This window comes from Panthera tigris, chromosome C2, assembly GCF_018350195.1.
Source record: "Panthera tigris isolate Pti1 chromosome C2, P.tigris_Pti1_mat1.1, whole genome shotgun sequence".
NCBI classification, from domain to species: Eukaryota; Metazoa; Chordata; class Mammalia; order Carnivora; family Felidae; genus Panthera; species Panthera tigris.
In genome coordinates this window covers 10,875,599-11,018,206 of record NC_056668.1, presented here as the reverse complement: position 1 = coordinate 11,018,206, position 142,608 = coordinate 10,875,599, and the positions used below count along the sequence as shown (strand labels likewise).

Genomic DNA, 142,608 nt, shown 5'->3' with positions numbered 1-142,608 from the left:
TATTGGGTGTTGGCCTCCCCAGTCTTTCCCCTAAACCAGTTCCTGGCTGGGGTTCCCTTATCAGTGCAATGACTTCCTTGAAGAGGCCTTTTTGATCCCCTCCCAATCTAACTAAAGCCCCTATTGTATTCTCTCATAGCACCGGTACTACTCCTTCAGGACATTTATCACCGTGTGTACTTTTATATTTATTGTTGTATTCTAGATTTGGTACCTGTTCCTCCTATTAAGCTTCAAGTCCCATTAGGGTTAGGGCATTGTCTACTTTGTTCACCACCATAAATCCAGTGACCAGACCAGTGTCTGATATGTAGTACGTGCTTACTAAATATTGGCTGAGTCCATACATTCTGACTTCGGGTACTTGATGATCACTTTCATCAGCAAAAATTTACTGAGTTTCTGCTATATTCTTTCTAGAAGGGGAGGAACATAAAATCTAAAAGAATTTAAGAACCATTCAAAAGATTTTTAAATCAAGTGGAAATCCATATTTTCTTAGTCTCGAATTCTCAAAGGACTTTTGGAGCAAAATCTAGTGAGTAACCATGTAAAGAACTCATGAAATGGAGACAGGTTGGGGAAGAATGACCTGTGACCAGGGATTTCAGAGAGCTGAGCACAGGCCCTAATGGAGAAGAAATCCATAGAGAATGTGTGTGGTAGCCACCTAGCTAGGTCTTCTCACTGGGTCGTGTTCTGAGTCCTCCTGTTAATCCATCAAAGTCTGTGTGAGTTTTATCTCCTTTTCCAGGAGATAAAATAAAACATGCTTAATTGTTCCTAGCTATACTGCATTTAATTTATTTGCTTTCAAGTTTTCATGTGAGCCCAGAGAGTTTGTATGTGAAAGAAATCTTTACTAAGTTCGAAAATAATTTATAGAAAATTAGAAGAAAAAAAGGCAAAGGTGGGTGAAGGCCATTTGCTTCAATGCCTCCAGCACATACTGAAGGAAGTCTGAAAGGTCACATGTTAAGGCCATTTTCCTCTGTTTTTTATAAGAACAAATGGTAGGTTTATAAACCACTAAGGAGGGAAAAGCAGATATTCCAAAGAGATGTGCAAAGTCTTTGATCGCTAATCTTTTCAGTAATGGGCTGTTTAGGTTAAAGACATGCTTATGGAGAATCTAGGTAAGCCCCTGGAGGCCAAACTCTGAGCTTAATCCACCAAAGATCCAGCTAGGAAAAATGGAAGGAAACTTCTCCAAGGCTTGCCCTAGTTGGATGGCAGCTCTCCACCAGCTTCTCAAGCACCTCTTCATTGCACTGTGCTTCTGAAAATGGAAGGGGAATTTTCTTAAGAGGTCTTCTAGTTTGGCTCCCTGGCTTCAACAAGGGAGCTAAGAATAATAAACACCTTGTACACTTGGAGTCAAAGAAGCTAAGTGACCTTGTCCAAGGTCACACAGCTAGTAAACAGCAGAGCTGGTGCTAGAACCCAGGCCAGGGTGGGCCAGAACCATGCTTTTAACTCCTACCCCATATCTTGCCTTCCCAGTTCACATCTGTGTAAATCCGTCGTTCTCAATGTTTTGGTGTTGCCGTGTTCAATGCTCCAGTGTCATGATTCCCCCTATTTCTCCTTTTTTCTAACTACTCCCTACCTCCTTCTTCCAATCTGCCTACAGGGCAATATGAAATTAAAATGTAGTGATTTTCTTTTTAGAGAATGTTCTAACCCCTTGGTCCTCTGCCCCACCTCCTTTGCCCATCATAACAAGGTTTAGAAACTAAAGCATTGACTGAAACTTCACAACTGCTCACCATGCAGAAAATGATTCCCTTTCATTTATTGTGCAAAAATATGCCCGAAATGTGGAACATAATCTTCCCCATTCCCAGAGATATTGTCCTGGGCTTCTGTTAGCAACATTATTTTCTTTGGAGCCTTATGCACCTATACAGAAGGTTCTAATTATGCCTTAGCATATCTCAGTGAGAAAGATCTAGTGCAGTAAGTTGGTCTCATTTCAAGTAAAGATCATCTGCAAAAATTGTATTCTATTTTTAAGTCATACAATCTTATTATATTTTAAATGATTTTATAATTTTGTCTGAAATTCTTTCAAGTAGGCTGTAGAAAAATTTATATGCAAACACACAGATGCAAATCTGAATACATTGAGAGCAAGCATGTAAGACATAAGGTACTAGGGTTAAAACCACAGAACTAGGACCTGAAATAATATTTCCTCTTGTACTTCTTGTATTTGCACTAGCAATAAAAGAATATGTACCATTTTCCCACCCAAACAAAAAGTAATGTTACTTAGGGAGCTGCAAATAACGTGAAATGTGATCGTGCCTGTGATTCGCCAAAGTGACACTTCTACTTTCAGGGTAGAAGGGTGAAAATTCTCAGTTACCCCTCCATCAGCTGCATGCTGTCTGGGGGAGCATGAAGAACATCTGATGTCTCGCCATTAGCTCTCTTTTTGGTGTTGTTCTGGGCATTTTCCTCAAAGGGAGTCGCCACTTTACTGTCTCCTGTAGCCCCGGAGTTCATGCAGCTACCTCCCTCTCCTGTGAGTTCAAATGGGTAGATTCATGAATGGTACAGATGGAGAAATAGATTAACTTTAGAAAGGATGCTGGCACTGATACTCTTGGGACTGAACTGCTTCCAAGACAGAAATAATCTTTGTGCTTTCAAAATTGGGAACTCTGATGCAATTTTACTCTCCTTGTCAAATGGCTGGATGTGGTATAGTAACCGTGGTGGGGGGTGGGGGTGGGGATGGGAACAGCCAGTCAGGTGGCTTTGATATGAATAGCTTGAAAATGAGGCAAATTATTGTGCCAGGATTTTCTACTAAGCTAGCATAAGATTTTTTTTTTCTTGGAGATTGAAACATTGATAATTGATTGGATTCTGTCTACGAAATTGTCTACAAAAGGATGTTCCTTCCTTCCTTCCTTCCTTTCTTCCTCCCTCCCTCCCTCCCTCCCTTCCTTCCTTCTTTTCTTCCTTCCTCCCTTCTTTCCTTCCTTTCTTCCTTCCTCCCTTCTTTCCTTCCTTCCTTCCTTCCTTCCCTCCCTTCTTCCCTTCTTTCTTAAATACTTACTGCATATATGTTAACCGATATGGGACAAAGAGAATGATCCCTACCCTCATTGACTAATGAGGGAGATGAATGTAAACTCAGATACCAGCTCTAATGTTTGATTGTCCCCTCCTGGGGACAGGAGGGAGAGTCCTTGACCAAACCTGGAACTCCTTCCATCCCCCCAATCTCTACCCACTGCTTCATCTTATGGTGTGTGTTTCTGTTTGAAATTATTTGTTTTTGTTGCATTTCTTCCCACTAGAACACCAACCTTATGAGGGCAGGGATTTAGTTTTATTCATCAGCTTATCCCCAGTGTCTGGAAAAGAGCTCATTGACAGTAGGTTCTAAACAAAGATGTGTTATGAGCACAGGGCTGTATATTGCAGAGAAGGGGGAGATTGCCTGCAGCAAAGAATGGTGGTAAGGGTCAAAGGGAGAAAGCCTTGCTGGAGAACAGGGCACAAACTGTGGTGTCTCACCGGGTAGAGGAAGTGAAGCAAACATACCCCTGGAAGAGGGGACAAAGTGGACAAAGGATCATATGAGTGAAAAAAACTTCAAATGGGAAAGTTAGGTCAGTGAAGCCATGTGTCAAGTGTGTGGGCAAGGGGCAAGAGAGGAAACTTTATGGAGAAAAAATTGGGCTGGACTGTGAAAGTGTCTAGCACAAAGTGAAAAATAATATGAATTCACCAAGTTATTGGAAGGGTAACCAAATATTTTCTGTAACTATTTAGGATATAGAGATAAATAAACTGTGTGTGTATGTGTTTGTGTGTGTGTGTGTGTGTGTGTGTGTGTGTGTGTGTGTATTCACCAAGCATTTCACACATAGTAAATAACTAGCAAAATTAGTTTCTTTGTATGGCATGCCAAGGGATTTATCCTACAGTTATTAAAGTCCTCCTACCCCCAGGTATTTAACAAGGGGAGGGGCATGTTGAGACGGGTGTTTTGGAAAGCTCCAGAGAATGCGTGGAGGTTGGATCAGGCAAGAACCTGTACCAGGGAGGCCAGGTTAGAGACTGTGGAAGTCGAGGTGATAATGACCAAATTAAGGCCAAGGCAGTTTGCAGAGAGGGGAAGGTTTCTATTCAAGGGCTATTTAGCAGTAAAGGAATAGATCCTTGTATCCAATTCAATGTGGAGAGTAAAGAAGAAAGCAAGTGAGGATGACATTAAAATGACTTCGTTGCATTTATTATTATCTGATATGATAAAACATATATGGGGTTTTTTTTTGGCTTGTTTGTTTTGTGGACTGTGTCACCCACTAGAAAGTGAGCTGCTTAAGGACTCTTCCAATATTGCTCTCTATCATATTTCCATAGCCTAAAACCACGCCTGGCCACACAAAATACTCAGTTAGTATTTGCAAATGAATTATTGCATGAGTGGGAATGCTCTTTGCCATAGATTAGATAAGGAAGGCAGGAAAAATGTCAAGTTTGGATGAAGAGGTAAGAAATAAGGCACAAAGGTAAGGATCCGGGCAGAGCTGCCCAAAGTTCTCTTGAACCGATGAGAAAAGTCAAGACTGCAAAAAGTCACAAATGCTGGAATCATTTTGGAGTTGTTAATGTGCTGGTGATGAATGAGATCATTAGGGAAGATAAGAAGGGGCACAGATCAAGAATAAAAACCGGAGGCACACTACTATGTAAAAGGAGTTGGGGAAAGACATGGAACCAAGACAAGAGATGGGAAGGCACGTGGGAAGTGTCAAAGGAAAGCCCCAACAGTATGTTGCTCTAGAACCATGGCAGGAGTGGGGCACCTGGGTGGCTCATTCGGTTAAGTGTCCAACTCTTGGTTTCTGCTCAGGTCATGGTCTCACGGTTTACGAGATCAAGCCCTGCATTGGGCTCTGTGTTGACAGTGCTGAGCCTGCTTGGGATTCTCTCTTCCTCTCTGCCTCTCTCTCTCTCTCTCTCAAAATAAATAAATAAGCTTTAGAATCATGGCAGGAGAAAGTTGCAAGAAGGCCAGCGTCGACAGGCAAACCCACCAGCACAGTAGTTCTATGGTTCAAATTTCAGTGGAGAGAGGGGTTGGTGTGCCAGGGCAGTGTGCTAGAGCTGGCTTGCAAGAGCCAATTGTTGACTTTGGGGGATTGTTGTGAGTTATTATCAAAATTTAAAAATTATCTTTTGTAAGCTTACCGTTAAATACATTAAAATCGAAGATAATAAAGGTTCCAAATGCTTCACTTCCTAATTATTTTATTACATTTTACTCTTGTCTATGCTCTTGAGGTTATTTATGTCCGTTGAATCTGTGTGGTCTAAGTAGTACCTAGTGGCATGCTAGTGACTGTCACTTCTCAGCTCTGCATCCAGTTATGTCATGTTGGTCGGGTGAAGCTGGCCTTCGTAGGAGTATTTACACGGCAGCAACTGGCTAAGGCTGTGTATCAGGACTCTTCTCCCCAGAGCGCTGGTTGTTAAACATTTACCATTTACAGTGGCCCACCACTGCTTGAATGGGGGGAGAAAAGGATCCAGTCTGAGTTTCATTTAGACTGGGGAAGATGGGGGTAAGAAGCCATTGGCGATGGTGGTGGAGACGCCTGAGACAGATGGCACTTCCATGACGCAAGACCGAGTGGGTGGTGGACTGGGTCCCTGAGCTCTGGTATAGGGAAGGCCTATTATCCACTGATGTGGCGTAAGTGCCACTTACATGCATGACAAAATAACGTGACTTTTTCAACCATATCCTGTTGATATGACTGTTAGGTCCTCCTCATTGATCCGACTTCCCTTTGTAGAATTCACCTTTGAGCATTTCAAAGTTTGCTTTAAGTGTCCTGCCATACTGCCATCCCAGTGAGACAAACCATCAGCCTGTTTATCTTGTGTAAACTCTGTTCCTTGGCAAACTGCTCGACAGGCAGGTACTTTGTGTGACAGGCTGCTTCAATCTGGCCAATTCCAATGGAATAGCTGGAGAGCTCACTCAAACGCCATCATTAAATAGGTGAAGTAAATACCTAGAACGAATTGCCGGGGGGAACTTAGTATTTCTCAGTATTTCTAAGCCCTGCGTTTGTTTTCGGTAAACACACAAAGCTCACACTCTCTAAAATTATTACTTGAGGTTCAAATTAAACCATAATCCCCACCACCACCACAAAAACAATGAAACGAAACACCCACTGTTCCACTGTTTGTAAACTACATGTGCCTCTTCCTTCCCCCCGCCCCGCCCCCACCTCGCCCGGTCTTCTCATATTGCCTCTCCCCTGGGAGGGGACTATGCCATCTTCCAGATGAGGACTCGAGGATTTAGTACCCTGAACAATGAGGCCAAACAAGCCCATCTGAAAGGCAAGGTGAAATAAAGGCTCCAGGAGCTGAACCCCTACATCACTGGTTATTTAACCTCATACATCCTGCTATAGCTGTATGCAACTTCACCTTTTTCTCTGTGCACTGGTCTATTTCTCCTCTTTCCCACTTAGAATGCTTTTGCATGATACTTCCCAGATTTCATAATCATCTCTATAATTGTCCTTCCTGGTGACCATTTACAATCCCATTATATTAATAGAACGCAGTCTGCCTAAACCGTTGCCTCACAGTTGGGCACTTGGGCTGTTTCCAATTATTCGTTTTAATATAGGGCAGGACTTGAAACATCTTTTTACACATGTGTTTGTTTCCTTGGAGTTGTTCCTGGGGACATTTTTCCCCAAGAGGCTCCACCAGGTCAAAGAGTAGAATAATTTTTATGACTTGTCACTTATTGCAAAACTGCTCTTGAAGACTTCTTTTTTTTTTTTCAATTTTATAGTGCCACCAGCAAAGTTTAGTGTGCCTGCTTCCTCAGAGCCCTGCCAATAAACAATTTTGTCGTTTTTATTCATTTCTCCTGTTGTTCCGGTTACAGCACAACTCCATGTAGCTAAGGAGATGGAAATCAGAAAATAATCTTCCCCTAATCAAAGCCTGCTGTAGTTATAGGTGGGAGGTTTTGACATATATCCTAAAGAGTTAAGAAAGATTTTTATCATTCAAGCACAAAAATGAAAAGAAAGGTGGGGACACAGGCGGCCCTTTTAAGGGGTTAGAGGCAAAAGAGAGAACAAATAGATAAGACAACACCAAAGGGAAAATGATGAGGCACATTGTAGAACAAATGAGGAGGGAAACATCCCTGCTTACTATTTTCAGCACTTTCCGAAGCAAAAGAATTGCTAGAATTACTACATTTGGGGAATAAACCTGTAGCGTAAGCTTTGTGTTTGTTATTGCTGTTAAATATGTTAAATTCAACACAATATGTGGGATGTTATCTTTTCTCTCTACTTGGCCTGAGATCTGTTTTCTCTCTCAGTAGCCATCAGCCAAAATAAGAACGATGAAAATGCTATGAAATTGGCTTTTGCATTTTTAAGAGGGCTCATTATTGACCGAGCAGTCCCTACAGGCTGCATGTAGATATCTCTGGCACTCATAACAAGCTATGGACATACACAGCACGTTCCTTTAAGAAGACTGTATTTATACTTTATTGTTCTTGGGCATTTAAAACCGATTTCCTCTAAAGGGGCATGACTTGTGTCTTTAGTTTTACGGAGAATCTTCTCAAAGGAAGCAGCTAGATTCAACGCAGCCATCAGATTATTTCACAAATTGCAATTTCATTTCCCTATGAGAGAAAAATGTCTCTAAAGGCTGCATGTGCGGTGCTCTACCTCCAGTTGCTTATTAAAGTTTGAACTTCTATAATCTCAGCTCTTTCATTGTTGTTGACTACGGAGAAGTTACCCGTTATTTTTAGAACTTGTTTAGCACAGTGAGATTTCCTAATACACATTTACACTTGGCTGACTGGGATCCTCCATTTTGAAATAAAGAGCCTGCGTCTACAAAAGCAATGTGAGGTGCCATATTGGGGCATATGCCAGATGACCAAGCCAAGAGAACAGCTTCTGCCTGAAATAGAGGAATTTATTCTCTTGATGGGATGGAATTAAATTTTATTACTGTTTTCCTTTCTTTCTGAGAACTTATTTTTCTCTGTTTTAGCTTACTCAACATCCCTAATGCGTTTGATACAAACTTCCCTGTTGGAAACTTCCCCATCCTGGTATCTCTGACCTTTTTCTCTGGTTCTCCTATTCTCCAGTGACTTCATATCTGGAATCTTCTGTGGCTCTTCTTCCTCCTTCGCTTACCTTCCAAATGACAGCGTGCACCAACACTCGGGCCTTCTTTTCTGTATGTATAAGACTCCTAAGTTGGCATTTTCTAGCACGTTCCTTCTCCCCAGGCTCCAGTCCCATATCTCCTTACAGTTGTCCACAGGACATTTCTACCACCACATGCCCCCTGATGTGCCTTGTATCCCACAGATGCAAGAAATCGCCTTCCTTTCCAGTATGCTCAGGAGAGCTAGTCCTCCCAGCTTTAATTCGTCTCAATCACCCAGACCTACCTCAAACATCTTTGGCCCTTTGGGATAACCCAAACCCAGACACCAAGCTGTGCTTGGATTTACCTCAAAATTTCTCTCACATTGTCTCCCCTTCTTTGTTCGATTTGCTGCCCTTACTTCCAGCTCTGTTTACTTTCACGGTCTCTGAGATGAACACCCCAATACCCATCTCTTCCCACATCCTTCTTTCCTGTCCATCCCTCTCAGATTTCTTCAAGCATCATGGCAACTGCTCCCTTGCTATCCTCAGTGCCTCTCTATGTCCTACTACACTCAGTCTAGACCTCATTCTGTATCTTTCCCAGTCTTTATAATCTGGTTCCCAGAAGCAAATTTTCTTTCCCTCTAACCTCCAACACTAACCATTCCCATAGGACTGATGTCTTCGTTTTATCTACGTGCAGCAGTATGCTGGAAATGTCTGGTACTGGCTCACAAGAGCTGGTGTGAAATTTTCGGGAGTTTTTGAGCCAGTTAAACACAGCTAAAGGAAATTGTAATTATTAAAAGGAAATCATATAAACTTAAACAAATTATGTTTAAAAAGTTAATAAATCCTTAAAACTCATAACTTCCTAATTATTTTAATATTATCTGTGCTCTTGAGATTATTTATGTTGTATGTGGAAATGCTGTATGACAGTGAGAGTGAGCTGATGCACACCTCTTCCGAACTCTGCATTCAGTAATGTCACACTAGTAGCTGAGAATCAGCCATGTTTGGGATATTTATACCATGGAAATTGGTAAATGCCACCAATAATGGTTGGTTTCTTTTTCCAAGAGAAGGATGTTGAACGTTACCAGCGTTCCACTGTGCTCATCCCTTGTATATTTCTCTGTCTGGGACGTCCTTCTTTTTTCCTCTTAATTTAGCAGGTCTTCCCTTTTTTCCCCACAATACAAAATCTTTACTGATCCCTAAACGCCCAGTTAAATCTCTCCTTATCAATCACACTTCCCTGACAATAATCGCTTTCATTGACCTATTTGCCGCCCAAACCCTGCATTCTTTTTTTTTTCTAAGATTTTATTTTTAAGTAGTCTCTACACCCAATGTGGGGCTTGAACTCACAACTCTGAGATCGAGAGTCGCATGCTCTACCAACGGAGCCAGCCAGGCACCCCTAAACACTGCATTCTTTATGTCCCGAACCAAACAACCTAGCGCTTAATTGTATGTTTTCCATTAATTTCCATTAATTTGGTTTAATTAGACGATTCAACCATTTGCTAAGTCAATGTGTTCCTTTAGAGCTTCGTATGTGCTATACCCTGTGTTGGTTTCCTTTCTGTCCCAGCTCATTCATTGCTAGTTCATGCCTTTGCCTCTACTAATAGTTTCATGCACCTTGGAAGTCATCAACCACTTTACTTCAACATCACTTTTGGGTCCAACACAAAGCGGGGCCCTTAACAGGGACTCAAAATAGATCTATAAGTTGGTACAACACTCTATAAGTATTAGATGTTCAAGGATGATGAGTATTGCTGAATTTCGGGGGGGAGGCGGAAATGCCTGGTTCAAGTTGCTCGAAACTTTTGTTTCAAGTGCTGGAAGTTTCAGTCCCAAATCTAGTATCAATGAAGGGGGAGATTATGAGGTGTTTAGGAAGCTTGCATTCAGGACCATGTGGCCATGGTCACACCGTTGTTCAGTCTTGTACCCAGGTAATATTATTTGTCCTGCTTACCTACTTATTTGGTTGCTGTGAGGACCAAAAGAGAAAAGTATGTAAAAAGGTGCTTTGCAGAGTGTTCCTCTAATGTACAGACTGAGAACCCTTACGGCCCCCACCCACCCTTTACCATATTCATGCCATGTTCCTTCCTCCAGCCATCTGTAAACAAGAAAAAAAGGACTAATCTGTATCTTCCTTATTGCACACCATTTCCTCCCCTTTCTTTCCTAAGATAAAGAAACAGAAAGAGACTCTTAAAAACTGAGAACAAACTGAGGGTTGATGGGGGGTGGGAGGGAGGGGAGGGTGGGTATTGAGGAGGGCACCTTTTGGGATGAGCACTGGGTGTTGTATGGAAACCAATTTGACAATAAGTTTCAAAAAAAAAAAAAAAAAAAAAAAGAAGCAGAGATGCCAAGATTGATGTCCAAAATGAGTTTCGAAAAAGCAGGAGCATGAGCACACTGTAGTTACCAGTACTGAGTAGTCATAGCACCATCTCCAAAAGCTCTGGTTGTGTCATGACATGTTCCTCCATAAATGCCTACATACATCCACATAGATAAGCTTATTTTTGATGCTTTCAACCATCCTGTGAAGTGAGTAGAGTAGGATGATGATGATGATTGATTGATGATACCTATTTTATGGGCCTCCCCAAAGTCACATGGCCACTCAGTGGCCAAGCCAGGATCAGAAGCCAGGTTTCCCATTTCAGAGTCTAGCAGGACTTTATGAACACCCACTGTCTCAGTTGTTCAGCAGCGCCACTCAACTTTATGCCTTTTTATGAAGATTTCTGCCCAACACCTCTTTGTGACACAAGGAGAGGAACCTACCCTGGAGGTCAAGGGGGATGTTTTGAAGCGTGCACCAACACTTCACTGAAACAAATAACTTTGCTTCCGCTGAAGCAAATAACTTTGAGCATCTCAACCTCTTGGTGCCCCAGAAGCTGATGCCATCTGTCAAGGCAATGGTTGTGCAGCTCATTGTCCCCACCTCACAAGACTTTGAGAGGATACAAGGAGATGCTAGATGTCATAGTGCTTTGAGAATCAAGTTGCTGCACGAATCAGGACATCATCAAATGTAACAGTAGTTCTGTCTCTTTAAAGCAGCTCCTGGAGAAGCTGGTGAATGAAAGCCATCCCCATGCCAGCATTGGTGCTCTTTCTCTTTGGTTTTCCCTGACTTTTCCTACTGTATCCTCCATACGGAGGGCACTGAAGAAGACTTGCAGTTTCTTTCTTCACAGAGTCTCTAAGAGTTGTGGCAGTTAGTCTGGAAACTGTTCCATCTCTTGGCAAAAAAAAAATCAGCCATCAGTTGGTTACTTCATAAAACTACTAAGCCCAGCCTCATCCATCTGTCCTTCTCTCCCTCTTTCTGACATCAAAAAGACACCAACTTGTCCCTCAAGTTCCTGTCAGAGTCAGCAAGGCCTGTTCTCTCATGGAGTCGTAGGATGGCTGCAGTCCTTCACTAGATGGTTTGAGAGTAGGAAGCAGGGGTGAGTAAATGTTCAGTGGAGACATGAGGCAAAATAGGCTTTGGGTTTCTGGTAGGCCCATTCTTATCCACTGAAGTATTTGCATTTCTCTTCTGAGAAAAAGAGAAAATCAGGCTGAAGGCAAGCATTTGATTGAGTCCAGTACTAGATTTATGAAATGGGGATAGGTTTTGTGTGTGTGTGTGTGTGTGTGTGTGTGTGTGTGTGTGGTGGGGGGAGGGGTGTTGTTTTTGCAAACTACTAATGTTCTTTTACCTTTTGCATTTTTGTGGGCAGAAAATCCTCCTAGTTCTCCTTCCGCTGTTTAAGCTATTCGTTCCCCCAGGGAGAGATTGGGAAAGAGTCAAGCCTGCCCCGTCAGGGTGCAAAGAGAAAGAAGTTTCTGACATCCAAAACAAAATTTTGCAGCAAAACAATAGTTTTGAAAACCAGACTTTGTAGAAAGGAAGATGACTTTCAAAATTCTTTAACATACCAGGAACCAAGTCTGGAGGGCTCATATCCTGAAAACTTTTCCATAATTATGGAAGAGACAGACTTTAGCCAGTGACAACTAGGCCTTGGAGCTTGCTGTTCCAGGGTGGGAAAAAGATATGATAGACAGGAAGGGAGGGCTTGAACCAACTCTACCTGGGCCTGGCATTGTGGGTACAGAAAAGAAATGAGAAAGAAAAAGACTGGGTCAAGTATCAAGGATCTTGCTCAAACACTGTTGTCTTACGAGGCTACCAGAAATACCCAGATAGGCATGGGCAGCCCCAAACCTCAAAGCTCATGGCATGTTTCCCTGAGTATATGATAGGGAAGCTTCTGACCTCTGGGAGAAATCCTGATCTTGACCATTTCCAAAATGGCAGGGGAGGACTGGTAGCAGGCTAATAGTTAAAGGGTTAGAGGGGAGGCAAGAGACCAAACCCCAGTCCTAATATACCGTTACAATTACAACCCCAGAGTTGGGGGTGATGGGAGCCCTGCTGCATAAGCTGAGAGAAACACAATTTAGGACTCTGGGAGGAGACTGTTTCACAGGATTCCCCTGCACCAGCCTGGAGAAGACATAAGCTGAGTGGGTCAGAAGAAAACCAGAGATTGGCCCTCCCCAGCTGTCTTCACCTCCAGCATGGAATGGACAGCAGATGGGCCTGGATATCCTTGAAGGGGAAGACAGAAGCCAGACAAAAAATCTGACCGGGGAGATTCAGGCTCCCTTTCCAGTAGGGAGGTTCAGAGATGTCTTTCTTTGTCTCTTCAAAGTCACAAAATCCTTACATTTCCTGCAAACGCTTAGCTGCCATATTGGAAAGTAGCGGAGCAAATAGGGGAGGAAATCTGAACTGTCCTAAAGAGACTGTTAAGACCAGCCTTACAGGGAATTGAACTTTGAATAAACTGACTGAATGTTTACATTGAAAGGAGACCGTTTAAATTGGACAAGTCTGAACTATTGTTAATGGCCAGTCTTGGTTGCCTCCACTGCCCAGCAGGGTGGGGGGCTCATGAGGAATAGCAGATGAAGTTATAGAGAAAATAAAGGATTGTTTCTTTGAGCCTCTGAGTTGTAATGTGAGCAAATTTATGCCCTCAATATATTTGCATTCTCTGTCCCCTCTCTAAGACCAGCAAGCATTTCTGACAGAGATCCCAGCCTCCTGCAAATTTCTCTGAAATATGGCAACTGCCTGTCTGACGGCTCATAGTTGGTATTGTCTTGGGCTAAGGTGAATAAATTGTCTGATTACTGTTTTGTATTTGAGGCTTCCATTTTCTCCTAGCTGGCAAAGTTTAGCTAGAGTGCCTGAACTTCTACTATTAGAGTCACGTGTTCCCTCAGGGTGGATGAGAGGGGGAACTTTCCACTCAGCTTCATTGTGATCCCCCCTTAGCTCATAAATGAAGGAAGTCTCATGAGTATGCCCTTCTGCCCATCCCTTTTACCATCTTCCTGATGTGTTTGGTTAGGACTCGGAGGAGTTGAGAATCAACCCTTTACTAGCTGAAGACTTGAGGATCCAGGGGATCTATGCTTCCTTTACTTCCTGTTTCTTGGGCTTCTTTTCCTGCTAGGCACTTCCTGTTTCCCCTTGGCACTTCCTCTGGGCATTCTGCCATTCTCTTTTGTCCAACTCTACACAGATGGGTGGGTGGTTACGATAAGAGCCTCTCTTGGGCATGGACATCTCTTTTCTGAGGTTGGAAGGAGGATTAACCAGGGCCAAATTCTCCAGTTGTCAGGAGCATATCAGGAGTTTGATGGTCTCTGGTTTGGGGTATGGCCCTAAAATGATATGAGGGAGGTCGGTTATTCTCTATCCCAGCGTCTTATTTATTTCATTCATTGCAATTATCATGAGATGTAACTTCATTATTTGTTTGTTTGTTTGTTTACTTAAACTCTATGAGGGAGGGTCCCTGTGTGCCCTGTTCCTTGTTATATCCCTAGTACATGGAACAGTGCCAAGAATACAACTGGTGCTCAACAAATATTATTGAAACAACGTGTTGAAAGACAGAGGGACTGACACAGGTGTTAGGAAATGCGGGGGGAGGTGGTGGTGGTAAAGACATAAGATAGAGGAAGAGAAAAAAGCTGAGGCGGCACCCTGATTTGTAGCTTGACTTTGCTAGAGACCTCATCTACAGTAGGGCAAGTTCCTTCTCTAAGCCCCAGTGAAAAGAGAAGAATTCTATTTTTTTAAGTTTATTTATTTTGAGAGAGAGAGAGCATGAGCAGGGGAGGAGCAGAGAGAGAGAGAGAGAGAGGGAGGGAGAGAGAGAGAGAGAGAGAGAGAGAATTCTAAGAAGTCTCCACACCATTAGTGCAGAGCCTGAAGCAGGGCTCAAACTCACCACTGTGAGATCACGACCTGAGCTGAAGTCAGACACTTAACCAACTGAGCCACCCAGATGCTCTAAGAGAAGAATTCTATTATAGTATGATAATGATATTATGATACGCAAGATCGATAAGAAAAATGGCTATAAAGTAAAGACTTGATGTTGTATCCGTGATGTGTCTATTACAACTGATGAACCTACATTGACAACAGGTGTGATTTTTGCTGCGCTATTTGTACCAACCATTTGGGTCAGGCCAACCTGCCAAGGAACTACTGGCCAAAGGGGCTGATCGGCAGGAAGGACCATGCAGGCAAAGTCACTTCACTCAAGATGCTGTGAATCCCAGATGGAGGTATGCGAGCTTTGAGTTTGGCTGCCTGGTGCCACTGTGAGATGCCCACCTCGAGGAGATGACCTGGCATCTTTCTTCAATGGAGCTGCCATATTAGAAGGCTCTGGGACTCCTCTCTGCTTCCAATGCTGACAGTTGAGTGACAGCAGAGAGGCAAGCCACAGGAAGGCAGTGGCCCAGCTTGTTCCCCTACACCAGCGGTGTCTGGAGTTGGGGTCGAGGGTCAGAGAGTCTTCTAGTTGGGGTTTCCGTGCAAGATTCTGTTTGAAGAAGGTTTCCATAGTAAAAACAATTTTAGTGGTTTTAAAACCACAAACTTACATAACCTCTAAGATTTTCTTCCGTCTGTGACACGGTATCACTTTACAATTCTATAGAACTCCAGTGTGCCAGCAGTCTCGGACAGGGTAGCTTCTCTGGAAAGCACTCTAATGCTATTTATGGCTTGCGGCAGCCATTTTACCCTCTAAACTCCTAAAGAGTATTCTCACTGAGTTACCTTTCTGTTCCCCCAAAGCTGCGTGCTTGGTGCGGGGGAGACCATGACCCTGGGGCTAGCTAAGGAGTAAAATAGCCTGTCCATCTGCTTGCCCTCCCAGGCCTTGGCTAGGCTTCCAGGAAAGGCCCAGGGTTATTTCTCAGAGTGACTGCTTACCAAAAACTGCCAGCAGCTGGAAATTCTCTATAGTGTAGTGTAGTGTGTATTATAGAATACTATAGTATACTATAGAATACTATAGAATAGTATAGTATACTATAGAATACTATAGAATAGTATAGTATCGAATAGCTTAGCATAGTATAGAATACTATAGTATAGTATAGTATAGAATACTGTAGTAAAGAATAATACAGAATAGAATAGAATAGAACAGAATAGGGTCGTGTAGTATGATTAGTATAGTATAGTATAGTATACAGGTGAGGAAAAACTGAGTCTTGGATTAGTTGAAAGCTTGGATGGCCTCCCAAGAATGCTGGGCTAGAACAATCTGGATTTAGTCCTTAGGCCTGGGATCAAAGGTACAGTTTGTTATCATTCCAGGATTTATGGTGGAACGGTACCTACCTCCATGGGATATCACCCTGGATGTAAAGCATAAAGAGTCACAGGTTATTTTAATGTTAAATTTTGATCTTTTTTTTTTCTGGTAAAATGGAAGTCTCTTTCAGATTATGTACACTTACACATATAAAACTTTCAGAACAATGCCTGCCCCATAGCCTAATAAATGCTAATAACATATTCTCCAGCCTTAAGGTGTTTTTTTGCCTGGGTTGATGAGGTGTAGTTGTAGGCAGAATTCAGTGTCCAGGTTGGCTTCAAATGATTTCCAGGTAGAGGAATTGAAAAGCCTTAAGTATTTCCTCCATAGCCAGCTTATGTCTTCCTGGCCTAATAAATGGGAATCTCGATAAATATTTTACTGTATTGATTCATTTAGATGGAGTGGGGGTCACTAAGCAGTGGAATAAGTTTCAAACGCAGTCCTCAAGCAAATATTTTAGAAAGGGCCCCTTGCCCTTAATTCATGTCAAAATATATTCAGAAACCCTCCCACCCTGTCTCTTGCCAAAACTCAAAGGCTGCCTTGGAGATATTTATGCCCCTTGGGAGAATCTGCCAGTGTGCAGTTGTCTTTACTGGGTAGTGAGAATACCGCAGCCCCTCCGTGTCGCCAGCTCTGGTTCAGACAGACGGGCCTGTCTTCTGCCTCCGGGACTCCTGGGTCTCGGCCAGATCCTGGGGTGAGCTGAGGAGCGCGGACAGGGTGGGGGGGACTGCTTGGGGCTGCAAGATGAATGGTTTCATCAGTTTGACAGGGGAGGAGGGAGATGGGCTTTGGGGCTTGCAAAACATCACATCTTGGCAAAAATGCTTTGAAAAACAGGAGATTCCTGGAAAGCAATAATGCTGACAGCGGAGAGCGAGTCCGGGGCCTGCCAGAAAGTGGAGCGGAGCTTTGGTTTAGATGCCGAAGAGGTGCTGAGTCTGAGAACAGGCTGGCCTCTCCTGCTGTCTGCGGGCCTGTTTCGGCCACAGGCACTGCTGTCAGCTCCCCGTTTTTCTGGAAATTGTACGGTCCACGCAGCATCCTCATATCTGCATTTGGAAAAACTTGCCTCTGCGTCAGTCAGAACGGGGCTCGCCCTGGGCACGGCTGGTTGGCATCTAAATCTGGTCCCCGAGTCAGGCTGTGCCCTCCACCTCCGGGGCCCCCCTCCTGCCTGCGATCAACCTGGTCTTTTCCCCTCCGGGCTCAGCTCAGGTGCCACGTTCTCCCCAGGTCTTCCTCATCCGGGCCCCCGGCCTTCCCCTCCTCCTAACACAGGGCTCCACCTCGCAGTACTTGTTCACGAACAGCAGTGTTTCTCTAGATGTCGGTGTCTTTTTTTCCTTTTGGAGTGGATTTCCTGAAATGTTTCGGCTCATCGGTCGTGAGGATCAAAACAGTTCTCTTCAAACAGCTGTATGAAGCCTCCAGGAGGCTCTGGCTGGTGCCTCGGCCCCTCTCCATGTGGGTCCCCCCCATCGGCCTCCTCTATCCTGTGAGATTACAGGCCCTCAGGGCCGGCCTGTATCTGCTGCTCGGATCCCCAGCAGACACAGGAGCAGCACTGACACTAACACGATGTCTGTTGCCTGAGGTGTGTGAATTCTTGGGGAAAAGAATCTTCTCTGAAGGCTGGGGGGCCACCATTATAAGCCGGAGTAGCTGATCTGCATTCCCAGTGAAAGGCACCTGGTGACCTCCCATGACCAAGGCGGATGGGTGACCACATAGGTGAGGATAGGGATCTATCAGTTCCTAATTTCAGACACTTCCTTTGAAGGAACTTTCTACCAGAACTGTGACCCAGAAGCAGCTGACTTCTCTTGTCTCCAGCCCTGCAGTTTGCAAGGAATGTAATAGGGGATGGCCTGGCCAATCGGCAAGGAACGGCGGGTGGGGAGGGGGTGCCTCCTGTGCTGTGTGACTGTCACAGACTGAACTGTGTCCCCTCCAAAAGTCCTAACTATCCATACCTCAGAGTGTACTGGAGATGAGCCCTTTAAAGAGGTGATTAAGGTAAGGAGGTCATATGGGTGGGCCCTGATCCCGTGTGCCTGGGGTCCTTAAATGAGATTAGGATACAGATGCACAAAGGAAAGGCCATGTGAAGAAACCAGATGACAGCTGCCTACAAGTCATGGAGAGAGGCCTCGGAAGAACCAAACCCTGTCAACACCTTGATCTTGGGCTTCCGGCCTCCGGAACTGTGAGAGAGTATATTTCTGTTGCTGTCTGCAGTACTTTGTCGCCGCAGTCCTAGTGGGCTAAGACAGTGACATACGCATGTGTCAACATGAACAGTCCTGACCTGTCTTCAACAATCACATCCTGAAAGGTCTGTAAACAACACAACGGCAGTTCGCCTCAAACTTGCGCTCTTCCTGGCCTCTCAGGGGCTGTGATGCTAGGGGGAGAATTCCAGAACGAAAACCTACAACCTGAGTGTTTATGATCTGGTGTGGGGACCAGGGTAAATGCACCCTTGTTCTATGTGCCAGACTCTGCCTGGGGACAAAGATCAGAGACCAGAGGAGGCTTGGACCAGGTGCTGGGGATGTGGAGCCACTTTGTCCTTAAGATGAGCTGGTTGGGGCACCTCGGGGGCTCGGTTAAGCGTTTGACTTTGGCTCAGGTCATGATCTCATGGTTTGTGAGTTTGAGCCCCGCATCGTGCTCTGTGCTGACAGCTCAGAGCCTGGAGCCTGCTTCGGATTCTGTATCTCCCTCTCTCTCTGTCCCTCCCCCATTCTCTCTCTCTGTCTCTATCTCTCTCAAATAAGCATGAAGAAGAAGAAGAAGAAGAAGAAGAAGAAGAAGAAGAAGAAGAAGAAGAAGAAGAAAGGATGAGCTGGACTTGGTCGATGGTAGAGAAAGGGTGTCTGGGAGGCCACAAAACCCTGTGGGGCTCCAGGAGTCCCCGGACACAGACAGGAAAACCTTGGGCAGCCCCAGAGTGAAGCAGGCCTGGGGACTGATCGCCGGGGTAGATTTCCCAAGGCTTCTGCTGAGAGCTTCCTGAGGCTGAGAACTGGACATTGTGACTCCATTCATGAGGTCCGGAGGGAGGCACTGAGTCTCACTGATGTTTCTTTCCTCGCCTGTGGCCTCTGTAGGAGCTCAGCCTGGAGCTCACCCCAGAGTGAACAGTTTGTGGCCCTAAGCACATCACTGACAGTTTCAAAGATCGCTGATGCAAAGATTGAGGCAATTTATTTTAATTGGAAACCTCTAGATGCATTTCCGGCGCTGATATTCCCCAGATGACCCCGCTGGTGGACTGGAAGCTAAACAAGAAAATGTGTGTGTTTCAGAAAACCTGATGATTTGAGTTTCAGACAAGCCCCCTCCCCGAGTTCTGCATGTGTTAATGTGCAGATGAAAGGCCCCGGGTGACTTGGATCTACAGAAACTGTCAATTCTAAAAGGCCTTCTTTTGGTCTTAAAAGGTGTCCTTGAAATTACTCCCAGGTTTTGGCCCCAACTGACTTTGCAGTCAAATATAATTGGCGGAGTTTAGAGCACAGCTGTGTGGATTTTGAAGCTGCCTTTGAGAGTTCCCTGCTGGCGAGTGATCTCAATGGCGACACGTATGGAGATACCAGCCAGAGTACAAGAGGAAGGGAAATGGGGTGCCTTTTGGAAGACGGTGTCACAAGGGAGCCCAGGCAGCACAGGAACCTGGAGCTGGTTCCACGCAGTCAGGCCAGATCTGCAGGCCTCTCCCCTGGCCCCACACCTTCCAGCACCTTCGACGAGCACCTGTCTCTGCAGATGGCTGGAGGGCTAGAGGTGTCTGTGGCCACGAGTGGAGAAAGCTAAGTGCCAGGCGGCCATAGATTTTCAATGCCACGCAGAGACCTGCTGGTGGCACGTTATTCCGCACGCTGGCTTTGATGCCCTGTCAGCACCTCAGCGTCAAAGTCATCAAACTTGGACACATATTCTCTTCCCCCAGGTGGCTTTTTCTCCTGCATTCCTTGTTCCATCAATAACGCCACCAGCTTCCTGGCCACGTGCTCAGAAAGGCTGGGCTCCCCTTGCATGTGTCCCGAGTCATTGAACCGCTGTCCTGTTCCAGATCCCACCCTCCCACTCCGTCTCCTCCCTTCTAGCTCACTCCCTACTGCCTCTCTGTTGGAGACTCTCCAGCCTTCTAACTGGTTTCCTCACCTCTCATTTCTCCTCCGAGTCTACCAGTTCTCGACTTCCATATGCGTTCAAATCTTGGAGGTTTTTAAGGTACTGATTCCTGGGCCCCTTCCTTAGAGACTCTGATTGTGGTTGTGGGACACGGCCTGAGGATCTGACATGTATTCTGACCTGTTCCTGAGGGATTCTGATCTAGTTGGCAGGGGACCGCATTTTGAGAAGTTCTGCTTTTACCTTTTGGGCCCTGGTGGTCAGGGAAGTCTTCCTGTGGCCTGTCATGAGGCCACTCCTCAGCTCAAAACTACCTAAGGCCCCCAGGGGCTCAAGCACAACCTTCTGGGGCAGGCTTTCAGAGCCTCCTGCGTATCCACCCCCAAAAGATGTCTGGCTTCATTTCCCACTCTCCCCATGAACTATGTCATCTAACTCAGTGGATTTCAAACTTTTATTTAAGAGAATCAATTAGGGGCACCTGGGTGGCTCAGTTGGTTGAGGGACCAACTCTTGATTTCAGCTCAGGTGGTGATCCCAGAGTTGTGGGATCAAGCCCCACGTTAAGCCCCATGTCAAGCTCCATGCTGAAAGCAGAGCCTGCGTGAGATGCTCTCCTTCTCTCCATCTGCCCCTCTTCCCCACTCACGCTCACTCTCTTACTTTCTCTCTCCAAAAAAAAAAAAAAAAAAAAAGAGAGAGAGAGAGAGAATCAATTAAAATTACTATGTAATTAGTGCAGAGTCAGTGTCCAATATGAAATTCTAACTCTAACCTACAAGTGGAAAAGGGACCAAAGATTTTTTTTTTTTAATTATAGAGGGCACATATGTAAAATTAGGAAAATTCAATTATTTACTGTGTTTTGGGAAGAGAATAGTACTGGAATTCTTCAAATTTATGTGAGTAGTACTTGGGCCTCATTCTTAGGGTAGTGCAAATCTGGGGTGTAGAGTTTGGGGCCTAACTAACCCAGGCTATTTGTTTTTGTGTCTCGTGTCAACCAAGAATGTGGCGGTGAGCCAGGTGGCAGTGCAGGGCTTTGGAAAGACACTTCAAACTATTCCTTCTGCCCCCAACACTCAGGTTATGATGGGCCTCAGGCCTACGGTGGACCATTTAGTAGATGACAGTGGTTAACACAGAAGCAGTTCATGGCTCCAAATTATCCTCTCAGCTTCCATTCTCTCTCAGATTCAATCTGTTCTTCATAAAATCTAGAATTAACTTCTGAATCAAGAATCTTATTGAAACACTTCCCTGCAATAGTCTTCCTTTGACTCTCCACTACCCACTGGTTTTGGGGTAGGGTCCACCCCCTAGGTGAGGCCCTTTATGGCTTCCTCACTGACCATTTCCCTCAAAAATATCCTAAATGCTACAGCCACGCAGAACTGTTTGTTCTCAACTTTGGATGCCTTCATGCCTCAGAACATCCTTTTTTCCTTCTGCGTGGAGGGTTCTTTCTTTTTCTTCTTTGCAACCATCTTCTTTTTCTTTAGTACTCAACTGAAATATAACCACCTATGAGAAGCCTTTTCAATTTCCTTCAGAGAAATTAAAATGCTTTTTCCCCTTGGCTTCTATGGTACTCCCTGTGTACCCCCACCACAGAGTTCTGTAAATAAATATTTGTGTTAATATTGCTTTCTCCCGTAAGTTAATACCTCCTTGGTATTCAGGACTTGGCCCAAATGTCTTTTCTTCAAATACCTAGGTCTAAGTAAGGCTCCATTTTTTGCTAAGCTCTTTCATAGACCTGAATATTTCCTTAAGGGTCCATATCTCTGTAACTTTATGTTCATGAGTGAGATTACCTGTTTAGTACCTCTCTCCCCTCTAGACTATAAGCATCAAGAGGGCAGATACTGGATTTGTCACTGAATCCTCAGTAGGTATCACAGTATGGTTGGCACATAGTAGGAGCTCAATAAATAGTCTTTAATGAAAGAATGAATGGTTGAAGAGCTCCTCCTCTGGGTACCAAGGGAATTAGCAAATCCCTTCTTCTGGAGCTACCTTCCTCATTAGATGGAGTCCTTTTGGTTATAGTTTTTTAAAATAAGTTTCATCATAAAGGGTTTATTGGAAGGTTCCTTGGCATGTCGTGTGATTCAGGGAGGAGTTGAAAAGTCAACCCAAAGAAGATGGGAACTAGGCTGCCCTACTGATGTCAACCTCAGGAAGTTACTAGGCCTTTCCTGCAGAACATTGCTATTAATGTGGTTAGTTCCCATCTCCTGGTGTCCGTTACCCTCATTCAAATTCCAAATTCCCAGAATAAAGAAGTTGATTGGCCCATTTAAGTGAGGGATGGGTCCTCTTCCCCAGTCAGCTCTGCAAGTTCATGCGGTATAAACAGGGCAACCAGTACACCATTTCTGGAGTTCCCAGAGAAAAGAGGGATCCCCATGAGCAAAGAACAGAGTTACTGAAGCAGGTGTTCACTTTGGTCTTCTGATTCATCTCTAATATTGTTTCTTCTCTCCTTCTCACTCCCTTACGTGATGTATATTGGCGGTAGCAGAGTCCCTAGGGTACAGAACTGGAAGAAATGACGATGACGGAATGAAGGGGAGGAATGAACATCAGTTGGAGTTTGGGAACCCTCTGAACAGTGCACCTTGAGCATTACTTTCTGTGTCAGTTAAGATAATGGTAGCTCCTATAAAACCGATACCAAGAATGTACTAGGGCTTAAACACCATAGAAACTTCTTTCTTGCTCTCCTACACTCTCACATACATTCCTGATCTGTTGGTACCTCTTTTCCAAGAAGTGACTCAGGGACCCAAGCTCCTTCCATGTTGTGGTTTGTCCATATTCAGTTTACAGAAGCTTGCCAAGGCCACTGCATATGTCGTGTCAGTGGAGTGAGAAGCATGAGGAGAATTGGACCTGGAAATGATACCCAACACTCCCGCTCACAGTCAGTCCATGGACTAGAACTTCATCACGTGCCACATCCAATTCCAAGGGAGGCTGGGGATTGGAGTGAGTCTGTGAGCTCCTGAAGAAAAAGAATTCAGTTTGAGAAGCTCCTAGTCCATCTGCTAACTGTTATCTGGACATGACTTTGTTTTTTCTCCTGGAGAGTGGATGAGTGTGCCTTTGTGCCTCTGTGTTCTGCAGCGTGCTACCCAGGGTCATATCAGGATGCACAGGAAGACTGGTATGTGTTGGTGTTTGGCAGTTAAGGTGTGGAACTTCTGGGGACTTGTCCAGCTACATGGTGATTTCCCTCTTTCTAGAAATTGTCCCCTTAATCTATAAGATTGGCCCCCATTTGTCTTGCTGATACTACATGACCATAATTGGTTGGCATAGGATTAGACACCCGACTGGCCAATCAAAGCCTCTCATTTGGGAATTTGAAATTAGATCAGAGACTCAATCTTGGAGGTTGGCTGTGGAGTCATCTTCATAGCAACCTCTTGGGTGAAGACCCTCAACCCCCTGTAGGGAAGGCCCTGAACGGGCTGGGCCCTGGCTTTCCCATGGCAAGCTGCTCATGGCTCCCTTGCCTGGAGGGATCTCTACCATCAAAACTTTTTTTTTTTGTCTGAGTAATTCAAATTGGTGGCTACTTCTCGCAACCAAAATAATTTTAATCAGTAAAGAAATTTAATTTTTATCTTGGACAAATCACTTTAACAGCCATGGATTTCTCTGGGTGCCTAGGTGGCTCAGTCATTTGAGTGTCCAACTCTTGGTTTTGGCTCAGGTCATGAGCTCATGGTTCGTAGGTTCAAACCCCATGTGGGGCCCAGTGCTGGCAGCATGGAGCCTGCTTGGGATTCTCTCTCTCCCTCTCTTTCTGCCCCTCCCCTGCTCACTCTCTCTGTCTCTCTCTCAAAATAAATAAATTATCTTTTTAAAAAAACAGCCACAGATTTCTCATTTGTAAGTTGAAGATAATTTTTATCTGCCCTGCCTATCCAGACTTTTTTTTTAAATTAATTAATTAATTTTGAGAGGGCGAGGGACCACAAGCAGGGGAGGGGCAGAGAGAAGGAGAATCAGAATCCTAAGCAGCTTCTGCATCATCAGCACAGAGCCTGATGCGCCGCTTGAACTCATGAACCATGAGATTATGACCTGAGCCAAGACCAAGAGTTGGATGCTCAACTGACTGAGCCACCCAGGAGCCCCTCTCAGGACTTTTAAATGGAATAAACTGAAAACCCATACAAATATAAGTGGGGCTATTTGTCTATAGCAGGCAGAGTTTTAAGAGCTTTTTTCCATGTACGAAATAGAAGGTTTTCTTTCTTTTTTAACCTTACTTTAATTGCTTTATGGTCAATTTCTCTCACATGCAGGAAATCACCATAGTTAGAGGTTTACTTTTCTTTTCTTTTGCTAGATATTTAATACTTTGATTATTTCTGACACTGAAATTACCCATGCTTTGCCTTTGCCAAACCAAAACCAATTTTTGCATTATTATTGCTGTTTGGAGCTGTATTAAAAAATGCTGTTTGAGAGTCTGAATTGGACAGTTATTCTCAACCCATCACACCCAATGTCCTCTTTTTATGCTACCTCTCATACCGCTGTACTTTTCCAGAATGAAATTATATTAGTTTGTATAACAAATGAACTGGGGGGCTGCCATAACAAAGTATCATAGACCTCACAGCTTAAATATCAGAAAGTTTTTTTCTCATAGTCCTGAAGACAGGAAGTCAAAGACCAAGATGTCAACAGGGTTGATTCCTTCTAAGGGCCTTGAGGGAAGGGTCTGTTCCAGGCCCTCTTCCTTCACGTATAGCTGGCCATCTTTTCCCTGTGTCTCTTTATATTGTCTTCCTTCTGTGCATGCCTGTGTCCAAATTTCCCCTTTCAATAAGGGCACCAGTCATATTGGATTAGAACCCACCCTGATGACCTAATTATAATTTGATTCTTTCCATAAAGACCTTATTTCCAAATAAATTTGTATTCTGAGGTTCTGGAGGTTAGAACTTCAACATAGGAATTTGGATGCTTGTAGGGGGAGGTGACACAATTCAGCCCATAACAGAAATGAATCTAATCTCTGTACATGCATTGTATTATATTTTTTTAAATGTTTATTTTTGAGAGAGAGAGAGAGAGAGAGAGCACAAGAGAGGGAGGGGCAGAGAGAGAGGGAGACAGAGGATCCAAAGTAGGCTCCATGCTGTCAGCACAGAGCCTGATGCAGGGCTCAAACCCACAAACTATGAGATCATGACCCAACCCAAAGCCAGATGCTTCACCAACGGAGCCACCCAGACACCCTGCATACATGCATTATATTTTCAATGGTCAACATAGGGGTGCCTGGGTGGCTCAGTTGGTAAGCATCCAACTCTTGGTTTTGGCTCAGGTCATGATCTCACGGTCATGGAATTGAGCCCTGTGTCAGGCTCCACACTGAGGATGGAGCCTGCTTGGGATTCTCTCTCTCCTCTCACTCTGCCCCTCCCCTGCTCACACACTCTCTTTCTAAATAAATAAATAAACATGAAAAAAATTAAATGATCAATATAATGCTCTGACTTAAAAAGATATGGGAAGTAATTTATAGCAAGATAGTATGTTTCCACAGATAAATGCTCAGGCAGGAGTAAGGTAGAAAATGTAATGCTCAAGTCAGATTCTTGGGTGTCTGCACGCCTTTCTATGAAAGCAGCAGATAAGAATGCAGCCTGCCGCAGGTGAGCTGTGCTGGCAACTCAAATACCATGGGGCACTGTCATTGGTGACATGGTGTCCCAAATAGTGACTGACTCTTTACAAAGTACAGTCTTCCCTCAATTTATATGGGAGTCTCATTCCAGGGAATTCAGCATATTTAGAACCTTGCAAGAAATACTTTGTGTTTTTTTTATCTATGGGAAGCTCTGGTGGAACATTTGGAAGTTGGCAGGTTGTGGGATAACTCTTTACTGCAGGGGACTGTCCCAGGCATTGCAGAATGTTGAGTATTCTTGGCTTCCACCAAATAAATATCAGTGGGACACCCCTGGCCATTGAGACAAAAGTACCATACAAAGTTTTACAATAGTTGACATACTGAGAACTGTGAGAGGAGAGAGAACTTCAAATAGCCCAAGGAGAGTTATTGCCAAGGTGAGGGATGAGAGGCAATGGGGTGCACCGTGTGCCATGCTGAAGGGACCATGTCTGTTTCCAACCAGACACTGGCATCCCTGATCAAGAGGGGTAGGACAGAAAACATCAACCAGTGCTCTCCTATCTGTGATCTCGTATGCCTGATTGCAACTTGGAAGTCCCAACTCTTCTTTATTACAGTAGTATGTTCAGGGCCCAGCCTAGTGCTTGGCACATAGCAGGCACCCAATGTTTGCTGGATATTGTTGAATGGCATTCTTTTTTTTTTTTTAAGTTTATTTATTTATTTATTTATTTAGTGTGTGTGTGTGTGTGTGTGTGTGTGTAAGAGAGAGAGAGAAAGAGGGAGTGAGGGAGGAGCAGAGAGAGAGGGAGAGAGGGAATCCCAAGCAGGCCCCGAGCTGTCAGCACAGAACCTGACATGGGGTTCAATCTCAGGAACTGTGAGATCATGATCTGAGCCGAGATCAAGAGTCGGACGCTTAACCAACTGAGCCACCTGGATGCCCCTGAATGCAATTCTTAAAGTAGAGTTGGATGAGTCGATGTGAGAAAATTCACATATGTATTTTATGTTTGTTCATTTACATATGCATTCGAACAGTTGTTGAACTATGAGTTGACATGGTGTTAATTCCTGGAAAAACCCACCAGCAAGAGACAGTCCCTGATTTTAGCGTGTGCAGTCTAATGAGGGAGAGAGACCCATATGCAGGTCCATTCCAATATGGCGCCAGTCAAGTGTTACATATGGTGGGAACCTGAAAAGAGGGGTGCTCCACCCAGGATGGGGTGAAGGGTGGGATAAGGGAATTCTGGTAATTATCAGGGGTGACTGAGGGTGCCCCAGGGAGTGATGTGCTGCTGGGCTACTACTTTCTTTCTCAGTAGGGACAGAAGATAGTGGGGAAATAGAAAGGGAACCCCAGTTTTGCAGATAGAAGATAGGTCATGGGATAAGGAGCTAGAGATGCCACTTGTGCCCCATTACAGGTCCTTGTCCCCCCCAAACTTCACCCCACACCTGGAATTCTCAGAGCCTCTTCACTCCAGTTACACCCTCTTTCCTCTTCTTTTGTCACTCTTCCTAACTCTGTTTTCTGGTGTAAGCTCTGCCTTGAGCAGAAGACGACAAATATATTCAAGGGTGGTGGATTCTGGGGGCTCAGTCTGGCCTAGACTTTGAAGAAACCAATCCTTTTGAAAGTAGCAACAGGCTCCTGGCCCCCCAGAACAATCCCCCAGGCCCATCTCTCTGGAGCTCCTACCTATAAAGGTGCTGTTACAATGTCCTCTACCTCTGCTGCCCATCCCCCTCCCATCTGTCCTCTCCTAACTTGTCCATGCTCCCAGCTGGGTTCACCATCATGGTGTTTTCATCCATGTCCAACCTTCTGAGAAGCAGTTCTGGATTCCGGCTAAAATATGGGGATGGAGACATGCTTAAATGAACTCCTAATGGCAACAAGAAGAATTGAATTAAACAAAAAAGCTTCTGAGTGGGGTCCAGAGCCTCAATAAAACATCTTTGTGCTGGAATTCGGAAGAAGACTTTGATGAAGGAATGATGAAGGGAACAAATGGGAAAAACGTGGTCCCTGCTCACCCTCTGTGAGTCTGAAGGCAGCAGAAACACTTCCAGGCATCATTTCTAGCCAAGGAAAGAGGCTAAGCAGTTTTCTGGAGCCAAAGACTGCCAGGAGTAATAAGAAAACCCTTTAAGTGAGCTTTCTCCATCTGTTTAGTTTCTCATGCTGAAAAAAGAAGAAAAAATATAAATAAATGATTCAGAGAAATGTCATATGCAATTACCTCCACCAGGGAAAAATAAACAAGACTTCACTTCATTAAGAAGATTCTCACATGGAAGATTCTGGTGGTCTTCCACATGATGAGCTTCCAAAGTTTGGTTGCTCAGACTCAACTTCCGCCCAAACTTGACTCCAGCAGCCAGGGTGATCCAGTGCACTGGACATCTCCCAGTCTGCTCAATCAAATTGTCCAGAGATGAAATCCAGTTGAAGGGAGTATCTGGGTAGACTGGAAGATGAGGGGTCAATAAGGCCCTGGCCTGTCAAATATGGTGGTAGGATGGTGGGAGCTTACTCTGTGAGCACCCACACCAGCCTTCCATTGTTTTTACCACCAGTTGTGCTAACCAACTGCCAATGGTGCTAACCAATGGCTTCCTTGGGATCATTGAGAGCAAATTACAGCATGGCCCTACTTGGCAAACACAGTAATGTGCCATGCCCTTGGGGCTGACTCTGCCCAACAACATCAGAACAGGAGAAAGTCAATTTGGACCTTTAACTTTAAAATTGATTTAACTTTAAAATAGCAAGAGTGTTTGCTCTTAGCCTGCAGCTAGCCTTGTAAGTCTCCAGCAGGGCCAGGAAAGCTGGTCATTCAACAATGTTCATAAAAGCAATGTCCTTCTAAAATTCTCTCTGCAGAGCACTGAGCCCAGGGTCTTATGTGCTCGGATCTTCAGTGAACAAGATTCGTAGAAGGTGAGTGGTAAGTAAGGACTGTTCTGTACAGAGATCTCTGTCCCTACTGACATCTGAGCAGATGACCACACCCCCAGGTTTTCAGAAAAAACCAAGGCCATGTACACCAGCAACCTCAACTTTTCTGTTCCATGCATCTTGGTTTCTTGAAAGCTTTCTTTCCTTCTCCCCCCACCCCAACCCATTCTCTTTTATCTCAGAGAAAGCAAGAAGGGTGTATATCTTCATCTCTCGGCACATGAGACCTTAACCTCCGTCTTGGTCACATCTACTCCTTTCCCATTTGGAATCTTTCTCCAATAACTTATTTTTACTTCTTAAATTTCTCCTTCTCTGCTGCCTTCTTCATCTTTGTCTACAAATGTCTTTGGCTTTCCTTCACACCTTAAATTTGGCTTGTCTAAAAATGCGGTTATTCCGTACTTCACAAAACCCACCCATCCTCCCAGTGGGAGACCATTCTCCCAAGCAGCTGAGACCAAACTTTGGAGTGATTTTTGATTCATCTGCCTTCCTTGTGTAACTCTTGCATTCAGTCCTTCTTTTCCATTATCACTGCAACAAACCCAGTTCAGACCCTTACTGTGTCACATTGGGCATAGAAATAAAGATGGCTGTTTCTTAAGGGTTTGTTATCTGCCGTGCACCAGGCTGCCTGCTTTATATGCATGAGATCCCTCTTCACACCAATGTTATGAAGCACCTGCTATTATCCACTTTTTTCAAGTGGGCAAACTGAGGCTTAAGTAACTTACCCAGGGTCAGTATAGCTGACAAATGGAAGAGTTGGAATTCACAGGCAGGTCTGCTGGCCCCACAGCTTGAGTTCTGAACTGTGATGCGAGGCTCACAATTGTGGTTGATTCTTCAAAGGTCTCACAAACACACAGGGCTTCCTGTGCTTCCTCTAGTCTACCTTCTTCCTTGTTACCAGAGTGATCTCCCTAATGTGCCACTGGGAATGCGTCTTCCCCTGCTCACAATTTCTCACTGGCTCTTCACTGCCTGCAGGATACAGTCCAAACCCCTTAGCTTGATAGTCAAAGTCCCAGCCCCACCTGGAGGCTTACACCTGCCCTTATTCTCTCCTTGTAGCTCTTTTTACTGCCATCTTCTCTTGGCTCCAAAGTCCAGTGCAAATGTGACCTCCTCCATGGAACGTTTTCTGGCCACACTAACTGGAGCGGTTATTCTCTTTGCTTAAACTCACCTTGTGCTTTATTTGGGCCCCTTTCATGGTGCTCGTGATCTAGACTAATTCACAGTACCATGATTTGCATACTGCTTTATTATATTCTTGAGGTCAGGGATATGTCTGGGTTTTCAAAAAAAATTTTTTTTAAATATATTTATTTATTTTGAGAGGGAGAGAGACAATGCATGCATGTCGGGGAGGAGCAGAGACAGGGAGAGACAGAATTCCAAGCAGGCTCCGGGCTGTCAGTGCAGAGCCAGATGGAGGGCTCAAACCCACGAACCGTGTGTGAGATCATGACCTGAGCCGAGATCAAGAGTCAGAGGCTTAACTGACTGACCCACTCAGGCACCCCATATGTCTGTTTATTTTGGCAACCCTTACAACATCTGTCAAAATGTCTCACACAAAGGGAAGGTATTACTTAAGGTAACACTGGCTGCTGCGATAGCTACCCCGCAAATATTGGTGGCTTGACACAATGAACATTTATTTCTGAATCTTGTAAAGTTCAGTTGACGATGAGGGGTGGGAATGGCGCTGTGCTCCACATGGTCATTCTGGGGGAAAGAGACCCCTCCATCTTCAACATGTGGCTTCCAACTTTGCTCTGGGCACTGACAGCCAGATGACAGATGTAGTAACAGAGAATAAAGGGAGAAAGATGGCAGGTGTCGGGGGTGGGGGGCGGGTTGCATGGCCCGGGCCTGGAAGTGACACATTCCATTGGCTGAAACTCAGTCTCGTGGCCATAGAAGCCATAAAGAAGATAGGAGATTAGGCATTGTGTGCTAGGAAGGAGAAGAAATGGGGTGGGACGGTAGCTATCCAGGTTATATTTGTGAAATGAATAATTAATACGTTGCTATGTATTTATCAGGGAAGTGGGTTAAGAATGATGGTCTCTAAAGCACGACACACACACTCCAGCGTGCACAAGGTGATCTGTGGGGACAAGGAGAAGGATATTAGAGCATCTTTTTAAAAATCTAAAATAATAAGAAGGAACTTCAGCATCGCTGACATTCAGCCTGTGAAATGACGCTGGTGCCTCCATTTGGTCCTGGTGTCGGATCTTCCCGTGTCCCATCCAACGTGCGAGAGTCATCTTGAGGGAAGAGTAGACTTCCCCTGTATGCGCAGGCTAACAGCAGGCCCTGCATTCATTCATTCATTTTAGCCCAGGGAGGTCTGACAAATGCAAATCATGTGAGCTAAGTCGAGTGGCTTTATGGCTTATATTATCTTGTTTTTAACGAAACCGGTCCTCACAAAGTGAACAAGTGGCTTTCAATGTACTTCCAGATTAATCGCCGGGTGCAGATAATACTGGTGATAAAAGCAGTGGTGAACCATTAGAAAAATGTCAAGGTTGACCCTCCGATGCAAGCCCTTTGGCGGTCACAGTATGAGGCAAAACATTGATAATCTAATCAGTTCTGGCAATGAGTGACCCCCTCCTCCGCAAATTTGAAAGGCCCACAAAAACTGCTTGAAATAGGAATTACGTCATCTACCATTAACAATGAAATCCAAGCTAAATGGATATTGTAACCGGGGTATCAACTGAAGCTCGTACGAAGCCAAAACTATGTGCGAAACATTTAAAAAACTTATTATCTGGAATATCAAGTAAATGTCTACAATTTGTTTTGAATGTTCAGAGCGATTTACTTAATCCATTGCTTTGCAAACATCACAATAAATTTAATGATAAACATTTGGAAGCCCCTAAAGCCTTATTTAAGTTTCTTATTGAATGGTCACTTTCTTATTCAATAGTAAATGGGGAAAAAAAGCTACATACTATGGAGGAAACACTTGTGACTCCCGTTGTGGGGACAACTGCGGAACAATAATGCCCGGAACACAAACCGGCAAGCAAATGAAAATGTGTTCCTTTGTCGGCACACACGCTTGGAAGGTGCCTTGAAAACATCACTGAAGATTTAACAGAATAAGTACCGGGAGAAATTAGACAGTGTGGGAGGCTTACTCTGCAGTTGGGTTGAAGTACAGATGCTTCTAACATGTCTCAGCCTCCAGAACTCCCCAATTCTACTCAGTAATGAAATACATCCAGGACGACTTTCTCCGTGAACGTCTAGAGAAAGGTGGCCTGGAGAAGATATTGTTAATGCGAAGTGACTTCTGTAACCAGAACAATGTTGTAGGAGACGACAGCATCAGTGTCACGCTTGATGAGGCAGCTCATTTGACCCGCATATAAAAGGAATCCCAGGGGAGCCCTATGGAGACAGATCCAAAGGTGATTTTCATTTACTACTTCCTTCACAGGCAGGCGAGCCCTAGGAAGGGGTTGTTGCTGCCTTGAAGGAAGAGTTTTAGAGGATGGCACTGATGAAGCTAATTTTCAAAACAAAATATAGCAGTTAAACACACACACACACACACACACACACACACACACACAGGAGCGCCTGGGTGGCTCAGTCAGTTAAGATCATGGTCATGATCTCATGGGTTGTGAGTTCAAGCCCCGCCTCGGGCTCTGCACTGACAGTGTGGAGCCTGTTTGGGATTCTCTCTCTGCCCCTCTGCCACTCACTCTCATTCTCTCTCTCTCAAAACAAATAGATAAAAACTTTAAAAAGCACGCAAAAAGGCTTTAAAATACGAGAGACAAGGGGCGCCTGTGGGTGGCTCAGTGGGTTGAGCATCCGACTTCCACTCAGGTCATGATCTTGAGGTTCGTGAGTTTGAGCCCTGCGTGGGGCTCTGTGTTGACAGCTCAGAGCCTGGATCTTGCTTTGAGTTCTGTGTCTCTCTCTCTCGGCCCCTCCCCCACTCAGGCTGACTCTCGCATGCTCTCTCTCTCTCTCTCTCTCTCTCAAAAAAAAACATTAAAAAATTAAAAAATAAAGAAATAAAATATGTGAGGTTCTTTGGACCATTCTGTAATGGAAGGGGGAGTATTATGAACATGTTTTGTATTGCACAGAGGTTACTGGTTATCTTTCATAAAATAACTTAGAAGTATTTGTACAACTTAGAGAGGAAGCATCCGGTTGCTTTGACCATAAGATTAGTGTTGCAAATTCAGGCGGTTTTCTGCAGCCTGTGGCTCTCAGTGGTTTGCTATCTGGCAGAGATTTCTGAAGCAATAAATCAACATAATCTCTAAAGGTAAAGATGATACTTTACCTTCGAGTAAGAAAGTTACTGATTCTCCAGAGTAAATCATGCTATGGAGAAAGCAGTTTGAAAACAGATGTTTGGAAATATTCCAGGACTGTGTAGTATTGTTGTTGAAAATGATGTGTTCACTATAAAAACTCCTATCTGCACATTTTTTAATAATGGAAACTTTTTTTTTAACCTGTTCCAAAATCTTCCAGAGGTGGTATTTCAGTGAGCTTTTAACCTGTTGGTCTAAAATATTAAAAAGCCAATGCCTTCTGTTTAGATTGCAGGAAAATTCTATTACGTCAGTTAAAAGAAAACTAGTGCCATTTCAAGAAAGACGTCATGGTTGGGGGGAAGGAGGAAACAGTGAGCATCCTGACACAGTAAAGTACGAACAGACACACACACCTTCCATTTGGTTCTCTCAGATTGGAGCAGTAACTTTTTTTAGCCATGCCAGCCAGTAAAACCGTGCCTCTAAAGACGGGCTTTGTTGGCGTGCCTGGGCGGCTCAGCCAGCTGAGCACCAACTCTGGCTCAGGTCATGATCTCATGGTTCGTGAGTTCGAGCCCCACATCGGGCTCTGTGCTGACAGTACAGAGCCTACTTTGGATCCTGTATCCCCCTCTCTTTCAGCCCCTCTCCCGCTTCCTCTATTTCTCTCTCTCAAAAATAAATGAAACTTTTTTTAAAAACAGGCTTTGTTGTTTCACAAAGTATAAAGCTAAGTCTTTCAAAACTAATGAAGTATATTACTCACCTCTCTCTCATTAAAGATATATTTTTAAGTGTCCTTCACTGTTGGTCCATATTCTATGAGAGACGAGGGGCAATGCTTCATTCAGTTTCTAAAAGTCTTCTAAACATGTGACCATGACTCTTCCTGGCATTGCTCATCAGGTGACACAGGGTCACAAGCAATAGCAGTTTCTGAGTGATTGGAGGAATTCGAATGATGATTGGGGTTCAAATCGAGATAAGAAGGTGTCATTTAAAAAAAGCCACCCATTGGGAAAAAAAAAACTCACTAAAGGGTAAAAAAAAAAGAAATTGCACATCCATTGGACCTTGAAAATGGTCAATTACATGCTTTGTTGAATGAATGAATTTGTATCTTGGCAAAAATAAAGACCTGGGCCCAGACTAAGGTATACCAATGGAGCAAGGGAATTTCTTTACATGTTTTCCATTTTTTACTTCTTTGTCTCATGGTTAGTCATGGTGTGTGTGTTTTAGTTCTGTATGTCAAGTCTCTCTTGTCCAATGTAGTCATGAAGGGTACTAGAAGGAGGGTAATATGATATTAGGATAACTCAATGAATTGTAGAATTTTAGATCTCAGGCAAAATTAGAAATGACCTAGCCCTGATGAGTGCTTTCCAAGATTAAATCCTTACAAGTTTTCAAAAAAATGAAAACTAAACACGATGTTCACGTGTGAGCAAAAAAATAAAATAAAATATAGAATAAAAAAATAAAGCCATCCATTGGAACTAGAGTGTATTGTGCTAAGCGAAATAAGTCCCTCAGAGAAAGACAGATATCATAAGATTACATTCATATGTGGAATTTGAGAAACCCAACAGATGAACATAGGCAAAGGGAAGGAAAAATAAGATAAAAACAGAGGCAGGCAAACCATAAGAGACTCTTAAATACAGAGAAGAAACTGAGAGTTGCTAGCGGGGTGGTGGATGGGGGATGGGCTAGATGAACGATGGGCATTAAAGAGGGTACTTTTTAGGATGTGCACTGGGTGTTACATGTAAGTGATGAATCACTGGGTTCTACTCCTGAAGCCAAGACCACACTGTATGTTATCTAACTTGAGTTAAAAAAAAAAAAAAGCCATCCACTGTTTTACCTGTGCTGAATTAGCATTTGAACAATGCCTGGATTGGTAGATGAGGTGGTTAAGGGGAAAAACTCAGCAATGCCTCCTTCACCCATTCAACATTGTTTTTAATGCTTATTTATTTTTGAGAGAGAAAGAGAGAGAGAGGAAGGGACAAAGAGAGAGAGACCGAGACAGAATCCAAAGCAGGCTCCAGGCTCTGAGTTGTCAGCGCAGAGCTCCACACGGGGCTCAAACTCACGAACCCTGAGATCATGACCTGAGCCAAAGTCTGTTGCTTAACTAACTGAGCCACTCAGGGGTCCCCACCCATTCAACATTTATTGGTTCTCCGCCACCTAAGCAGACACTGCAGGTACAAAGACACCTAAGTCAAGGGCCTGCCCTCAAAGAACACAGAGCCCAGGTTCCGCAGGTGACTGAACTTGACAGTTATGCCACCATGCTGGCGACTAAGTGTCTTGTCTCCTCCCCATTCCCCGCCCCGGCCCCGCCTGCCTTTTCTCAGTGAAGATTCTTTGAGAAAATGGCATAACTCCATCTCTCTTCCAGTTCCTGCTGTTGTATTCTTGGTTTCCTGAGAAGAGCTAGAGAAAGTTCTGTCGTTCTAGATCTGGAAACTTTGCCCTAACTCATCGAGGATCTTCTAATACTTCAGTTAGTCCCATATGCTTTCAACCTGCATCTTTTTGTAATCTGGGGATTTGTATTTCCTGGCTCTTTTGTCATTTTGCTCACAGTTCCTTCTTAAAATCCCAGCCTGAAGCTGTTGACGGCTCCCTCTTATCTTTCTCTGGTAGGAAAATAGGGTGACACATTCAACTGACATTAAGGGGCATGATAATACACAACTGTGATTTATGAGCAATGACTGTGTTCTTGGTAGCGAGCTGAGCCCTTTTACACACATTATTTAGCTTTTTTTAAGGTTTATTCATTTTCCAGAGACAGAGAGACAGAGTGTGAGCGGGGGAAGGGCAGAGAGAGAGGGAGACACAGAATCCGAAACAGGCTCCAGGCTCGGAGCTGTCAGCACAGAGCCCGACACAGGGCCCGAACTCACGGACGGTGAGATCATGACCTGAGCTGAATCGGAAGCTCAACCGACTGAGCCACCCGGGTGCCCCTATATACATTATTAAATTTAATCTTCACTTTGACCTTTGGACCTCACTGGGAAAACTTCAGCTCAGAGAGTTATCTTCTGGCCCAAAATTACGCAGCTGGAAAGTCATAGCCTATGTCTGTGGGACTCCAAAACCCACAGTCTAACCACAATACTACCCCATCTTTCCTCTTCAATGACACACCAGTCTTAACATGTAACACTTACATTAGCTAAATCAGCCAACAAATACTGTCATTGAGAGGTGCTTCCAGAATTCCCTCCCATCCAACTGATGGGTCTCAGTTTTGCAATTCAAATGTTCAGGAAAATAGGCTTCAGTTTTACAAACTCTGCCCTTGACATTACTGTTAAACCCCAAGGGGCTGTGGCCCCCTCTCCATCTACTTGTTCCCATTTCCCTGTATACCCTTTGCTCTGGCCACACCAATCTATTTTCATTGCTGAGTTGGGCCACGCCACTCCTTGATGTCCAGGCTCTACAGTGGCAGAACTTGCTGTCTCTAGCACACTCCATTTTCTTCCTCACCTGTTTCTTGAACCCTTTTCATCCTCAAGACCTAGCTCAAGGGCCCTGTCCTCTCTGAGAATGTCCCAGAGACTGATTCCATCCAGTTGTCAGTACAGTGGCCCATCCTTCTCTGTGACCCCACATCTCTGTTAGAATACACTGCCCATGGTGCAGCCGCTCTGGAAAGCAGTGTGGAGGTTCCTCAGAAAATTAAAAATAGACCTACCCTATGACCCAGCAATAGCACTGCTAGGAATTTACCCAAGGGATACAGGAGTGCTGATGCATAGGGGCACTTGTACCCCAATGTTTATAGCAGCACTCTCAACAATAGCCAAATTATGGAAAGAGACTAAATGTCCATCAACTGATGAATGGATAAAGAAATTGTGGTTTATATACACAATGGAATACTACGTGGCAATGAGAAAGAATGAAATATGGCCTTTTGTAGCAACGTGGATTGAACTGGAGAGTGTGATGCTAAGTGAAATAAGCCATACAGAGAAAGACAGATACCATATGGTTTCACTCTTATGTGGATCCTGAGAAACTTAACAGAAACCCATGGGGGAAGGGAAGGAAAAAAAAAAAAAAAAAAAGAGGTTAGAGTGGGAGAGAGCCAAAGCATAAGAGACTGTTAAAAACTGAGAACAAACTGAGGGTTGATGGGGGGTGGGAGGGAGGGAGGGTGGGTGATGGGTATTGAGGAGGGCACCTTTTGGGATGAGCACTGGGTGTTGTATGGAAACCAATTTGACAATAAACTTCATATATTGGAAAAAAAAAAAAAAAAAGAATACACTGCCCATCACCCTGCTATACAGAGACTGGCTGTGCCTGTTCAGCATTTCATTCCCAGTGCCTACCTAGCACGGTATCTGGGCCTGACAGGTAATCAGTGTCATTTGAATGAATGAATGGAAAGTACGAAATGGGGGCAGGAATGGAAGAATCTGGGAAGTCTCCTGGCCACCTCTGTGGCTGGAATGGCTATGTTTCCAGAACTTTGCACAAACATTCAAGTATAATTCAGCCAGCCAGGGTGAGTGGCGTGGCTTGGAAGAAGGAGAAGAAGAGGACAGAGATCTTCCCCAAGCATCCGCCCAGTGTTGAGACCCCCCACAACTTGGCCTGGTCCCCTAAGCTCAACCCAAAGCCAGGAATTCCAGAAAACATCCTAGTCCTCTCTATGTGGCTTCAGCCCAAAACAACAAGACGGTTGGTTGTTTTTAGGATCTGGGACAGTGGGGAAAAAATACAGGAGAAAAGTGAGCTGATCACACACCTAAAAGTAACGGTTGCCTGGGGCAGAATGGCAAGCTCATTGCTCGTAAAGCAAAATACTGTGGGCAAGAACCACAACGGTGGGGCGCCTGGGTGGCTCAGCTGGTTAAACGTCCGACTTCGGCTCAGGTCATGATCTCACAGTTCGTGGGTTCGAGACCTGTGTTCAGCTCTGTGCTGACAGCTCAGAGCCTGGAGCCTGCTTGGGATTCTGTCTACCTCTCTCTCTGCCCCTCCCCCTCTCACATGCATTCTCTCTCTCTCTCTCTCTCTCTCTCTCTCTCTCTCAAAAATAAACATAAAAAAAAAAAAAACAAGAAGTGCAGAAAGCAGGGAGTATTAGGTTCCTACTGCTGCTGTAACAAATTATCACAAACTCAGTGGCTTAACACAACATCAATGTATTGCCTTACAGTTCTGGAGTTCAAAACTCCAGAATCAGTTTCACTAGGCTAAATGTAAGATGTTGGTAGGGCTGCATTTCTTCTGGAGGCACCAGGGGAGAATCTGTTTCCTTCCCTTTTCCAGCTTGCAAGGGCTGCCCACATTCCTAGGTTCATGGCCTCTTCTCCATCTTCAAATTGTATCAGTCCTTTTCTGCTTCTACCCTTATATATTCTCTCTCTCATTCTGATCCTTCTGCCTTGCTCTTATTAGGACCCCTTTGATTATATTGGGCCCACTGGTATTATCTTGGAGAATCTCCCCATCTTAGGATCATTAATGTAATCCCATCTGCAAATTCTCTTTACCATGTAGGTAACATTTTTGTTCCCATAGTTGCCTGGGATTAGGATGTGGACATCATCAAGGGACCATTATTTAGCCAATCACGGGGGTAGGTTCAGGAGTTTGTGTTCTAGTTCCCCAAATAACTTTTTTAACTTTTTTTTTTTTTTTTTTTTTTTTTTTTGTAAAAGTAAGAACAGACTAACAAAATGAATACAGCCCTCCATATAAAAGAAAACAAATCAGGAGCTCCTGGGTGGCTCAGTTGGTTAAACCTCTGACTCTTGGTTTCAGCTCAGGTCATGATCTCACAGCTTCACGTGTTCGAGCCCCACTCTGTGCTGACAGTGCGTAGCCTGCTTGGGATTCTCTCTCTCTCTCCCTCTTCCTCTGCCTGTCCCCTACTTGTGCTGTCTCTGTCTCTCTCACAGTAAATAAACTTTTAAAAAAATTTAAAAAACAAAAGGAAATATATCAGTTAAATATTTATTTTGGCTTACTTCTGAACAAAGCAGAGAAAAATTCACTTAATGTATAAATAATAAAACTAACATTGGTTGAACTGCAACTTTTCCATTGACTAGCTGTGACCTTGGGTGAGTTATTTAATTTTTCTAATCCTAGATTTTCTACTGAAACAGAAATACCAATACCTACTTTCCCCGTTAAAAAATGAGAGGTTTTATGACCATACAAAACATAAAGAATAATCCCATTCCTTCAACCCTACTATGTCTTAATTCCACTAATAAAAAAATATAAAAATGCATATCCATTTGACCCAAAAGTCAGAGATGCATACAAAAACGTAGAGGGCCTAGCCAACTTCATGACTTGGCCAGAACTACAGCAGATATACTCAGTGAGATTGAACACAAAATAGGAGCATTCTCAAGAACATTTCCTGATATTTTGGGGCACCTGGGTGGCTCAGTCAGTTAAATGTATGACTTTGGCTCAGGTCATGATCTCACAGTTTGTGAATTCAGGCTGTGCACTGTCATTGCAGAGCCTGAAGCCTGCTTTGGATTCTGTGACTCCCTCTCTCTCTGCCCCTACTCACGCTTATGCTCTCTCTCTCTCTGTCTCTGTCTCTCTGTCTGTCTCTCAAAAATAAACATTTAAAAAAAAATTTTAATAAAAAATAAAAAATTTATTTCCAGCTTTATTGAGATATAGTAGCATATAGCATCATGTAAATTTAAGGTGCACAGTGAGTCGACTTGATATACTGCAAATAATTACCACCACAGCATTAACACTTCCATCATGGCACATAATCAGCATTGCATTTTTGTGGTGAGGACATTTAAGACCTCCTCTTTTCGCAACTTTCAAGTATGTAATTATTAACTATAATCACCATGCTCTACATTCAAGTTCCAGAACTCAGACATAGTCTAATGATATAGGTTTGTGCACTCTGGCCAACATCTCCCCATTTCCCCCACCTCCAGCCCCAGGTACCAACCATTCCACTCTGTTTCTGCAGGTTTGGCTCTTTTAGATTCTACATATAAGTGAGATCATACAGTATTTGTCTTTCTCTGTCTAACTTATCTCACTTAACATGATTTAGGAGTCGGTGGCTATCCACAGAGAAGACTCACGCGAACCTAGGGAGCTGGGAATGGTGAGCGTAGGTTTGCCGGCTGGAGAGGTCATGGTGGGCATGACCATATTCTGACCAAGGTTGTGAAGCACCTGGTGGAGCACAGAACTCACAGATATTTCCATTGGGGTTTGGTGGTCTCAGAAAAAGCAAATACGTCGAGGGAGGATGCCTGGGAAAGCCCATTGGCTGGCAGCCTACTGAGGTCCTGACATGGTATCTCACGGAGATGCTTAAGCCCAGGACATTCCTTGCATTGTTGTTCCGATTCTTCTCTGGATCCACATTTCACATGGAGCCTATCTTCTGTGGCCTGTTACCGAGCATCTTGGTCCCCAGGGGAGACATCCGCCAACGGCAGAGGGGTGGCATTGTGGAGGAGGGTGGGCCCAGCCGTGGGCAGGCGAGAACACACATCCCCGCGTGGGCTCTGAACATTGGTCCTCCCCCTCCTGTCATCTCCTGTCACTTCGTGCCTCTCCCTTGGAGAACAGTGCTTTGTACATAGTGATTAGTCATTGTTAAATAACTGAAAGGCTTCTGGAAAAATTAGGATTTTAAAGTAATTTAGTGGAAAAATAATAAATAAACCCAATGGTTATTATTCTTTAAAGAGATAGTATGAATAAAACTCAGACTGTCAAACACTAAACATTCAGAGGAGGCCTTTCCATAGAAAGAGGGGGGTGACAAGGGCAGAGACAGTCGCTTATCTCCCCTGTTCACGTTCCTCTAACTCAGCCTTGACTGAGCCTTATTATCACCCAGAGAATGTTTAAAAAATACCAATGCCAGGGACGCTTCCCAGACCAATTCAGTTGGGATCTCTGGGCATGAGCCAGGGCATTGAGATTTTATTTGAAAGCTCCCTGGAATCATCTAATGCCTGGTCAGTGGTGAGAACACAGATGCTTGTATTCCAGCCTCCCAGGGAATGAGCTTCCAGAATTGGATTCCCAGTCCCCAGGGGGCCACATCTCCATGATGTTTACTGCTTGGTCTAGCCCACCAGGCAGATACCCGGTCTGCCCCTGTTTCTTACCCATCAGGTCTTGTGTATCAATCAGTGCTTGAGGAACAGCCTAGAAGACTCCATATCCATGCCCAGGATGGTCAGGAGAGAGAACGGACTCCTGGTGGAGTTGTCAAAGGAGGTACCTCATTTCCCAGGGACAGGTCACCTGGCAGCTGGCCTTTCCTGGCATCAGTGATCCTTGGGAACCAGTCCCCGCGTCTGCCTGATCAGGAGGAGTTTGTACCAGGAGGCTTCTTACTCACCTAATGCTTTTCTCTTCGTCCTATTTCCCACACTGACCATTTCCCAACCCTGTCCCAGTGAGCTCTCACCCTGCATGACCCCTATACCTCTTGCAGCTGTCCTGAGCTCTGCCTTAGACAAAAAGACTCAGATTCAGATCAGCTTTCTGGATTCAGGGTTCTTCACTTCCTGGACCCGAGTTTAACTCCTTGTGTGGAGTCCTCTGACCCTGGGGGTCTGCCTGTCTTCCAGTTCTAGTTCTCTACAACCCTCTCATTCTCCCTGCTGCCCAAACCTTGCTCATGACAATTATTTTTCTCAATTGCCTCATGCAAGGTTTCTGCGGGGAACCAAATCTGGTCCCCATAAATGTGCGGTGAGCTTTAAACAAATATTCACAGTGGCATTACAATAACAGCCACCAGATACAGCTCCAAGGGAATGGGTGGAAACTCAGAATGGATGAGAATGTGGTTTCTAGCATCAGTCTTTTAAGTGCATAAGTATCTTGGTGAGTGGTAAAAGAACCCCAGTTATTTATTTTACTTCTCCCTCAGCTCAAGTTGAAGACTTTTTGCCTATAAACCATGAAGATGTAAATTACTGTGGCCATTTTGTGGGCTTCCCTATTATAAAAACCACTTGTTTTCATGGTGGTTCCACATTATGTTATTTTGAAATTTTAGGTGAGAAACTCGATAAACTCCCAGGATTCTTTTTTAGGCAAGTGGTATTTTGCCAAGCTTGGGAACATCAGTCAGTCCCTACATTTGAGCAAACTATAGAAGGCCAATCTTGAGTGCATCTCAACGTCCACCCCTACATGTTCTTGTTGCCAGAAGCTAGAAGCTGCAGGGGGTCTGGACACCGTGTGGGGAAGGGTTTTCAAGGGAACCGGCCCTGGGAGCAAAGCTTAGATTCTTGCCACTCAAAATGCGGTCCGAGGACCAGTCGCATCAGATCCACCTGCGAAACTGTTAGAAACGCAGAATCTCAGGCTCTACCCAGATCCATTCAGATCCAATCCGCAGGTTAACAAGATCCCCGGGTGGCTTGTGTGCACATGTAGGGCTTGAGAAGCAGTGTTCTCAGCCTTTTCCTGGCCCCTTCTTCCTCTCCCCCTGAATTTTACTATCCTCTGCCAAAGAAGCATTTGGTCCCAATTGCCCCTTTCACCTAAAAGCTAAGAAGACGGTAGTGATTTGATGTCACCTGGGTTTCAGGTTGTAGCCTTGTCTGCTGGGGGAGGTATCTGTGCTGAGACACCAGAAAGCGGGTGGGTGCAGGTTGGGCAGGCTTTCAGTAGGTATGCCTGGGAAGTATGTCCTTCAGCAGAGGTCATTGTCATCACGGGTGAATAAAGAAGATGTCAGCCTTCCCCTTCTAGCACCCCACATTTGTGAGAACTTTGGCGTGAATCCTCTGTCCCCTGCTTGCTCCCATCCCATGCACCCGCAATGCAGAGGAACCGGGTCAAAGTTTCTTAACTCATCAAGGCTCAGTTCCTTCTTCCCCTGTTGGTGTAGCGGGCATTACCCAAACCCTTCTTATCCCAGAATTGTTTACAACAAAACTGACTGTTCACAAAATTTGTTTCTCCACCCACTTGAATGGCTTGATATTTCCTTACTTCACTCCTTGGTAGTTCCTCTTCCAGGAGAAAGATGGTGGTGGACAGGGTGGGGAAGGGATAAAGGAAAGGTAAGTAAGACTTAGTTTGGGTTTATTTGAGAGGTTCAGATAAGTCAGCAAAACAGTCCCCTGCACCCCAAGTGGCCCTTGTTCTTATATAGTTTGCACAATCAAGAATACCATACATGACATGGACAAAGCTTTGGGAGTTCTTCAGATTTTCTCCATGCCCACTTTACCAGTGATCAAATGAGGCAGGCACAATGGTTCTCACCTGAATGAGGGAGGGGATTTTTTTTTAATGCCAATGCCCAGGCTCCTTACAGACCTGTTAGGTGGGATCTTTGGGGGTAAGGGCAGGCAATCATATTTCTTTTACAAGCTCCACAGATAATTCTAAGAGATGGCCAGGGCTGAGAACCTCTGGGCTAGTACAATAGTCAAGAGCAATGGTTCTCAAACTTCAGTGTGCATCAGAATCGTTCAGAAGACTGTGGGCTCAAGATGTTTGCACTTTTTCTATATGGTTTTGACAACCTCTGCACCCATAACATAGGGTGTAATGTAATCACATTTTATGAGCCCCAAATCAGGACATGTGGTCATACAAGTATGGATGACTGTGGGCAGGTTGTTTGACTTCAGTTTCATCATTGAGATTCTGGGCTTTCCATCACCGTAACCACAATACCAGATAACAAAGACTTCTTATTCCTCATTAATCACTTAGGAATGCTCTGTTAACCTTAATCCTTGGAATCATTATTTTTAAGGAACTTCCAATTTTTTATTAAAAAGTAAAATATATTAAGTGTGGAAAATATAGATGTGAAAGAGAAGTAAGCAAAATAAAATCATCCATCCATTAAAAAAAAAAAAGATGTTTACGCTTTTAACAAATTCCCAGGTGATGCTCAGGCTGCTGGCCCTTGTTCTGAGACCAAGTTTGAGAACTATTGCTCAAGAGATCTAAGAGGAAATCTTAGTCATACTGCCAATTCACCATAAATATGAATAATCATTATGTCTTCTCTTTGCCTTGATGTTCTGCAACAGGGGTAGGCAAACATCTTCAAGTAAGGGCCATTTAATAAATATTTCTAGACTTGTGGGCCATACAGTCTCTGTTGTAACTACTCAGCTCTGCTACTATAGCACAAAAGTAGCCATAAATGATATGTAAACAAATGGCGTGGCTGTGTTCCCTTAAAATTGTATGTAGGTGGCAGGCAGGATTTGGTCCATGGGCCAAACTGCTGACCCTTGGTCCACAGTTTTACTGCCAAGATATCGAAGTGAGGATTTTTTTAAAGTAGTCTTTACACCCAGCACAGAGTCCAGTGTGGGGCTTGAACTCAAGACCCTGAGATCAAGACCTCAGCTGAGATCGAGTGGGGCACTTAACCAACTGAGCCACCCAGTTGCCCCTAAGTGAGGATTTTTTTTTAATTATCTGATTTGGTGTTCTTTAGGCCTTCTGAATCTGAAGGTTGATGTCTTTCATTGGTTCTGCGAAATTCATGGTTATTACCTTTTAAAATCCTGCTTTTTCCACATCATTCCTGTTACCTATTCATGCAACTCTCACCTGGTAAAGTTAGATCTTCCTCCTTCATCCTCGTCCTCTTAACCACTTTTATATTTTTTACCTGTTTCTCTGTGCTGTATCCACACTGACTTTCCATTTCTGACAGTACTTTTTGGCTCCTTATGAAACCTGCCTGATGTATTTTGATGCCTATTAATCCTCACCTTACATTCAATCCCCTTATTTATTTCTTTAAGTATTTTTACATAAACTGATGTCACATTCTCTGCTGGTATTTCCAGTAGCTGCAATCTTTGCAGGTCTGATTCTATGGTTTATGATTTCTCTTGATTTTCATTAATGGTGGCTTACTTTTTCATGAGTTTGGTGAATTTTGATCCTGAGCTCATATTTCTTAAAATCTTTCCTGTGATGATTCTTTGAGGTGTTACATTTGCTTCTTTCAGGGGCACGGGGGTAGTCCCAACATGTTATCACGTGAAATAAATTGCTGGCTTTAGAGCTAGCCAAGCAGTATGAATTTTGGCTCGCTATTAGAAATTCTTGGGAGACATTTTTCTTTCCTCCTGCAACCAAAGGGCCCCTCAGAGGGGCAGGTTCTTTTGCCCTGGTTCAGTTCTTCAGCATATTATTCTTTAGCGGTCCTGGCTTTATGTGAGGGGTCTCCCAGTCCCCTCCTCACCCTGCCTGTCCCTGGTACCTGCATGACGCATTAAAGCCTGGACTAGGTCACCAAGAAATGGCCATGCCCCCACAGGTAATCACTGCCTCCAGCATCAGTTCTCCTCTCTGGATTCATGCTTTCTCAAGATTTCTGATCTCTTAGGAATGCCTTGTTCTGATGCTGGTTCAGCTGTGCTTTAAATATATATATATATTTTAATTAATATCATCTCCAGCATTTTAAGCAGGCTGTTTAGTGGTGGTGTCACTGTATTACCAGAGACATCAGAGACAACTTCCTCATCTCTAAATGGAGAAACGAACAGAACCAGGACTCGATACACTTTTTTATTTTTTTATTTATTTTTTATTTTTTTTACAATTTTTTTTAATGTTTATTTATTTTTGAGACAGAGAGAGACAGAGCATGAATGGGGGAAGGGCAGAGAGAGAGAGAGGGAGACACAGAATCGGAAGCAGGCTCCAGGCTCTGAGCCATCAGCCCAGAGCCCGACTTGGGGCTCGAACTCACAGACCGCGAGATTGTGACCTGAGCTGAAGTCGGACGCTTAACCGACTGAGCCACCCAGGCGCCCCTCGATACACTTTTTTAAATGAATGAATCAGTGATTTTTATATTGTTCTCTGCATTCTTAGAGTTATACTGTCATCAGGCTACTGTGCAAGCTGAGAACAGACTAATGAAATGTTTCTCAGATTAGACCAAGTTAATAATATGAATCTATTTCATAAAAATTTTTTGAAAGGTACCGTATGGAATTTGTGGACTCATCATTTGTGGGTTTGAGTTTCCCTGTGTGATTCAGAAGGCCCACATCAGATTGCAACGTGTCCTTTTGCTGAGGCATCAATATGAACCGACTACGCCATGGGGTTTGTACTGGGGACAAATCTTTCGGCTTCATGAATGTGCCTAGATTACCCTCCCACCCACTGACAGCCTCGTCCTAGGGCAGCGTATTGACCTCCTCTCCTTGACTAACGCTACAGAGTAAGTCTTTTGAATTATAAAGCAACAAGAAGTTATTTTTGTGTATGTGAAAAATGGCCACCAAGTAAAAGCTCGACGTTTTGTAAAAGTTGGGAGGCAGTTAGATTGTGGTGTGCAAGGATGTGCAGGAAGCACTTAACTCCCGATGGAAATGTGATTCGGGAAGACGCCAGGAGCCTGTACAAATTTTCCACATTCTTGAGTTGGGGAATTCTGGAAGAAGCAAGAGTGCCATCCCATGAGGATTTCAAGTGCCTACTGCATATTAATAAATAGTTTTGTGGAAAATAAAGTCAAGCAGAAATGCTAAGTTTAAAAAGAGCCCGTACACTTTGGCATTTTCTTACCCACGATCCAGCAACCAAGCTTCCTGGTGTTTACCCAAATGAGTTGAAAACTTCTGTCCACACACAAACCTGCACATGAGTGTTTATAGCAACTTTATTCAGAATTGCCAAAACTTGGAAATAACTAAGATGTCCTTCAGTCGGGGATTGGAGAAACTATGGTCCATGGGACAATGGAATATTATTCAGCAATAAAAAGAAATGAGCTATCAAGCCATGAAAAGACAGGGAGGAGAATTAAATTCAGCAAATTATTATGTGAAAGAAGCCCATCTGAAAAGGCTATGGACTGTACAATTCCAACCATATGACATTCTGGAGAAGCATAACTATGGAGACTGGAAAAAAAGCAGGGGATGCCAGGGCTTGGATCAGGGAGAGAGATGAATGGGTAGAGCACAGAAGATTCTTAGGGCAGCGAAACTACTCTGTGTGATATTCTAATGGTGGATACCTGTGATGTACATTTGTCAAAACTCATAGAATGCGTAACACCAAGAGTGAACCCTAACGTAAATTATGGGCCTTGAGCGATAATGATGTGTCCCTGTTGGTTCATTGATTCTAACAAATGTGCCACTCTGGTGCCAGATTTGATAACGGGAGAGGCTGTGCATATGTAGGGACAAGGGCTACATGAAAATTCTCTGAACTTTCTGCTCAGTTTTGCTGCGAATGTAAAACTTCTCTTAAAAATAAAGCTTATCAATTAAAAAAAAAAAGAAAAAAAACGAGACCACAAGCCTGGGACATCGCTTCTGTGAAGGATGAGGGGGAACAAGAAGAGAACTCAGGCCATATGGCATTTCCTGCCTCCCCAAGAATGGCCAGGGTGCCTTTCTGGGAAAGCTGATGCGTTGGACAGAGATCTGCACCCCTGGGAGCGTCAGAGTGAGCAGGGAGAGGCTGGCCGGGAAGCTGGAAGATCCCACCTCTGGCCTCTCTTGAGTCTTAGTGAAAAGCAGGACCCACACACAGGCACGCACTGGCACGTGCAACAACAAATGCACAGAAGGAGACAGATCGGCAGGCATACATTGACGCACACGTGCCCGGCGTACACTTGCACGATTATGTGCGTGTGCACGGTCGGAACTCACATCTACTAAGATACACACAGACAGACGACCGAGGCAGCTTGCCATTCTGGAATGCAAGCAGTAGCCGCTGATAAACATGTTCTCTTGAGAGCCTGGGGAGTGAATTGTTCTAACACATGTCCCCTGGGAATGGAACAGCCTTCCAGAACAATCAGCCCTCCCTCCTCCATCAGTCAGCTGCAAGCGGTCGGGATCTGTCTGTATCTGAAACTCCCCGGGTGGCTTCTGGCAAGTGCCCACGTGGGTTGGTCTCAGGCTGCCTGCAGGCAGCTTTCCCACCCACGCATCCGCCATGCCCAACGCAGGTCGTAATTCAGCGCTGTCAGCCCATGACACTTCCCCCATGTGACCCCGCGGGGCTTTAGGGGCAAGAACGTGCTGCCTGCAGCTGCCCGGGAGGGTCAGTGACAGGCGCGGTGAAGGAACGGAGTCATGCTGGGCCAGAGGAGTGTTGGTTCCCTTCCGGCCCCGACAGCTTCGCCCTTCTAACTTGGAGCCTGACTCCGCGTGTTGCATAAGCTGCCTGAAGAGATCAGTAGTAGTTTGGGACACTTCTGCCTCGAGGCTGCACATGGGAGAAAATCTCCTAAGTGGAAACAGCCCCGTTTGCACATTGGCAGATGGAATCCAACTGAATGTGGAAAAAAGCTCAACACGGGGCTCAAACCAAACAAACAAACAAACAAAATTAACCAAAACAACACCTTTTAAGTTTAACAAGGACTTAAAAACTATTTTGAAAAACTTCTGGTACTGAGAGACAATTTTCAAAACTTAATTTAACGCCTCTTCCCTTGAGTTAAGAAGCAGGAAGCCTTTCAGGACTTCCATTCTTTTAAAAATTCTCTACTTTCGAACACAACAGAATTAGTTTCTTATAAAATTACTCTCCCGAACTGTTTTGCAACTGTGGTAGACGGGATAATGCTCCCTTGAACCTGTGAATGAGTTACCATACGCGGCAAAAAAGGGACTGTGCAGATGGGATTACGTTAAGGTTTTTGAGATCGCCCTGGATTATGCAGGCAGGCCCAGTGAGTTAGACAGGTCCTCCCAAGAGGGAGGCTGGAGGGTCAGAATCTGAAAAGGAGATGTGAAGGCAGAATCAAAGGCTAGAGTGGTGACTGTAATGACAGAGGAAGAAGCATTAAGCCAAGGGACCCGGGTGGCCTCTAGGCACTTGAAAAGGGCACGAGAGTGAGTTCTCTTCTGTGGCCTCCAGAAGCGTGGAGCACGGCCTCGCCAACACCCCTATTTCAGGATTTCTTACTTCCCACGCGGGAAGACGCTAAATTTGTTTTAAGCTCCTAAGTTTGTTTTAATTTGTTTTTGCAGCAGTAAGAAACTAATACGACGTATTGCGAGCGATCAGATCACGCCTGCTAGCCTGAGAGAGGAATGACTTGGCAAATTGATGGCTCCCCGTGAATCTTCATACGGTTTCCCCGACCGCCATCCCCCCTGTTCGGGTGAGCTCATCGTAGAATTGTTTGCGGGTTTTTCACGTACTTATGCTAAGTGAAAAATACATGGTGAGAGGCTTAAATCTATCTAATTACTGACGTCTTCATACATCTTTGTTGGGGATTATCCTACAGTATTAGTGTTCTAGGGTTGCTGATACAAAGTGCCACAGACTGAGAGCTTAAACAACAGAAATCTATTTTCTCACAGGTCTAGAGGCTGGAAGCCCAAGAGAAAGGTATCTTCTGAGACCTTTCTGCTTGTCTTGCAGGCGGCCTCCTGCTTGCCGTGTCCTCGCGTGGCCTTTCCTCTGTACCTGCACATGTCTGTGTCCAAATTTCCTCTTCTTATAAGGACACCAGTAATATTGGATGAGGACCTGTCCTAAAATTACCAAAAAACAATTTGAACTTAATTACCTTTTAAGTTTATTTATTTTGAGAGAGAGAGAGAGAGAGAGAGCAGCATGAGCAGGGGAGGAGCAGAGAGAGAGGAGTGCGAGAATCCCAAGCAGGCTCTGCACTGTGAGCGCAAAGCCCGTCACGGGGCTCCATCTCGAGAACTGGGAGATCATGACCTGAGCTGAAATCAAGAGTCTGACACTTAACTCGCTGAGCCACCCAGCAGCCCCTAACTTAATTACCTTTTCACAGGCCCGATTTCTGGTCATTTCCCTGGGTACCGGGGGTTCGGGCTCCAACATATGAATCGTGGGGGAGACACATTCCAACCCGTAACCTCTGTACTAGCTACAGGTGGGAGAGAGTCTGTGCCAGCAAAACAGATCAGACTGTGTCGACCACTGAAGTGACATGTCAAGACTATTCACCATAATTCCACGTTCTTTCTGCTTCGGTACACTCAAGTGTACTATGATACGAGTCCATTGGAACTGTCTTGCTTTGTCACCTTCTGGCCCACAAGAATATGTGCAGAGACCATTAAACTAAGATGAGGACAGGCCAGCTCTGGAATGGCAGAAACAATCCTAGGAAAATCTTATGGGATCGGGCAGTTGTGGGGTGGAGGGGAGGGAGGGCTGTATAAATGCAATTAAATCCCTACTTCATATCATACACTTTACACATACATCACCGGATGGATTATAGACCTAAATGTGAAAAAACACACTTCAAAAACTAATAAAGAAAATAAAGGACAACGCCTACATGATCTTAGGGTAGAGGAAACCTAAAAAAAAAAAAAAAATTTACAAAGTCCCAACAATAAAGAAAAAGATAGATTTAACTATGTCAAATTTTAAAATTCTGTACAGAAAAAGCCTGTAGCCTTCTATTGGCCAAAGGTTAAAAACAGACTAGGAGACACATTTAATAGACTAGGAATGAACATACAAAAACACAAAATAAAAAAAGTAGAAAAAATGAACCAGTTGTCTGAAAAGGAGATGTGAATGGCCAACAAATAAGGAAACAAACAAAAAAGATGTTCAAGCCCAGAGAAGGCAAAGAAACAACACAAAAGGAGACCACTTTCCATTCATTGTATTCGTAAAATTTAAGGGGGGGCTATCTCAACTGTTGGCGAGGTTGTAGGAGAAATAATAAATTGTTGCTGGAAATGTGAATTGGTAAAAGCCCCGAGGAGAAAAGTTTGGTGGCAGCTAGGAAAACGTGTTTACCCTGTGTGCTAGAAATCGTGCTTTGGGATACACACGAGACAGCCTCCTGCATAGTGTCATAAGCATCTTGCACACAACAGTGTCAGTGCAGCATGTTTTTGTAACGGCAGGGACAAAAGGCAAGTGACTGAAACATCTCCCAATACAGGAATACAGAAAATGTGGTATTCTCTATGATGAAATACCAGACAGCAATTAAAAATAATAAATAAAATTGGTCTATATCGTCCCTAGTGGATGTTACAAACAGAAGGTAGAGTGTAACAGCAAGATGTAGATTGATGGGATTTATACTTGTATGCGCTAAAGACCAAACTATACAGTGTGTGTGCACGCGTGTGTGTTTTAACAGAGGCACATCTATCTAACAATAAAAGTTTTTAAAGTGATACAAGAACATTTTTGTCTCTAGAGGGATGTCAAGAAGAATAGGTGGGGAGTTACTGGTTTGGGGACGTTGGTTAATATCGCTCCTGGGCTCGCTCCTCCCCTTTCCTCCCTCCCTCCCTCCCTCCTTCCCTTCCTTCCTTTCTTCCTTCTTTTTCTCTTCCAAAAAATTGGTAAGAAGCAAATAAGACAAAAGAGCTAACATCTGTTCATTCTGAATTGTGGAAATATGGAAGTCTAAGTTACTCCTTTATTTTACTGTAACTTTTAAATCTCAGAAAGCGGAAGCCAAACCAAACAAAAAAGCCCTGGTATTTATATAAATACAATCATAAGCTATAAAACTCTACTAAAAGAAGTAAAGGAAGACTTGAACAAAAGAAGACAAGTATCCTCGTGAGTATGCTGTGTTCTACAGAGTGGGCTAACTTCCACTCTCCAACCGACTCCTCAAAGTTGGGAGGTCCCAGGGGTCTTTGAATTGGAAAGACCCGTAGTGATCATTTGGTGCCAAAGCCCCTTTTCACTTCCCTCATGAATGGTGTCCAGTCTCTTGAAATAATGTGTTAAGGGTGTCTTCTTCCAGTGCCAGTGACTAGCCCCTACTGTTCTGAAGCAAGTGGTTCCATTCATTTGTCAGCAGCTCAAACCATTAAGGAAAATGCTTTCTAACTTTGAGAAGAAATCTGTTCCTGTAGACTCCACCCCTGGGTTCCATTTCTTCCTTCTGGAGCGACAGAGCTGAAATCCAGTGCTCCTTTGACAGGAGTGTCCTTCAAAATGTGAAGACAGCTATCCTGCATTTACAAGTTTTTATATGTAAAAATATAAAGAGCTTTTGATGCAAACGCAAACGTGAGCATCACCCGGAGACGTCACCATAAAACTCCAACAGGCTGTGAAACTGAGCTTTGAAAATTCTCTTTCATAATATGGAAGAAACTAACGTGACAACACGGAGAGCTTGGCCTATCTCAGGTAGTGAATTTTTCTCTGGGCTTGGAGACAGAGGACTCCCCACCTCCACCCCAACCCGGGAGGGAGAAGTACATAATTGATGAGCAATCCTTATCAGACTTGGAAGGACAAAGATACAAAGGGGAACCGGATGCCTGGCTACAAACTGATACCTCAACAGACATAAGAGGAAGCTACATAATCTCCTTGTTAAGGACATTGTATATTTTATAAGAGAATAGCAATGCCTTGCCAATTTCAGTGCCAACGTGGGCTGACAAAGGGATCCGAATACTGACTTAGGAAAGTTTATCTTAAAGGTAAAGGCCTCTGGAGACACAGACCCTACTGTATTGGTGTTTATTGGTTGGCTTCTTTTTCACCAGCTTGAAAAGCGACCAATGGACAAGAAAGGCTGTTGGCATTCCAGTTTGAGAGGTTATTGGTTGATGCTGTTTAAGTTACCTGAGATGTTATGTATCACTGTGGGTAAGAGGAAAGGGGAAGGAGGGAAAGGAAGGTCAAGTTCCCACTGTTAGTAATGAAACAGGGATTCCAACTCAACCTCCTGGAACTCAAATGTTCTTCATTTTGTTGTGTTCTAAACCTCATCCCTCTCAGATTGTGCAAGCATCCATATCACTAATAAAAATATTTAATGGTTTGTATCAACCGGTCAAAACGGACTATGGGTGCTATGCCTTATGGGTACATCCTGGCTGGATATCCGCAGGCCTACAGCTCTAACCACTCAGGAGCAGAGAAGCCCTTTCCAAGGTGCTACAGCAGATAAAGCAGTATTGCTTTAAGAAAGGTAATTGGGTTGTGCTCGTCTTATAAAATAGTTTTATTTCACATTAGATCTCTCTGAAATTATATTTTAGATATTATACCACTTCTTTTTACAACTTCTCTTTGGAAATCACTTCAATTTGTCTTCGAATGCAGAAGAAAATAAAGGAGGAAGGGTAAGGGAAGGGATGGCTTAATTTTTCTAAATTGCAAAGTGACTGACAAAACTTGATCCTTCTCAAAGGTCTGTGCGTGGCCGGAATGGAGAGAGGGGGTCTAAGCCTCCTTTAACGCTCTCTCCATAGCTCTGCCCCCTGCCCCCATAGTTCCCTCTTTGGAGAATGTTGTCTTCTTAAAACCCCACTCCCCAGCCCCACCTGTTGCCATCTTATGTCAGAGCCATTTCCTGCTCACAGTCTTGCTTTCCCCCTTACCAGACTCTGTCTGCCCCTCCTTTCAGTTGTAAGTCTGTTTTCTAATCCTGACATCGAACAAGCAGGTAAATAAATCTTCAGATAGTATTTCCCAGGCAGCGTCCCTAACTTTGGGGGTGTTGTGACCACCTACGATGGAAAACGATTATTTCACAACCTTTCCCTTACCACCCCTCCCCCCGCCCCAAATTGTGGTATGTTTATTTGTTTTTGACTACAGTGAATTAAAATCAGTTTTGTGTGGAAGATTTCACAACACTCGTTGACATTTTTGGAGATACAATGGAGAAAGATTGAAGACCAATGAAAACCTAACGGCCATGCAGCATCTCATGAGTTTGTGGGGCTTTTCCCCTTAGTTGTGCAAATTCAGTCCAGTGGGATATAGAAATGAGTGCTGCAGGAAAGCATTTTTCTGTTTGCCAAAAAGCAGTGGCGTTGAATGGCTTGAGAGACCACAAAATCACATTTCTCTACTCAGCACTGGGAAAAATTGTAATATGAAAGCATATTACCAATTCACATCACCTGGGTCCACTACAGCCAGAGGAAAAGAGATTCCAACCCAGTCGCTAATATGCAATGGATTATCTTGCTGTGAGTGTTTTTCTGGGTCTTTCTGTTGTCTTTTGATTCAACCACATAATTGCCTAAATTAAGCAGTGGAGAGTGCCTGGCTCCTTAGTTCTGGGTTGCTGCCCCTTGACTCGCATCGTTTAGATTAAGGAAGAGATGAAGGCAAGCAGGAAGGTTCTGGGTTGTGATTGCTGTGGACATGAACTTTAGCTTCAGTCCCCACTCTGCCCCCAGCATTTCAGGTGCAGGACGTCTGGCTGGTTTCTCAAGAATTTCCCTGGTCTGATGCCCACTTGAGAAGCTTGCTCTCCAAAACTCAACCTCAATAATTATAAAAACTTATTGGAAATGTTTTCAATATTTTCAAGCTGAAAATATGCCTATATATTTTAAACAACCCCAAAGGGATCGAGAATGGGAGAATGTCAGGGCTGGGTGAGAGGCAGCCTCACGCCGAAGGCCCAGGTGGGAATGTGCCAATGTTAAGTTACTGGATGAGATTTCTGAACAAGAATCAAATATTTTAGTCCTCCAGCATTTGTGGAAATTATTTTAGCAGGGAACAGCGGTGGCACCAAGACAATGATTTGTTTTCTCAAAGTCCAATTTGAGAAACCGTATGGCTCCATGTTTGACTTCTAATTAAAATTTTAATCCCTAAGATATTCTACCTGAGCCCTCAGGAGCCAAGGGATAGAGCTCCGAATTTTTTGAATGGCAGGGGGTCTTGAAGACCCAGAGAATTGCCTAGTGATAGATCAGTGATCTCCAGCCTCAAATGACTTCCACATATATAAATTGCAAGCCAGAAGGAGACACTAAGGAGAAGAACAGAAGGGTTTGTTTGGAGTGTACCACAAATAATTATAAGTTATGGGAACAGAGAAGAAAATAAGGCATGTTGATTAGAAACACCAGGATGAATTGGCATTGATTTTGCCGTACAATAGAAAATTTGTTTCAAATTTTCTTCCAACAGATGCATAGCATGGTGAGTGGGGAATTAAATTTTATTCCAGGTTCAAATTTAAGTTTGGAAATGAAATTTGGGAAGGTATGCCTTATTTCACAGAGACAAAGCAACTTTCTGAATACTCTTACATAAGGTAGCCAATAGAGAGCTGATGTGCTTTTCTAGATCTATAGGCTCAGAAAAATTGTTCTCTTGCTTTTGAGTATATGTTTAGCCTTTTTTGTTCACCGACCGACGCATTCTAATATTCTTCTCTGTGAATCTTTGCGTGTTCTGTTATAGCCTGGTTCTGACAGCAGTCTCCTAAAGAAAAAAAACAACCCAGGAGTTTCAATAAAGCCCTTGCTGGTTATATGGCTATAGAATGTTAAATCATACATTCTGCTCAGTTAAGTTGCAGCTGTTAATTTTCCTTCAGGTCCTTAATAACTGGAATAAATACAGTAGTCACATACTTTATTTCTCTTTTTAAACCAAGAGTTGGTTAGCATCATCAATTCTGTACCGGTTCCTTAAAGTGGGAGTTGACAGTTTGTGGCACTTTTTCCCCCAGAGGTACAGGCCCACGTTGTCTCTTGACCAGGGAGCCCTGTCACTCAGCTGGCTATGGGTGCAGGGACAGAGCTGGCCCGTGGCAGAACTGGCAGGTGGGCATGGCCTCGGGGCTCAATCATAGGTGTTCCCCCAGCTTCTTAAGAGGAGACTGTGCCCTGAGCATGTCCTCACCCCGGGCTCCACTGGCCCTCTCCTGGAGCCACTATTTAGAAGCCACTCATACCTCACTCCATTGGCCTTCCTCTGCCCTAATCTTCAGCCCAGAATCATGTTCAGTGTCCCTGCGTCCCTGCCCCCAAGCCTCAAAAGGTCCCTGTTCGTGGGTGCCTGCTCGCAGGGTTGTGCTCGGAAATTCCTACGTGGCTGATGAGCAACACCAGAGAGCCCCCAGAACACTGCCCACAGTGGCTCCTCCTACCCCTGGGACTCCCCTGGGCCACATTCTCAGCACATGCCTGGGCCCCACCGAGAAGACAGGGGGACCCGCTTAGAAGGTAAGCACCAAAGAGGATCATAGTCGGGCTTCCCGATGGCCATAATCCACACTCAACAAAGGGCTGGGACACCTTGGGAGAACCCCCCTCCTCTTTTCCTCCTTCCTTCCCTTCAGAGAAGAAGACCTCTTCTCCTGATCAAGGATGACCTCAGCCTGCCTTGCCGTTCTCTGCTCTAGAAGCCTGGTCCTCCCTGGTGTCCTGCCCAGGGTCGTCGTCATCATCTTCCCCCTGCCCTCAGCACCATCCGTTTTCTAAGCAGCATCCTCTGTTACCTTCCCCCCCCCACTCCACGGCAAAGCTGAAAACTTGTGGTTATGGGGTAGATAGAAGCGCCACCACTTAAAGAAGGCGCAAGGGCTCTCGCGAGGAGATAAGGGGAAACATGGAAGAAGTGACATCGGCCAGCGGCTCTGAAGTGTCCTTAACGTGTTTGGAATTTGCCGCCAAGATGAAAAAAGAAACGATTTCAGATAAAACGCAAGACTTTTGCGGGCTGCTCCCGAAAACTAGAAGGCCTGGAAATGCCAGACCGATAGATCCACACGTCGACAGGCACCAGCTGTTCCTTTCCAGAAGGCCTTGCGCCAGGCAGACGCAACAGACGTCACCCCCTGCGCTCTTCCGTAATGTGGCCCTGCCACTCTGCCACCAAGAGACAGCGTCTAACTGCTCTCCCCCTGGATCTCACTGGCCTTGGTGATTTGCTCGAAACCAGTCGAATATAGTGGATCCGCTGAAGAGACGGCACAAGATTTCTGAAGCTGGGGAAGCTGTGATCCGCGCCAGAGGGGAGCCGCTTCCATGCTCGGCATGTAGACATAATGCTTTGCAATCTCGTCTCCAAAAATATCACCGGCTGCCCAATCCTGATGGACAGACACCCACCCTGGCCCCTGTTTGTAGAGCTGGAGGTTCTTACGCTCAACTTAGCAGTGGTGGAGAGAAGACAGCGCCTGCTGAACTCTTTTCACTCTGTCCTCCGATCTGATGGAGCCACCCCCAGCCCCTCTCACCTTTCGCTCCGAAAACATCCCAACCATGTGACCATGTGACCAAAACCCACCTGAAGTTCCTCAACATCCGGGAAAGCCACATTCCAGAAGACCGAGAGCCGGGCAGAGACAAAGACCCTTTGTCGATGAAGCACTTACTGACATATTTCTGAGAGATTAATTGGCATCAGAATACAAAGAGGACCTGGGAGAAAAATGCCCTCTATAAAAGACGTATTTGAAAACGTGATTGCAAACATAGTTCACATTCATTGCAGAAAACTCAGGAAACACAGAGAAGCACAAAGAAGCAAATGAAAACCACCTCTACCCTCACACCATCCTTCTCCTTTATTTTTTATTCTTATAAATGGAACAAATAATGTTGCAAAGATCAGGTCTCATTGTAACCCCCTGTCCTGCGTAATATTATACACATTTCCTCGTGGCAATAAATGTGCACCTACAGTATAATTTTATGGATAATTTTACACATGGTATTCTATTGTGTGAATGTATCATAATTTAGATAATCATCTCCTATTGTTTGGCATTTGTTTCCAATTTTCTCCTAGTTATGAACATCCATCGTTGCCTACGTATCTTTTCACATGCCTGGGATTATTTCCCGGCTAAACGTCTAGAAATGGGATCGCTGTGTCACAGCTACAACAATTTTCTCAAGGCTTTTGTTACTTATTGTCACATTGTCCTCTAGAATCATATCCTCACCAACAGGGTATAGGCGTGCTCGTTTCACCAAACCCACACTAACCGGACAACACGTCCTCATGGTTTGGTCAATCGACAGCTGTAGCACTTTGCATTGAACAATAATATGCCAGTAGCCAAGGACAAAACACTGACAACGGTGGAGAGAACAGAAGAAATCTCTGAGGATGCAGGGTGGCTCTTTTACAGAGGAGGAAAGTGAGACCCAGAGAAGTAGGTGATTTGCCCAAAGTTATATGGGGAATCAGCGCGTGGGTCATCGACACCGGACTGGAGCGTCGTCACTGGCCTGCAGCACCATGACCAATTCTGGTCACAGTGTCAGATCGACGAGCTGACAGTTGTCCCAAGCTTACCTGATTCCCTTCGTCCCCTTCCATTTTGAAGCGTTATATTCAGTCAGCTGCTCTATGACCTTCAAACTGGACCAAGTCCGCCTCATGTTTGCTTTTCAATATGTATGCTGAGTCCGGTCAAACTTCCTGACAAGGAGGCTGGTATTGGGATCAAAAAAGGGCTAAATGGTCTGTCCCCCGAAGAACGGGGCAGGCGACGGTGTCTCCAGTTCAAGGTACATGACTAGGTGCACCCAGAGGCGGCTGGTAAGGCCAAGGGAAGCGTTGTGCGGGTGGCCTCTGTGCCCTGAGAGCCCACTGCCTCACTTCTCACAGCCAACTTGGGGGGACCGTGGCTCATGCCTGGCTCTTCAGGCATCAGCTCCTTGGATGCTCCCCTGCTGCGACCCAGTTCATGGATCTCTTCCTTCCCCTGACTTCTGTGACATCACCTATCTCTTTGGGGTTTTGTCCTACTTTTCTGTGTCTATTTCAGTGTCTCTGCTTTTCCTTCTAGTCTTAAACGTGTGGCACAAATCTCAGCTCACAAACTCGGAGACGTTCATTATTTTAATTTTCAAAATAACCACCTTTACATTCTATTTCAGGCTCTTAGTTTGCCACGTAGTGGAAACCGAAATGTCTGTGAACTCAGGGTCATCTCAGATCCTTCTGCTGCCCTGTTCTCCCCTTTCCCCCCGGGATTCTTATGCCGGGAGGTGGTGGGGGTGAGGGTCTGGCATCCGGTTACCACTCATCATCCTCCACACACAGTGGCACACCCCGAGGCTTCTGTCATTCCTGTCAGGTCCCTGTCCTCGGCAATGTATGTCACCACAGTGTCCTCCTGGGGCCCCCGAGCTCTGGCTCTCTCTCTCTCTCTCTATTACTTCTTACTCTGGGGCACACGGGGATCATCCAGCTGATGTGGATTCAGGGAAACTGACAGGGGACTGGGCCATTTGCCCCATTGACATGCCGCCTAGCTTTTGCTTCTCCAGCCCTCAGGCTTGGCATGGAGGCACCTCCTCCCTCCAGGCTTGCCCCCTTTCAGGAATGCTCACGGGGAGTGATTCTTCCTAAAGTAGAGTAGCCCCTCCCTCACTGACTCCCCATGCCTCTTATCCCATTCCACAGCCCACCTCCACCTTGGCTGGGTCAGGTTTTTAAAATCCTACCTTTGGAACGTTCCAACTGATAGACTAGAAGAAGGACCTAGTGAGCAGGAAGGAATGTCTGATACTAAAAACACCACCTCCGACACATCATGTTGTCATCGCGCTACCTGTGGATCTACTCTCAACCCCTGACGGGGACTTGACACCCTGTCATCCCTTCCTAGATGGCCCTCAGCGGGCTCTGGTCGGCTCGTATCACTTCCGCAGAGCTCCGTTCTCAGCAGTTACCCTGGGGCAATGGGGCCACCGTGCTGCAGTGTGGCCAGAACAGAATCCGCTTCTACCTCCGTTACTACCTTGTTCACCCGCCTCGAGTAAGAAGACATCTCCCACCTCCACCCTCCGCCCTTGATTCCCTAAGGTCTGCCTCACCACCCTGCCACCTCTTTCCCGGAACTTTCCCAACGACTCAGTCACACCATGGTGGCTTCCTTCTCAAGTCTAATAAGAACATTTATTGTCACTCACATCTCACGGAACACACGGCGTATGGTTTTGTGCGAGGCTGACTAGATCATGACCTTGTAAGGGGGTAGAGACTCTGCGTCTTTCTCTGTATTCCCAGGACCTAGCGCATGCTGGACACACAGTAGATATTCGTAGGACATCTTCTTAATAGATGAATTCTGTTAACAAGGTTTGAGCCTCCTCAGAAGAAGTTGTACCTTATACCTTTAGAGAACCCCAGAGCCTAAAAAGTCCGTGGTGCTGAATGAGTCTCTGCACGATAGTGAGGGTGAAATAGAGAAAGGGCACAAAGGTCATCCTAGAATTGAGGAAGTATTTTTACGGAAGTCCCGTAAGTACCAATAAAACGTTCTCATCACTAAATACTCAAGCTGGCCGCATCGGAATCCTCTATATTAACTCCTTCCTTGACAGAAAATGTTATTTTGTTTATTGGGGTACCTGTAGCGTAATAACAACCATTGCACACATGTCTAAAAACAAACAACCGAATAGCAAACATGTAGTGACTACCTACTATGTGTCTAGCGCTGGGCTTGGAGAAATGGAAAATGGAAAAAAAATGAAGATTGTTTCTGGAGAAGTTCTGGTCTCCCTGAGGTTACAGTCTAGTCGGGGAGTCAAGGCATACATATCCCCAAATAACAGTAGGGCAAGAACGAGGCCTCACATCAGAGACCAAAAAGAGGGTCTAGCAGTAAAGAATTAGGATGAGAAATCCCCGTAGGAATCAATCGATGCATCACAGCCATGAAGGGACTTGGTTTGGACCTTACGTGACAACGTCCGTAGTAACATGAGAGTGGCCCTGTGAACGTCCAATGGATTTGACCATAAAAAGCCACACTCAATACTACGTGTGCTTAATCTAATGCATGATTTATTAATCCCATAAGCCTATTAAATATTGTTCCTGTAAAAATCCAAACACCATTTACCCAACCAATAACATAAAACTTAGGAATTTCCAAATTAAAAAAGTCCCTGACATTTAAACATTGATTACGAACTTCTTTAATCAAATTTGCCTTATCATCCAATTAAAATCACAATTCTACCATATCGGGTTCTTTATACACTTCAAAAAACGTATATGTTGTTATCATGGTGATAATGACACTTTGTTACAATTACTCTTAAAACAGTGATAAAAGTGCTAGTATTATGGAGCTGTTTCTTTATTATTTTCCTACTCGTTTTTATTTTTACCCATTCCCGAGACTTCAGTGACTATACAAGATAGCAATTTCTATAGCTTCCTAAGGCGATGATAACTTATCGGAACCAAAGTCAAAATATCCTCTCAGACCTGTGAAGCCAGCAGATTCTAGGTTCTATACCAGCTGACTCTTGTTGGGATCTAGAGTATGGTTACAAGACCCAAGGAAACTCCATTCTGAATTTGCAAGCTGGGTTCCTTTGTACAATTGAGTTTCGACTTCTCTGTTTGCAGGATCTCTCTCTTCGCCATGTTGCTTCCACCCTCCACCCTCTTCCACCCCTGTTTTCTGCCCTGAGGGCCTGGCCTGTATGGGCTCATGGATGGGATGGAGGAGATTCCCCCTTCTGGTTGAGTTCAGCTAGGAGGGTGCTCAACTAAGATCAGAGGCTAGCAGTGGGATGGCACCTAGTCTGAATTCCCTGGCCCCTTGCTCTAAGGTGGTCTTGGCAGCCTATGTCCCTCGCAGCTCTTCCCAAGGTGGCCTGCTCCATGTTCCGTGTTCTGGGGACCACTGCCTCCCTTGTGTGGTCAGACGGATGGAAAAGCCAAGACAGTGTCAACGCTGCACTCTTGCACCAGCCCTCAGGGTCCCGTTTGGCCAGCCCACCTCTTCGTAATGATCTCCTCCTTGAATGATCGTATCTTGCCAAGCCACTTATTTCCTGTTGGGGTCCTGGCTGTGGCCTTGCTGGGGGTGGTGCTTGGATACTCTATCCAATACCCCTCTCAGGGGGGTAACTGCCTAGCTAGCCAAAGGCAGGGACAGGAAGCGTGTCTCAGAGGAAATACACTGACTCTGCAAGGTGGCAGCCAGGTTGGTTAATACAGTGCAGACGGCTGATTCGGGAACCGGCCCACCATGGACACCCCCAGCAGTGGGGAAACGGGATCTCCCAGCAGGGAAAGACATCCGAGATGACAAGCTTGTTCAGGGACCAAGATGATCCTCAAGGCGGGAGCTACACCTTCCAGGATTATTGTGGACAACTAGCAATAAAAACATTCGTCAAACCTCTGCCAAAGGAAGTCCTTAAACACAAATTCTTAAACACCAGGCTGTTGCTACAGCTGGATTCTCAGCAGAGCCTAGTCCTTCCTTTATTAAATTGGCATCATTACCCTTGTTGCCTGACTTCGAATGCTCGCTCAGATGAGCCGGAGATTTGCGAGGTCGTATCTGCATGATCACACGGGAGAACTGGGGCAATTATGTGGATAATTCAAGCAAGAGCCTGGCTTTGCTTAAGTTCCATAATCACCTGAAAAGCCTGTTTTTCAGAGTATCTCCAACGGCACATTCAGACAAAAACAATTTTGTTTTCTGGATGACTGCCTCAGTCTTTTGGCCCTGTGACTTTAGCCCCAGTGGAAAAGTGATATTCATCATGCTCTGGTCCTGAGCCTGTGGAATCAATAAACAAGGCGTCGCGATCGGGACCAGTAACTGGTCCAACTGTGCACAGCAGAAAAAAAAAGGGGGGGGGGACCTCCAGAGCTGTCCACTCTCCCTTAGCACAGCCCCTCTGCCCTGCTCCCCGCTCTGCGGACAGAATTCAGGCAAGGCCTAGCAAGCCAGCCTGGGGCCGGGCCCTGCCCCTCCCTCATTGCTTTTCTGGAGTAATGGTCATCACTGCAGAGATTAAGTCTTCCTTGGGCCTCATTTAAATAGCACAGGAACCTCCTCCGCGCACATCAAACTAATGAAAAGCTTGAGTCAGTGTTGGCGCGAGGCGATCGGCTACTTTGTGCACACCAGCTTGGTGGCTATTATTTGAGCTGTTAGCATGGTCAGGACAGGTGGGTGATATGATTTGGAGGATACAAGGAAGTACCCATGCACCAGGGTGCCTGGAAATCTACAGTTAGAGATGTATTTCTTTAGCTCTTCCGGTGTTTTCTACGGTTAAGAGCTTCCTACTAGGGGTGCTTGGCTGGCTCAGCTGGTTAAGCATCTGACTTCAGCTCAGGTCATGATCTCACGGTTCTTGAGTCCAAGCCCCGCATCAGGCTCACCACTCTCAGCGAAAAGTCTGCCTCAGGTCCTCGGCCCCCCCTTCTCCCTGCCCCTCCCCCACACATGCACACATGTGCTCCCTGTCTCTCTGTCTCAAAAATAAACATGAAAACAACTTTTTAGGGCCACCTGGCTGGCTCAGTCCAACTTGGGCTCAGGTCATGATCTCACGATTTGTGTGGTTTGAGCCCCGCCTCGGGCTCTGTGCTGACAGCTCCGAGCCTGGAGCCTGCTTCGGATTCTGTGTCTCCCTCTCTCTCTGACCCTCCCCTGCTTACATTTTCTCTCTCTCTCTCTCTCTCTCTCTCTCTCGCTCAAAAATAAAAATTAACAGTAAAAAAAAATTTTTTTTAATTTTTAACAAGAGCTTCCTTCTAAAACATTATCTCTAAGAGGAGGGAGGTTTCCTTAGGACCGCAAATAACGGTGCAAATAACGACAGCAAATGATTATTCAGTGTTCAGACTATACTGTTTCAGCTTCACGGTCTCCCTGCGAGGGAGGTGCTGTTGTCATCCCGCATTTTACAGATGTGGAGTCCAAGGCACAGAGAGGTCCAGTAATTTGTCCCAAACCACACAGCGAGTAAGTAGAGGAGCCAGGATTGAAACTGGGCAGCCCACTAGAAGTCTATGGCATAACTGCTCCTCTTTTCTGCATCCTGGGGACAAAATTGGGTTCCCCTTCCTTGGTGGCAACTCAGCAGGCAAAGCGGATGCAGCTGAGCTGGTCTGGAGAGGGTGGAGAAAGTACCGACGGAACAGAATCCAGGACGGAGAGTAAGGGGCCCGGGGCCTCAGCCGCCAATGTCAGGGTCCTCCCCAGACGGCTTGGGCTCCCTGGAGGAAGACAGCCCTTCCGGTCCAGGGTTGCCTGGGGTTGAGGAGTCTTGCTTTGCCCAAGGGCCACGCAGTTGAGTGGACACACAATAGCAAGAGGGAGACAGATACAGATGTGAGGCAGGACATGCTCAGCGGAGTCAAACTCCTTGTGACTGAGTTCTGGCTCCACTGCTTTTTAAAAGAGTGGTCCCTGGGCGTGCAGCTTTCCTAAGTCCAAGTGGAAGGAAGAGACGTCAGATACGGAGAGAAGTCGTTGCCAAAGACGGACAGCCATGGCTGGCATAAATGGAGACAACTCTCTTTTCACGAGCACAGCTTTCTCTACAATCCTGAGGCTGAAGTTATCCGTCAGTAGTGAGGAGAGCGTATTGTGAAAGCTGAAAAACATTAATTAGACAGGATACGGTACATTTACCTCTGCTGTTACAGCTTACCAGTTGTTTGTCCTGCCCATCTCATTGAGACAAAGAGATCTAAACTAGCTCCGTGGTGAGCTGACTTTTCAAGGCCAAAGCGTTTATGGAAAGATTGGTCCAAAAGCCACGCAGAGAATCTGTGGCTCTCGGACACTGAGGGCTAAGAGGGTCTTTTCAGTTAGAGAAATTAAGGGAGAGAAGTGGTATGTGGCCGGCATCCGAGCCAATGTTGGTTGGGAGAACTTTGGGGGAGATTCTAATTTATCAGGTTGGAAGTTTCATTTCAGAGGTGGTCAAAGTCCAGTATTTTCAAAGACAAGCAAGCTAAATGTAGATCAATGGCCAGGACTGTTGGTGAAGGATGTAACCCATCATTACATGTGGTCACAGTGTCCCCAGAAACCCTCCTACCTAACAGAAGTCTCAGTGTATAAGCCTTGCCTCTCCAGCGTATCACACAGCACAGGTATGAGAGAAGACAGACATTCCCAATAGTTAAAAAATAGTATTTCTTTGGGGAAAGGAAACAGATTGTATCAGGGCAAAATCACACGTGGCTAATTTCCTAGAGTTTGACCTAAAAGTGAATAGCTTTGTGGATACAATTCGTATAGACCTTCAACACAACTTTGTCTTCCAATGGTTACTATGGAATACTGACTTCCTGTGAAATTGGTGAGGATGTAAATTACAGTCATGAAGAAGGGATTGGTTTCGGGGTGACAAACACCAGGAATTGGGCCCCCTGGAAATGGACAACATGGTGGCCCAGAGGAGGAGGTCCCCAGGCTTGCCAACGACACTAAATCCTTTTGTGCCTAAATCATCAAAGCGATAGAGAGAGATTTCAGGAATGACGGAGAGTAAGGGGCCAGGGGCCCATAAGTAACATACAAGCACCGATTAGTCCCTCAATAACAATTTGAACATTCATAATTATTTAGCGAGCGCCTGTCTCCGACCCCTGCTCCCCATGCCTTGTCACCTGCAATCTGAACCCTTGCAAGAGTCCTACAAGACAGATATTTCTATTTATAGAATGAGAAAGGAAAGCTTGGAGACAGCTCCAGGGTCTTTGTCTTCTGACAGGATATTAAATTGCTAGGGCTCCATACAAAATGCTATAGACCGGCTGGCTTAAAACTTCAGAAATTTATTGCACACAGCTCTGGAGGCTAGAAGTCCAAGATCAAGGTGCCCGCAGGGCTGCTTTCCTCCGAGACCTCTCTCCTTGGCTTGGAGACAGACGGCCATCTTCTCGCTGTGTCCCCACGTGGTCTCCCTTGGTGCACGTGCACCCTTGGTGTCTCTTGGGTGCGTCCAAATGTCCTCTTCTTACAAGGAAACCAGTCAGATAGGATCAGGGCCCACCCGAAAGGCCCCATTTTAGCTTTATCACCTCTTTAAAGGCCCCATCTCCAAATACATCCTGAGATACTGGGGGTTGGGGTTCTAATACACGAATACGGGAGGGACACAATGTAGCAGCAACTAGGGTGAACTATGGGGAACCATGGGATTGGAGAGTGGAAGATATATTTTCATTAATGGCAGACCGTGGAGGGCGGGGTGTGGGGGGGGTGGGGGGTCAGAGGGTGAGGGATAGCTCCCCAAAATAAGCTGTGAGGAGAGAGAGCACCTCTCCTCCCCTCCTTCCTGCACGCCCTCCCTTCCATCTCACGTGGAGGCTGGAGTCTCTTCCACAGGTCAAAAACACCACGTTGCTGTATTCATTGTCTTCACCCTAGGGTCTAAAAGACAGAGTTGTAATAAGAGACCCGGCCACCCCCACCCCACCGCAGGGCCAAATCAGAGCGCTGGACAGCTGCTCCAAACACAACATCATTCCATAGCACATAGTTGAGGTGGGGTGTGTGGAACGGGGCTAAAGTTACTTGAATTCTTTTCGAGGCTGACATCTTTGCAACCCGAGGCACAAAAAGCCCTCTCTCTGCATTCAATTTGTAGCAAAGTAAACAATTTGTAGCAAGTAAACAGGGTGCTCATTGTGTTGGTGTTCTGCGGCCTGAGCTCCAAAGAGGCCTTTTGTTTTAAAGGATTATTTTAAAATTCTTCCTTAGCTGTAAAAAGTTATTTTAAAAACCTTTTCCCAGACACCCCCATACCTCTCCTAAAAAAAAAAAAAAAAATCAAAAAACAAAAAACAAAAAACAACCCACCTACATTTATGAATAACAAGGAATGGTCCTCTGTGGCCCTGACTTCTAGTCCGGTCAAGTCCACGGGGTTTGTGGGGCGCTTTGAGGTGCAGGCGGGCTGTGAGGGAAGAGGAGGAAGCGTGATGACAGGGACAGCGTCCGCGGGAACAGACGAGCTCCTGCCGTGTCCGATATTGCTTGGGAATGATTTGGAGGAGGACGCAGGGTGGTGGTGGCTTTGCACAAACCCAGGGGGCGTCATTCGCCCTGGCAAAGCTGAGTCATTTGTCTCACCCGCAGGGTGACTGGAACCCCTGCAGGGGAGTAAAGTCGAGGTACACGGGGGCCCAGCCCGAGTACTATCACACCGTCAGTATGATCCCAAGTGCCCCCATGGGCACCGTGAGAGTGACCCCTTGTGGCCAGTCCCCCAGGCCCGGTGGACCCCGTGGTCAGCCTTTCCGGAGGCGGCGCCAGGCTGCTCCACAGGGGCGCTGCAGCACCTCCTATCGGGTCCCCCCATCTCCATAAACAGGCCTCGCTACCTCACAAGAAGCTTCCGCCGGCCCACGGCCCGTGGGCCGGTCCAGATCGAAGGAAGATCCAAGTCACCTAAGTCATGTCCCTCCTTGCACAGGGGCCATGCTAATCTTCCCTGTGCTTTTCCAATTTCAGTATATGTGTCGCCAAAGGGAGCAGTCGTGTCCCTCCTTATGGAGACAAGGGAACCGAGACCGAGAGAGAGAGGCCAGTGTCCAAGGCCCCGCAGGAAGTGAAGGGAAGAGCTGGGTGAGTGTCCCTCCCTCCTCCCTCCGCCAAAGCCTCCTCACTGTGACCCCTGCCTTCTCTGCTGTCAGCTAATTCCTCAGTTTCCACGGTGAGAACAGGGACCCTCTGTCCGAAGGCATTCGCTCCCATTACAATAGAAATACGTTAATACCCTGTTTCAGACCCATTCTTAGGAGCAGATTTGGCAGGTGAGAAGGTGAGACCCTAAGCTGTTCTGGGTGGTGTGCCCCTCCCCCCCGCCAGGAAGACAGGCAAGAAGCAGGGGGAGGGCAGAGAGGGGCCCAAGACAAGTTTGCACACTACACAATATTGCCTCCATCTGGCCTCGCTTGGATGGTCTGAATGATTTTGATATTATCCAGAAGACTGAGGATGCTGACCAAAGACTTCTCCAGATGCTCAGAAGTTGTGCTTCCAAGCATAATTCTTGGCTCTCCGAGAACCACAAGTAATTGATGACACCCCTCGCCTTTTCCACATCCTATTCTTTCCAGCTCCCGAACAGATAGATTTTCTTGTTTGTAGACTCATTCATTCCAGGCTTTGCGGTAATCTCAGAGTTGACAAACGCAAAGGCAGTGTGGTCGCATTCATCTGCGGTCACCTGGTCCTCATTAGGGCCATCGGAGGAGGCCAGGGACTGGTTTTGTGATTAGCGATTTCTCCTCCACGCCGGCCTGAGAGCTCTCAGCAGCCTTTTGTTGTTTGCATGGAGGCCTTGGAGAGCTCTGCCAGGCTCGGCTCAACATTTTCCACATGACTGATGGCATTCAAAGCTTTGCAATCCCAACAGGCAAATTTCTCGACTGGCTTTGTTTCTCGTTGGTTCAGGTTGGAATAAGAAGGCTCTTTCTGCCAGGAATGTCAGTGTGTGGTTGAGAAGTTGGCATTTTTCTATAAGGAGGCAGGGAAGCCAATTGGTAAGTGCCTGGGTGCCCGGGTGCCTCGTGCCAACAGTCAGAAAGGTTATTTCAGTATTTCTCGTTCTTAGTGGGGCAGAGACGGCGTGTCCTAGGGACACGGTGGGCCCACAGAGGAGGGTCTTCCTGGGGGGGCTCATGCCGTCGTGAGCCAAGCTGTCGCAAAGCTCTGCTTCGTGTGTTTTCCTAAGGCCACGAGGGGGCTGGGTTTGGGGCGGGGTGGAGGGCGCTCTGGATTTGTCTTCCATTTCTGCAGCTGTGAGAATGGCTTGGCCTCTGCCAAAGCCTTTTGTTCCATTTTTCTCTTGCTTCATTGGGACATTTCCGGAACCAAATATATCCAACTAGTCCTCAGCTTCAGGAGGTAATTGAATATCCAAATGCTGATCCTTCCATTGTCCAATGACCAGAACCAGCTGAAACACCCAATTTTGCAAAGCATTAAGCTCCAGTCTTTTCCCTCATTATCTCTTCCAATTATCACGTCTTCACATCTTTTTCTTATTGAGGTGTGTGAGGCCCACATGAATTCTGAGAATTCTTATATTAAATTCCATTCTTCGGGCATACAGATCTCTTCCTCTTAGGGTGTTTTGTCCCACTGTACTTTGACATGGATTCCAAAGTCTGCATCCTACCGAAGACAGACTATTGTAATTATTATTTTGAAACGGACACATTTCTCAGCTCTTGGATCTGGGCCTGAAGATAAACACGGGTACTCAGGGGCCTTGAAACCCACACTCTCAGCGTGCTGATCCTTGCAGGCCTGTCAGATCAGTGCCAGACTAAACATAAAGCTGGCGCTCCCTCCCCAGGCCAACACTTTGGGGCTTTTGTCAACTGGGCAGGAGTGCAAATCCTTGAAGATTCTCTCCATGGAAAGCTTATTGCTTTATGTCCTTTGGCTCGGACCTTGGCTGGGGTTGGCCACGTGGCCTTGAGCTGCCCTGGGATGCCTTGACATTTCCTCATTTGGGCCTCTGGGGTCTTTGCCCTAAGATGCATAGCTCAGGGGGCGGGAAGAGGAATGACCGTGCTCTTGTTTCTTGGCCTCTGGAATTGAGAAGAAGCTTTAGGGTAAGGAAGGGTCCCAAGCTCCAGGCCGTGCCCAGTTCCTGACCAGACAGGTGGAAGGGGAATCAGAGAGGTAGGTTGTGGAGGGGTGATGGCAAACAAGCGGGGAGTGTGAGTTTACTGCCTTGTGCTAAAGGTGCATCTGATGTTACTTGGGAGTCACTGAGCACCTGGGAAGCTGCACCCCTTTACGTAGTCTGGGACCTCCAGATAGGCAAACTCATCAGCTCCGCAGACACATTGGTGATTGGAAACCCGACTGTGTCCGATATGGTGATATTCCTGCCTCACTGAGTATCATTTAAAACCCTCCTGAGCTGCCCCTGGCAGATCCTGGCGGTGCAGGTCAGTGCCCTGGGTGGTGGTCCTCCACGGTTCCTCTGATAGAGACTACCTCTCTAGTCCTCCCTGATGCTCCTCCTGCTGACTTCCCTTAAAGTTCCTATATCCCCATCTCACTCTCCTGACCAGAGAAGACGTGGGGAGAACCTTCCTCTTCAGGGAGGTTCTCCCCTCTTGAGTTCTTAATCTCCTCTCTTGCCCCCCCCCCCCGGGTGACAACTGCTTCCCGGTGGCCTGTCTCTGGGGACTGTTTTCCATTGCCTTTCGAATATAGAATGTGTTCCTGAAATAAGGGAATCCCAACACACATTGTGACTGGGATGATGTGGAAGGCAGGTGCAAGGAGAAAGGAAAGGAGCTGGGATGGGTGGGGGAAGGCCAAGTCACCCATCTTGTCTCAGAAGAACCTCTGCTAGGTTCCATGCCATCCTGAGGTTGTCATGGAAACCACAGGGCTATAGAGTCAGACCATCTTCCTTTGGTGGCGGGGGGTGGCGGTCCCAGTCAGGCTGATGGGGGAAATGTGCGTGATGTTTTGTGATGTCACCATTCACCCAGACAACAGCCAAGAGCAAAGGCCCAGAGGCCTCACCTTACGCTCCAAGCACAGGAACCATGCTCATTTACCTTTGCATGTCAATGTCAAGCACAGTTTCAGTCTCAAAGTAAAGACCCAAGAAGTGCTTGATGGTCTGAAGGAGCTCGGGCTGCCCAGGACCCAGATGTGAGAGGCAGAACCAGAGAAACAAGACAATAAGGCACTGGGTCCAGGGTCATGCCTGTCTTTAGACATTGGGTCAAGAGGGCCCCCTAGAAAAATGAGAATCAGTAGAATCCCATTCATATATTTTTCTTTGTCAATTTTGAAATAGGGAGTACTCATATTTACTAGTGAAACACCATGAAGATGTAGAAAGAAACAGCTCTACCTCCCTTCGTAACCCTTCCTCCTCTCTCATCTTGGTAAGCAGTTTTCTTTGCTCTTGGAATTCTAAGATTTCACCAAGTTACATCTAGGTGTGTGTCTTTACAAAAAAAAAAATAACCCTGTCTGGGACTTGGCCCTTTCCATCTACAGCCTTAAATCTTGTATCAGACCCTGGAGATTTTCTTCTGTTATATGCTTAAATATTACTTCTCCTCCATCTGTTCTTCTCTTTCCCCCTCCATCTCTCCTTCTGACACTCCTCTTATCTGAACGTCCTATCTCCTGTTTTGTCCCTCTAAATCCCTTGCTATTTCCTCCTGTTTTCCAAATCTTTGTGTTTTCATATTATGAGCTCCTTCTTCCACTCGGTCCCGTGGACCTTGAGCTCACTGATAAGCAGTGATTGTCCTCCTTTCAGTTATTTCCCACGTTTTAAAAATAAAACATAGGGGCTCCTGGATGGCTCAGTCAGTTGTGTGTCTGACTTTGGCTCGGGTCATGATCTCGCAGTTCGTGAGTTCGAGCTCCGTGTTGGGCTCTGTGCTGACAGCTCAGAGCCTGGAGCCTGCTTCAGATTCTCTGTCTCCCCCTCTCTCAGCCCTTCCTCTGCTTTCTCTCTCTCTCTCTCTCTCTCTCTCTCTCTCTCTCTCAAAAACAAATAAACTTAAAAATTTTTTTTAATAAAAATAATTTTCTTTTAGTTCCAGGAAGTCCTTTTCTTAGACTCTGTGTCCTCTTGAGAATTCTCACTACCTATTCATTCAAACCCCTTTGGTCTGTCCTGCTCCAACAGGGACCTCTTGGGCTGAAGGCTGCATCTTTCTCCCCCTTATCCCAGATCCTTAAGTGTTCCTGATTTTGTAGTCTACCAGCAGGCAGATCAAGGTGAACACATTTGTCAAGCAGTGGCAAAACCAGCAGGCAATGAAAGGTTCAGCAGTTTCTGCTCTCAGGAGTCAACAGTATACCAACTGGTCAACCATTTCTCTGTAGATCTGAGCAGGGTGTCCTCTCTTTGAGCTCCTGGGATCAAGTTCGCATCTTTTTTTTTTTTTTTTTTTTTAACGTTTATTTATTTTTGAGACAGGGAGAGACAGAGCATGAACGGGGGAGGGTCAGAGAGAGAGGGAGACACAGAATCCGAAACAGGCTCCAGGCTCTGAACTGTCAGCACAGAGCCCGACGCGGGGCTCGAACTCACAGACCGTGAGATCATGACCTGAGCCGAAGTCGGACGCTCAACTGACTGAGCCACCCAGGCGCCCCTCAAGTTCCCATCTTAAAGAAGATGGAGGGTTGGGAATTATGAGCACAGGTGGGAGAATTAGCTTCAAAGAGGAGGGAAATATTCCTTCTTCTGACCTACAAGACTGGCAGAGAAAGAATATGAGTATAGACCCTATACCTTTGTCATTTTGTGGGCACTAAGTTATGGGAGTTCATGGTCAATGATGGAGATGGGCTTGGGTAGCCATTTGAATGCTTCCTCTAATTCAAAAAGAAATAGCCACTGAGCTATTGCCTTCAACCTCCCAAGGCTTCTATTTGTCATGGTCAAGTCAGGCTGTTTGTGGCTTGAGTATCCCTTCCATATCTTACACTGTTAGGTGCTCTGAGGAGTGAAAGAGAGTCAGAAGGTAGAGTTCCCACCCCAACATGCGTCCCTGTCCTTCAAGGACCTATTTGGTTGCCACGTTCTGATGGGCCACCAGGTCTTTGGGTCTTCAGGAGGAGATTCCCAAGGGGGCAGCTCTTCTACACAAACTTGGTGGTGCAGGGTGGCTCGGCAGGAAGGCACGAGGCTATAGCTTTCCTGAGAAGTCCTTGGTTTTCCTGTCTGTGGTGAAGGTAAGACTCAGGAGGAGCCCAGTTCTGGTTGGGGTAAGGTGGGATCCCTGAGAGGAAGGCCCAGGGGAAGTCACAGCCAGACCTCAAAGGGGAGTCCGTGTCACCAGGAGCGGGTACCTCTGATGGAGCCAAGAAGACTGACCACATGACCACAGTCTTTGGCCGCCATTTCCAGTCTGCTGAGGCTCAGCCAGCAGACAAGGGATATGGCCCAGGCGTCCCGAGGAGGCAGAAGTCACCACACCAAGAATGCTGAGATGTCCCCTCTGCCTTGAGGTTATAAAACCGCCACCACATCATACTCTCAGAGACCATGACCACCTTGGGGTCAGGGAAGAGAAATCACGGAGACTTAGAACTTAGGTTTACTTACTTATTTTCTAAAAAGACTGAGCATAAGTGGGAGGACTTTTTAGATTTAGGATCTAGATAATAAAGCAGATCAGATTAGAGCTTAAGCTTTTCCCTTAACTGGCAGTGAAGATGAAAAGGAAGACAAATAAGTTTTAGACAACATAATGGACTAGTTTTATTCCCCACACATCCAGGTTATATAGGGAATTTGGAAACACACACACACACACACACACACACACACACTCACATACTTTCATGTCTTTTGATTCTTTTTTTCTGACCCCATTGGTTAGATGACCTAAATTTGTAGGAGAAACCACAAAAAGACAAACAACCCCACTAAAAAAATGAGTAAAGGACTTGAATAGACATTTCTCCAAAGAAGATATACAAATGGCCACAAAGCTCATGAAAAGATGCTCAATATCATTAGTTACCAGAGAAATGAAAATCAAACCCACAATGAGAAACCATTTCACACCCACTAGGATGGCCAGATCTTTAAGAAAGGGAAAATAGCAAGTGTTGTTGAGACTATGGTCAAACTAGAACCCACATACACTGCTGATGGGAGAGCCACTGTGGAAAACAGTGTGTAATTTCCCAATACATTAAACATAGAATTACCATCTGACCCAACCCATTCTGCTTCTGGGTGCATGCCCCCCAAAACTGCAAACAGGGTTTCAAACGAACACTTGATCACAAGTACTCATAGCATTTTTCACAATATTTTTCACAACATTTTTCACAATAGCCAAAATTTGAAAGAACCCAAATGCTCATCAAGAGATGACTAGATCAACAAAATATGGTCTATCCATACCATGGAATGTTCTTTAGCCATAAAAAGAATGAAGTACTGATACATGTTACAACATGGATGAACCTAGAAAACATAATGCTAAATGGAAGAAACCAGACAGACATCCACATATTGTATGATTCTGTTTATTTGAAGTGTCCAGAATTGGCAAATCCATAGACCCAGCAAGCAGATTAGTGGTTGTTAGAGGCTGTTAGGGAGGGAGAAAAGCAGAGGGGCTGCTCAGTGGGTACAGGGCTTCCATTTGGGGTTATGGAAAGTTCTGGAACTGGATCATGGTGATGATTGCACATTATAAAGATACTTAATGCCACTGAATTGACAACACTTCAAAATAGTAAAATTTGTGTTATGTGTATTTTACCACAACTTTTAAAGATCCTTAGGAGAGGGGCATCTGGATGGCTTCATCAGTTAAGCCTCCAACTTTGGCTCAAGTCATGATCTCACGGTTTGTACGTTTGAGCCCCGCATCGGGCTCTGCGCTGACAATGTGGAGCCTGCCTGGGATTCTCTCTCTCTCTCCCTCTCTCTCTCCGCCCCTCCCCCACTTGTTCTCTCTCTCTCTCTCTCTCTCTCTCTCTCTCTCTCAAAAATAAATAAATAAACTTAAAATAAAATCCATAAGATGAAATGTCTTGGCTGGAATATTTACCCCATATTGATAAAGCTTGTATCCTTTGGATGCTTGCTGCCTGTTAGGGTTTTGTGTGGACCCTCTCGTTGGGTCCTCATAGCAATCCTAGGAGCTGGTGTCATTATTCCCATTTGCAGGGGAAGGACACAAGCTTACAGAGCTAAAGTGACTGACCAAATCCCAAGGAACGTGACTCAGGATCCCAGCGGTGAGGTGAGAAAGAGCGAGGGGCTGTGAAGTTCTCCGATCTCCTGAGGGCATCGGGTAAGAGTTCGGGACGCACACCAACTTTCGATAGTAGAGGAAGATGCTCCCCATATCATCGGGGTGAGGCGCGGGAGGCACTGTTGTAATCACTTAAAGCTTTGGTCTCTGACGAATGGCAAAACAGGGATGGGAAAGGGCATCTAGGAGGAGACACCTTCCCAAAGCCTGCTGGAAGGAAGCCCAAAGTCACAAGGACAATCGTCCATGGAGGAGGAACTGGTGTTCCCTGGATTGTGACTTAGGGGCCTCCTCCATGGAGAATGTGGGCCCGACTCGAGAGATGCCACTTTTTCAGGGTTTCCCCAGCCCTGGAGGCTGGAGTCCTCTCTCACCAGTGCTACACATCAGTTCCTACAAAAAAGGGCCCAAGAAGGCCTGCTGAAAAAGAGCAGTGGGGTGACACATGGCGGGGAGGGGGGGGCACCGTGCATGAGCAGCTGTCTCCTAAAGGACTTTAGGATGACGGCCAGCTCTGTCCCTGCTACAAACTGGTGGCAAAAAGTCCAGTCGAAGGACAAGCTTCAAGTGTGGGTGTGATGAGCAGAAAGGGTGTGCTCTTGGCATTGGCTACCCCACCGCTGGGCCGCCGTGCCTGGGTCCCCAGTGAAATCCCATACAGTGTTCCCCTCCCCGAGGATCACCGGTCAGAGCCAGCTCTTTGGAGAGCGGTGATAAGGATTCTCTGTTTGGGCAGTAATTGGCATCAAAGCCACAGTCTGTCATAGGACATCGCTTGACTCCTGTCCTTGCGAAAAAAACTTTCTGATGAGATTATCGCTTGGGCTTCTTCTGAGTTACTAAAATAGAAGTGGCAAATACTTTCAATCGCTCATGCCAACCCCTATTAATTGTAATGGCTTCCCGGGGTGAAGTGTGGAGAAGGATTCTGAGCTCACGTCTAAGACTCAGGAGAAAAGATAACCACTCTTGATTAGTGATGTCTGCAATGGGCAGATAACAGGTACAGGAGTGGAGGTGGCTGGTTCCTATACTGTGGGCATCGCTGCTCTTGAATGATGACGGCTCGGCCGTGGGCTGGGCTGAACACCCTCGCTGTCATCGGGATTCACGGAAAGAAGTCCAAGGGCATTCATGCCCTAGAAAATCTCCAGAGATGATGATCACTCTCTTCCATCCTGGGGGTGGAAAATAAACCTCCCGGAAAGACTCCTTTCTTCTCCATTATTTTGCGCTCCCGAGAAGGGCAGCGGGTCAAGGGCTATTTCCTCCGCTTCCCCCAAGGAGCGAACTGATTGTTGGCCAGAGGGGCCTCTTTCTCCAAGGCTGTTCTGGAACTCTTATTTGCCCAGGGCAGCTGCAGCCACACAGTTTGTTTCTCGTCATGGAAAGCTGAAGCTTCTCAGAGCCCAAGCTAAATACTGGCTGCGGCAGAACATCCAGTTTTTTTCATGAGCCCCCGGTGAATTGAAACCCAGAAGCCAGAGGCACACCTGCCAATTATTACAGTTAATTCTGTGCAGGCTTGACTCAGGAACCAAGACAGAGAGTTCTGTTTGCTGCTGGGGGTGCGCGGGGCGGGCGGGAGCGGCCGTGGCCGTGGGCTGTGAATACCCCCTGTGTGTGCCCAAGCTGGTCCTGGCAGCCACGGTGGCCTCCCTCGCACCGGGAGTCTGGCATCCAAGTGGGACTTCAGTGGGGCCTCCTCCCCTTGACTCTGCATCTGCAATCAGAGATGGTAACTGTCAAGAACTTTTCTTCCTCCTGCTGTATGCCCCAGCCACCCACCTTCCCCTTAAGAACTCGGCGAAGAACACTTCTGTTTATTTTTTTCCGACGAGAAGGAGAAAGAGACACTCAGCTTGAAACCGTGGGGTTTTTCTGTTGCCTTTTCTCCCCTGACGCGTTGCCTCCTAAGATCCTGTCGATCTGGCCAGAGAACAGTCCACCCTTTGTGCCCTAGAAGCTCCTTGGGTGGTGGGCCACCGGTCAAGTTCTAGCTTGGTCTTGCCTGCCTCGGGGTGGGGGGGGGGTGGGGGCTTGATTCTGACTGCTCAAGGCTCTCCTAAATTTCCCCAGGCCTCCTTTGTCTGATCAACTGATTCGTCCGTTCATTGGTTCATTGGTTTCTAGTGAGGCAGGTAACTGGGCTGGGCGTTGGGAAGACCGTGGAGAAGAAGCCAGATTTACTGTTCTCCAGGGTCGAGCGAGAAAGTAGACGGTAAGTTATAATTACACGGTAATTGAGTACTGTCATAGTAATGCTAGGAGGGGGTACACAGGGAGCTGTGGCCAGAGTCCTAGGGATAGAATCCAGCGCTGTTCCTCAAGAGGGGGGTGAGTGCACGTAAGACATTATAGCAGCACCTGGTGTGTGGTGCAAACATATCAGAAAGGGACTTAATCTAGACTGGGGGAAGGTGCCATCAAGGACATTGTCCCCAACTTCCTTGGCATCTGAGGCGAGACCAGAAGGGCGAGTGGGAGGAGTCAGAGGGTAGATCTAGGCAAGCGGGACCGCAGGTCTCAGGAGAAGAAAGAGCGTGTAAAGGGCGCCGGGCTCCTTCCAAAGCTGAGAAGACTAGAGAGGCTGGAGCAGGAAGAGCCGCGGGGAGCCCGGCTCGGGTGACCACATGCAGCCCGGAAGCCACGTGGACGGGAGCCTCCTTCTTTGGGGCTCAGGGAGTCCGTGGGGGTGATTAGCAGCAGGCGTGGCACCCCCATTCCTGCTCTCGTCCCATGGCCCTGGATGTTGTCTTCCTGTTCCTCAGAAAGACCAGTCATTGGCCAACTTGATGGCCCACGTTGGACACTATGCTGGGGCCAAGATGGTGATAAGCGGCGGGTGGACCCAGCGGTGGGTGACCTCAGTGTCCAGAGGAGGGAGCCGTCACCTCTTCCAGCTAGGCAGGGGCCCCAGGGGCACGTCTGGAGGGGACACTTGCATTGCTTCTAGAACAACAAGCCTGCCAGTCGTAAAAAGTGGGGGGCAGAGCGGCGAAGGGCGTGGTCAGCGGAGGGAATGTTTCACCGAGCTGCACGTCCACTGACCCTACAACATTCAGGCCTCTTTAGTGATCCGGGCACTGGAACCGCATGTCGGTATGAAACCTCTCCTGGTGGTGCAGGAGCGGGGGCTTCATTCCAAACACTGTGCTGGAAAAGGACGTAGCCGGGAGGGGGCAGGGTTGGGCTGGTCCCTCTCGGATGAAAACCTCCATCCTCTGTGACTGGCAGCGACAAAGGATGCTGGGTCATGACTTCTCTGGCTCTCCCATGCAACTTAGATGTGCCCTCCCGGGGAGATTTCTCCACCAGAAAACTGATCTACTAAACCTCATACCTGCCGGGGTCCAAGGGGCCCCTGTGCCCCGTGCTCCCCTCTGGCCTTGGCTGCAGCAAATGTCGCTTCACCGTGGCCCAGCTCCCCGAGCCACCTTAATCACACGGTATAAGCATCTATTTTAGTTACATAAACAGAGTTGTCTACATTTGGATCCCGGGGCTGGCTGCAGGAATTTGTAAACAGCATGGTGTACGCGTCTCGAAGCAACTTGCCAGGACGCAGTCTTTCCCACTGCCTGTTGTCCAGTTTTCCCTTTTATAGAGAGTCTGGCTGGGAAAGAGAGACAGAACTTATTTGGGAATAGAGGACAATCTCTCCGGCAAATTCCTTTCTCCCACTCTTTCAACCACTACCTCCTTTTCTGAAATTTTGAGGTCTGGTGCAAAATTAAGACTGCTCTTGAGTTCTGGGTTCCTCCTCAATGCTAGCTTCTCAAAAATATAAATGTAAACTCCACGGAAAACAAACTTGGGGAGAGTTTACTCCCAGAAGGGTAACCAGGAATTTTGAATAAGAGGCAGGTTCTAAAAACGACTGGACACTGCTGTCCCTATCATAGCCAAGACCCCGTATGACATCGTGACGTCCCTCTTCAGCTCCAAGCAGGGGCTCCCCTCTTCAGCTCCAAGCAGGGGCTCGTCAGGTTCCAAACTAATGACATTCTTGGAACCGCAAAGAAGCGGTAGCCTCGAGGGGGAGAGGGGCATTCCTTTTTTTTTTTTTTCCAATTTTCATTTAATAACGATTAATGAAGCATCTGTTTGGATTAGATGCTACATCCGGCACGGGGAGCCTTAGAAGGTACACGACACAAACCCTTGGCATCAAAACCCAGCAAAGGTGGAATGTCAGGACTCGTTTTGATAGACCTGGGATGGCAGAGGGAGTTGAGGTTGACTTAGTACGCATCTGCTGAATGAATGAATGAGTGAATGAATGAATGATAGGTCTGTGCTGGAGAAGGAAGCCCTCTACAGTGACTGAAGTCAAATCTTCATCTGAAACTCCACGCAAGGTAACTTTTGCTCAAACTTAAAGCTAGGGTCACAAACTGTCCCGCCTTGCCTGGGATCGAGGCGATTCCCAGGATGCAGAATGCAAAAGAATTCCCAGACAAACTCGGTACAAGTTGGGCCGCTGGTTGTAACTTCAGAGAAAAGAGAACTAGGTGGTAACCACAACCACAGATCTGTTTTAACTTCATCTCCGCAGAGAACTGCAAAGCAAATTCATGGCTTCTTATCATGCAAAATGCAGGAAGGGTCTGGAACAGTTATCTGCTTCTCAAGAACATCCATATATGGAAAAGTTGAAGTTAGAGTACCCCGCAATTTTAAACAGTTGATGTTCAGTGAAAAGGTTCTATACTCTACCTAGATGTCGCATTTCTTTGCTTTTTGCTGTCAAGGGCAACCCTTTTAGAAACGCGAGCAGATGTTAATATTTAATGATTTGATTTCTAAGAAAGCAAGGGATGTCTGCTATTTAAAAAGAAAAAAAGAGTTTAATGTGCCAGCAATGCTATAGTTGAGCCGGAGGCATGCACGGTGATAGGATAGTATGAGAATCAGCGGAGAAAGCTTCTGTGAAAAGTCTGGCTGGTCCGCGCCGCGGGAAAAGCTCAGCGTTGGCGCCACCTGGTGTCCGCTTTGCGAGTTTTAGGTATAAAACCCCGGGAGAGGCACACTGCTCGTTTTAATGCTCAGAAAATGACAGGAAGGGCCGCTGTGGTCACCCCAAACAGTCTTGTATGTATGTTGTACCAGGCGCAGCTGTGTAAAACAACGACCTATACCTTGGTCCTTTATTCTAAAGCCTTTGAGTCCGAGATCATGACTTTCCCAGCCATTTTTCCTTATCTGTCGGATGGGGCTCACTGTTAGCAGCCTTGCAGATTGGGGTAAAGACCAGAGGCATGGGACACAGAGTGCCTCGCACACGGCCTGGCACGCAGTACGTTCTCAATAAATGCATAGCTCAGCCAGCAGCAATGGGTGTCGACATGATTGCTGGGCAGGAGGCCGGGTGAGCCTGGGAAAGTTGGCCAGGGGCTGTGACTTCAGATTGTATTTGAACTTTGGTGCTGGTAGCAATTTCCTGAGAGAGGACAGTGCATTAAGTGCAGTGTGTGAATCGGACAATGCAGCTGGAGCGTGGTTTCTTCAATGGCAGCAAAGCACGAGGTCAAATTTCCCGGGCAAGACGTGCCCCCGAGGCTTGCATAAGGCTCTTAGGTCCTGCCCCACCTTTGACAAGTTTCCAGAGATGTCACAGAGCAGAGACAGCTCTGCCTGCCACTGGGAAACAGGGCAGGTAGTGACAATAACGGAAGGATTGGACTAAGGGGGAAGGGATGGTCAGGTCCCTCCTCAGCATCTGGTTCCTTCCTGTGGAGAATCAATGGGCTGGACTGCATCATCTTTAAAGCCTCGTATAGCACAAATCTTCTAGAGTCCTAGGGGTTCCCACCCGTGAATCCAAAACACGGAGGTTTGCTGGCTGGCGAGGAGACGGAGCACCTAGAATTTCCGCGCGTTGCAGGTCGGCACGTAAAACGGCACAGCCTCCCCGGAAACTAATTTGGCAGTTTCTTATCAAACTAAACACACATCTGTGACCTGACCCAGCAAGTGCACTCTTGAATGCCTACCCCAGAGAAATGAACATGTAACATTCACACCCAAATCTGTATGTCGATGTTCATAACAGCTCTGTTCACAATTGCAAGAAACTGAGAACAACTCAAATACCCTTCAGCAGATGAGTGGTTGAACATCTGTTTACTGGAGTATTATTCAGCAGCTAACACTGACATACACATGCACGGATCTCACGGCATCATGCTCAGTGGGCAAAGAGCCAGTCTCAAAAGGTTATAAACTGTATAGTCCCAGTGTAGAGCATTCTAGAAGTGACAGATTCATAAAGAAGGCAACCAGGGAATAAGGATAGGAGTAGGGGTGTGAGTAGGTGAGGAGTAGGGGTGTAGGGGGGTGAACGTAAAGGGAGGCATGTAAAAGTTAGTTCCTCGATGGTGATGGGGCAGTTCTCCCCCTCATTGTGGTGCCGGTTCCATGAATCTAGAGGTCAGATGAAGTTGCACCAAATTATACACACGCACAGATGAGTCCAAGTAAAAACAGTGAAATCTGAATTCAGTCTGTGGGCTAGATAACAGCACCATATCAGTGTCAGTTTCCTGTTTTGTTTTGTTGGTTTTTTTTTTTTTAATATTTATTTTTGAGAGAGAGAGAGAACCCAGGCAGGGAAGGGGCAGAGAGAGAGAGGGAGACAGAGAATCCCAGGCAGGCTCCGGGCTGTCAGCACAGAGACCAACGCGAGACCCCAGTTCACAAACCGTGAGATCGTCACCCGAGCCGAAGTCAGACGCTCAATCTACTGAGGCACCCAGGCGCCCCAGGTTTCCTGGTTTTGATAATATATTATAGTCATGCACGATGTCACCACTGGAGGAAGCTGGGTGAAGGGTACGTGGGACTCAACATTTTTGCAACTTCCTCTGAGTCTATCCTGATTTCGAAATAAAAATTAAAAAGAAATACATAGACTGGTTGCATGTAAGCGAGGAATTGCTAAATTCCACTGCCGACACCATCATTACACTATGTGTTAACGAACTTGAATTTAAATCAAATCAAATAAAAAAGAATGGTTGTATCCACCACCCTCTAAAATAAAAATCAAGGGGCCCCTGGGTGGCTCAGTCGGTTAAGCATCCGACTTCAGCCCGGGTCACGATCTCGCGGTCCGTGAGTTCGAGCCCCGCGTCGGGCTCTGGGCTGATGGCTCAGAGCCCGGAGCCTGCTTCCGATTCTGTCTCCCTCTCTCTCTGCCCCTCCCCCGTTCATGCTCTGTCTCTCTCTGTCTCAAAAATAATAAATAAACGTTAAAAAAATTAAAAATAAAATAAAATAAAATAAAAATCAAAAAAGAAATAAACCCAGAGCCTTGCCAAGGGCTCTTGGCAGTTAGGGCCGGCAGGGAAGAGGGCTCCTCCCACCCAGGCTGTTTTTATCAGCTGCACACAACTGAACACCTTTGGACTTAGTGGCTTTATGAGTCACGTACGCTTGAATAGTGCTGTGGGGACACAGTGTGGCTGTTTTGAACACCGCAGCCTCTGGTTTACATTTTGTTTCTCTAGCCCTAGCAGAGGGGAACCGATTATAAACACCCTGTCTATCAAGCTTGAAAGACCGTAAAATAGAAAGCGGTCATCAGGGGGGCGCCTGGGTGGCTCAGTCGGTTAAGTGTCCGACTTCGGCTCAGGTCATGATCTCACGGTCCAGGAGTTCGAGCCCCGCGCTGGGCTCTGTGCTGACGGCTCAGAGCCTGGAGCCTGTTTCGGATTCTGTGCCTCCTCTCTGTGCCTCGTTCATGCTCTGTCTCTCTCTCTGTCTCAAAAATAAATAAAAACGTTAAAAAAAAAAGTTAGAAAGTCATCAGGAATTCTCCAGAGCTGGACAGCAGGTGCCCCTGAGCCCTCCCTTTCCTGGATGCGTGGTAAAGCTGTGCTTTCTGCTTGAGGTTGCTAACCAGAAGCAGAAACTTCCATTTTTAATTTTATTCTGTTGTGGGAAGAACATTTTGCATGAGATCTACCCTATCACTGATCTTTAAGTGCACAATACAGCATTGTTGACTCCAGGTACAATGTGAGACAGCAGATCCCTGGACATTTTTCATTTTGCTCGGCTGAAACTTCATGCCTGTCGGGTAGTGACTCCCCATTTCTACCTCCCTCCGGTGCCCGGCAACCACCTTTCCGCTCTCTGATTTTCTGAATTGACTCTTTTAGGCATTTCACAGAAGTGGAAACAGGCAGTGTTTGGTTTTTCTGTGACTGGCTTATTTCACTCAGTGTAATGTCCTCAAGGTTGATTCGTGTTGTCACGTAACAGAGAATTTTCCTCTTCTTTTTTTTTTTTTTAATTTTTTTTTTTTAATGTTTTATTTATTTTTGAGACAGGGAGAGACAGAGCATGAACAGGGGAGGGTCAGAGAGAGGGAGACATAGAATCTGAAACAGGCTCCAGGCTCTGAGCTGTCAGCACAGAGCCCGACGCGGGGCTCGAACTCACGGACCGCGAGATCATGACCTGAGCCGAAGTCGGCCGCCCAACCGACTGAGCCACCCAGGCGCCCCAAGAATTTTCCTCTTCTTAAAGGCTGGCTAATATTCCATTGTGTGTGTGTCGAGCACATTTTCGTCATCCGTCTATCTGTTGATGGACTCCTAGGCTGTTTCTGCATCTTGGCTATTGTAAATAGTGCTGCGATGAACGTGGGGAAGCAGGTATCTCTCTGAGATCCTGATTTCAATCCTTTGGGGTAAGTCTCCAGAACTGGGATTGCTGGATCATATGGCAAGTCTAGTTTTAAATTTTTAGAAGACCGTTAGGTGTAACAACTGTACCAGGCTGCCTTTCCACCATCAGTGTGCAAGGGTTCCAATCCTTCCACATCTTGGCCAACATGTGTCTTTGGATATTTTGATAGTGGCCATCCTGACAGGTCTGAGGCGAAGCAAGTTCTTGAAGCTACCACCCTTTGGAAACCACCAAAGCCCTGGGGATGGTTTTCCCCGACAGGCAAGGAATCGTAGGTTTGTTCTAAATGTGCAAGGAGACATTTCTTGGAAGAGACTTATTAAGGGAACAGCGCTTGGGTTTAACACATGTCCCCCCACTGAGGCCGACCCTGAGTGTGTCAGGAGGGCAGGAGAGCTGGGAGTCTGTGGGGTGGTTGTTCCCAAGGGAGTGTCGGGTGGGGGGTGGGGGCCGTGGGAGGGGAGGGTCTCTTCTTGTTCTGCGGACTCTCCAGCCCCAGGCTTCTGTCTTGGAATTAGACACAGAAGCTCCAGGGAAAACGCACTCAACTCAGTGCCCACGTGAAGGGCTTGGGAATGAGGAGAGACGTCGCCAATGACCCATCTGGAAAGAATTTTGTTGGGCGCACAAACAGGACCTGGGTTCTCAGCAAACATAGGCCTGATTCTTGGCAAAACCAAAAAGAAGACCCCTTCCTCTGTCTCTTTCTCCACATCGGTCTGTTTTCCCCTACAAGGGCCCACGGGCCTTCCACAGCTCCTGGGAGCGAAGCCCCCATGGCTGTCCCTCGACTCCAGGCCTCCCCTCTCACCTTTCCATCTAGTTTTAACTCCCACAAACCCTCATGCTGAGGCTTCTTCTTTGTTTGCTTGGATTCTCTTCCTCATTGAAAATCATCTTTGTGTAGTAACTGTAGTATAATGGTATAAAGTGTCGTTTCACTCCAGATTAATGCCCTAGGTAAAAATGCCACGGGCGATTCTGGGGTGACATATAACTCTCATACGTTCCATGCTGCCTTCATTTCCCCGAAGAGAAATTGCAGACAATGCCCTGCCATTGGGCCCCTGACATCTGCCTCTGTGTCTTTGGCTCCGCGTGCTTTGCTGAAGTTCAATCCTGTCAAGGAAAATAGAGCACGAAGAAGCTGAGGGGTCCTCTGGCTTTCCATTGCGAAGTAGCCCCCCTGTTTCTTGGTGGCCAGATTCTCACCCCCAGACGCACAAAGCCAGCAAAGTTGGGGGAGCACCTTGGGTGAAGGCGCCATCTGAAAAGGATACACTTTAACAAAGCCCAGTTTGCTCTTTCCAAAGAAGCATCTCACAAGCATCCTGTCTCCTTCGTTGCTAAACAAAAGAAGCCCCAACACGGTTGGGAAGTGAAGTTCTTGGTGAAGCCATAAATGTTGGAAATGGTCAAGCTTGTGTTCGACTTCAAGAAGGGGGAACATTTGAGAAAGTCCTCAGTCAGACTGAGTCACTGCTCCAGAACCATTGTCACCTCTTTGAGAATCTGAAGCTGGGCACAGAGAAATCAGTTGCTCTGTAAGCAGCTGCACAAAAGCACCAGTGGTGTCTCAGCACAGCCAGGTCCAACTTTTCACAAAACCCCTTATGTTCGTGCTAAAACCATCAAAGGAAGTTTCCTGTTTTATGTCCCATTTGGAAACTTCAAGGATCGTGAGTGCTTTTGAAATGATGCAAAGTTTCCCTTCCAGGTATCTTTCTGATTGGAAGCATGATCTTGGTACCTTGTAAATCGATGGGGTTGTTTGTTTCATCAGCGCCGGAATCTAGAATTGCCGTCTTTTCCGGGAGTTTGGGAAACGTTGAGAGCTTCTGTTCAGCCAGACTCAGAAAAAAGCAATACAGACCAAGTGCGTGCTGTCATGGAGCTCAAGGTCTAGGAGAGACAAGAAAAGTAAACAGCCAGCGATAAAATAGGGTGGCTTCAGAATTCAAAGATGCCATGAACAAAGGATGCAGGCTGTGCACAGACTCCATGCCCGCTCTGAGTGGTGTCCTCCTTTTCTGTACTGCCCGACCTATGCTACAGTATGCGGGAGCCTTGCACAACTCGGACAATAAATAATGCTACGTGGAAAATAAAACAGGGGGAGTGGTGACTAGGGTGGGTGTCAGTATTACAGATTGGGACGGCAGGAGAAAACCTGTCTGAGAAGATGTCATTTGAAGCGAAGAAGTGAGCTGTGTTAAGATCTGCAGGAAGAACATTCCAGGCAGAGAGAACAGCCGATGCAAAGGTGCTATGGCAGGCTGAGTAATGCCCCCTCAAAGGCATCTACACCCTAATCCCCGGAACCTGTGAATATGTTACCTTACGTGGTAAAAGGGACTCTGCCGTTGTCATTGACTTGGTGGTCCTGAGATGAGAAAATTATCCTGGATTGCCTGGGTAGGCCAAATACGATAACGAAGTCCTTAGAAGAGGAAGGCAGGAGGGTCAATCAGAGGGAAGAAGATGTGATGGTGGAAGCAGAGGTTGGCATGATATGAGGAAGGGCCACCACCCCTGCCACGGAATTAGGGCAGCCTCTAGAGGAAACGAGTTCTCCCTTCAGAGTCTCCAGAAGGAAGCACTCTACCTTCACTTTGGACTTCTGACTTCCAGAACTTTAAGATAATAAATTTGTGTTGTTTTAAGTCACTAAGTTTGTGGTAATTTACTATACCCATAGTGTGAAACTAATACAGATGCTATAGCAGAAATAAGAAGAAGAGGGAAGCCAGGATCAAACTACAAAAGGAAGAAGAGGTCAGAGAGGGGACCAGGCATTCTGGACTTTATTCTGAAGATGATGGGAAAGCAGTAGGGAGGTTTATACAGAGAACAGCATGTTCTGATTTATGTTTCTAAAAGATCACCCTGCTCACTCCTGGGGAAGTGGATGAATGGGGACAATGAATGGAAAGCTGAAGACAGTGGCCAAGACATGACACTGTTCAGCCCTGAGCCAAGGCTGACTTGGGATGTGTTTTGAGGTGTCAAATTAAAACACAAAACCACTAGAGAAGAAACAAACAAAGCTGAGTTTTTGCTTTCCCGGCATAGGAAACAAGTTTAAAGAACTTGTCTGTGCAGAAATGGGAAGAAGTAGGCTCAGGGCAACAGGGAGAAAGTACAACAAAAAAGGGCAAGATGCTGAGAACAGGTGTCTGGATGGCTTAGGAAATGGATGGTGATTCTTCTTTGCATTTGGCCCTTATGCCAGTTAACAGCACAAAAGTCCCAGCATGTTTTTTCAAAGAGGTTGGGATGGGTTGCTAAGGTTCTGGTGGGTTCAGTGTCACTGAGTAGGCAAATTCATACATCCAGGCTCAAGAGTGTTCTTTGATGGGAGGCAGCCAACAGTATTTGCTAATGGATTGGATGTGGGAGTGTTGGTTTACAATTCTCCTTGGAGCTTCTCTGGTATAACCTGAAACCAATCCCTCTACTCAGAGGGCAAGGAGGGAACAAAGAAAGAGGCGGCTCCAGGTTGGTAGGTGGCAGTTTTAAAGTTCCAGAGGGAACATACATATGAGCCTTCCCTTAGGTGGCATCAAGGTGAGTAGATCCCTGCACCTACTTGCCAGATCTTAAAAGTTTATAAAGAGGCCTTAATTGGGTCTAGACACATGTACTGTGCAGGTGTTCTCAACACCCCATCGCTATCTCAAGGCCATGTCTTTGGAGCAGCCCCTGGGAACAGGAAAGGAGAGCAGAACCCACATTCCAAGGACAGGGTGGGGAACAAGGAGCCCCCCTGTGCCCCAGTCCAGCTCACAGGTCAGTTGGTGGTCATACCTTTTCGATGACCTTTCCCAACAGGGAGGTGAGGAGAAGAGAGGAATCAACACCAATTCTTAGCATTTGGGCTTAAGAAACTGATGGAGCATTGGGAGGAGCAGATTTGGTGGAAGAATTAAAAGTTCTGCTTGGACCTTGAGGTTGAGATTCCCATTAGACATCCACGTGGAAATGTCAAGCAAGCATTTGGATATTCGAGTCTGAAGTTCAGAGGAGTGGACTGGTCAGGGGATATAAATTTACAAGTGAACTACATAACCATGGATGTTTAAGAAATCAACTTTATTGTGGTATAGCTTACACAAAATTATATGTACATTTTAAAAAATGTTTATGTGTTTATCTTGAGAGCAAGAGAGAGTGTGAGTGGGGGAGGGGCAGAGAGAGGCAAAAAGAGGGCTCAGCACGGAGCCCAACACGGGACTTGAACTTGCGAGCCTTGAGATCATGACCTGAGTCATGGTCAAGAGTCAGATGTTTAACTCACTGAACCACCCAGGGGCTTCTACATGTCCCCATCTTAAGGGTACAGTTCAACGAATTTTGACAAATGTGTATACCCTGTAACTACCACCAAAATCAACGTATTGAACAATTCAGTTACCCCATAAAGCTCTCTCTGTATCTTTTGCAGTCAGTCTTCCTCTTACCTGGCCCCAGGAAACAACTGATCTGCTTTCTATGACTATAGATTACTTTTTCCCTTTCTAGAATTTCTAGAAATGGAATCATACAGTACAGCTTTTTTGTGTGTCTGACTTCCTTTGTTCAGGTAATGTTTTCGAGATTTATCCATGTTGTTGCACGCATCACTGGTTTGTTCCTTTTTATTGTTGAACAATTTTCGGTTGTATAGATATACCACAATTTGTTTACCTATTTATCTATTGAGGGATATTTGCGTTATTCCCAGTTTTTAGCTATTATGAGTAAAGCTGCTATGAACATTCACTTGTCTTTGTGTGGACATACTTTTTTTCATTTATCTTGGATAAATACATAGAAATGGGATTGTTAAACCCATGTGGTAACTTCCTAAGAAAGTGGCAAACTATTTCCAAGTGGTTGGACCATTTTATGTACCCACCAGCAATGTATGAAAGTTCCAGTTACTCCACATTCTCATCAACACTTGGGGTTGTCGGTTCTTTAAAAAGGACTCTAGCCGTTCTAAATTAACAACACAGGAAACAACAGATGTTGGTGAACATGCAGAGAAAGGGGAATACTTTTACACCGTTGGTGGGAATGCAAACTGGTCCAGCCACTCTGGAAAGCAGTATGCAGTTTCCTCAAAAAGTTAAAAATAGAACTACCCTACAACCCAGCAATTGCACTATCCAAAGAATACAAAAATACACATCCAAGGGGGAACATGCACCCCAGTGTTTATAGCAATGTTATCAACAATAACCAAACTATGGAAAGAGCCCAAATGTCTGTCAACTGATGAGTGGATAAAGCTGTGTTTTATATATGGAATGGAATATTAGTCAGTCTTCAAAAAGAATGAAATCTTGCCATTTGCAATCACATGGATGGAGCTTAGTATCATGCTAAGGGAAATAGGTCAGTCAGAGAAAGACAAACACCATATGATTTCACTCACACGTGGAATTTAAGAAAAAAAAAACAGATGAACATATAGGAAGGAAAAAAAGAAAAAGAGAGAGGGAAGCAAACCATTAAAGACTCTTAACTCCAGAGAACAAACTGAGGGTTGCTGGGGGGGAAGGGGTGGAGGATGGGTTAAATGAGTGATGGGTCTTAAGGAAGGCACTTGGTATGATGATCACTGGGTGTTTGTATGCAAGTGATGAATCACTAAATTCTACTTCTTAAACCAATATTTCACTACATGTTAACTAACTAGAATCTAAACAAAAAATCGAAACAAAAAACAAACAAAAAAAGGGACGCTAGCCGTTCTAGTAGGTGTGTAGAGCCATCTCACTGTGGTTGTAAATTAATTTCCCTAATGAGTAATGATGTTGAGCCATTGAGGGGTATAGAAAGAGATTCAAAGATAGCAAAAATTAAAACAATGAAATCATAATTTATTCCCTGAAAACCAAAACTTGTATAGGAGAGAGTTAATTATAGCTCATTACTTGGGTCCTCAGAGAACAATATTTCTGTTACCACAGAAGTGCAGAATCTGAAGTTGGATTTATCCCTAAATTATGGTGTACTGGGAGGGTATGGAAAAGGGGAAAGGATATAGACTTAGACTTACCTACCATAACAGGAGGTCAGTAGATAAAGCCTGTACAGGATATCTCCTAGCAGGATTGCCTTGAGGCAGACGGGCACTAACTGATTTGAAATTCTCCAAAGACAATTACCCAACTTTCTGCATTCCCCATTACTTGTCTTTAGCAGTTGTGTTCCACTTAAGGAAGCCTTTTGGTTTGTATCATAGTGGTGCCCTAAAAACAGTACTAGTAGCTTGGAAAGCAGGCTCAATTCTGAACCAAGTCTTCCATTGTTCTTACCTTTTGAAGGAGTTTGGGGTTTGTTAGTGCTGGATGTGCAACTGAATGACATCCAATTTTAAATCCAAAAGCAACCTCAACTCCCTGGGCTTTAAAAAACATATGCCATATGTAGGCAGAGGAGCTCTGTAAAGGTGTGGGTTGCAATTTGACTCTCAAAGAGAACATTTGCTTTTATGTACCTTGCTTCTGGCAGATACTGTTTTACTCTCCTGTTGGGGACAATACAGAGTGAATTTATTAAGAGTCTTTTGCAGAAGCCAAAGTGGCTGAAGCCTGTCAGGGGGAGGCATGAAACATCTCTTCCTATTTTCATCTTCAGCCTACAGCTGATACTTAGGTCGTATTTACACTCCGCTTCTGCATCCATTTTGTCAGGACCACATCTCATTCCAGTTGTGTGAATTGTGTACCAGGCCCTGAGTAAGAGCTATCTAAAAATAAACCACTAAGGAGCTATTCTTCACATCGTGCTAGAATGTTCTTTTCCTTGGTGCGGCGCAGTTAAGCTCTGCTTCTCACTGCCATGTCCTCTTGCTTATTTCTCTTAAAAATAACAGTAAAAGCTAATACATTAAACATTTCCTATCTTACTATGTATCAGGTTCTGTCCTTGGCGCTTTACGCTCATGATCTCATTTAATTTCTAGGACAACCCAGTGAGGCAGGAACTTTTATTCTCTCCATTTGACAGATGAAGAATCCAGAGATCAGGAACGCTAAGTAATTTTCTCACTTCGTTTCTCAGCCTCCAAAGCCAAGCTCTCAGCCTCTATGATGTCTTGCCTTCCAGTTCTGCCTCAAACTATGGAAGTGTAGACTTGCACAGTTTTGATTCCCCTCGCCTTTGCACTAAGAGAATTCAAGACACAAGTTAAGTGGCCAAGGCTGGCTTAGGAGTGAGCGAGAGATTGGTCTCTGTTCCTTGTTGCCACCAGCAGGTGGCACAGTTGCTCTGGTGGAATTTCCCTGGGAGCCATTTTGAAAGGCGTCCGTTTCTATGGAGACACTTTCAGCCCCAAAGAACCATCAAACCATTTTTTTCTAGTTGAGGTTGCCTAATCGTGTTCATTGAAGACAGTCTAGGTAGACAAACGGTGTTGTGAGAAGCTGGTGAACAGTTACAGAGATCTTTATATTTCTTTAGATCACACCTACTATGTTAACTACTACAATTTGTGGATAATTCTATATCCTAGCCATCTTCCTCTTGCCACCCAGTGCCTTTCAAGCCACATTGCTCAGAGCACCATTTGATGAGAAGATTCAGTTGTAAAACAAAGTTAATCTTACTTTGCACAGCTATGTGACAGAGGAATGGGCAACCTCATGACCTTCAAGTGATTTAGTGGTGTATCACTACCACATCCACCATTCAGGGTTAGATTCTAATCCTGGCTCTGCTTCTGTGTCATCCTGAGATGACCTTGGCCTCTCTGTGCCTGGATTCCTTAGCTGTAAATCTCAGCGTGCCATTACATTGGGTTGTGACAATGATTGCATGAGACTCCTACAATTAAAGCATTTGAGAAGGGCCTGGCACATGGTAACTCTCAGAAGGTGTTAGCTCTTGCCAAGCCCCACTCTGTCCAATTTCAAGGATAGAGAAGGATCTTTTGATAAGTAGAGAGTGTTTAGTTCTTTTGAAGTCTTTACATACTTTACTGGACTTGCTTCTGTGTCCTTGGTATTATACCTTTATTGTGGCCAGCTTCCAATCTACAAGATAACGATGTTGCTCTAAAGTCACTTGAAAACTGTCTCCAAGAGGGGTATTTAAACAAAATTAGGTTCATGAGGAGGTGGTCAGGATAGGGGTGCTTGTCTGGAAGCATACTGGCCTTCCGCTCCAACCATACCCACCCAAAGCTCACCATGTTTATGTCACCTCTCTGGGATGCTCTCCCTGGGCACAAGTCCTGTGGGGAACAGCGCGGACCACGAAGCCTTTTCCTGAGGACGGTGGCTCACTGTGCCCAGGCAGTGTCCTGGGTGAAGCTGTCATCCAGCGGCCCGAGGGAGAGACATGTACTGCCCCTACCCAATGGCAGATTCCAAGCAGGCACACCCCATCAGGCACCAAGGTCACTTCCCAACTGCCGGTGGGTATTTAACTTTCCACATGAGATTAGATTAAACATTTGGGTTCATAAACGCCTAGATTGCAGATTGCAGCTGACAAAGGCTTGGTCAGCCACGAGCTGAAAGTGCCCGGCAGGCTGAGATTTATGCATGGTCCCCGAGAACTTGCCAACACCAGCCAGGAAGTTCAGAGCCGCCTGGCTTTGTAGTAGGGGGTTTCCTACCGCTCAAGCACTGCCTAGGTAAGCTTCTATTGCAAATTCTTTATTGTTTCAGAAATTAAGTAACAAAGCAATCTATTTCCTTTTTCAGGAAATTTATAAAAGGAGCTATTTTCCTGTTATAAGATGGCCTTTCCTTCCTTCTTTGTTCTCTGTCTCTCTGTTCTTCTCTTCCTTCTTCCTCTCCTCCTCCTTCTTCTTCTTTTTCTCACCCTCCTCCTCACTCTTCTTCTCCTTGGTATTGTTTTCCTCCTTCATTTCTTCATAATTGGGGGAGAATTTTGAAAGCGTTTTTATGGAATGTTCATGGTAAATGCAAGTAATCATATCTTTTTCTATTCTTGGTATAAAAATGAAAGACTTCCCTGCCTTTCCAGGCCCCCGTGATGCTAATGAGCCACCATCTTTTAAGAAAAGATGAACTTTTAAGAGATGAGAACTTCAGGTTTGGGGATCAAAGGGATGTTACTTTCCTCACAGTGTCCAGACTGTCCTTGTTGTGAATTACACACCCCTCTGACAAGCGCAGCTGGAGTTAGGGGGTCCTTATGTGTCCTGAAGATAGGGCACAACTAATTGGGTGTGTGTGAGCAGAAACCATGGTCTTAGTCTCATTTCTTTTACCCAGCTGAGCTGCCCAGTCAGAGCTGATTGAAATGGGGCATTGTTGGAATGTGCGACCTCTGCTAGGGCACAGTGGGTCCTGGGCGCTAGCTAGCCTGCGTGATTTGGGTTTCGAGTGCCAGCACAGTGGTCGACATGCAAGCCCTGTGACCCTGGACAGATGATCTAAGCTCTGTGGGCTATAGTTACTGCACCTGCCAAATGAGCAGGCCAGCCTAAATAATCTCTAGGGCCCCATCCTGGCTTTTGAGCAAGGACTACTTATTGAAAATGGCCGAAAATATAGGTCCGCATATGTTAGGTTGAACCACATGAAATTGCCAATATTGATCGGATTTCACCTACAGAAATGGCACTTTCATATGATCGAACAGAACATAAGTAACAGTCCTCTCATTGCTAAATACCTATTATCGTATTCTACTTAGAGGAGGGATAATATGTATACCAAATACGCTCAATGTCTATCAGTTAGGTAGTTGTTCTGGGTATCATAAATTTAAACCTATTTGAACGTTCTAGCTCCATGTCCATCAAGAAAATTGCTTTCACCTACTGATTGGCTTTCCCCTCGGTTAGGGAAGAGACAATGGATTGTTCAGCCATGTCTCCAACAGTGTTCAAAATGTGAATCACCCTTGGACCCAATTTTGTCAGCCTGGCTGGGGACCAGGCACTTTATCTATCTGGGTCCTTTTCACTCTAAGATTAAGTCTTATCAAGAAGCACCTCCTGATGTGTTCTCTGCCACAAGCCTTTGTCCATGTCAGCAGACTGAACAAATAATCAGTAGTGTTGGCTCCAGCAGGCTGGAGAACGCTGCCGTGCTCACGCCTCAAACCCAAACAGCTCCAGTGGAATCCAGCACTGACATCCCTCAACTCAAAGATATTTTGCTGCAGAGGTACTCGGTTGGGCTTTAGGGAGTTCCCGGAGATTGAATGTAGAGTATGTGCACATGTATACTTTTGGGGAGAAGAATAAAGTCAAATCCCTTCCTTTCCTGCAAGTAAGTTGAGAATCACCCTTTCTAGCAGTTTCTAGTGGGAATCCACAGTACACTAGAGAGGAGCATTCATTCATTCACCAAACATTTAGTAAAGATCTATGATGCACCAACCACCACGTAGGGCCCTGGGATTCAAAGATGAACAGAATGGGGGCACCTGGGTGGCTCAGTCAGTTGGGCGTCCAAGTCCTGGTTTCAGCTCAGGTCATGATCTCATGGGTTCGTGGGATCGAGCCCCACGTCCACGTGAAGCCTGCTTGGGATTCTCTCTCTCCCTCTCTCTTTGCACCCTTTGCTCAAAATAAATAAACTTAAAAAAAAAAAAGCAAAGGTGACTAAAATGACTGATCCTTGCCCTTCAGCAGCTCAAGCTGTCATGTAATTATGATCCAAATCACCTAAGCATCCCTGCAAAATGGAGGCAATTATCTCAGTGTCATAGACAGTGCTCACATGCACGAGCACACAATAAATGGGTAATGGCAAACAAGCAGACAGACACGTGACAGTTTGCAGAAGAAGCACAGAAAGGGATCTCCAACTCAGAGATCTGGGGAAGAGCTTGTGGGTGAGGCGGCCACTGATGGGGTTTTCTCAACTACAAGAGCATACTGCCATTTTTTTTTACATTTATTCATTTTTGAGAGACAGACAGAGCACAAGTGGGGGAGGGGCAGAGAGAGGGAGACACTGAATCCAAAGCAGGCTCCAGGCTCCGAGCTGTCAGCACAGAGCCTGACGCGGGGCTCGAACTCACAAACTGTGAGATCATGACCTGAGCCGAAGTCGGACGCTTAACTGACTGAGCCACCCAGGTGCCCCGGCATACCGCCATTTTTACAGGCGAGCCTGGAGATACTCAGCTCCTCTGTCTTACAGAAATTGTATTTCTTTCTTCCTCTGCAGGGCAACTCAGGGATGATCATTCAGAAGACCAAGGTTACTTCAGTGACCTCTCCCCTGTCCTTTGGGCTCCATTTCCCCTTCCCCTCAATACTTACTTAAAGTGCCCCATTCCCATTTTACCTGTGGAATCTTGAGGCTTCCCTTGAGGCACCCTGTCCTGGATGGCTTTGCTAAGAAAGCACCAAAACATAGGTCTCCTGTGTCCCCATTCTCTCAGAGCCCTGAAAACACAGGGGACTAACTATTAAGCCCTCTTATGAGTCAGGGGTTGGTCTAGATTTTTCACAGGTGCGCCATAGCTTTGCTGAAAACATTCGCAAAACGATATTGACAGTGAGCATGCCCTACCCTACTGCATTTCCCATTTAAGACCTTGGGGCGCCTGGGCGGCTCAGTCGGTTAAGCATCAGACTTCAGCTCAGGTCACGATCTCACAGTTTGTGGGTTCAAGCCCTGCGTGGGGCTGTGTGCCGACAGCTCAGAGCCCGGACCCTGCTTCAGATCCTCTGTCCCTCTCTCTCCTCCCCCCTCCCCCACCCCCCACTCATGCTCTGTTTTGCTCTCTCTCTCAAAAATAGGTAAACATTAACAAAAATTGTTTTTGAATATTTATTGAAAGAAAAAGACTAGGACCTTTATGTCCTCCACTCAGAGGCGTTCACTGGTGGAATTTCCAGGCACAGCAGCAGAGTCCACAAAGGAGATAAACGGGAGGCAGGGTGGACAGAGGAGCTCAGAGCACTTGGGAACTTGCAATGCTACCACCTCTCTGGGGGAAACTCAGATACAAGGCAAGGCCATGGGTGCTCAGAGCATACTAGAGTTCCTCCAAAAAAAGGGCTGTCCAAAAAGCAAAAATAACTGGAATAATTCCAATCTTAATTTTTTTTCTTAATGTTTATTTATTTATTTTTGAGAGAGAGAGAGAGAGAGAGCATAAGTGGGGGAGAGACAGAGAGAGAGAGGGAGGGAGGCACAGAACCTGAAGCAGGCTCCAGGTTCTGAGCCATCAGCACAGAGCCCAACGCGGGGCTCGAACCCATGAAGTGTGAGATCGTGACCTCAGCCGAAGGGAGGCACTCAACTGACTGAGCCACCCAGGCACCTCAGTAATAATTCCAATCTTGATAGCACCTTAGAAAGAACCCTGCAGGGGACTGACTTCTCTGCCTGGAAGAGGGTTCCCCTTCCCCCTGCTGGTTGTCTGCTGCCCTGGGTTTGCTCAGCACCCTCCCCGATACCCAATTGCCCCCATCATTCATCTCGGTGACTTCCACACCCCTCCACCAGCCCTTCACTTGGTACACGTAGCTCTTCTGGTTCTTCTTGTCTCTATCTTCTCTCCATTCTTCAATTTGGCTTTGCAAAAGAAAACTGAATTCTCTCTAGAAGGTGCAGTAGGGGGACTATATAAGCTGGAAAAATCACAGTTTTCTCTTCTTTTTTTTTTTAATTTTTTTTCAACGTTTTGTATTTATTTTTGGGACAGAGAGAGACAGAGCATGAACGGGGGAGGGGCAGAGAGAGAGGGAGACACCGAATCGGAAACAGGCTCCAGGCTCCGAGCCATCAGCCCAGAGCCTGACGCGGGGCTCGAACTCACGGACCGCGAGATCGTGACCTGGCTGAAGTCTGACGCTTAACCGACTGCGCCACCCAGGCGCCCCTCACTGTTTTCTTTATTGGATGAAGATGCCGAGAAAAGTTGGCAGAGGGGCGCCTGGGGGCCTCAGTCGGTCCAACTTCGGCTCAGGTCATGAGCTCACGGCTCCGTGAGTTCGAACCCCGCATCGGGCTCTGTGCTGACAGCTCCGATTCCGGAGCCTGCTTCGGATTCTGTGTCTCCCTCTCTCTCTGCTGCTCCCCCCACCTCTCTCTCTCTCTCTCTCTAAATGAATACACATAAACCTCCCACCAGAGGAGCAGATCTTGTCTCTGTAAGGGTCAGGGGGCCTGTGGCGACATCTTGGGTAAGATTAAAACCAGCCTCGCTGCACTCTCTCACAGTGAGTTGTCAGTAACTCTCACTGAGCGAAATGTTGGGAAAGCATCAGAGAAAGACCTGGAGCTCCACTCGGGACCCTCCCTCAGGTAGGGAGGTCTGCAACATCTCACCTTATAAGAGGAAAGGAAAGACATGTTGAAGACGGTGGGCGTTGTTTCCGGAAGGGCCTTTGGCAAACCCACTGCTCGGGCTCTTACTGCCTGGGTGAACCTGTAGGGAGGTCCTGGCTAGTCACCAATTCACCTCCTGTCTACATTCCGCCCACTTCTGCTCCCCTCCCCCCACCCCCACATTCTCCATCCCCGAACCACGTTCAGCTCTCCGAGTCCCTTCTCACCTTGTCCATACCGCTCGCCAGCCTTTGGGCTTCTCGTGGCTGTTTGTCTGCAGTGCTCCTGCCACACCGAGCTGCCACAGGCAGAAACCTCCCCCTCACCATCTCGGCCCTGCCGACGCCCCGCCTGTGCCTGGCACATTAACTTATTCACTGAGCATCCACTGGGTGCCTTCGATGTGTCAGGCTCTGTGGTGACGTTCGCTACACCAAGGTAGGCAAAGGCGATACGAGCCCTGTGTCACAGAGATGGCAGCTGAGCAGGAAAGGCGACACCGTGAGCCAATCATCACACACAAACACCAGCGGCACACACATAGTCAGCACAGATGGTGAAGAAAGCTTTGGAAAAAAAATAAAAATAAAAAGATGCTGTTGGAGAAAAGTGGTGGTGGTAGGGGGTGATTTAGAGCGGGGCCAGGGGGTTTTCTCAGAAGTGACAGTTAAGCTGGGGTCCAAAGGGTAAGGAGGTAGCAGAGGGAAGAGAAAGGAAAAGTTATTCCAGGGTGAGGGAAGAGAATGTGCAAATGCCCCGACGCGGGAGAACGTTTATTGACTTGGAGGTACGAACGACCAGTCATCACGAGGGTGGAGTGACTGGGGAGGTGGTTGGGGGCCAGCTCAGGCCAAGCCAGGTAAACCCCACTAGGGAACTGGGGTTTTATGTTAAGTGGGACAGGAAGGTATTGAGTCATATTAAAAGCAAGGGGATATGCTCTCGTTTTTTCTTTTTTTTTTAAACGTTTGTTTCTTCATTATTTATTTACTTAGAGAAGGAGAGGCAGAGAGGGAGGTAGAGAGAGAATCCCAAGCAGGCCCCACGCTGTCAGCGCAAGAGCCCGACAGGGGCTTGAACCCATGAACCATGAGATCACGACCTAAGCAGAAATCAAGAGCTGGACGCTTAACCGACTGAGCCCCCTCCACCACCCAGATGCTCCTGATCTCACTTCCTTCTTAAAAAGAGCACCGTGGCTGCGGTGCAGGGCAGGGAGGGACAGATATGCCCCAGGAGACTGTTCGGGGGGGGGGGGGGGGCGGTTTGCACCGCATGGTGTCATCCAGGTGAGAGGTGTTGGTGGCTGGACAGCGCCAGTGAGGATGGAGAGGGGAGCCGGACTTGGGGAATACGAATGATCTCTCAGGTCGTCGCGTTGTGCCACTTACCTAAGATGTTTCTTTCCAATGTGGACGGACAAACTCCGCCCTGGGGCCTACTTGGAAAAAGCCCACAGCGGAGACAAAGGGGATGGAGGAGACTGCAAGGTCAATGCCCCTTGCAATCCTCTGCCCCATAATTCTCTGCACACACGGGTCAGACGTGAGTCATTGCTTCATTCAGCTGATGTCTGTTGGACACCTGTTATGAACGACGCATTATGCTAGGCATCGTGAGGCGACTGGTCTTTTTAAAAACAAAGTAGGGTGAGGTGCTTGACGAGAATTTGGAACGTGAACAAAATATAAAGCGTGGGGGGGGATGTTAAGTATACTACCCACTGTTAACATTTTGAACTCGTCATTTCCAGTCTTTTTTCCATTTTCATTTGTATGTTTATACTTATTTACATATGTAAGTTGGGGTACTATATACGGTTTTATGTCCTCCAGCCAGCTTTTTAAAAAGTGTTTATTTTGAGAGAGAGAGAGAGATACAAAGCGAACAGGGGAGAGGCAGACAGAGAGAATCTCAAGCAGGTTCTGCACCTCCAGCACGGAGCCCGACGCGGGGCTTGAACTCCTGAACCGTGAGATCATGACCTGAGCGGAAATTAAGAGTTAGACACTTAACCAACTGAGCCACCCAGGCGCCCTCCCATCAGACTTCTGTCGGAAGGTGTCACGCATGCAAAAAACACATAAACTGCGTATGCAAAGCTTAAAGAATAATTTTCAAAAAATATGCACTCGATCAATCACCAGCCAGGTAAAGAAGAAATTATATTACCCCCCCCCTTTGTATTCACCCCTCTTTATCCCTTAAAGTAGGCAAATGCAGAAAGAATCAGTGTTCTTAACCTTGGTCATCCGTTTCATTATTTAAATTGCAGCAGGAGGGAGACATGCCGGCTCTGTCCAATCTGACACAGACGCTGGAAGATGCCTTCAGAAGGATTTTTATCACTTATATGGACAACTGGCGCAGGAACACGACAGCTGAGCAAGAGGCCCTGCAAGCCAAGCTTGATGCTGAGAACTTCTACTATGTCATCTTGTACCTCATGGTGATGATCGGCATGTTCTCCTTCATCATTGTCGCCATCCTGGTGAGCACGGTGAAATCCAAGCGACGAGAGCACTCCAACGACCCCTACCACCAGTACATCGTGGAAGATTGGCAAGAGAAGTACAAGAGTCAAATTTTGAATCTAGAAGAATCAAAGACCACCATCCACGAGAACCTCGGGGCAGCAGGGTTCCACCTGGCTCCTTGATGAGGAGGAAAGGCGTCAAGCCAACAGAGGATACCTGGGTGTGAAGAGACGCCCGTGCCGTGGAGCAAATCCAAGTTGTCACTGCTTAGACGACACTAAGCTCCTTGCTTTCTGTTGAGAATTTTCACGGAGATCCTGTGGCGACTCAACTAAGACGACAATGGTAATCTCAGTGTGATTTAGACTGGCTCACCAGAGCCGTGTTTTATGCTGAAGATCCCTTTTACTTTCTGTGCAACATAAATGTCACTTTAGTCAATGTCAAATTTGACACATTTTGTCGAGTGAGTGGAAATAAAGTCAAATTTGAAGGACAGCGCCTGTGTGCTAGCGGCGAGGGCGCGGGGGAGGAGGGGGAGGCAGGTACCAACAAGTCACTGAACTGTCTTCCTCATGAAACAGTATTTCGTATGTGATGAATTCGCTCTATAAATAACCCAGATGTATTGCGCAGAGGCTGTGGTTCAAAAATGTGTCACCTGCTCACTGGCTTGACATCAGAGCGTTTATTTATTCATTCATGAATGTCAAGTCTGAAGTGATGAATGAACAGAATCACCAGGTGACTTTATGTATATTGTTTTCCCGGCATCTGGCTTACTGGGAAGTCTGTCGACAGAACAAACATTTCACGAGGGCAAATCGCCCACAACAGAGACGTAGCATCTTTAAGAAGTGCCCAGTGCAACAGAAACATATTTTTAAATTAACATTTAAAGTTTTATGGAAAACTAACCCTTTAAAGTTCTTGTTATTATAGAAAAGGATAATGAAAAGTTGTAACATCGCTTTGTAAATAGCATATTCTTTTCAGTCACTTGATTTTCTTCCATTTACAATGATTTTCATTTGTGTTTCAAGAGACTAACGGTACAGAAGGTGTCTGAATTACTGATGTCTGTTGAAAAAGCTAGACACTTCACTCCATCTAGACATTGCATTAGAGATGCAATCCACACATTAGGTGATTTCATCTACTAATTAAGCCAAGCGATATTTAACACCTGTCTATCTACTCAGGCCACTGGCGTAGACCCCAGGAGTGTAGAGATGATTGAGACTCCCTGAGCTGGAGTGACCCGCTCATTAGAGCGAGTCAGGTACGTAAACCTCATGATGACAACTTGACAGGTTATAAAGGAGATCAACACAGAGTGGGCAGAGCTAGAGCAGGGACAGGATGGGGACCTAACTTGGGTTAAGGTGTATTCTCTCAGAGTAGCTGAGAGGAGGAAGTCAAAGCCAAGACGGGTGTATGGGGTTATTGCTTCGTACCTCCCAGCTTCCCTCTCTTCTTCCCTATCTCCCCATCTTCTCAGCCAAGGCACAGCAATTGTCAGTAGGGCCTCAAGTCTCAGGACTCTAGGGGCGCCTGGGTGGCTCAGTCGGTTAAGTGTCCAGCTCTTGATTTTGGCTCAGGTCATGATCTCAAGGTTCGTGAGTTCGAGCCCCACGTTGGGCTTCCCACTGACAGTATGGAGCCTGCTTGGGATTCTCTGTCTCCCTCTCTCTGCCCCTCCCCGGCTCATGCACACTCACTCTCTCTCGTTCTCTCTCTTTCAAGGTAAAATAAATGAACATTAAAAAATAACAAATAGGGGCACCTGGGTGGCTCAGTTGGTTAAAGCGTCCCACGTCAGCTCAGGTCATGATCTCGTGGTCCATGAGTTCGAGCCCCGCATTGGGCTCAGTGCTGACAGCTCAGAGCCTGGAACCTGCTTCAGATTCTGCGTCTCCCTGTCTCTCTGCCCCTCCTCTGCTCTCTCTCTCTCTCTTTCTCTCAAAAATAAACATTTAAAATAATAAATAAATAAATAAATAAATAAAATAGAGAGATGATAAGTAAATCAAATCTTAAAAAGAAAAAAGTCTCGGGGCGCCTGGGTGGCTCAGTCGGTTAAGCGTCCGACTTCAGCTCAGGTCACGATCTCATGGTCCGTGAGTTCGAGCCCCGCGTCGGCTCTGGGCTGACAGCTCAGAGCCTGGAGCCTGCTTCCGATTCTGTGTCTCCCTCTCTCTCTGCTCCTCCCCCGTTCATGCTCTGTCTCTCTCTGTCTCAAAAATAAATAAACGTTAAAAAAAATTAAAAAAAAAAAAGAAAAGAAAAAAGTCTCAAGGTTCCAAGACAAAATTCAAAAAAAGAATCCCTTCTTCAAGGCTTGTAGGATGTCTTCTGTTGCCTACAAGGATTATATCTCCAGAGGGAGGTGTCTACGAGATATTTGTTCCTTAGAAACAAATGTGCAATTATGCTAACATAAGCATTACAACAGTATCATGAAAATCCACTGATACTCACGTGTGACCAGAGTGGCCTCCTGCCTCAAATCATTAATCCAGAAACGCTATTGCACACAGAACGTTCATCCCGGTGTGCCCAGAGAAGCGGCCCCGGCTACCAAATCCTGGCCTTGGGCCGGGATCCAGACAGAGACCCAAGGTTTCTACCAGGTGACAAAGACCATCTCCTTCACTAACCTCTGGTCAGTCTCTTCCGAGCCAGCAAGCAGGTCTCGGCCTTGGCCTGTAAATACTGTAGAGACTTGGTACAAGTGATTTCGTCCCCCTCTTCACACTAAGAGACTTGAACAAACACTACCACAGCTACTAACAGCTCAAGGCCTCATCCCTAAGAGGACCCCAGCTCCATTTAGAGTGTCTGCCTGAGAAAACTCAACAGGCTGCTGGGAAAATTCACTGTTGGTTCCAGCCCAAACCTGGAGATTGGCAGATCAGCTCCCTGAATCCCCTCTGAGAGCAGTTAGAAAACGTGGAATTAGAAATCTTTTCTCTCCTGGGGCGCTTGGGTGGCTCAGTCGGTTAAGGGGCCGACTTCAGCTCAGGTCACGATCTTGCAGTCCGTGAGTTCGAGCCCCGCATCGGGCTCTGGGCTGACGGCTCGGAGCCTGGAGCCTGCTTCAGATTCTGTGTCTCCCTCTCTCTCTGCCCCTCCCCCATTCATGCTCTGTCTCTGTCTCAAAAATAAATTAAAAAAAAAAAAAACAACGTTAAAAATTAAAAAAAAAAAAAAAAGAAATCTTTTCTCTCCTGCTTTGAGATACAAATCTTTTACCAGCCAGCACGGCCTTGTCTCTTTGAAACGCCAACACTCAAGGAGGGAACCCTTCCCACCCGGTGGGTACCTTGCTCGAACGTGCACCACTCTCTCTGGTCATAAAGACAGAAGCTTCTCTTTCGGGTAAGTCAAATCAGACCCACTAATGCCCTGGTTTTTGTAAATTTCCACTTCCCTGATTCTGCTCAACTGACCCCACTCCCCCACTCTCCCCCCCCCCCCCCAGTTCCCGCTCCATAAATCCAACTTGACTTTGGTTCATACTGGACCCTCTTCTCTGTTGCAACAGTTCCTGAAGGAAGTCTATCCTTCATGCTTTAGTGTCTGGCTTCATCTTGCACACAGGAAACCAAATTGAGGGAAAGAAATTTAGATTTCTGGAAGAAAGTGCATTTTATTATCATCACTGAAAGGACAGCTGGTGACACAGATGGCTATCAGCCAGCTTTCCTTTTGGGGGATGGGCGAAATGCCCAATCTTCAGAAGCATGTTGGGTAGAGAGCTGTTGGAACCACTTGCCTCAGTTTGCCACTTCGACATTAATCCCCCAAATCCTAGGCTTTCCACTTTCAACTCGGCAACGAAAGATGCCCCTTCAAACAACTTGTTTTTCTTTTCTACCCCGTTCGATGTTAGAGCTCCAGCTGCTTGGATTCCTGGCCCCGTATGACCTGAGCCCCTCTTAACTTCTTACAAGAGTTCAGAAGTGGTTCGAAAACGAGCCCATGGGAGTTGCTGACCCTACAGTCTACATCCAGACTACTGAGAGTCAGGGTCCCAGCTCCGGCACTTGCGGGCTTTAAGACCCTGGACAAATTAATCTCTCTGTGCCTCCCTTTCCTCATCTGCGAATTAGTTGTATGATGTCCGGGTATAGGCTCGTTACGAGACTTCAGCGAGACAAGAAGCCTAGTTTTGTTGCTTTCTATAGGAAAACTTCGCTGGTCAGCCGAACCAAACCCTCCACCCCTCACTTTGTCCTTGTCCTCTGCAGGCCTAACAACACCTTGTGCGTCATCACCACAAAACGTCATAATGGCATTTGGAGTCAGACCTCCTCCTGGGTTCGAATCTAAATTCTGTCCCTGCAATTCGCGGGTGTTGTTCTTGCGCCAGCCGCTTACTCTCCCCTTGCTCGGCTCCTTAATCCACAGAAGGGTGAGCCGAGCACGGAGAAAGAGCTCCGTGCACCTTCCCTGGGGTCACCCTTGCATTTATTTGGGGTCCGGCTTGCGCGCTCCCGCGGGGCCGGGGCTGAGCGTGCCCGAGCGCGCACCTCGCGTCTGGTGAACGAAGGAAGCTGGGACCCCGGTACCCGGGCTACCGCTCTCCCAAAGGAAAACGCACGCATTTTGTCAGAGATGAACGCTATATTTGGAAACCTCTGGGGACCCAAGGGTCCTCAGTCGCAGACAGCAGCGGGTAGTAGCCAGAGGAAGCGGGACGCCCAGCCCTGCGGCCGTCGACCTCCCCCAGCTCCGGTAAGGTCACAACGGGAAAGCGCCGGGTTCCGGAGCACCGTGTCCGGCCGTGCCAATCGTGACCCCTGACCCCTGCGCAGCCCCCAGCAGTCCGGTGCGGAGCGTCCCACTGCGCCTGCGTACCGGGCGTACGCCCGCGAATGCCGCCCGGGTCCATTGCGCCGGCGCGCGGAGCGGTGCATGTCGGGACGTGTAGTCTCCCCGCCGCCTTGAGCGAGTGACCGTTCCTGTGCAGGCCCCGGCGCAGGAGCCTCCGCGGCCTGGAGCTGTAAGTGGGTGACATCCGGTCAGCGGGATCCTGACCCGAAGCCCGACAGCTTTTGGGGGGCGCTGGGGAGTCCGGTGGTCGGCCCCGCGTTTGCTGTTCTGTCAGGGATGCCCGCCAGCCGGCCCCCCTGCCGCGCGGCGCCGGCTTCCCGGGTGGGGACCGGGAGGGTGACGGCCGCCGCGGCCCCACCCGCGGAGCGCCCCGGCCTGGCTCGGTCGTCCCGGCGCCGCGGAATCCGCGGATCCGATGCCGGGGGCGCTGTGTTTAGGCCGGCACGAGGTCCGGACGGGGCCCAGAGTTGTTCCGGACGGAGGGTTTGGAGGGATGAGCGAATATTCCGGACACGCTGTTATGTGGATGGGTGGGGGAAGCGACGGCCGCCGTTGGCCTTCATCCCCGGGTCTCAGCGGGTTAGGTGTTACTCCCCAAGGGTCGGTTATGGAGGAGCCGAGATCCAGCCTCTCTGGCCCTGGGAACCGCAGGTGACCTGGTAGTGGGGCTCAGAGGTCGACGGAGTGATGCCCAGGGTTCACCCGCAACTCCCTCCCCCTCGCACCACCCAACTTCTAATGATTGGGTGAAGAGCTGGGGTGAAAAGGGCAGAGACCGGGAATGCGAACATGTTCCGAAACGTTCTGACACGGCCTAATTAGCGGCTGGAATGAGCGTAGATAGCAGGAGACTGACCACCCTGGAGTTTGCTGGGTGTGCCAAGAAGAAAACGTAGATTCTGGACAGTATTTTGTCCAGATGGCTTTCGTTGTCCTAACCTGAATAAACGGAGAGCTTTTCTGGTTTTTAGGATAAATCTGGCAAAGGAAAAAAAAAATGATAGAAGCAAAGGCTTCTATCTGAGCCACTGTTATTTTTCAGATTTAAGTTAGCTTGAATGGTGCATAGTTCCGGGGGAAGTCTAAAACCTCCCGCACTTCACAGTTTTTATGCCTCAACAGTGTCCACGCCTTGTTGGCTTCTGCAGTTCGGCCCTCAGATACCAGCTGCCTTCTGTGGCTAATATTGCATCAGACATACATATGGCAGTGGAGCTAATAGCCTGCTGATATTTTTAGCTGTCTCGGTTCTCATTTGCTGAAGTCCTGCCAGGTGCTACAAAAGTTAGAGTTAGAGCATGCAATTGAAGCGAGAAGAGGAAAGTTATCATTTGGAGGCAGCAGGTAGGAATGAGCTGGACCGATCAGCCCTCTTGTCTCCCACCCGCTCACTGCATCACTCCCACTACTTTTTTTTGCAGGTTGACTTTAAATATGTTTCCTTCTAAAGAGCTTGAATTTCATCACCCTAGGTATGAAGCTGAGGCAACTGCCAGTAAATTTTCATAGTCAGATTGTGTGATATCAGAGAAAATGGGGACTTAACGAATTCCAGAGTTGCAGAGTTGTTCCTTGGATTCCGATTTTTAAAATGAGAACATTTTGGTTCAGAGAGGTTAATGGCTTGCCCCGGGTCACATGCCTGCCATTGGTGCCACCAAGAATAGAGTCCAGCTCTCCAGTTCTCTTGGTCCCTGCTATCTTGCATTGATTGCATTTTGCGTTGGTTGCCTCTTGTTTATGGTTCTTAAGCTTGGCATGCCCATTAGCAGAAGGAGAGATATTTATCATAACACTAATGGTTGATATTTATTGAAATGTTTTCCATGTACTGAGCATTGTGCTTAGTGTTTATAATCCAGTCTCTGAAGAATTTACAGATGAGAGATGCGGGGCTCAGAGAGGCCAAGTGAGTTGTCCAAGGTCACATCAGTAGTAAATGTAATATTTGGTTGCCAGAGGGCCAGACCGTTGGGTGTTCTTTTTTTAAGTCAACACTCTTTTTTTTTTTTTTTTAATTAATTTCCTAAAATAATCCCTACACCCAGTGTGAGGCTGTAACTCACAATTCCAAGATCAAGAGTCACATGCTTTACCAACTGAGCCAGCCAGGCACCCCATGGGGTGTTCTTTTTAATTTCCTCTCATAAGCTTTTTGGACCTATTTGTTGCCCTTGACCTTGGGAATCAATATCTTACGTTAATCCATTAATGTATCTTATATTAATCCATTAATTCTTACATCAATTCTTGTAATTAATTACATTAATACATTAATATGACCGCAGAAAATAAAGAACAGCCAAACTTACCTACTGTATTTGTACACAGCTCCGTTAGAGCAAGAGTTGTAAAAAATGAAATTTACATAACCTTAAACATTGTTCAATTACAACACGGCTAAACCCTGAGATTATCAGAGATTACTGAAAGTGAAAATTCTAGCAACAGGTCATAGGAACGTGTTTCTCCAGTGCAAGTCAGAATCTCCTGCTACTTGAGGACAAACAGGCCATTTATCCATGAAGAAAACGAGCACCTTCAATCACGTCATCCCATTTAAAGAGATTTATGGTGTACGTTCCTATCATGAACTTATCTGGCTTTGAAAGAAGTCATGGGGAAAACTCGGTTATCTTGTGCCAACCACCAGCCTGTTTTCCAGATACTATGACCTTGAATCGATGAGGTATGAATTTTCTATACTTACATGCTTTTGTAAGTAAAAGTTTTAATAAAACACTTTCCCCGAAGTTCATTTTAGTATCCCCATTCTAAAGGCCTGACCTTTTCTTGTGCCTTTTCTCCATTCTAAGTACATTTAAAGGCAAGCATCCCCATGATTTTTGAATTTGCAAAGCTTTCTGCCTATATCAGGGTAAGACTCTGGAGCCACACTGGATGGGTTCAAATCCCAGTCCCTGTGCGACCCTGGACGCTTACATAAACTTTGTTGCCTCATCTCTGACACAGAACAATAAATCTCTCTCCGGAGCTCGTGTGAAAACTAAATGAGTTTGCACAGCTAATGTGCCGTAGTGCAGCCAGGCACCGTGACGTGAAGCTCTGAGTCTACTGTAAGTTGCCAAATTTCAGAAAAAAGTCAGGGCCCTAGAGCCCATCTGGCTGACACCCCCTTTCTTCATTTACAGATGGGACCAAGGCCCCGGGAGGGAAGTCACTTACCAGAGTGCGTGGGTTCTTCATCCAGAACTCAAGTCTTCTGACTCTTGGGGTACGTGCCGTAGCATAAGAATAATGACATACAAGGCCTTGGAGCAGATGCTGTGCTCCAGCTGTGTCCCCTGACCTGTCATTTCCTGCTGCTTCCTCACATTTTAGATGAGATTCTAGATAGGAATTACTTCCTGAGGACAGTTTTTTTCCGTATCATTTATTCCCCTCCAGATATTTTTTAAAAACCAAGATGAGCTTAACACTCAGAGGACTTGAAAAAAGAGAGGCACTCATCCACCGGCCAGCTCTTTGCTCAGGACAGGAGGTGGGTGGAGAAGACTTGGGAGCTCTTCTGTCCACAGATGCGTGGCGGGGGGGAGCACCTGTCCCCTCAGGCACAACACTGCCACCGCTGCTCGGGGCTGTGCCCCCAGCCCAGGCAAAAAACAGCCACGGAGACCTTTCTGCTCACCAAGAGCCAAGCCCGTCTTCCTCCCTGAGCCGGGCCATCTGCTTTCCACCAGGCTCTGGGTCCCCTGCTGGGGGCCCCCCCAAACCCTCCTCTCTGTGGGGCTTGCTGTCTTTGCTCCTGTGCCCTTTCTCTCCATCAAAGGGAAGGCTTCCTAAGGTGGACTGATCCGGAAAACCCAAAGTGACCTGTTTCTTCTCTCCCCCCCCAGAACAGCAAGACCTGACCTCCCAGTTCCTCTCTCCATGTGCTTGTCTGAGCAAGCCCACGTCGACCAGGAGTGACTTCGCAATTGGCCCAGCATGAACTGGAAGGTGAGTATGCTTTTAATTTATACGTTGTGGCTTGGTTTTTTCTTTCTCCTCATTGTAAAAAGTGAGAGTAGGGGGCACCAGGGTGGCTCAGTTGGTTAAGCATCCGATTTCAGCTCAGGTCATGATCTCGCAGCTCGTGAGTTTGAACCCCGTGTCGGGCTCTGTGCTGACAGCTCGGAGCCTGGAGCCTGCTTCGGATTCTGTGTCTCCCTCTCTCTGCCCCTCCCCCGCTCATGCTCTGTCTCTCTCTCTCTCTCTCTCTCTCTCTCTCTCTCTCCCCCCCCAAAAATAAACATTAAAAAAAAAAACTTTTTTTTTTTAAATTGAGAGTAACAGTGCTGTAGAGGTGGGTTGATTAAAAAGAAAAAAATGAATTAAAGCAGGAATCATAATACTATTTAATATTTAATTTTAAGTTAAAACATATAAAAGTTCATTTAGTCACCAGACTTTTGGAGGGGGGTTAGGCCCTTTCTTTGAGTGGGGGTACACTGACTTCAGATCTGCCTCACTTTTCTTGCAAAAACCATGCCTGTAAAGTTTTACCTACAGTTTCACATTTTGGTTTCTTTCAAGTGGGTTACTATGTTATGAAACAACCTACATACAAAATCTTTCCAGATTTTTATCTCGTCTTCCCTAATCTTTTACATTTGTGTTGCCAACAGCACTGTTTTGTTTTTTTTTTTTCAACTCAAACTCGAAAATGCATTGAAAGCGTTTGATTTACTTCTCATGGAAACAAGTTTTTTCTCTATAAAATATAGCCATATTTCACTAAGTGTTGTGTTTACAAAAATTACCTATGATAACATCAAGTTCAACTTAAACTAGTTGGGGAATAAACATAGCTGTCCTCTGCAGAACAGATTCAGCAGATGAGAGCACAGGGCCAAGGGCAGAATTCTGCGGGGCATTCAGCGGGCTGCGGGCAGCAGCCAGCAGGTTTTACAGAGGGAAGGAGAATCATCGCATCAAATCCCCAAAGTGGATGGGATGTGGTAGCTGTTGGTTTAGAGAGCAGCCACTAAAATAGATCATATTGTAGATTCTTTGAAAGTATGATATCCAGCAAAAATCGTGTTGTCTTCACCGTCTAGAGATGGCTACTATTAACAGTTTTGGTGTGTTTTCTTCCAGTGTTTTGTCCATATTTGTAAGTGTAGCATGTGTATTTTCAAACTTAGGATCTCACTGTGTATTTTTGCAATTATGAGCATTTGCTTGTTCAAAACATCCACCAGCTTTCCACTGCAAGGCTCCCTGGGAAGGTGTGGAAGCAGGACCAGGGGGGGCTAGGAGATAGAGAACCCCTCTGCTTCCCCAGCTCTTTGGGGCAAAGGTTTGGGGGGACCATGCAGAAGGACGGACCATGGGGACTTTTCTCCAGGACAAGCCTGGTTGAATTTAAGAGGCAGAGTGAGGACTTCTTGAAGGGGTTGAAAATGTTGGAGCGTTTGTTTAGCAAATATTGGGATTCCAGAACTCACCGTGGAAAGGCTGGGAAGGAAAGACGAGGCAGCAAGGAGATACAAGGGGAAGAAGCAGAAAACGGCGTGGGGTGGGATTTAGGGAAGGGCCTGTCCTCTCTGTGGTGGCCACAGTCAGTGGGGACAAGAGGCAGTAACTGGTACTGAAGGCTTGCTGAGGACTTGTTAAAACACAGACGGTGTTAAAACACACCCCCCCCAAAGTTCCTGATCACTTAGTCTGGGGCTACCACTGGTCTAAGGCAGGCCGCAGAGAATGTTTTTAATCGTAGAATGATGGACAACCCACTTGACCACCCAGGCCAATCCTGCTGGTGACAGAAGGCGTTCTTTCTTATGTCAGGGACAGAATCTGCCCAAACCTTTCTGACTTCGAGCAGACACATAGCTCTGTGGCTGCCTGGGAACCACCTCATGTTTAAGAGGGGGCCCTTCCCTGTACTGTCGGGAAGAAGTGGCCTCTCTTCACACCCTGACTGCATGAGGCTCTGGAAGGCAGCAGGATTATGTAGCCCGCGGTACATCCTGTCGGCTTCCCTTTCTGGCTCAGGGGCCTGTGGCATCAGTGACAGTCAGTACTGCGCATTAGCGACAGTATTTGCTAATTATTCAAAAAATGAGCCACTCTCATTACACGAGATTTGGGGATTTATTTTAAAAAATTGGTATGGGGCGCCTGGGTGGCTCAGTCGGTTAAGCATCCGACTTCGGCTCAGGTCGTGATCTCTGAGTACGTGAGCTCGAGCCTCGCGTTGGGCCCGCTGGTCTCCGTGCAGAACTTGCTTGGGATTCTCACTCTCTCCTCTCTTGCTGCCCCTCTCCCACTCCTACTTTCTCTCTCTCTCTCAAAATAAATAAATAGATCTAAAAAACTTTTAAAAATTGGCATAGATCTCGCCCACTCCCACAATATTTTATTCACTTACCCCCTTGAAGATTGGTTGGTTTTGGGACCGAGACAGGGAGAGCCTGGGCGGCTCAGTTGGTTAAAGAGGCTGACTCTTGATTTTGACTCAGGTTACGATCTCATGGTTCATGAGATTGAGCCCTGCATTGGGCTCTTCACTGAGTGTGGAGTCTGCTTGGGGTTCTCTCTCCCTCTCTCTCTCTGACCATCCCCCTCCCTCAAAATAAATAAACTCTAAAAAAGTTAAATAAAATGAGGGGTTTGTTAGAAAGAAATCAAAGGCAGACATTTAGCACAACTGAAGCTCAGTCCCCCAGAGGGGCAGGAGTGCAGCCCTGAAACCCTTTGCTTTAAGCCTGGGGAAGGGGGGCCCCTGACCTCTGCTGCCGCCTCTCTGCCCCCCTTCCCGGTCCTGAAACCCCTGCCTTGTGCTGCCTCCTCTCCACTACCTTTAGAAAGAAAGTAAGTACCCACACCACTTGCCTCTGTCCATTTGTTGATGTATTCCCAATTCAGTGTATTTTCTAACTTCCCGTTGAGCTCTACATTTCCCGTCACTGAGCCGTTTGATGTTTAGATCACAGGGAACCGTGAGCTGTGATGTGGGCTCTGTCATAGTAGGACTCCACGGCCTCGGCCGTGGGGATGGGGAGAACTGGAGGGGTGACTTTCCCATGTGGATTAGTGCTCTGTTGGCCTAGATCAACCCCATGAACATCAAAGGGGGTTTCCACCTCTGAACTGCTTGATTTTTGCCGCCAAGGAGGTAAAATAAAAGCACATTTAACGCTTTTTTTTCTTTCATAGCTGGTTTGTAAACGTGGCGTCCAGCCTCATCTTGACTGAGAACCTTCAAGAAAATACAGGAATTAGAGGGCTACTGGGGGGAGGTAGCGGAGGTTAGCTCTAAGTCTGAGTGAGGAAGATCCACGTTCCAAGCTGCTTATATTTGTCACGATGAAAAGTTTCACTTTTGCAAGGTTTTCAGTTTCTTCTACTGTTGCTCGAGTGGTCTTTCTCACTGCGTATGTTGTATTTATTCTTTGCTGTGAAAATGACTTTGTGCTTGGACACTGTTACCCAGCTGCTCAGTGTTCTTGGGTTCTGACTGTTCTGGTTAAATTAAAACAATTGAAATATTTGGATTCCTCCTTTGGATGTCCGTTCTCTTCCTGCTGTACCACCTTGCCGTCGTCCTCAAATATCCGTAAGTAGCCTGTTAAATCATTTCAGAGGTAGTGATTGCAGTCGGCTTTAGTAAATTCAGTAGCCCAGACGTCGTTTGTTTGTGTAATTTCATAGTAAAATTGGTGAGCGTGGGGAGCGGATGATGTGTCTTACAGTGTAGTGATAAAGAGAGCTCAGGTTTTGGAGCGGTCTGAGCTCAGTCGGACCCTCACCGTTCCAGACTTTACACTTTCTCAGCCATAAAATTAGGACAGTCTGTCTGCCTCCCGGGGACAGGAGCCGGGAGCCCGCCTGCTATGGGAGGAACCTGTAGGGGAGGCCCGTAGCGCCCAGTGAGCTCCCTATAGGCCTCACTGACGCCACGACATCTAAGCGTGAAATCTATATCTAGGTCTAAGCCTAAAGAATTGTAATAAAATTGTGCGAACACGTATGTACGTAATTTATGATTTCATTAAGTCCGTTTCCTTGAAACTCGGGAAGCAGGGGAAAGAAGACCGGCATCGAGGTTAGAATATTTCATTCTGACTCTGGCCTCATCGTGAATCGGCTGTGTGACGCAGGCCTCTCCCCGACCATGAGCTTCACTCTCCTTGTTTGTAAGGCAAACAAGTGGTAGATTTAAGTCGTGCTTAAAATCCCTCCCGGCCCTCCCGCTCTGTGAGCATATTGTTCCCGGCTAGCTGAAGTTTTCACGGACCCATTCTGTTAGAAGGAGAGACAAATGTGCTTCCTGTAGTAGAATCTAGTAGGACCTCCTTACATGGGAATTGCGTATAATAAGTTATGTTTGGCAGTTTACTGATTTCACTGGAATAAATCCTCCCTAATTAATCCTCTGGAATAAGTGACCACTCAACTAAAGCACACCTTTATTCGGGAAGGAATTTTTACTCACGCGAAAAGCTCACAGTTATCATTCAGGTCACGCTAACCGTGTTTATGAAACAAGTATAGTGTTTCCCTTGAGATACTGTTGCTCTATGTGCACTAACATCGTAACGTACCTACTAGTACAGACAGTAATTCAAATCCATCGTTATTCCCCGGACGCCATTGCGGCCCATGGGTCAGAACTTACCCTCTAACCGGAAACTATGGGAACAGTTAATGAGTAGCTCAGTTTTCATGTTTTGAATTTTACTGTATTTTTATATTTATTGAAGCGCCGATGCTGATGAGTGGCTACAACCAAGAGGAAATCGTAGCCTCCTAGGATCGGAGAATCTAGAGACGGGGTCTGGCCCACCTCCCTTGAGGAGGCAGAAGCTTAGAAGTCAAGTGCCTGACCCAGGTCTCGTGGTCAGTCGGTGGCAGAGCAGAGCTATAGCCCGGGCCCCCCTGCGCCGCCCCCCACCCCAGCTCCGGCTGCTTTCACTGGACCGCAGTGCCTCCTGGGCAGCAGGGGCCGGGGTGACCGGCCCAGGGCCTGGTCTAGTCGTGGGAGACCACAGTTACGTCTGCGGCCCGTGGGTGGTTCGCGCACGAAGCTAGCAGCAAGGGGGCGGTGGAGGGCGGAGGGAAAACTAGACCGCGTCTGTCCTGGTCGCCGGCGTAGCCCCAGCAGCTGGCCTAGTGCCTGTTACGTGACAGGTGTGCGGTAAAGGTTTGCTAAACGAGGGAATGTAACAGAAATGTTCCTTCTCAATCATAGTACATCTAGAATGCTTGCTTTCTTCTTTAAGGTCCTTGAACACATGCCCTTGCTGCTGTATATCTTGGCAGCAAAAACCTTAATTCTCTGCCTGGCGTTTGCTGGAGTCAAAATCTACCAACGGAAAAGATTAGAAGCAAAACTGGAAGCTGAAAAAAAGAAGCAGTCAGAGAAGAAAGATAACTAGAGGGAAAAATCAAAGGTATGGGGACTTTGCTCGTGCAAAATTTACAGCGGGCCGGGGTGGGCTGAGGCACAGACGTGGGGGTCAGAGAACCCCTCCTGCCTCCAGTCTGAAGGCCGCGTGAGACCCACCTGCTGTCTGATGGGGGGCATCTGCGGGAGGGGAGGCGTGCAGATCCCGGCCCCCTGCACCCTGGGTGCAGATGAGCTAGGTTGTGCCCGCCTCTGCTCGAAGCCTGGGCGCTGCTCCCTTATCCAGGCAGCGGGGCTGAGCAGGTGTTGGGTCGCAGAACTCTTGAGAATTTCCTGAGAGCCGTGGACCTTCTCCCAGCAGAAGCACGCATAGTAGAAACACCTACAGTTGCACATCAAATTGCAGACGGGGGCGGGGAGGAGGTGGGGTCACAGGTCTGTGGAGACCCATGCCCGTACCTAAGATGAACAAACCCTGCTCGATCTTCAGGAGAAAGTCTGACTCCCAGGAATGGCATAGAAATCCCTTCCCGATGTGTTCTTGCCCCTCCAGTGCTCACTCCCCACACTTCTGCAGGCCACTCCTTGACCGTGGGAGACTTTCCGGCCCCTTGGCCTTGGCTTGTTAGTCCCAGAGGGTCCTTCCCAACAACCTCTTCACGTAAGCGTGAAGTCTTACTCGTCGCGGTAGCCCTGGGCCTGTCACAGCACCCAAGAGGTGCCCAGAGCACATCTGTTGAGTTAAGGCACCAGGAAGTAGTTCTGAAACGCCCACCACAGAGTGAACAGACGATGATCAGCACCTCCCTTAGTTCTGGTGTGTGATCTGATTTCTTCCATTTATCGGGTTGAATTCTGTGCTGCTCTGAAAATTTGAGGATTCAACTACGGTGACAGGTTTCTAGATCAGCGGTCCCCAAACTTGGCTCCTGATCAGAATTGTTGAAAGTGCAGATTTCCAGGCCCCAACCCCCAGGAGATTCCATTACGTGGGTGTAGACATCTGTTCTCTTGAAAAACCATTAAGGGATTCTTCTTTCTTTTTTTTCTTTCTTAACATACGTAGGTGTATTTTTTATTTAAATTTTAGTTAGTTAACATGCATTTAAATTTTAGTTAGTTAACACAGCCCTTTCAGCAACGTGTCACTCTAGGAGCCACTGGGCCAGCGATCTCCTAACCCCTCTCCACCCGGAGATACCATGCTTCTGTAAATAGGAATTCCCATACAGGATTTTTAAAAACCTTTTTTAATGTTGGTTTATTTATTTTGAGGGAGAGAGAGAGAGCAGGAGAGGGGCAGAGAAAAAGAGGGAGAGAGAGACTCCCAAGCAGGCTCCGAGCTGTCAGCACAGAGCCTAACACGGGGCTCGATCCCACAAACTGTGAAATCATGACCTGAGCAAAAATCAGCCTCGGATGCTTAACCAGTTGTGCCACCCAGGTGCCTCCTGTAGAGGATCTTTAGGCCTGTGGAGGTGTAGGGGCGCCTGGGTGGCTCTGTTGGTTAAGCGTCAGCCTTCAGCTCGGGTCACAATCTCGCACTCCATGAGTTCAAGCCCCGCGTCGGGCTCTGTGCTGACAGCGGAGCCTGGAGCCTGCTTCGGATTCTGGGTCTCCCTCTCTCTCTGCCCCACCCCCGCCCACGCGCTCTCTCTCTCTCTCTCTCTCTCTCTCTCTCTCTCTCTCTCTTATTATAAATAAATAAATGTTAAAAGAAAAAAGTTTGGACCTGTGGAGGTTAATGGCACACGACTAGTAATCGTGGCAACACTTACTGAATGACTGTTGTGTGGCTAGCATTTTGCTCAGCATTTCTCAGCTGGCCGGCTTATCGCTTCTGCTGATAGCTCTGCGGGGCCCGTTCAGACTGAGAAAGGGCTGGCCCTCTGCCTCGTGAAGAGCAGAGTCAGGATCGAACCCAGGTCAGACACGGGCCCACCGGGCCTCACCCCGGCTGCATCCCCTTCCCGAGTGCAGGGACGTGCACTGAGAGACTGTGAAGCACAGTGGCTCTCCGGTCCTCACCCCGGGCCCAGAATCCCCTCCTCTGTCATTGCCCCCCACGCCGTCCCTGGCCAGAACCTTGGTTTTTTCGGAAACGGTGTTTTACTGGCTGAAACCCAGGAGTGGGCAACTGGGGTGAGGAAAGAGGGAGCATTGCAAAACTAAAACCATCAAGGGAGGGCAGTTCTCTTTGAAATGTGTGGTAGGTTGAATTTCTGTCTCAGGCAGAGTCTAATTTTTTTTAATGTTTTATTTATTTTTGAGAGCAAGAGAGACAGAGCACGAGCAGGGGGAGGGGCAGAGAGAGAGGGAGACCCAGAATCCGAAGCAGGCTCCAGGCTCCGAGCTGTCAGCACGGAGCCCGATGCGGGACTCGAACTCACAGACCGTGAGATCATGACCTGAGCCGACTGAGCCACCCCGGCGCCCCCAGAGCCCTCATTTTGCGTTAGACCAAGAAGAAGAAGGAAAGATGGGATGTGGGGCCACGAGCGCTTCCCTCCCACCGGCACCCGCAGAGGCCTCGGGGCGCGGGGGCTGCCGCGAGACTGACGCTTCATTCTCCTGCCAGCCTCGAACCTGCTTTTAAACCAGGGCAGAAAACCGGGATGTTGAAAATAACATTCTTTTAATAGATAAACTTGCGGTGGTTTCTGTTTGTTACGTTGAACCGGCTGAGCGCCAGGGTCAGCGTTGAGCAGGTCAAACCTCCGTCGGTGTTCAATCAGACATTTCATACCCACCCTTTTTGTCTTCCTTTCTAGAGTTTGCGATTTAAATGTCAGCCTGAGTGGACCCCAGCTGAGAAGGAAGCGGAGACCCTTACTGAATGGGGTGTCGGAGGATAGACTCCCAACCTATAGGTTTAACTTAAAATTGTATGCATTTTTTTATGCCCTTGAAAGAACCAGTATTTTGTTTACTGAAATAAAATACCTTTGTAAAAACGTTGTCTCTGTCTCTGGAATAAGCCAGAGCATTTGTGTCTCACGCAGACGCACACCGCCCCCCACCCCCACCCCCCACCCCCCGCCCGGTGTTGTGAGGGGAGGGAGTTTTGCCAACCTGCACCCCTCCCGGCCTTTCTTGGGATCGCAGGTGCTCTTGACCCAGGACCGGGCGGAGGGAGAAGTGGCGTCTGCTCCGGGGGTGGGAGCCTCGGCCACCCGCCCTCCCCGGCTCTCCGGCCCTCTGCTGTGCTGCCCTCCCGCACGCTGCCCTGCTCCGGCCCGCCTCCGGCCGTGTTTCCATTGTTGGGGTGGAGGGAGGCCGCACCCCACTTGCCCAAGCCACGTTAGCGCCTCTGCTGACCCAGGAGGGTCCTCGTGGGGAGGGCTGCAGGGTGAGACCCATCGGCCACACTGGGCGGGAGTCTAGGAAGAACTCGTGTCCCCGAGTCCTGCTGTGACAGAGTTAGAAGAGCGGGGTGTACTCGGTCCTCTCCCCCCCCACCCCCACCCCGTGTGCTTGTTGGGATTTGCGATAAGAGACGAAGGGGAGGGATGAACCAGGGAGCCTTTCAGGTTTGAGAGAAGCGATCCTAAGATTTTTTGACTCAGACACAGACGGAGATCTCTGCCAAAAGATTCACGATGTCTCACTTCCCTCGATTAGAGAGCGGATCAGGGATGAGAAAGCAGTAACCAAAGCCATACATCTGGGGGAAGGTTTGGTGCCGTTGCTGGTGGCCACGTGGAACATTTGCATGGGTGTGTAATCGACCCTTGAGCCACGGAGGTTTGAACCACAGGGCTCCACTTGTACATGGGTTTTCTCCATAAATACAGTGCTGTCAATGTATTTTGCTTATGGTTTTAACGGTTTTTTTCCCTAGCTTGCTTGAAGAACACATTATATTTTCCCTTCCCTTCCCCTATGGTCTTCTGTTAAGTTTCTCGGATTGCACATGTGAGTGAAATCATACGATATTTGTCTTTCTCTGACTGACTTATTTCACTTAGCAGAATACCCTCCAGTGAAAATTAAGCCACAAACAGAGAGGGAGGCAAACCATAAGAGACTCTTACACACAGAGAACACACTGAGGGTTGATGGGGGTGGGGGGGGGGTGGGGGGACAGGGAAAATGGGAGACGGGCATTAAGGAGGGCACTTGTTGGGATGAGCACTGGGTGTCGTATGTAAGAGGTGAATCCTAGGAATCTACTCCCGAAGCCAAGACTGCACTGTATACACTGTATATCAGCTAACTTGACAATAAATTATTCAAAAGTAAAATTGGAAGAAACCATTTTTAAAATTCATGGTCAGAAATGACATGTAACCATTTGCAGAATAAGAGCTGATATGAAAGATGAAAAGAATCCATTGTGTAATACATACACAACAGACGTGTTAATCAACTGTTTATGTCCATCAGTAAGACTTTTTGGTCAACGATAGGCTATTAAGTTTTACGAAGAATACAGGTGAATTTTTGACTACGCAGGGGATTGGCATCCTTAATCCCTGCATTCAAGGAGCAGCTGTGTATTAATTGGTGTCCAGCCCACTCCGGCCCCGGTTGACAGAACTTCGAATTTTAAACCAGAGAGGTAAAAGGAATTCTATCGTTCTTAAATTTTACTGTGGTTACTGGATGCTCATAGCCACAATTTAGGAAGCAGCATTGACATAGGATCAAATTCTAGGTACAGAATTGGTTCTGACCCAACAAGCTACAAATCCCCAGAGTCCATGTGGCCTGGGTCTCGTGGAGCATAAACAGACCCAGAACAGAAGTGGAATGCCCTAGGATTTCTGCGCCCTGGTCCCCACGTTCCCCGAGTTCCTCAGGTGGGGTCCAGAACTGACCCTGGGCCACGGCCAACCCTCCTGCCTTTGTCGCGGTGCCCTCTCCAGCCTGGCAGGCGACCCACCCACCCTGGCCTGGGACCTCTGTCTCTGCTTCCTTCCCTCTCTGCAGGTCTAGGGCATCCCTGGCTTCCAGCACACGGGGTACCTCTGGGTACCTTTCCTCCCACGTGCACCCCCTGCTGGCTGCCTCGTCAATCCTAGGAGGGGGGCTGTACCCTTTTCCCGGAGAGTCAATCTGCCCAACCGGATGATCCACGTTTATTTTAAACAGGTGCTTTCCTAGGGGACTGACAACTGGGGAATTTGTGGAACATGGGGTTATCTTGGAAAATTTGGTAGAGGGTGACCTAAGGATTGAACTGCTTAAACCATTAACCACACACAAAGTCGGTAGATGTATTGTTTGAGTTTAAATAATTGGCGGGATGCAGGCTGTGCGTGGATGAATGTAGGTGGACAGAGAGATCGGTGCAGCCCACAGCCAGGACCCCAGCCGGTCTGCGGCGATCCAGCAGCAGCTCTCTGACCTTAACTGTGAGTGGATCCACAAGAAGACCGCCCCCGGGCAGCCGGAAGAGGTTTCTGAGAGCGAAAACTGAAACCTATTCTCTCCCCCCAGGGGAGCTCCGGGACCCCTTACACAGATCCCATTTAATCTTATTAGACTTGTCCTAACCCCTCTCTATTGGTTTCAAGCTGATAACATATCGGAAGCAGAAATGAAAAGGCTGTTCGCAGGAGAAATGCCTCGGCACGAAAGAGGTGGTCTTTGTGAAGCGGACCGAGCCTGAGAAGTCACTGTACCATCACCTAGTGCCAGACGACACAGTGGCCGACGGCCCCACACCGGGACCACCGCACGTTATGACTTTACGTTCACAAGGATGACCTTAGTCACTGAGAAAAGGTTCAACTACTTTGCTTATCGAGGCAGAGAGGCAGAGACATATATGATGTATTTCAGGAACTGAATAGTTCAAACGAAAATATCTTGAGTGTGTTAAAAAGCATTACCTCTCCCCCGAAGAGTATCCAAATTCTCATCTCTGGGGAAACATAGCTGCCTAAGTGATTCAGTCTCGACGATCTCTCTCTCTCTCTCTCTTTAATATTTATTTTTGAGATAGCACAAGTGGGGGGAGGGCAGAGGGGGACAGAGGATGCAAAGCGGGCTCTGCACTGACAGCAACGAGCCCGATGCGGGGCTCGAACTCAGGAACCGGGAAATCACGACCTGAGACCAACTGGGACGCTCTGCTGACTTCATCGGACCCCCGGGTGCCCTAGTCCCGATGGTTTCTAGATGCCTGGGCCTTGATAGCAGGGCGTCTCGCCTGACTTGATCACGTGGATGTTCCTCGACATCGCCTCTTGGGCGGTCCCCGGTCGCCCCTGTGTGGGAGCGAAGCCGGGAGATAATGGAGAGAGTCTGGAGGGAAACAAGAATGCAGGATGGGTTCTCCAACGTGAGCACACATGAGAGGCAGTTTCAAATGCAGATTCCTGGGGTGCCTGGGGGGCTCAGTCAGTTAAACGTCTGACTTCGGCTCAGGTCATGATCTCAGGTTCGTGGGTTCGAGCCCTGCATTGGGCTCTGTGCTGACAGCTCAGAACCTGGAGGCTGCTTCCAATTCTGCGTCTCCCTCTCTCTCTGCCCCTCCCCAACTCACACTCCATCTCTCTCTCTCTCTCTCTCTCTCTCTCTCTCAAAAATAAATAAGCATTTAAAAAATAAGAATAATTAAATTAAATTAAAAATAAAACCTTTAAAAAATATATTAGAGGGGCGCCTGGGTGGCTCAGTCGGTTAAGCTTCCAACTCTTGGTTTTGGCTCAGGTCATGATCTCACGGTTTCATGAGTTCGAGCCCCGCATCGGGCTCCTGTAGAATTGTCCTGTGATCCCCAACTTTGCAGCAGGCTGAGTACCTCCCGGGAGGGGAGAGGAACCTCGGTAGCCTTGGGAGAAGGCAGGATTGACAGAAAAGTTTTTCTGAAAGGGGGAAGCTTGAGCTCCATCAGGGCTGAAGGAGACAGAGGAAGGGGGACCGGCTGTGCGAGGAAGCAGGGAGGGCCCGAGGAGGGGGGTCATCTGGAGACCAGGCACTGAAGGCCTTGGAAGCCAGGGCGGTGGCCTCAGTTTCCCCTCCGGCTTGGCACAAGGCCTTCTGCTCCCAACGTGGGAGGGGTGCTGCGTGCAGCGGGGAGAGCCCCCTGTGTCTTGCCCGTGAGGGGCCAGACTCCACAATCCCTTCTCCCTCTGCCTTCTCCCCTCGGACGGAGGCACCCTCCTCCCTGTTCCCCCGTGGCCTCTGTGGTGTCTCCCTGCTTCCGGGGCCCCAGCGGCTCAGCTGAGCTGGGAGAGGGGGCTGAGCTGCCAGCCGTCCGAGGAGCTGATCGAGGCAACAGGCTCCAAATGGAAGTTAAGCCTTTAACCACTTACTCTGAGGGTACCAGATGGCACCAGCAAGAGTCTAAAGCGAGGAGGAAGGGCCGGCCTGCCCCGTTCCATTCCCAACCCCCCCATGCACCTGCCAGGGGTCAGGTGGATCCTCCCAGACAGAGAGCTGCTCCCTAAACAAAGGCTCTGGTGGTTTCAGGGCCCCCCGGGGTGTGGGTGGGAGGCCAGAGGGAAGGTCCTGGAGTGGAGAAGTCAGAGCGGGGCGAAGTGTCCCCAAGCCTTCCCCTTCCCCGCGAGGAGCCTGGAGACCCCACCGGGGGAGCCCAGAATGAAGGCGCCAGGCTGGGGGTGCAGATGTGTGACCTGTCAGTGCTCCCCCCACCGCCCCCCGCCTCCCGCCTCTGGAATGCTGATGCAGTAGCTTGTTCAGCAGCCGTTTGGGACAATGAGGATGGAACCATGTTAGGACAGTGGAAGGACTCTGGGTTCTTGATGACCGTGGACCCATCGTATTAGCCCTGAGCTGCCACCTTGGCACTTCTTGATTTTTCTGTGGTGGAGGTGGGGTACCTTCTTTTAAAAAAATTTGTTTTGTGTTTGTTTATTTTTTGAGAGAGAGAGAGAGAGAGAGAGAGCGCGAGAGAGAATGCCTGAGCAAGGGAGGAGCAGAGAGAGAGAGAGAGACAGGGAGAGAGAGAATCCCAAGCAGGCTCCGTGCTGCCAGCACAGAGCCCAGTGCAGAGCTCGATCCCATGAACCGGGAGATCATGACCTGAGCCAAAATCAAGAGCCAGACGCTTAACTGACTGAGCCACCCAGGAGCTCCCCGGGGTGCCTTCTCTGTTAAATCTCTGTGGGTTAGGTCTCCACTACTCACAGCACGACCTAATCCTAACCAACCCACGAAGCCTGCTAGAGACGGGCGCGAAGGTTACTTGAGAAGACGTGCATTCTGCCTGACCTTCCTGTCACTACAGGTGTCCCTAAGGGAGTCAGTTACCACCTAGACTTGTCTTCATGGGCAGATGAGCTTAAGGATCACTGCCCTGCCTATATATAGGGTGACCGTCTAAACTGAGTGAGGTCAAGTACGTGAAAATGGTTTGTATGTCTAAAACGATCACACATGGAAGGAGTCTGCACCTCCTGGGTAGGCCTTGGACCTTCCTCGGGTGGACAAGGCAGGATCCACTGGGCTCCAGCTCCATTTGCCTATTTGCTTCTGGGCTCATTTTAGGACAGACCGTTCCAACACACCACCTCCTTGGGAGTCACCATGGTCCATGGAGACAGAGCGGGGATGTGGTTGTGGGTGACGGTGAGGGCCGAAGAGGAAGGGATACCTCACCAGCCGACCTCTTAGCGAGACAGCAGCTCCTCTGACCTCATGAAGTCTCTTCCAGAGGACTCGTCCACACACGCAGGGTTGCTGTGCCTCGTTACCTTACTGTTTGTTTCATTCAGGCGTAGCACGCGATTGGTCTCGAAGAGTCCTGGCTATGCTCACCATCCTCCCTGTCCTCCCCATCAGAAGAAACCTCTTATTACCATCAGCTGCCTAACCCATCACAGATGGTCTTAAAAGAAATGCCAGAGAACAAAGTTCCTTTGATCAAAGTATCTTCAGATGCGTCTACTCTCGTTATGCCCTGGTGATGAAAAGCAGCAGGAATGTTCCCCAAAGAGTGAAAAGGAAATGAGGTCAGCAACATCAGGTCTAACCGTGGGCATCCTTGCCGGCCCTCAGCTTGGACTATAATAACAGGAGCTTCAGTTGATGGGGCACTCAGGAGGTGCCAGACATGGCTTGCGCTAAGAGTTTTAAAGCCCTCAACCCTAGTTGACTAATGAGTTAACTGAGCCTCAGGGAAGTGAAGTAACTTGTCCAAAATCCCCTGGTTCATAAGCTGGAAACTTGAGATTCCACCTAGGTCTATCCGACTCCCAAAGCCCAGCGTACTTTCCATGACTTTTCTGCTGGAAGTTTCCACGCTTGGTATTACGCAGCATTTCTTAATTATGCATCCAGTATTATGTAACCAAGTTGCACATTAAAGGGGGTCCTTTTGATCTCTCTGGTTATACTGACGTCTCTTTCCCCTAAGTGCCTTCCTAATGATGAAACCAGGTCTCAAGGGAAGAGGACCCCAAACTCATCTTATTAGATCATTGTGGTATTCAAACAAAAATAGCGTCCGTTGGTTTATCTTGTTTGAGAACCTTAAAAGTCTTCCATGGTTCCCCTCTCACTGCAAAATAATGTGTTTTTGCAAGGCATCCTGCCTCTTGCTCAATTTTGTGTTGAAATATCTTTTTGTTGTGGGTGTCCACTTGGAGGCGGCTGCTTTGTCAGCTGGTGTCGCCTGGTGTCGCCATGTTGTGGGAGGGAAAAAAACGCCAAATACTCCGGGAACAAAGCCAAATATGGTGGTTAGGCCTGTGGGCTTTAGACTCTGACTTCAAAACATCTCCGTCTCCTCACCTGTAAAGTGGGGAAATGGTAGAACCTACCTGATGGGGTCATTATGGGATTAAATGAATGCCCAGTAGTAGAGAGGCAGCGTGAATAATGGCTGTGCACGTGATCTTTGGATTTGAATTTTTAAAATTTTTTTATGTTTATTTATTTTTGAGAGAAAGAGAGAGAGAGCACGAGCAGGGCACTTGGCAGAGAGAGAGGGAGACGCAGAATCCGAAGCAGGTTCCAGGCTCCGAGCTGTCAGCACGGACCCCGACGCGGGGCTCGAACACAGGAACCATGAGATCATGACCTGAGCTGAGGTCGGATGCTTAACCGACTGAGCCACCCAGGTGCCCGTGAACTCTTCATTTAAATCTTCACTCCTCCACCCCAGAGCAAGTTACATGATCTCTTGATTCTTGGAGGATTCTTGGATTAACGGGTTCCACAGACTCCTGTTCACTTCACCTGTTCACCCACCAACTCCCAGCTGAATCAATCCCTGTTACAGCTTTCCAGGTGCTTTATGGGACAGCCAACTTACCTTGGAGCATCTGGATGGGTTTTCACCTCCTTGGAACCTCCTTGTCTCTCACTCACCCTCCGACGCCTTTTTTTCGAGCAACGGGAAGCAAAAAGCCTGTTTAGCCACTGTCTGGACCACATCTCCTACTGATGGCAAACTGGTTCCCCGTAGATTATATTGGTGGCTCAAGCTGGTTGGCACACTATTTCAACCTTTTTGTGACCGCACACTTGGTTCTTTTTCTTTCTGACCTAAAAGTTTCGACCACACAACCTTTAGCTCTGACCACCCCTGCTCCCCATCAAGCTCCTTTGGGCTTAGTTGTAATCCTCCCACTGACCAGCCCTCAAGATGGCCTTAACAAGATGGGAGTCGAGATCCCTAATTCACCAACAAGCTTTAATGGAACCTCCAGTAAACCTACAGCACTTTGCCAACGCTCTTAGAAACCTCAGTCCTCACAGCATCCCTGTGAGGTCGTTGTTGAAGTATCTTTGGCTGCAGTGGTCCAGAGTCGAGCCCAGCAGAGTTGGTAACAACTGCCCGTAGCATGGTCCCAACCGCTTGTTAGAGGAATCACCCTTAAGAAAATTTACCAAGATAGTAGTTTTCCCATCTCCGCACTTTGTTGGTTAGGGTTTTCCATTTGCTTGGGTTTATCCTTTCAATCCCTTTGCTAATTAAATCTCTGACAAGTATGTACTGGTAAGAATAGACACTGTCAATGTACTGAAAGCAAAACTCCTTTCTGTTATTGATGATAAACCATTTCAAAGAAGACCAGGCTGAGTCTAAAGGGTTTAGGTAATTGTAAAGGGAAGGCAGAGAGAGTAGTTCGTGGCCACAGGACTTGGCTACCTCCGGGCAACACACAAGGCTCGTTAGGTTAATGACCGGTGGGGCATGGATCTGGGCCTCTGGCTCTTTGTCTTCCTCTGGCTTCTTCTTGTCTTGCTGCCTTCTCTCTTTGACCACAATGGCGCACTTCCCGTAGGCCTTCCTCGCCACATCACAGAACTCAGAGAAGAGGCTGTCTTCCTGTTTGATGCATACCTCATCTCTAAGGAACGTCCGGTACTTCCAAGGCACCCATCCTTGACTACCACCAGCATGCACGATACACCAAGTTGGAGTTTGCATGAAACACCCGTCACTGAAATCTTCTCCGGTGACAAGACTCTCGGCAATATTGGTTTCTCCAAAATATATGGTCTTAAATCCATCATTTTGCAGTGTTTTCAGCGTTTTCAAATATTGGAGGCATCGCTTCCTCTTGATGTTATCGAATGGATTTCTGGTAATGATGTTTCTTAAAAGAGGGTTTGCAAAATGAGGCATGGTGTCTTCTCAAGGGTTTTTAAAAGCCTACATGTCTCCATCTGTGCAGCTTTGGCAAGAGTGACGTGATGACCTCACAAAGGGCTTTCTTACAGCGAGGCCAGTCACATAGATACACTGTGGATTTCAAAGCACCGCGAAACACATACTGAGAACAATTTTCTTCTGGCTTATATGATATGGGAACGGGAAATGCGAACCACGAAAAAATGTTTCTTTGACATCGCTTCTGCCATGGTCTGGGGCAGAGATTGGCAATCGTAAGAGTTCGCTAGAGCTGTTGTAACAACATACCAAAGACTGGCCAGCTTAACCAACAAAGTTATTTTCTCATGTTCCCGGAGGCTGGAAGTCCAAGATCAAAGTGTCAGCAGGTTTGGTTTCGTCTGAGGTCTCTCTCCGGGGCTGGTAGATGGCCACTGTCTCACTGTGTCCTCACATGGCCTTTCTTCTGTGTGCGTGCATGTCTCTGGCCTAATTTCTTTATGATCTTTAGGATTTCTTTATGTTGGATTAGGACCCACCCATATGACCTCATTTTACTTTAATCACCTCTTTAAAGACCCTCTTTCCAAACATAGTCACATTCTGAGGTACTGGGGATGGTTAGGGCTTTGACACATAATTTGCGGGACGGAGGGACACAATCCTAACCACAACAGTCCTTTAACGGTGATGAGCCAAATTTATGACGCCTTTCCGATGGGTTCATGAGGACAAAGAGGAATATTTACATTCATTCATCCATTCCAAATGTATTTATTGAGCACCTACTAAGCACCGGGCATTGTGTCAGGAGCCAGTGGTACAGCCATGACACGTCCAGTGAGACCTGCCCATGGGTGTGGGTTAAGTCTGCGTATGCATGGAGTTCACAGGTAGAAGAGGAAGGTATGGCAAATAGTACAAAAGAGTCAGTCTGCAAGCCTATCTTTCATTGGCTGCCAGTTCTTGAGTGAATTCAGTAACCCATCTGGAAAGCACTTTTGATTTATACACTCAAGGCAAAAGGACACTTTGCTTTAAATGCTAGCGGCCTCTTCAACTGCCTTTGTATTTTCTTGTTCCCTTCCTTAGAGCTAAAGATGTTTCCTAAATGTGCAAAATAGATTCCCTCAAATGACAATGTGGACGAGATGATTTGTCAAGTCCTTCACTCAGTTGCTGAACAGATGAGTGTTTCTCTTCCACCAGGGTTTTCTTGGGACTCAAGCTTAGGCAACCCTAGACAGTAAGATTATGCCAGCCTAGTAAAGTTAACACGAAGCGTGTGCTCTCTGGACAGCCTCTCAGAAACCAGGATCAGGGAGTTTGGGTTGGTAATTAGCCTGTGACCATTTTCTCTTTGGATTTTTCCAAAAAAAAAAGTGGGGACTGTTTTTCAGACCAAATTTGATAGGAATTCCAAATATGTGGAACAGGAATGTGGCTGCTGTGGCTGAAATAATGGTGGTCCCAGAGTCACCCTGTTCAGCCACCCTCTCTCTCCCCTGTCCCAAGGTACCTTGTGCCCTGAAACAGCAGTGTGAGAGCACTATATAAAGCAATGAGGTCGACTCCAAGACAATTCTTTGCTTTTTTCATCCAATGTTTAGTTATGGATATGAGAAACACGTTCAGAAGTATAGAAGAGAATGTATCATATGTTATCTTCAGGGTAAATATACATGTATGAGTAAATGATAAATAGATATGCACATTTACTTGTATTTTCAAGTAGGATAAACAGAGGATGAACCAAATATAAATTAAAATTGCTTACCTATAAGTGGAGGGATAGAACAGGAGGGACAAAAAAGCAGGAGACATTGGCTTTTTCGAATGTATCTTGTTTCATAGTTTTAACCAGAAAATGTAGACATTTTACATTTTTTACAAACGAAAGGAAAAAAAGAAAAAGAAAACAAAGGATCTCGAAAATATGCAAATAAAGCTGAAACTAACAAACCTAACTGCTTCTCCCGCCAGTAACAGCAGCGACAACAAAATCACTAATCCCAGCAGCAATGTATACTTCTCTCTAAATATGAGGCTATAATCTGACATGGGTTCATCGCTGTGTTTCCTAAATTTCACATCTGAGTGAAATCATATGATATTTGTCTTTCTCTGACTGACTTATTTCACTTAGCATAATACATTCTAGTTCCATCCACGTTGTTGCAACGATTAGAGGAATTGGAGGTCCTTTCGTTCTAGGGGAAGGAAATGTACAAGATGAGTTTGGGACATCTTGTCCAGCCTAAAAGCAAAGAAACCATCAGAGACTACTAGGTTCTGTGGGAAGAACCCAAGAGTCAATTTGAAAGGTTCCCATGGGCTAAAATGGAAGAGTTTGAACATCAACCATTGAAGAAATAAATGATGACTCCAAGAAATTGAAGCAGAACGAAGGTATGAAAATCTCTGAGTTCGAAACAGCAACAACAAATCAGACACACCAATTAAAAAAATACTCAAAAAACCTGCTAGTTGCCCGGAGGTGGTATTGGAGGGCCCCACAGCACTATTTTGCCTATTAATAAATAGAAGAATCAAGCACTTATCTGGACTTTTCTTGTGTTGATTCCATTCCAGAGCGGGAAAGGCCAGGATGGCGAGTCCAAGCAGATGTCACTCCAAGGTGGCGGTTGTGAATGTGGCCCCGCTGGGCAGGCAATGGGAGTAAAGTAAATCTGAGCACTGGGGTTGTGTGCAGGGGCTCTGGTACTGGATAAACCTAGGATTAAATCTTAGCTCCACCCCCAGTAGCCTCAGCTTCTCTCTGTAAAATGGGGAGAACACCTATCTCAGAGTACTGAATCAAGGACGTAGGAGGTAGCAAACATAATCTACTGGCATGGAGCTTTATAAATGGCTGCTTGTTATTGTTGAGACAGACTGGCTGAGAAGACAGACCATAAGAGAGCTTGGCAGTGACTGATGAGAAAAGAAAAAAGTCATGGAGGGAAGTCAAGGAGAAGAAAAGGAAGGAAAAGTTAAAAAAAAAAAAAAATCAAGGCTGAGGACCAATATTGAAATGAACTAGATTGTCTACTCTGTTGCCAAAAAGGAAAATATTCCCTTCTTCTCTTCCTTCCCTCCCTTCCACCTTCCTTCCTTCCTTCCTCCCTTCCTTCCTTCCTGTTTCTCTTTTTTTCTCTCAACTTCATCAATAAATCTTGAATGCTTCCAGGTTCCAGGCAGTATAATCTTGGAAAGACTGGAGTCTCCTGAGGTCCCCTCAAGGAAGGCGCCATCTTGTGGGAGAAAAGAGTCAACAGTCTCAGTAAAAGGAGATGGGCCTTGGTTGGGGAGGAAAATTCTAGAAACGGGGTCTCATGGGAAGGAGACCTTTCAAGGAGGAGATGGAACAAGCCAGTTGTGGAAACCTGGGGACGGCAGTGGTGAAGAGCTTGTATTTCAGCTGAGATAAATCCTTTAAGGAGTTCCTAACCTCTTTCCTCAAGGCTTGACATGGGTCCTGTCACAGAGTTGCTGAGGAAGGGGTAAGTTACAAAGGAGCCCAGAGAATGTGTGGCCAATGGTGGTTCTAGAGGGGACTGCAGCCAGCGAATTCGAAGATTTCTCTATCGAGGGGGACGATTGGATTAAAGAAAGACACAAAGATGCATTTGCAAAACAGAGGAGGGGTGGAGGGACCAACGGCTATTTAGGAGGCACACCCTTTGTTTATACCTCCTCTGGACACTTCCTGCTTGCTAAGCAGTCTCTTAATTAAATCTCTATCCCTACTTGGGAGATGAGAGTACTTCCTGGTATTTCAGGATATGGGAAGCTCTAGAGGGTTGGGAAGGGTGTTGGCTGTGGAAGAAGGGGAGGATCTGTTAACCTGTCAGAATCAAAATTAAAAAAATGTTTTTCTCATTACCTTCTCTAAAAATGTTTATTTAAATCCAAGTTAGTGTAATAATGGTTTCAGGAATAGAATTTAGCGATTCATCACTTACATATAACACCCAGTGCTCATCCCAACAAGTGCCCTCCTTAATGCCCATCAACTATTTAACCCATTCCCCCACCCAACACCTCTCCAGCAACCCTCGGTTTCTATCCTGTAGTTAAGAGTTTCTTATTGCCTCCTTTTCTGTTTTTATCTTATTTTTCCTTCCCTTCCCCTGTGTTCATCTGTTGTGTTTCTTAAATTTCACATATGAGTGAAATTATATATTTGTCTTTCTCTGACTGACTTATTCCACTTAGCATAATATGTTCTAGTTCCATCCATGTTGTTGCAAATGGCAAGATTTCATTCTTTTTGATTGCCAAGTAATATATTCCAATACACACACACTTACACACACACACACACCATATCTTCTTCATCCATTCATCAGTCAATGGACATTTGAGCTCTTCCATACTTTGGCTATTGTCCATAGTGCTGCTATAAACATTGGGGATCATGTGCCCCTTCAAAACAGCACTCCTGTAAATACCTAGTAATGCAATTGCTGGGTTATAAAGTAGCTTTATTTTTAATTTTTGGAGGAAACTCCATACTGTTTTTCAGAGTGGCTGCACCAGTTTGCATTCCCACCACTAATGTAAAACTGTTCCCCTTTCTCCACATCCTCACCAACATCTGTTGTTTCTTGAGTTGTTAATTTTAGCCATTCGAACAGGTGTGAGCTGGTATCTCATTGTAATTTGGATTTGTATTTCCCTGATGATGAGTGATGTTGAGCATCTTTTCATGTGTCTGTTAGCCATCTGGGTATCTTCTTTGGAAAAGTGTTCCATTGATCTATGTGTCTGTTTTTGTGCCAGTACCATACGGTCTTAATGGTTACAGCTTTGTAATACGGCTTGAAATCTGGAATTGTGATGCCTCCAGCTTTCTTTTTTAACATTATTTTGGCTATTCAGGGTCTTTTCTGGTTCCATACAAAGTTTGGAATTATTTGTTCTCGCTCCGTGAAGAACGCTGGTGTTATTTTGATAGGGATTGTGTGGAATGTATAGATTGCTTGGGGGTAGTGTTGACATTTTAACAATATTTGTCCTTCTGATCCATCAGCATGGAATGTTTTTCCATTTCTTTGTGTCTTCTTCAATTTCTTTCATAAGCTTTCTATAGTGTTCAGCATACAGATCTTTTATTTCTTTGGTTGGGTTTATTCCTAGGTATTTTACGGTTTTCAGTGCAATTGTAAATGGGATCAATCCTTGATTTCTCTTTCTGCCCCTTCATTGTTGGTGTATAAGAATGCAACTGATTTCTGTCCATTGATTTTATGTCCTGTGATTGCTGAATTCATGTATCGGTTCTTGAAGTTTTTTGATAGAAACTTTTGGGTTTTCCACGTAATCGTAGAAAGAGTACCATGTCATCTGAGAAGAATGAAAGTTTGACTTCTTCCTTGCCAATTTGGATGCCTTTTACTTCTTTTTGTTGTCCGATTGCTGAGGCTAGGACTTCCAACCCCATATTGTACAACAGTGGTGAGAGTGGACATCCCTGTCGTGTTCCTAACCTCAGGGGGAAAGCTCTCAGATCTTCCCCATTGAGGATGATATTAGTTGTGGGTCTTTCTTATATGGCCTTTATGATCTTGAGGTATGTTCCTACTATACCTCCTTTCTTCAGGGTCTTTAGCAAGAAATGATGCTGTACTTTGTCAAATGCTTTTTCTGCCTCTATTGAGAGGATCATGTGCTTCTTTTCTTTTATTAATGTGATGTATCGCATTGATTGATTTGCAGATATTGGACCTAACTCCACAGCCCAGGAATAAATACCACTTGATTGTGATGAATAATTCTTTTAACATTTTGTTGGATTCGGTTTGCAGTATCTTGAAAATCGTTGCATCCATGTTCATCAAGAAGACTGGTCTGTAGTTCTCCTCTTTAGTGGGGTCTTTGTCTGGTTTTGAAATCCCATTACGCTTTAAGTTAGAAACACAAAGCTTAGGTGTTGTAGATAATGATTTTTATTAAACCATAACACTTCACTCACCGGAGGGAATGCTGTTGGAATTGTTTTGTGTCATCCAGGCCCAGATTTCACCTGGATTTAGGAGTGTAGATACAGATCCTTAAAAAGGTGTCTGATTTTTTTTTTTAATGTGTCACATACTATAGTCTTTAACTTGCTTTTGTAAACCTAACAATAAATCACAGATGTTTTCCCATGTTAATACTGGAAAACCTCATTCTTTGTAATGGTTGCATTGTATTCCATTGTTTGGATGTGCCACACACTATTTGATGAATGCCCAACTTTGCAGTTACTTAGGTTGTTTCCAATAATTGTTTCACCGTTTGCTATTTCAAATAATGTTATGATGAACATCTCCTCGTAGTTATGAAGGTATAATGTAGATACACACATCTGTAGAGGGGTGGGAAGAGGAGGGGTCAAAAGCTATGCATGGTTTCAATATTGGTAGATGTTGCCAAATCATCCACTAAAATGTTTGTGCCAGTTTGTACTTCACAGATTGTTACCACCACTTGATGGTAACACTTGATTAGTAATCAAGGTAATCAAGGTAATCACTTGATTAGTGATCTGTAATCTCTGACGATCTGATAGGAAAACATGACACTTCCCTGTTTTAACATCATTAATTATAAGTAAATCTGGCAAAATATAATTAGAAAACAATGACAAGAGGAATTTGCTAGACAATGCACAAATTTAGATGCCCTTGGGGGTTAATTTCAGAGAGGACATGATGGCGGGGGTGGGGGGGGGGGGCTGTGTTTGGAGGAAGCCAGCCAAAGGACGAGTCATGGCATCCTGAGAGGCCAGACCCAGGTGGCTCCCAGTGGGCTGACCGCCAGGCCTTGGAGATGACTGGGGACGGGGTTCTGGAGTCTGAGAGTGATCGATCAACAGAGGGACGAAATGACAACCCACGGCAGCCCTTGCAGAGACACCTTCGGCACCCCACCCTCACCCGCTTAGGGGGAGGCCTAGCCGGCCTCTGGGCAGGGCCAGGAAGTAGCCTGCCCTGGCACCCAGGAGTGGCCTGGACTCAAGCAAATCATTGCCCCACACGCAGCCAGAGAAACTCCAAGAACCTTTCATTTTTCCTCCTTCCCTTAATTCTGGACCTTCTCTGCTTCCCCTCCTTGGCTGAGACCTGGGAGAGAGAACATGGCCTCTCTAGGGTCACCTCCCACTTTGGAGATTTTGGAGGGTGATGGAAGGATCACCAGGGTCCACCAGGATGGGTCTGTGCCCATGATGACTTCTAAGCAACAATATAATACCCGCCCAGGAGAGGAGGTAGAACCCTGTCAGCCCCAGAAGCACCCCCACACTTCTTCCCAATCACAGACTTCTCCCTCAGTCCTAAGAATAACTACCCTCTGCTTTTCTAGAAAATATTTCTGTAGTTCTTTCTTCTCTACTGCTCGGGTAACCAGGTGCCTTTTAAAGGCACGTTTATGTATTTAAATCAATGACACTGGACTCAGGCATTGTTGGGGCTCCTTTCCCATTCCCAAGGCCAAGGCCAGAGCAGTGGCAGGGCACTGAGGACACCCTTCCATGCTGCTCACTACGGGCACCCCAAGAGGTGCCCAGGTCCAGTTCTTGTGGGTGCCTCACCTGGGCCCTGGGGGGGTCTCGCTGGGGCTAAGAGCCTCTAGGTGTGCCCCAAAGCCACCCTCTGGGAGGCCCAGTCACTTTCAGAGGGACCCAGAACAAGTAAGTCGAGGACCCCCCAGAACCCCAACCGAAGAGCTTCTGTCCAAAGCTGTGCTTAGGGATGGCTCTGCCCCATTCTCTCCCCCACGGTGGCCCTGCCCTCCCCTCCTCTGCAGGACATGTAGCGCAGTCACCCCATGCACAGGGGGAGGACCTGCCCTCAGGCTTTTGGCCTGGCACCTTGAACCTCCCGGGAGACACAGAGCCTGGCACCCCTCCCCCCACAACAGGAAAAAGAGCTGAGCACGAACCCAGCTTCACAAGTCACAACTGAACTTGCCACCGTACGTGTGTGAGCCCGTGTGTGTCCAACCTCCGCATCCTCCCCAAACTTGCCAGTGGGAAAATACTCTCAGCGAAACACGTCTGTCACGTGAGGTCACAAAGCCCCTGCTAGGTCAGCGATCGGTCGTAATGATGACATTTGTGAGCACTTAGTGCTGGCAATGGCCCAGCTCCTCTACACACAGCACCCTGCTCAAGCCTCACTGCACCCATGGAGTTGGAAGGATTCTTGTTCCATTTTCAGGACAAGTTGTTCAGGAAGAGAGGGCAAAGGGGCCCCTTCTCCTTGCCTTGCCAACCAAGAGAAGAATCCGTGGTTGCCTCTTTTTCTACAGAATGGATTCTTAAAAAGCAAACCAGGGATGCCTGGGTGGCTCAGTGGGTTAAGTGTCTGCCTTCAGCTCGGGTCATGATCTCACGGTTTGTGAGTTCAAGCCCCGCATTGGGCTCTGTGCTGATGGCTCAGAGCCTGGTGCCTGTTTGGATTCTATGTCTCCATCTCTCTCTGCCCCTTCCCTGCTCGCTCGTGTGTGTGTGTGTGTGTGTGTGTGTGTGTTCTCTTTCTTTCTCTCTCTCAAAAGTAAATAAACTTTAAAAAAATTTTTTCGAAAACACAAAAAACAAAAACACCTTCTAATGTACTTTATAGAGCTAAGGAGAGTTGACCGGGACCAAGGGGGCTTCTCCTATTCCTTGACCTTCTCCAAAGCTTCTTTTTCCTCTCATGTAACATGAAAAGATTGGGCAAGGCAAAGACTGCATTTCATTTGCCCTAAAATTCGCCCTTGTGGAACAAGAAAGATGTGTGTGAGTGTGGATGTGTGTGTGTGTGTGTGTGTGTGAGTGTATGTGGGTTTTAAACACCTGGGACCCAACGGAGGACACCTGTCTCCAGGTGTGCTTCCTGGTTCTCTGCTCAGAGTGATAGTGCTCATGGAGCATGCCTTCCTCAGGCCTGGCCCAGAGTGGCCCTCCTCCCTAGGCACTCCTCCCATGGCCCTCTTCCCGCATTATTCCCAGCTCCCACTGCTGGGAAAGAGCCGGAACCATTAGTCAGGGTAACTACTGAGGCAAACTCCCATCTCTGGCTTCTCCGAGGGCCCTCACCTGGCAGACGAGAACGAGCCCACAGAGTTTCAAACTCCTTCTGGGGTCTGCCTGGTGCTCAATGGGGTGCATGGAGGAATCTTCTGGGGGAGCTTACAGAGTTGTCTATGTCTGGCCCCCAAGCTCAGAGGTTCTGATGGAATTGGTCTAGGGTGAGGCCTGGGCATCATCAAGATTTTTCAAGTATCTGCATGATTTTCAAGCGAAACCAAGGTGAGAATCCCTATCTTAGAACAAGTTTTAATGAGGCCCTGGGGTGGGGGTCGGGGGTGCAGAACAGTAGAGCTGGCCGGGCTAGTTTTGAAAGGAACACGGACATATGTTTACATAGCATATAAACCGAAAACCATTTTTATGACTTTTTAATATAGAAATGTTTGTTTTCTATAAATGCAGAAGAGAAAAAGTAGGAGATGGGTTTGGGCTTCTCCTTTCTCCCTCTAGTGGCCTGAGGAATCCCATGGAACATGATGTCTTCGTCCATTCCAGCTGCTGTGACAAGTTACCAGAGACTGGAGGCCTTAAACAGAAAACATTTATTTCTCGTGGCTCTGGAGGCTGGCAAGTTAAAGATCAAGGTGCCAGTAGATCCCGCGTCTGTTGATAGGCCCACCCTTGGTTTGCAGATGACCGTGTTCTCGTTGTATCCCCACGTGGGGGAGAGTGGAGAGAGGCAAGCTTCCCTTGTCTTCTTATGAGGGCAGTAATCCCATCACACGGTCTCCGTCCTCATGGCCCCGTTATCCTTCCCAAGGCTCAACCTCCTAACACGATCACAATGGGGTTTAGGATTTCAACGTGAACTTTGGAGCTTCAGTCCAGAGCACATGGCTTGAGAACTCCACGTCTGCATCAACTCCGTGGTATCTGTTAGTACTCTTCCCTGGACTTTGGCTCTTGGCCTTCCAGACACATGGTAGGTAAGAGGCCGCTTCCCCACCACCTTGTGGTTGGAAGCAGCCATTGGTTGATTCTCGCCAATGAGTGGTGGATGGAAGTAATGAATATCCCTTCAGGCTGGAGCATTTAATCGTCTAGGTGAGACCCTCAGAGCTCATTGCTTCGACACGAGACCGGCAATGTTTCAGAGAGGGACGGTGCCGGAAACCCGGGTCTCAGAGTAAGGGACGTAATAACCCGGAACAGAGCGAGACAGAAATAAACCTCAACCAAACTAGTAGCCTTCCCAGTCCTTACCTTGAATGAAAATGAAAGTGGATTGTGGACAAAGACTTAGTAGAAACATCACCTGGACTTCTGAATCCGATAAACCTCGCTTTGGACCTCTTGCCAGGTGAGGGACAAAGACAGGTTTTTTCCACGTCTCTGAGCCTCAGTTCCCTAAGAGGACCCCCCTTATGGAGTTTATGAGGAGACCGTCTGGGCTGGTGTATGTCAGAGCACCTAGCATTTGGTAGTGTTCATGTAATGTTAGTTTTCTTCTCTTGCTATTGTGCCTTTAACGGGTACATGGTTGTGCACCCTGCTTGTATTTTCCCTACCCCCCTTTTTAAAAAATTTTTTCTTATTTTTATAATTTTTTTAATGTTTATTTATTCTTGAGAGAGAGAGAGAGAGAGGGCAGGGGAGGGGCAGAGAGAGAGGGAGACACAGAAGTAGGCTCCAGACTCTGAGCTGTCAGCACAGACTTGACTTGAACAGACTCGAACGGGGCTCAGACTCATGAACTGCGAGATCATGACCTGAGCCGAAGTCAGATGCCTAACCTACCGAGCCACCCAGGTGCCCCTTCCTACCTGCCTTTTTGACAGTACCGTGAGTTTGGTTCATGTGTTCGGCCATGTCCCAAGAAGCTCCGGACTTTTCTGGAGGAAGCCACGCCAACTCCTGCTCCAGACTCAAGGCAATCTGTACATTCTGCTCCCCACCGATCGCGTGGTTTGGGATGTGCTGTGACTTAAGCAGCCCCCCCGCAATAAATCTCAGGATTCTTGCTCGGACTTTTGCACCCTCGGACTTCAAGAGAGCGCTAACCTTGCTTCCTTGCGTCTCTCTTTCCCGAGGAACAGATCTGTCCTCTGTCCTTTGTGCAAAAAGCCTCACCAACACCTGTTCAAACACATCCAGCCCCAGCGGGGGACGCAGCCTGGGCTCCTGCCGGGACCCCCACTTGTTTTCTGCTAATTAAACTTCCTGATATAACTGTACTAAATGGGTTTACAAGGCAGGGGGTGTGGGATAAAGGGCCCTGCCTGGTTTAGACAGGCGGCCGCTCCCCCCCCTCCCCAACCTTTGGACTAATAAAGGGACACGCGTGAATGTGCTTGTCTGGGCTTTGGTGACAGCTTGGGGCAGAAGGCTCGAGATAATCAGGGTTAGTAACAACAGCAGGGAGAACCTGACTTGGGGGCAGATAGCTCAGCATCTGCCTGGCAAATACTAATTACAATAATAATACTCTCTGAAGAACTTCAGGCTTTGTGTGCCTGGGAGAGCAACCAGAAATCTACGACATCAAAACGACATGGCCTAATTTAACATTTACGACTTTTATTGAAGACTCATCAACATAATCCTGCTTGTTGGTTTCACTTCGTTAAATTTTCCAGTGTGTCAAACTATATGGCTATATAGCCAGTGCTGACGGTGGATGACATAAATCTCTTTTTCTGCCCTGACTTGAGGTTTATTGATCAATTTTTCCGTTGTGTTGCAACATAATCGTCCCAAATTACCAACACTTTGCCCATGCTTTTCTTACAAAGAGTGTGCGGACTGTCGAAGACTTGTCTTCTGTCATGCACCGATGTGGTCATCTCACCAGGTCTTGGAGGAGGAGTCTAATTTGGGGGGGAAGGGGGGGGTCCATATGCCACGAAGAAACCTAAGAGAGACCATGATGCCTTCTGAAAGTGATCTGCACAGAATCTGTCCCTCTGGAGGGGCATTTCTTACATGCCAGGTCTGCGATGGGTGACCCTTCTCCTGGAGCCTTCCTTTGCATCATCCTCCCCTGCCCCCCACTTTCTCTGGCCGGGGTTACCTGCCCCTTCTCTGCTCCCAAAGATCCCAGTTTACCTCCAGCTTTGCTCATATTGGTTTGCCCTGTGTGGTCCCTTGACACTCGGCCTTCTCCAGGAGACTGTGTTTCTCTGTCTTGCTGGTCCCAGCACAGTGCCCGGGCCTTTGCATGCCTGCCAGATAAGCAACATGTATTTGGTCTGTGCCTCGTACCTAGCACAGAGCTTCAAAAACCAGTGGAAGGTCCTGAGTGGGAACATTTTATTATTCATAACAAGCCCCTTTCGACTGTACCTGAGTCTATGCTAATAAGGTGACCTTGGTGGGCCCTGAGACAGCAGGATGGGTGCTGGCTGCCATAGGAACCACCGGTGTGATTAGGAGGTTGGAACTTTCCGTCCCACGCCCAACCTCCAAGGAGGGGAGAAGGGCTGGCGATTGGATTAAATCACCAGTGGCCACTGATTTAATCAATGCCGCCGACCTAATGAAGCCTGCATAACATCCCCTAAAAATGGGATTCAGAAAGCTTTTGAGTTGCTGAACACATGGAGGTGCCTGGGAAGGTGGTGCCGCTCAGAGAGCTTGGAAGCTTCACGCCCTTTCCCCCCATCCCCCGACCCGTGGAGCTCTTCCATCTGGAACTCCCCGAGTTGTATCCTTGAGAGTAAACTGGTAATCTAGTCAGTAAAATCTTTTCCTGAGTTCTGTTCAAGCCGAGGGAGAAGTAAGGGAGATGATTCGTTTTCAGAAATACTAGATAAAAGCTGTGCTAATTAACAGTGGGTTCCCCCATAATGGAGTCCCAAACCCTTAGACACTTCACTTCCTGGTTCTTCTTCCCCTCTCCGTTTCACGGGCTTATTGTCATGGGCTTTGCAATGAGCATGTGCCAAAGAACCAAGGGAGGAGGGACCGAAAGTCTCTGTGTCCCTCAGGGAACGTACATTTGTTCCAATCAGACTACTTTTTGCCTTATAGGGGCACAGGCAACTTCCGGGTAAGGAAGTGCTCAGCCAATGAGGAACCAGGGGAGGGACTTACCTCTGTAGTGCTCAGCCAATGAAGAACCAGGGGAGGGACTTGCACGCTAGGAGATAAATTGTCTGCTGTAACTGCCCGGAGTGTGCCTGTTCGTCAGACACCTGCTCTTGCAAGAACGTTGGTTAAAGCCTGGCTTCACTGTGCTCCAAGTCTCCGTGTCCCTCCTTTGATTGGGTCTGTGGGCTTATTTCTCACACTGTTCGAGAAAATTACTGAACCTAAGGAGGTTGTTAAGGGAACCCCTGATTTGGAGCCAGTTGGTCACACGGGTAACAATTAGGAACTTGAGACTGGCATCTGGAGTGGGGGCCATCCTGTGGGACTGAGCTTTCAGCCTGTGGGGTCTGTACTAACTCTGGGCAGTTAGTGTCAGAATGGAATTGAATTGTAGGACACACAACCTAGGGGCTGGAGAACTGGAGAACTGGTTGTTGGTGTGGAGATCCCACACATTTGGTGTCACAAGAGAGCAGCACATAGCTCGGGGCCCCTAAAGTGTGTCTGGAGAATCACATGACCTCAGGACAAGAATTACGTGCACTGGGCTGATGTAAAGTGCTACTTTGATAAGGCTGCTTCGGAAAGATGAGGTTGGGGGGGGGGGGGTGGTGGGCACCTGGGTGGCTCGGTGGGTTAAGCGTCCGACTTCAGCTCAGGTCGTGATCTCACAGTTTGTGGGTTCAAGCCCCGCGTCAGGCTCTATGCTGACAGCTCAGAGCGTGGAGCCTGCTTCGGATTCTGCGTCTCCCTCTCTCTCTGCCCCTCCCCCACTCGCGCTCTGTCTCTCTCTGACTCTCAAAACTATATAAACATTAAAAAAAAGAAAAGAGGGGCGCCTGGGTGGCGCAGTTGGTTAAGCGTTCGACTTCAGCCAGGTCACGATCTCGCGGTCCGTGAGTTCGAGCCCCGCGTCGGGCTCTGGGCTGATGGCTCGGAGCCTGGAGCCTGTTTCCGATTCTGTGTCTCCCTCTCTCTCTGCCCCTCCCCCGTTCATGCTCTGTCTCTCTCTGTCCCAAAAATAAATAAAAAAAAAAAAAAAAGAAAAGAAAAGAAAAGAAAAGAAAAGAAAAATGAGGTTGAGAGCAGAAAAGAGAGAGGGGGAAAGAAAAAGTGGGTTATAGGCTGTTATCTGGGAAGCATCCTCAATACAAGTAAATATGTGGTTGTTTTCCTTCCTGACCTCTGAGCGCTTGCCATCACCCTTTTTATAGTTAATTATGTGCTGTCCGATGGCACCTCTTGCTTAACGTATGTATTGGGCTAAAGTAAACCTTGTGTCTTTTACATCCTCCGGGCTGTGAGCCACCAAAACCAAAGCAGTCTTAGGCTTTGTGTAGCAAAGTGTGTGCACCACGCAGGTATTGGGTACATACGAATTTATTGGTTGATTTAACTCGAGTTATAGTAAACGCAGAACAAGTGAAAGGCTCACAATCCTGCGGGCTCTGTCTCTTGCTCTCTGTGACTGATGTTTCGTTGTAATGGATCACACCCCACACTGAGCATTAGTCTCTCACCAGGCTCAGTGAAAGAAGTGGCCCATTATCTACGCTGCAGATTATATTAAAAGCTTCCCGTTACCTCAGGGTCCAGAAGCCTGTTAGACTTCGTTTCGTCCGCCACTGCTCAAGCTTGCTTGGCCGCGAACGTTCATTCTTTAACCTAGACCTTGTGTCATTCTGGAAGCAATCAGGAGACAGAAGCCACACAATGAGGTATGGATGTTTCAGGTACAGAATTCCTAACTGAAACAGAGGAGATGCTAAAAAGATGTAAAGACAACTCTAAAACTCTAAAGAGAACTCTAAAGTTGCACCGGGGGTAAAGAAGAGTGCCCAGGGAAGGACAAACCTGGAGGAGGGTCCCCTTCTCGAGGCTGGGGTTCGGACCTTGATGGAGGAATGAGGCCACTGGATAGAGAAGTTCCCAGGGCCGCCTGGGCCTGGGCTGGGCTACGATCTCCGAGCAACAGGAAGTGATACCCCAGGCTTCGGAGAGCCGAGGCTGCTGGGCAGGCACAGGGGAGCCCGGCACCGCCATCTGTGTGAGGCCCAGAGGGCTGTTTCCCGCGGCCTTTCTGATGCAGGCACCATGGTGCTCCATAGCCCAGGCCAGACTCTACCTGCCAGTGAGCGGGCTCCTGTGAACTCTGAGCTCCCTCTAGCACGAAGGACTCACCGGTACCCTGTGCTAAGAGACTTGACCAAACTGGCTTTCACCCACACTAGGCTGTGTCCGGAAAGGTGACCCCAGCCCCATGCTGAGTCTTTGCTCAAGAAAACACAGTGTCGCAAGACAACAAAATACGCATTGTCCCGACAGTGTGCACCTTGTGCACAACCCAGCTTGCCAAACCGTTTTCAGTAATCCTCCACCTACCCTCTTCTGGAATCTTCCACGTCTACATAGCTCCAGTCCCTTTTTGTTCCTTATCTGCTCTCACCTTTGTCTCAGTTGGAGTGGAGCTCAGTCTATACTGGCGTCTCCCTCCCCTAGGGCAGTCATCTGAATACAATCCGTCCTGCCACCCTGAGTAAGTGTCCAATTCTTCTTTTCCTTTGACGCTATGTCTTAGACTATCATAACGACAGCCGATAGAATGGGGGCTTAGACAACCGATGTTTATTTCTCATGGTTCTGAAGACTGGGAGTCCAAGATCAAGATGCCGGCAGATTCCGTGTCCGGTGAAGGCTCTTCCCGGTTTGCCACCTTATTGCTTCACCCAGCAGAAAGGGAGAGCTCTGGTGTCTCTCTTCAGATAGGGCCCCTAATCCCATCATGGGGGCCCCAGCCTCATGACCTCATCTAAAACTAGTACCTTTCAAAGATCTCACCTCTAAATACCATTACGATGGAGATGAGGGACTTAGCCTATAAATTGGGGGGACACAAATGTTCAGTCCCTAGAACACTATCAACGCCCTTACATGCCGTCCCCTATCCTTGGCTGGCTATTATCATAGCTTCCATCACAGGTGACTCTGCACCCGCCTGCCAGTGAGCGGGTCCCTACACCCCAATCCTTTCCGTGAGCCTGTCCACCAGCGTTGGCCCTCCTGTGCCCTGGGAAATGGCTTCCTACTGCCCAGAGACTGTGGCCCAGCTCAGGCCCAGGCAACCCAACAAACGTTTCCACCTTCCAGTGGCTACAACCAGCGCTTTGCCAACGGGTCCTGAACCCCAGCTTTGGGGAGGGGACCTCCTTCCAAGTCTGTCCTTTCCTGGACACTCTCCCTCAGCCCTAGGGTATGTTTTAGAGTTCTTTCTATATTTTAATACTTTCTTACCATAATTGGATCATTCTTTTTGTGAAATTAAGTGTTGGGGTGCTTGTGCGGCTCAGTTGGTTGGGTGCCTGACTTCGGCCCAGGTCATGATCTCGAGGTTCATGAGTTCAGGCCCCGCGTCGGGCCCTGTGCTGACAGCTCAGAGCCTGGAGCCTGCTTCGGATTCTGTGTCTCCCTCTCTCTCTGCCCCTCCCCCGCTCACACTCTGCCTCTGTCTCTCTCAAAAATAAGTAAACATAAAAAAAAAGTTTTTAAGTATTTATTTATTTATTCAGAGAAAGAGAGAGACAGAACAAGCAGGGAGGGGCAGAGAGAGAGGAGACAGAATCCCAAGCAGGCTATGCACTGTCAGCGTAGAGCCTGATACAAGGGCTCAAACTCACAAACAATGAGATCATGACCTGAGCCAAAATCAAGAGCCAGACACTTAACGGACTGAGCCACCCAGGCACACAGGCACCAAGGTGCCCCTAGTATTGATATTTTTTAAAAGCACATCTTTAGGAGGCTGGGCCAGGGGAGAAGGTTTTCTGGAAGAAATATAGGAGCTGGTTTGAAGGCAGACAAATGAATGGGACATATTGGCAGAAAGGAAGCCACCAGGGCCAAAGCTGGACACTTGCCCAGCCCCCGCAGTTGCTATAAAGACCCAAGTGAGATCGAAAGATAAATGTACTTTCTTTTTTTTTTTTTAATTTTTTTTTTAACGTTTATTTTTTTTTTCAACGTTTTTTATTTATTTTTGGGACAGAGAGAGACAGAGCATGAACGGGGGAGGGGCAGAGAGAGAGGGAGACACAGAATCGGAAACAGGCTCCAGGCTCCGAGCCATCAGCCCAGAGCCCGACGCGGGGCTCGAACTCACAGACCGCGAGATCGTGACCTGAGCCGAAGTCGGACGCTTAACCGACTGCGCCACCCAGGCGCCCCTAAATGTACTTTCTAAACACACAGAGAGATTGTAAACAGTAATAATCCAACTTCCTTTGCTTGCTGGAACTACAATAAAATCTGGGTTGGCGAGCAAATTCATTCTGGAAACAGGCTTGTCATCCAAAGCACTTGTATATCCAAGGGAATTCCAAGAACCATTGGCTCGGTTGTGATCATGTGATCACTCAGCATCACATACTACTCATATTGTAAGATATCACTTGTTTATCAAGTTAAAATCTATGAGAAATGCTTGCTCGTCTTGCGGAACACTCACAGAACAAGTTGCTTGCAGTCCAAGGTTTTACTGGTACTTCGTTCCTTGAGAACAACGAATGGGCTTCTTCAAATTCCATGCTCACTCTCTTTTGTCTGGAGACTGGACATTCCCACCAGAAGAAAGTGGCGAGTGAAAATTGTTAGGACCTATTGTTCCCAATGAAATAGCTCTCATTATAAGGAACTGAACTGACCCCCTAGTGTATGCATCTTTCATTCATTCAGCAAATATTTATTGTGTGTTTTGCAAGGACCCGGTAATGTCACAGTTATTCTTGTCTTTATTCTTAAGTTCTTATTGTCCTTCTGTTAAAATAATATTCTCCTGGGTCAGCGGAGGAAGCAGACTGCAGACCAAAAGTTGCAGTATTACGTGAGAAGTGCTCTAACAGAGGGACCTAGCTTTCAGGAGCCTCCTTCAAGCACCCACCTCCACCCTTCCCTCTCTCTTGCACCCACCCTACAGCGATTTGGTTGAATCGGATACCAGCCTCCCCAAGACTTCGGTTAGTGCTTGACGTTCAGCTGAAACTAACCCAAAACTGAAAT

General features: G+C 46.8%; 3 protein-coding genes, 2 long non-coding RNA genes and 1 other non-coding gene across 11 annotated transcripts; 3 read left to right on the top strand and 3 right to left on the bottom strand.

The window, feature by feature from the left end:
- The first annotated feature begins 23,102 nt into the window (after positions 1 to 23,102).
- KCNE2 (potassium voltage-gated channel subfamily E regulatory subunit 2) lies at positions 23,103 to 99,234 on the top strand. Of its 5 annotated transcripts, XM_042956238.1 has the most exons (4): positions 23,103 to 23,249; positions 49,052 to 49,185; positions 67,027 to 67,140; positions 98,538 to 99,234. In XM_042956238.1, the coding sequence occupies exons 3-4, from the start codon at positions 67,030 to 67,032 to the stop codon at positions 98,916 to 98,918; spliced, it is 492 nt and encodes a 163-aa protein (XP_042812172.1). In that variant the 5' UTR covers positions 23,103 to 23,249; positions 49,052 to 49,185; positions 67,027 to 67,029; the 3' UTR covers positions 98,919 to 99,234. The 5 variants fall into 5 exon arrangements, 3 of the variants coding, with proteins under 3 accessions (XP_042812172.1, XP_042812171.1, XP_042812173.1); XR_006207444.1 differs by lacking the exons at positions 67,027 to 67,140; positions 98,538 to 99,234 and adding an exon at positions 56,107 to 56,281 and having other exon boundaries at positions 23,106 to 23,249; XR_006207443.1 differs by lacking the exons at positions 67,027 to 67,140; positions 98,538 to 99,234 and adding an exon at positions 55,834 to 56,100 and having other exon boundaries at positions 23,106 to 23,249.
- Positions 66,944 to 67,048, bottom strand: LOC122230838. Its single transcript, XR_006207918.1, has one exon. It is a non-coding gene; the product is annotated as a U6 spliceosomal RNA (small nuclear RNA).
- LOC122230474 lies at positions 70,033 to 75,512 on the top strand. Of its 2 annotated transcripts, XR_006207446.1 has the most exons (4): positions 70,033 to 70,203; positions 70,352 to 70,442; positions 74,213 to 74,339; positions 75,297 to 75,512. It is a non-coding gene; the product is annotated as an uncharacterized LOC122230474 (long non-coding RNA). The 2 variants fall into 2 exon arrangements; XR_006207445.1 differs by having other exon boundaries at positions 70,033 to 70,442.
- A 4,402-nt stretch (positions 99,235 to 103,636) lies between the features above and the next one.
- Positions 103,637 to 115,884, top strand: SMIM11 (small integral membrane protein 11). Its single transcript, XM_042956295.1, has 5 exons — positions 103,637 to 103,744; positions 106,728 to 106,810; positions 107,433 to 107,535; positions 112,806 to 112,976; positions 115,702 to 115,884. The coding sequence occupies exons 3-4, from the start codon at positions 107,524 to 107,526 to the stop codon at positions 112,959 to 112,961; spliced, it is 168 nt and encodes a 55-aa protein (XP_042812229.1). The 5' UTR covers positions 103,637 to 103,744; positions 106,728 to 106,810; positions 107,433 to 107,523; the 3' UTR covers positions 112,962 to 112,976; positions 115,702 to 115,884.
- Positions 115,885 to 123,518: 7,634 nt separating this feature from the next.
- On the bottom strand, positions 123,519 to 124,753 carry CC2H21orf140 (chromosome C2 C21orf140 homolog). Its single transcript, XM_042956869.1, has one exon. It carries the CDS (start codon positions 124,476 to 124,478, stop codon positions 123,723 to 123,725), a length of 756 nt encoding a protein of 251 aa, XP_042812803.1. The 5' UTR covers positions 124,479 to 124,753; the 3' UTR covers positions 123,519 to 123,722.
- A 5,868-nt stretch (positions 124,754 to 130,621) lies between these two features.
- Positions 130,622 to 132,461, bottom strand: LOC122230679. Its single transcript, XR_006207716.1, has 2 exons — positions 132,393 to 132,461; positions 130,622 to 130,815 (listed from the first exon to the last, which is right to left on the bottom strand). It is a non-coding gene; the product is annotated as an uncharacterized LOC122230679 (long non-coding RNA).
- Between the last annotated feature and the right edge of the window lie 10,147 nt (positions 132,462 to 142,608).

Coding starts and splice junctions, on each gene's coding strand:
- KCNE2 (XM_042956237.1), top strand. CDS start 66,994: ATGCTAATCTTCCCTGTGCTTTTCCAATTTCAGTATATGTGTCGCCAA. Junction 67,141..98,537: donor GAAGTGAAGGGAAGAGCTGG/GTGAGTGTCCCT, acceptor AAATTGCAGCAG/GAGGGAGACATGCCGGCTCT.
- CC2H21orf140 (XM_042956869.1), bottom strand. CDS start 124,478: ATGCCTCATTTTGCAAACCCTCTTTTAAGAAACATCATTACCAGAAAT.